At 46.9% G+C, this 144179-nt stretch overlaps 1 protein-coding gene and 1 pseudogene across 3 annotated transcripts; both read left to right on the top strand.

Moving 5' to 3' along the window:
- Window positions 1-63466, top strand: part of LOC138658177 (zinc finger protein 850-like) — a 129688-nt pseudogene extending 66222 nt beyond the window's left edge.
- A 14988-nt stretch (window positions 63467-78454) lies between these two features.
- LOC138657426 (zinc finger protein 502-like) lies at window positions 78455-138155 on the top strand. 3 transcript variants are annotated; one of them, XM_069745209.1, is made up of 10 exons: window positions 78455-79862; window positions 79942-80010; window positions 110406-110447; window positions 112497-112608; window positions 112911-113090; window positions 120988-121111; window positions 128759-128907; window positions 131825-132004; window positions 133418-133541; window positions 136317-138155. In XM_069745209.1, exons 4-10 carry the CDS (start codon window positions 112519-112521, stop codon window positions 137726-137728), a joined length of 2259 nt encoding a protein of 752 aa, XP_069601310.1. In that variant the 5' UTR covers window positions 78455-79862; window positions 79942-80010; window positions 110406-110447; window positions 112497-112518; the 3' UTR covers window positions 137729-138155. The 3 variants fall into 3 exon arrangements, with proteins under 3 accessions (XP_069601310.1, XP_069601309.1, XP_069601311.1); XM_069745208.1 differs by lacking the exon at window positions 110406-110447 and adding an exon at window positions 87055-87207; XM_069745210.1 differs by lacking the exons at window positions 78455-79862; window positions 79942-80010; window positions 110406-110447 and adding an exon at window positions 87805-87961.
- The last annotated feature ends 6024 nt before the right edge of the window (window positions 138156-144179 follow it).

The following is a 144179-nucleotide window of genomic DNA, read 5'->3' as shown; positions in this document are numbered from 1 at the left end:
CATCGGGCGTTCGGCAGAAGCAGAACACAGATTAAAATGCCCAGGGGCCCGATGAACAGAAACAAAGAGGAGGGGGCCCGAGCGGATTGACCTGCCAGCGTGTTCGGGCCCCCCCTTTTGCCTCTGACCACCGGGCCCCATACTGTAGTGATGGCTGTCATGCCCTGATGGCGGCCCTGCCCAGCCACGTAGTATATTGCCCAGCCACGTAGTATATTGCCCAACCACGTAGTATATTGCCCAACCACGTAGTATATTGCCCAGCCACGTAGTATATTGCCCAACCACGTAGTATACTGCCCAGTGACGTAGTATATTGCCCAGTTACGTAGTATATTGCCTTGTGACGTAGTATATTGCGCAGCCACGTAGTATATTGCCCAGTGACGTAGTATATTGCCCAGTGACGTAGTATATTGCGCAGCCACGTAGTATATTGCCCAGTGACGTAGTATATTGCCCAGTGACGTAGTATATTGCGCAGCCACGTAGTATACAGCACAGAGCCACGTAGTATAATGCACAGCGACGTAGTATACAGCACAGAGCCACGTAGTATATTGCCCAGCCACATAGTATATTGCCCAGCTACGTAGTATATTGCCCAGTGACGTAGTATATTGCCCAGTGACGTAGTATATTGCGCAGCCACGTAGTATATTGCCCAGTGACGTAGTATATTGCCCAGTGACGTAGTATATTGCGCAGCCACGTAGTATAGAGCACAGAGCCACGTAGTATAATGCACAGCGACGTAGTATATTGCCCAGCTACGTAGTATATTGCCCAGCCAGGTTTGTCACAGTTTAAAAAATAAACGTATACTCACCTTTCCGAGGGCCCCTTGTAGTCCACGGCAGCTTACGGTCCCAGGGTTGGTATGAGCGCAGGACCTGTGATGACGTCGCGGTCACATGACCATGACATCATGGCAGGTCCTTCTCCCATACCATCTTTGCCACCAGAACCTGCAACGGAAGATCGCGGCCGGCGTGAGCGACTAGGGAGGGTGAGTATAGCAGGTTTTTTTTTTTTTATTGTTTTTAACATTACATTTTTTACTATTGATGCCGCATAGGCAGCGTCAATAGTAAAAAGTTGGGGACACACAGGGTTAATAGCGGCGGTAATGGAGTGCGTTACCCGTGGCATAACGCGGTCTGCTACCGCCGGCATTAACCCTGTGTTAGCGGTGACCGGAGGGGAGTATGCGGGCGCCGGGCCCTGACTGCGGGGAGTAAGGAGCGGCCATTTTCTTCCGGACTGTGCCTGTTGCTGATTGGTCGCGGCAGCCATGACAGGCAGCTGGCGAGACCAATCAGCGAATAAATAACCGTGACAGACGGACAGAAAGACAGACGGAAGTGACCGTTAGACAATTATATAGTAGATAAAAACTGAAATAACCCATGGTCATAAGTCTTCAGACCCTTTGCTCAGTATTGAGCAGAAGCACTTTTTGAGCTAGTACAGACATGAGTCTTCTTGTGAATGATGGAACAAGTTTTTCACCCCTGGATTTGGGGATCCTCGGCCATTCTTCCTTGGAGATCCTCTCCCGTTCCTTCAGGTTGGATGGTGAACGTTGGTGGACGCCATTTTCAGGTCTCTCCAGAGATGCTCCATTGGGTTTAGGTCAGGGCTCTGGCTGGGCCGGTCAAGAATGGTCACAGAGTTGTTCTGCAGCCACTCCTTTGTTATTTTAGCTGTGATCTTAGGGTCATTGTCTTGTTGGAAGGTGAACCTTCGGCCAAGTCTGAGGTCCAGAGAACTCAGGAAGTGGCTTTCATCGAGGACATCTCTGTACTTGGCCGCATTCATATTTCCTTCAATGGCAACCAGTCTCCCTGTCCCTGCAGCTGAAAAACACCCCCATACCATGATGCTGCCATCACGTTTCACTGTTGGGATCGTATTGGGCAGGTGATGAGCAGTGCATGCATACCGCTTAGAATTATCACTAAAAAGGTCTATCTTCATCTCATCAGACAAGAGAATCTGGGAGTCTTTCATATGTTTTTTAGCAAACTCTTTGCGGGCTTTAATATGTCTTGCACTGAGGAGAGGCTTCCATTGGGCCACTCTGCCATAAAGGCCTGACTAGTGGAGGGCTGCAGTGATAGGTGACTTTGTGGAACTTTCTCCCATCTCCCTACTACATCTCTGGAGCTCAGCCACAGTGATCTTGGTGTTCTTATTTACCTCTCTCACCAAGGCTCTTCTCCCACAATTGTACAGTTTGGCTGGATGGCCAGGTCTAGGAAGTCTTCTGGTGGTCCCAAACGTCTTCAATTTAAGGATTATGGAGGCCACTGTACTCTTTGGAACCTTGAGTACTGCAGAAATTGTTTTGGAACCTTGGCTAGATCTGTGCCTTGCCACAATTCTGTCTCTGAGCTCCTTGGCCAGTTCCTTTGACCTCATGATTCTCCTATGGTCTTACATGCACTGTGAGCTGTGAGGTCTTATATAGACAGGTGTGCGCCTTCCCAAATCAAGTCCTATTAGTTTAATTACACACAGCTGGACTCCAATTGAGGAGTAGAACCATCTCAAGGAGGATCACAAGTAAATAGACAGCATGTGTCTTAAATATGAGTGTCTGAGCAAAGGGTCTGAATACTTATGACTGTCATGATCCAGACCGGGTTTTGGGCCTTATCTCTCCTTTCCCGGTCAAGTCAGGGGTTACCTTTCTATACCTTGTTCTGATGTCGGGTCTGCTATTTCTCTGCGCTGCATCCTGCAAGCAGTGCCAGTTAGATTTCCTGCCTACGGCATGTGTAGCTGGCTTTGGTGAGACACTGATTTGTCCTGCTGCGTTTAGCTGTCTTTGCCCGTCTCTGTTCATCCTTCTCTTCCCGCCCCGACTCTGTGTGTCCCTGTGTGTTTGGATGTCCCGGTACTCGACTCTACTGAGCTACGGTCAGGCTCCCAGATACTTTCTCCAGAGAAAAGGAGAGGTTCCGTTCATTCAGGAAAGGTTGTAAGCTACTTTTTTCCCTTAGACCCCGATCCTCAGGTAACATAGTTAGTAAGGCCGAAAAAAAGACATTTGTCCATCCAGTTCAGCCTATATTCCATCATAATAAATACCCAGATCTACGTCCTTCTACAGAACCTAATAATTGTATGATACAATATTGTTCTGCTCCAGGAAGACATCCAGGCCTCTCTTGAACCCCTCGACTGAGTTCGCCATCACCACCTCCTCAGGCAAGCAATTCCAGATTCTCACTGCCCTAACAGTAAAGAATCCTCTTCTATGTTGGTGGAAAAACCTTCTCTCCTCCAGACGCAAAGAATGCCCCCTTGTGCCCGTCACCTTCCTTGGTATAAACAGATCCTCAGCGAGATATTTGTATTGTCCCCTTATATACTTATACATGGTTATTAGATCGCCCCTCAGTCGTCTTTTTTCTAGACTAAATAATCCTAATTTCGCTAATCTATCTGGGTATTGTAGTTCTCCCATCCCCTTTATTAATTTTGTTGCCCTCCTTTGTACTCTCTCTAGTTCCATTATATCCTTCCTGAGCACCGGTGCCCAAAACTGGACACCGTACTCCATGTGCGGTCTAACTAGGGATTTGTACAGAGGCAGTATAATGCTCTCATCATGTGTATCCAGACCTCTTTTAATGCACCCCATGATCCTGTTTGCCTTGGCAGCTGCTGCCTGGCACTGGCTGCTCCAGGTAAGTTTATCATTAACTAGGATCCCCAAGTCCTTCTCCCTGTCAGATTTACCCAGTGGTTTCCCGTTCAGTGTGTAATGGTGATATTGATTCCCTCTTCCCATGTGTATAACCTTACATTTATCATTGTTAAACCTCATCTGCCACCTTTCAGCCCAAGTTTCCAACTTATCCAGATCCATCTGTAGCAGAATACTATCTTCTCTTGTATTAACTGCTTTACATAGTTTTGTATCATCTGCAAATATCGATATTTTACTGTGTAAACCTTCTACCAGATCATTAATGAATATGTTGAAGAGAACAGGTCCCAATACTGACCCCTGCGGTACCCCACTGGTCACAGCGACCCAGTTAGAGACTATACCATTTATAACCACCCTCTGCTTTCTATCACTAAGCCAGTTACTAACCCATTTACACACAATTTCCCCCAGACCAAGCATTCTCATTTTGTGTACCAACCTCTTGTGCGGCACGGTATCAAACGCTTTGGAAAAATCGAGATATACCACGTCCAATGACTCACCGTGGTCCAGTCTATAGCTTACCTCTTCATAAAAACTGATTAGATTGGTTTGACAGGAGCGATTTCTCATAAACCCATGCTGATATGGAGTTAAACAGTTATTCTCATTGAGATAATCCAGAATAACATCCCTCAGAAACCCTTCAAATATTTTACCAACAATAGAGGTTAGACTTACTGGCCTATAATTTCCAGGTTCACTTTTAGAGCCCTTTTTGAATATTGGCACCACATTTGCTATGCGCCAGTCCTGCGGAACAGACCCTGTCGCTATAGAGTCACTAAAAATAAGAAATAATGGTTTATCTATTACATTACTTAGTTCTCTTAGTACTCGTGGGTGTATGCCATCCGGACCCGGAGATTTATCTATTTTAATCTTATTTAGCCGGTTTCGCACCTCTTCTTGGGTTAGATTGGTGACCCTTAATATAGGGTTTTCATTGTTTCTTGGGATTTCACCTAGCATTTCATTTTCCACCGTGAATACCGTGGAGAAGAAGGTGTTTAATATGTTAGCTTTTTCCTCGTCATCTACAACCATTCTTTCCTCACTATTTTTTAAGGGGCCTACATTTTCAGTTTTTATTCTTTTACTATTGATATAGTTGAAGAACAGTTTGGGATTAGTTTTACTCTCCTTAGCAATGTGCTTCTCTGTTTCCTTTTTGGCAGCTTTAATTAGTTTTTTAGATAAAGTATTTTTCTCCCTATAGTTTTTTAGAGCTTCAATGGTGCCATCCTGCTTTAGTAGTGCAAATGCTTTCTTTTTACTGTTAATTGCCTGTCTTACTTCTTTGTTTAGCCACATTGGGTTTTTCCTATTTCTAGTCCTTTTATTCCCACAAGGTATAAACCGCTTACACTGCCTATTTAGGATGTTCTTAAACATTTCCCATTTATTATCTGTATTCTCATTTCTGAGGATATTGTCCCAGTCTACCAGATTAAGGGCATCTCTAAGCTGTTCAAACTTTGCCTTCCTAAAGTTCAATGTTTTTGTGACTCCCTGACAAGTCCCCCTAGTGAAAGACAGGTGAAACTGCACAATATTGTGGTCGCTATTTCCTAAATGCCCAACCACCTGCAGATTTGTTATTCTGTCAGGTCTATTAGATAGTATTAGGTCTAAAAGTGCTGCTCCTCTGGTTGGATTCTGCACCAATTGTGAAAGATAATTTTTCTTGGTTATTAGCAGAAACCTGTTGCCTTTATGGGTTTCACAGGTTTCTGTTTCCCAGTTAATATCCGGGTAGTTAAAGTCCCCCATAACCAGGACCTCATTATGGGTTGCAGCTTCATCTATCTGCTTTAGAAGTAGACTTTCCATGCTTTCTGTTATATTTGGGGGTTTGTAACAGACCCCAATGAGAATTTTGTTACCATTTTTCCCTCCATGAATTTCAACCCATATGGACTCGACATCCTCATTCCCTTCGCTAATATCCTCCCTTAAAGTGGACTTTAGACAAGACTTTACATAGAGACAAACCCCTCCTCCTCTCCGATTTTTACGATCCTTTCTAAACAGACTGTAACCCTGTAAGTTAACTGCCCAGTCATAGCTTTCATCTAACCATGTCTCGGTTATTCCCACTATGTCAAAGTTACCTGTAGATATTTCTGCTTCTAGTTCTTCCATCTTGTTTGTCAGGCTTCTGGCGTTTGCGAGCATGCAGTTTAGAGGATTTTGTTTTGTTCCAATCTCCTCACTGTGGATTGTTTTAGAAATGTTCTTACCTCCCTTCTGAGTATGTTTTCCTGGGTCGTCTTTGTTCGAGTCTAATGTTTTTCTTCCCGTCCCCTCTTCTTCTAGTTTAACGCCCTCCTGATGAGTGTAGCGAGTCTTCTGGCGAATGTGTGTTTCCCAGGTTTGTTGAGGTGTAGTCCGTCTCTGGCGAGGAGTCCATCATACCAGTAATTCACACCGTGGTCCAGGAATCCAAATCCTTGTTGTCTGCACCATCGTCTTAGCCAGTTGTTTGCATCAAGGATCCTGTTCCATCTCCTGGTGCCATGCCCGTCTACTGGAAGGATAGAAGAAAAAACTACCTGTGCATCCAGTTCCTTTACTTTCTTCCCCAACTCTTCAAAGTCCTTGCAGATTGTCGGTAGGTCCTTCCTTGCCGTGTCATTGGTGCCAACATGTATCAGAAGAAATGGGTGGACGTCCTTGGAGCTGAAGAGCTTTGGTATCCTATCGGTCACATCCTTGATCATCGCACCTGGAAGGCAGCATACTTCTCTTGCAGTTATGTCCGGTCTGCAGATGGCTGCTTCGGTGCCTCTCAGTAGTGAGTCTCCCACCACCACCACTCTTCGTTGCTTCTTGGCTGTACTTTTTGCTGTCACTTGTTGCTGTGTGCCCTTTTCTTTTTTGCTTGTTGGTATTGCTTCATTCTTAGGTGTGCCATCTTCATCCTCTACAAAGATTTGATATCGGTTCTTCAGTTGTGTGGTTGGTGATTTCTCCATGGTCTTCTTGCTTCTTTTGGTCACATGCTTCCACTCATCTGCTTTTGGAGGTTCTCTGACACTTTTTGCACCTTCTGTGACCAGTAGAGATGCTTCTGTTCTGTCTAGAAAGTCTTCATTCTCTTTGATGAGTTTCAAAGTTGCTATTCTTTCTTCCAGACCCCGCACCTTTTCTTCTAAAAGGGCCACTAGTCTACACTTCTGACAGGTGAAATTGGATTCTTCTTCTGGTCGATCTGTGAACATGTAGCACATGCTGCAGCTCACCATGTAGGTTGTCACATCTGCCATGTTGCTCCTAGATCCTGCTGACTTGCTGTGTGTTTTCCTTCTTGTGTAATCTACTCAGCCAAGCTCTCTTGCAATAATGTCCTACAGGCAAAAATTCGCGCGCCGTAAGGCGCCCGGTTTGGTGATGCTTTCGAAGCAGCTGGTCCCGGCTGTACCCAACGATCTTCTAGCTTAGGGAGTCTTCGCTTCTCCCAGAAGGCACCTGGAATATGCAAATTAGCCTCCTGAAGCTTGAATCCCTGGTTTGGTGATGCTTTCGAAGCAGCTGGTCCCGGCTGTACCCAACGATCTTCTAGCTTAGGGAGACTTCGCTTCTCCCAGAAGGCACCTGGAATATGCAAATTAGCCTCCTGAAGCTTGAATCCCTGGTTTGGTGATGCTTTCGAAGCAGCTGGTCCCGGCTGTACCCAACGATCTTCTAGCTTAGGGAGACTTCGCTTCTCCCAGAAGGCACCTGGAATATGCAAATTAGCCTCCTGAAGCTTGAATCCCTGGTTTGGTGATGCTTTCGAAGCAGCTGGTCCCGGCTGTACCCAACGATCTTCTAGCTTAGGGAGTCTTCGCTTCTCCCAGAAGGCACCTGGAATATGCAAATTAGCCTCCTGAAGCTTGAATCCCTGGTTTGGTGATGCTTTCGAAGCAGCTGGTCCCGGCTGTACCCAACGATCTTCTAGCTTAGGGAGACTTCGCTTCTCCCAGAAGGCACCTGGAATATGCAAATTAGCCTCCTGAAGCTTGAATCCCTGGTTTGGTGATGCTTTCGAAGCAGCTGGTCCCGGCTGTACCCAACGATCTTCTAGCTTAGGGAGACTTCGCTTCTCCCAGAAGGCACCTGGAATATGCAAATTAGCCTCCTGAAGCTTGAATCCCTGGTTTGGTGATGCTTTCGAAGCAGCTGGTCCCGGCTGTACCCAACGATCTTCTAGCTTAGGGAGTCTTCGCTTCTCCCAGAAGGCACCTGGAATATGCAAATTAGCCTCCTGAAGCTTGAATCCCTGGTTTGGTGATGCTTTCGAAGCAGCTGGTCCCGGCTGTACCCAACGATCTTCTAGCTTAGGGAGACTTCGCTTCTCCCAGAAGGCACCTGGAATATGCAAATTAGCCTCCTGAAGCTTGAATCCCTGGTTTGGTGATGCTTTCGAAGCAGCTGGTCCCGGCTGTACCCAACGATCTTCTAGCTTAGGGAGACTTCGCTTCTCCCACAAGGCACCTGGAATATGCAAATTAGCCTCCTGAAGCTTGAATCCCTGGTTTGGTGATGCTTTCGAAGCAGCTGGTCCCGGCTGTACCCAACGATCTTCTAGCTTAGGGAGTCTTCGCTTCTCCCAGAAGGCACCTGGAATATGCAAATTAGCCTCCTGAAGCTTGAATCCCTGGTTTGGTGATGCTTTCGAAGCAGCTGGTCCCGGCTGTACCCAACGATCTTCTAGCTTAGGGAGACTTCGCTTCTCCCAGAAGGCACCTGGAATATGCAAATTAGCCTCCTGAAGCTTGAATCCCTGGTTTGGTGATGCTTTCGAAGCAGCTGGTCCCGGCTGTACCCAACGATCTTCTAGCTTAGGGAGACTTCGCTTCTCCCAGAAGGCACCTGGAATATGCAAATTAGCCTCCTGAAGCTTGAATCCCTGGTTTGGTGATGCTTTCGAAGCAGCTGGTCCCGGCTGTACCCAACGATCTTCTAGCTTAGGGAGTCTTCGCTTCTCCCAGAAGGCACCTGGAATATGCAAATTAGCCTCCTGAAGCTTGAATCCCTGGTTTGGTGATGCTTTCGAAGCAGCTGGTCCCGGCTGTACCCAACGATCTTCTAGCTTAGGGAGACTTCGCTTCTCCCAGAAGGCACCTGGAATATGCAAATTAGCCTCCTGAAGCTTGAATCCCTGGTTTGGTGATGCTTTCGAAGCAGCTGGTCCCGGCTGTGCCCAACGATCTTCTAGCTTAGGGAGTCTTCGCTTCTCCCAGAAGGCACCTGGAATATGCAAATTAGCCTCCTGAAGCTTGAATCCCTGGTTTGGTGATGCTTTCGAAGCAGCTGGTCCCGGCTGTACCCAACGATCTTCTAGCTTAGGGAGTCTTCGCTTCTCCCAGAAGGCACCTGGAATATGCAAATTAGCCTCCTGAAGCTTGAATCCCTGGTTTGGTGATGCTTTCGAAGCAGCTGGTCCCGGCTGTACCCAACGATCTTCTAGCTTAGGGAGACTTCGCTTCTCCCAGAAGGCACCTGGAATATGCAAATTAGCCTCCTGAAGCTTGAATCCCTGGTTTGGTGATGCTTTCGAAGCAGCTGGTCCCGGCTGTACCCAACGATCTTCTAGCTTAGTGTTATGGCTGGCAATCAGGCAACACAGCGTGCAGTAATCAGCGCACATACAGAGATCTGGCAATAACCCAAAACAATAGGACGAGCTCTGAGACGTGGAATCTCTGTAGACTGCAGTACCTGATCTATCCTCACACAACTGTAAGCAGCAGTGGATTGCGCCTATCAACTACCTATGCAACTCGGCACTGCCTGAGGAGCTGACTAGCCTGAAGATAGAAATACAAGCCTGACTTACCTCAGAGAAATACCCCAAAGGAATAGGCAGCCCCCACATATAATGACTGTTAGCAAGATGAAAAGACAAACGTAGGAATGAAATAGATTCAGCAAAGTGAGGCCCGATATTCTAGACAGAGCGAGGATAGCAAAGAGAACTATGCAGTCTACAAAAAACCCTAAAACGAAAACCACGCAAAGGGGCAAAAAGACCCACCGTGCCGAACTAACAGCACGGCGGTGCACCCCTTTGCTTCTCAGAGCTTCCAGCAAAAGTTAATAGCAAGCTGGACAGAAAAAACAGAAAACAAACTAGAAGCACTTATCTAGCAGAGCAGCAGGCCCAAGGAAAGATGCAGTAGCTCAGATCCAACACTGGAACATAGACAAGGAGCAAGGAAGACAGACTCAGGTGGAGCTAAATAGCAAGGCAGCCAACGAGCTCACCAAAACACCTGAGGGAGGAAGCCCAGAGACTGCAATACCACTTGTGACCACAGAAGTGAACTCAGCCACAGAATTCACAACAGTACCCCCCCCTTGAGGAGGGGTCACCGAACCCTCACCAGAACCCCCAGGCCGACCAGGATGAGCCACATGAAAGGCACGAACAAGATCTGGGGCATGGACATCAGAGGCAAAAACCCAGGAATTATCTTCCTGAGCATAACCCTTCCATTTGACCAGATACTGGAGTTTCCGTCTAGAGACACGAGAATCCAAAATCTTCTCCACAATATACTCCAATTCCCCCTCCACCAAAACAGGGGCAGGAGGCTCCACAGATGGAACCATAGGTGCCACGTATCTCCTCAACAACGACCTATGGAATACATTATGTATGGAAAAGGAGTCTGGGAGGGTCAGACGAAAAGACACCGGATTGAGAATCTCAGAAATCCTATACGGACCAATAAAACGAGGTTTAAATTTAGGAGAGGAAACCTTCATAGGTATATGACGAGAAGATAACCAAACCAGATCCCCAACACGAAGTCGGGGTCCCACACGGCGTCTGCGATTAGCGAAAAGCTGAGCCTTCTCCTGGGACAAGGTCAAATTGTCCACTACCTGAGTCCAGATCTGCTGCAACCTGTCCACCACATAATCCACACCAGGACAGTCCGAAGACTCAACCTGTCCTGAAGAGAAACGAGGATGGAACCCAGAATTGCAGAAAAATGGAGAGACCAAGGTAGCCGAGCTGGCCCGATTATTAAGGGCGAACTCAGCCAACGGCAAAAATGACACCCAATCATCCTGGTCAGCGGAAACAAAACATCTCAGATATGTTTCCAAGGTCTGATTGGTTCGTTCGGTCTGGCCATTAGTCTGAGGATGGAAGGCCGAGGAAAAAGATAGGTCAATGCCCATCCTACCACAAAAGGCTCGCCAGAACCTCGAGACAAACTGGGAACCTCTGTCAGAAACAATATTCTCAGGAATGCCATGTAAACGAACCACATGCTGGAAGAACAAAGGCACCAAATCAGAGGAGGAAGGCAATTTAACCAAGGGCACCAGATGGACCATTTTAGAAAAGCGATCACAGACCACCCAAATGACAGACATTTTTTGAGAAACGGGAAGGTCAGAAATGAAATCCATCGAAATATGTGTCCAAGGCCTCTTCGGGACCGGCAAGGGCAAAAGCAACCCACTGGCACGTGAACAGCAGGGCTTAGCCCTAGCACAAATTCCACAGGACTGCACAAAAGCACGCACATCCCGTGACAGAGATGGCCACCAGAAGGATCTAGCAACCAACTCCCTGGTACCAAAGATTCCTGGATGACCGGCCAGCACCGAACAATGAAGTTCAGAGATAACTTTACTAGTCCACCTATCAGGGACGAACAGTTTCTCGGCCGGACAACGATCAGGTTTATTAGCCTGAAATTTCTGCAACACTCTCCGCAAATCAGGGGAGATGGCAGACACAATGACTCCTTCCTTGAGGATACTCGCCGGCTCAGATAACCCCGGAGAGTCGGGCACAAAACTCCTAGACAGAGCATCCGCCTTCACATTTTTAGAGCCCGGAAGGTATGAAATCACAAAATCAAAACGAGCAAAAAATAACGACCAACGGGCCTGTCTAGGATTCAAGCGCTTGGCAGACTCAAGATAAGTAAGGTTCTTATGATCAGTCAAAACCACCACGCGATGCTTAGCACCCTCAAGCCAATGACGCCACTCCTCGAATGCCCACTTCATGGCCAGCAACTCTCGGTTGCCCACATCATAATTACGCTCAGCAGCAGAAAATTTCCTGGAAAAGAAAGCACATGGTTTGAACACTGAGCAACCAGAACCTCTCTGTGACAAAACCGCCCCTGCACCAATCTCAGAAGCATCAACCTCGACCTGGAACGGAAGAGAAACATCAGGTTGACACAACACAGGGGCACAGCAAAAACGACGCTTCAACTCCCGAAAAGCTTCCACGGCAGCAGAAGACCAATTAACCAAATCAGCACCCTTCTTGGTCAAATCGGTCAATGGTCTGGCAATGCTAGAAAAATTACAGATGAAGCGACGATAAAAATTAGCAAAGCCCAGGAATTTCTGCAAACTTTTTAGAGATGTCGGCTGAGTCCAATCCTGGATGGCCTGAACCTTAACCGGATCCATCTCGATAGTAGAAGGGGAAAAGATGAACCCCAAAAATGAAACTTTCTGCACACCGAAGAGACACTTTGATCCCTTCACGAACAAGAAATTAGCACGCAGTACCTGGAAAACCATTCTGACTTGCTTCACATGAGACTCCCAATCATCTGAGAAGATCAAAATGTCATCCAAGTAAACAATCAAGAATTTATCCAGATACTCACGGAAAATGTCATGCATAAAAGACTGAAAAACAGATGGAGCATTGGCAAGTCCGAACGGCATCACCAGATACTCAAAATGACCCTCGGGCGTATTAAATGCCGTTTTCCATTCATCTCCCTGCCTGATTCTCACCAGATTATACGCACCACGAAGATCAATCTTAGTAAACCAACTAGCCCCCTTAATCCGAGCAAACAAGTCAGAAATCAATGGCAAGGGATACTGAAACTTAACAGTGATCTTATTAAGAAGGCGGTAATCAATACACGGTCTTAGCGAACCATCCTTCTTGGCTACAAAAAAGAACCCTGCTCCCAATGGTGACGACGATGGGCGAATATGTCCCTTCTCCAGGGACTCCTTCACATAACTGCGCATAGCGGTGTGTTCAGGTACGGACAAATTAAATAAACGACCCTTAGGGAATTTACTACCAGGAATCAAATCGATAGCACAATCACAATTCCTATGCGGAGGTAGGGCATCAGACTTGGACTCTTCAAATACATCCTGAAAGTCCGACAAGAACTCTGGGATGTCAGAAGGAATGGATGACGAAATAGACAAAAATGGAACATCACCATGTACTCCCTGACAACCCCAGCTGGTTACCGACATAGAGTTCCAATCCAATACTGGATTATGGGTTTGTAGCCATGGCAACCCCAACACGACCACATCATGCAAATTATGCAGTACCAAAAAGCGAATAACTTCCTGATGTGCAGGAGCAATGCACATGGTCAGCTGGGCCCAGTACTGAGGCTTATTCTTGGCCAAAGGTGTAGCATCAATTCCTCTCAACGGAATAGGACACCGCAAAGGCTCCAAGAAAAATCCACAACGTTTAGCATAATCCAAATCCATCAGATTCAGGGCAGCGCCTGAATCCACAAACGCCATGACAGAATATGATGACAAAGAGCACATTAAGGTAATGGACAAAAGGAATTTGGACTGTACAGTACCAATAACGGCAGAGCTATCGAACCGCCTAGTGCGTTTAGGACAATTAGAAATAGCATGAGTAGAATCACCACAATAGAAACACAGTCTGTTCAGACGTCTGTGTTCGTGCCGTTCTACTTTAGTCATAGTCCTGTCGCACTGCATAGGCTCAGGCTTACTCTCAGACAATACCGCCAGATGGTGCACAGATTTACGCTCGCGCAAGCGACGACCGATCTGAATGGCCAAGGACATAGACTCATTCAAACCAGCAGGCATAGGAAATCCCACCATTACATCCTTAAGAGCTTCAGAGAGACCCTTTCTGAACAAAGCCGCTAGTGCAGATTCATTCCACAGAGTGAGTACTGACCATTTTCTAAATTTCTGACAATATACTTCTACATCATCCTGACCCTGGCATAAAGCCAGCAGATTTTTCTCAGCTTGATCCACTGAATTAGGCTCATCGTAAAGCAATCCCAGCGCCTGGAAAAATGCATCAACATTACTCAATGCAGAATCTCCTGGTGCAAGAGAAAACGCCCAGTCCTGTGGGTCGCCGCGCAAAAAAGAAATAATAATCAAAACCTGTTGAATAGGATTACCAGAAGAATGAGGTTTCAAGGCCAAAAATAGCTTACAATTATTTCTGAAGCTCAGGAACTTAGTTCTGTCACCAAAAAACAAATCAGGAATCGGAATTCTTGGTTCTAGCATCGATTTCTGATCAATAGTATCTTGAATCTTTTGTACATTTACAACGAGATTATCCATTGAGGAGCACAGAGCCTGAATATCCATGTCCACAGCTGTGTCCTGAAGCACTCTAATGTCTAGGGGAAAAAAAAGACTGAAGACAGAGCTAAGAAAAAAAAATGATGTCAGGATTTCTTTTTTCCCTCTATTGGAAATCATTGAAGGGCTCCTTGTACTGTTATGGCTGGCAATCAGGCAACACAGCGTGCAGTAATCAGCGCACATACAGAGATCTGGCAATAACCCAAAACAATAGGACGAGCTCTGAGACGTGGAATCTCTGTAGACTGCAGTACCTGATCTATCCTCACACAACTGTAAGCAGCAGTGGATTGCGCCTATCAACTACCTATGCAACTCGGCACTGCCTGAGGAGCTGACTAGCCTGAAGATAGAAATACAAGCCTGACTTACCTCAGAGAAATACCCCAAAGGAATAGGCAGCCCCCACATATAATGACTGTTAGCAAGATGAAAAGACAAACGTAGGAATGAAATAGATTCAGCAAAGTGAGGCCCGATATTCTAGACAGAGCGAGGATAGCAAAGAGAACTATGCAGTCTACAAAAAACCCTAAAACGAAAACCACGCAAAGGGGCAAAAAGACCCACCGTGCCGAACTAACAGCACGGCGGTGCACCCCTTTGCTTCTCAGAGCTTCCAGCAAAAGTTAATAGCAAGCTGGACAGAAAAAACAGAAAACAAACTAGAAGCACTTATCTAGCAGAGCAGCAGGCCCAAGGAAAGATGCAGTAGCTCAGATCCAACACTGGAACATAGACAAGGAGCAAGGAAGACAGACTCAGGTGGAGCTAAATAGCAAGGCAGCCAACGAGCTCACCAAAACACCTGAGGGAGGAAGCCCAGAGACTGCAATACCACTTGTGACCACAGAAGTGAACTCAGCCACAGAATTCACAACAGCTTAGGGAGTCTTCGCTTCTCCCAGAAGGCACCTGGAATATGCAAATTAGCCTCCTGAAGCTTGAATCCCTGGTTTGGTGATGCTTTCGAAGCAGCTGGTCCCGGCTGTACCCAACGATCTTCTAGCTTAGGGAGACTTCGCTTCTCCCAGAAGGCACCTGGAATATGCAAATTAGCCTCCTGAAGCTTGAATCCCTGGTTTGGTGATGCTTTCGAAGCAGCTGGTCCCGACTGTACCCAACGATCTTCTAGCTTAGGGAGTCTTCGCTTCTCCCAGAAGGCACCTGGAATATGCAAATTAGCCTCCTGAAGCTTGAATCCCTGGTTTGGTGATGCTTTCGAAGCAGCTGGTCCCGGCTGTGCCCAACAATCTTCTAGCTTAGGGAGTCTTCGCTTCTCCCAGAAGGCACCTGGAATATGCAAATTAGCCTCCTGAAGCTTGAATCCCTGGTTTGGTGATGCTTTCGAAGCAGCTGGTCCCGGCTGTACCCAACGATCTTCTAGCTTAGGGAGTCTTCGCTTCTCCCAGAAGGCACCTGGAATATGCAAATTAGCCTCCTGAAGCTTGAATCCCTGGTTTGGTGATGCTTTCGAAGCAGCTGGTCCCGGCTGTACCCAACGATCTTCTAGCTTAGGGAGTCTTCGCTTCTCCCAGAAGGCACCTGGAATATGCAAATTAGCCTCCTGAAGCTTGAATCCCTGGTTTGGTGATGCTTTCGAAGCAGCTGGTCCCGGCTGTACCCAACGATCTTCTAGCTTAGGGAGTCTTCGCTTCTCCCAGAAGGCACCTGGAATATGCAAATTAGCCTCCTGAAGCTTGAATCCCTGGTTTGGTGATGCTTTCGAAGCAGTTGGTCCCGGCTGTACCCAACGATCTTCTAGCTTAGGGAGTCTTCGCTTCTCCCAGAAGGCACCTGGAATATGCAAATTAGCCTCCTGAAGCTTGAATCCCTGGTTTGGTGATGCTTTCGAAGCAGCTGGTCCCGGCTGTACCCAACGATCTTCTAGCTTAGGGAGTCTTCGCTTCTCCCAGAAGGCACCTGGAATATGCAAATTAGCCTCCTGAAGCTTGAATCCCTGGTTTGGTGATGCTTTCGAAGCAGCTGGTCCCGGCTGTACCCAACGATCTTCTAGCTTAGGGAGACTTCGCTTCTCCCAGAAGGCACCTGGAATATGCAAATTAGCCTCCTGAAGCTTGAATCCCTGGTTTGGTGATGCTTTCGAAGCAGCTGGTCCCGGCTGTACCCAACGATCTTCTAGCTTAGGGAGACTTCGCTTCTCCCAGAAGGCACCTGGAATATGCAAATTAGCCTCCTGAAGCTTGAATCCCTGGTTTGGTGATGCTTTCGAAGCAGCTGGTCCCGGCTGTACCCAACGATCTTCTAGCTTAGGGAGTCTTCGCTTCTCCCAGAAGGCACCTGGAATATGCAAATTAGCCTCCTGAAGCTTGAATCCCTGGTTTGGTGATGCTTTCGAAGCAGCTGGTCCCGGCTGTACCCAACGATCTTCTAGCTTAGGGAGTCTTCGCTTCTCCCAGAAGGCACCTGGAATATGCAAATTAGCCTCCTGAAGCTTGAATCCCTGGTTTGGTGATGCTTTCGAAGCAGCTGGTCCCGGCTGTACCCAACGATCTTCTAGCTTAGGGAGACTTCGCTTCTCCCAGAAGGCACCTGGAATATGCAAATTAGCCTCCTGAAGCTTGAATCCCTGGTTTGGTGATGCTTTCGAAGCAGCTGGTCCCGGCTGTACCCAACGATCTTCTAGCTTAGGGAGACTTCGCTTCTCCCAGAAGGCACCTGGAATATGCAAATTAGCCTCCTGAAGCTTGAATCCCTGGTGATGAGACTCAATGGGTTGGGATAATTATTTCTTTACTCCGGGAGGGTCCTCAAACTTGGACTTTTTCTTTACCTGCTACAGCCCCTGAACATGTGTCTATGGATAGGTTATTTGAGGCTTTAGGACTGATTTTTGATTAACTAGACTCGGGTCAGGGTGGCAGAGGACATGATCATGGGTCTCTCCCAAGGTAAATTCACTGCCGAATGGAATTGTTCAGAGTTTAGATGATGGTCCACCGAAGTGTCTTGGAACAACTCTGCGCTAAGATGTCAGTTCAGGAGAGGACTGTCGGATCATCTTAAGGATGCTCTGGCTCTCCATCCACCACCCAGCTCCTTGGAGTAGGCCATGACTCAGGCCATTCATATGGATCGGAGGTTGTAAGTGAGAGGTGTAATTCAGCGAGAGGTTCCTTTACATCCTGCTAATTCTGAAGTGATGCCATATACGGAACCTATGGAGGTTGGGGCCACTAACCTCAAGGAGAAGGAGAGGAAGCGATGACGTGAAGAGAGATTATGTTTTTATTGTGGAAGACTAACAAGTTGCCAGGAAACGCCTAAGTCTGGGTGATTGCTGAGAAGGTCACACAGACTCTCAGGTACCTTTTTCCTCATTTCAAAAGATTTTGTTGGAGGTGGAACTTTGTTGTAGGGATGCTTACACACCCACTTCAGCTTGACTTCATTGGGCACTTTATATTGGTATAGTTAGATGACATTCTTGTAATTTCTTCTGACAAAGAATCTCACATGGGTCATTTACGTGCAGTTCTTCAGAGGTTATGGAAGAACTCTGTTTGCTAAACCTGAGAAGTGTACATTTTGTGTGCAAGAGCTGTCCTTTCTGGGGTTCATCCTTTCTACCAATGGGCTTCATATGGACCCTGGAAAGGTACAGGCCATTGTTGATTGGGTGCAACCCAGAGACCTCAAGGATCTTCAGTATTTTTTGGGTTTTGCTAATTAGTATCGCAAATTTATTAAGGGGTTTTCTCAGGTGGTCAAGCCTCTCACTGATCTCACTCATAAGGAGGCTGATCTTAAAAACTGGTTGTCTCCGGCAGCTGAAGCCTTTTCTACATTGAAAAAATGTTTTATGTATGCTACTGTGTTGGTCCTGTCATGATCCAGACCAGGTTTTGTATTCTTTCTTTCCCGGTCTGGTCATGTCAAGGGTTAACTTTTCTCTGCCTCGTTTTGGCTTCAGGCTGGCTACTTCTCTTCACTGCATCCTGCAGGCGGTGTAATTTATAGTTCTGCCTACAGCGCGAGTAGCTGACTCTGTTACACCCTGACTTGTCCTGCTGTTATTTCTGACTCGACCTGTGTCTGTGTTGTATCCTGAGCCCTGTCCTGTCTCTGTGTGTCCACTTTGTGTCTGGACGTCTTGGTACTTGAACTTGACTTGGACCCTGACCTGCTTTTGTCTCTCGTCTTTGGCATATCCAGTCCTGACTGTTACTGATCCCCTGGCTTGTCTCTGACCCTGAATTTGCTTATTCCTTTAGTACTGTGCTACAGTCTTGAATTTGACCCGGCTTGTTTTGACTTGTGTGCTGCCACCTGGTGGTAACTTTGCTGCTGCGCGGCAGGTCTGCTTCATCTGTGTGCATGAACTCTCTCCACTCTATAGCCACCTAGCGGAGCTAGCTTCTACCTGCATTAAAGCAGAGTGATATTATAACTGACCACTGACAGTTTTTTTCTTCTTTGCTTTGCTCCTTATGGATCTGTTGCACACTCTTGCAGGTCAGATGTCAAATCTGACCCAAATGATGCAGGATTTGTCAGTGGAACATAGGGCTCTTGCTTCTTCTCATAACCAACTGCAGAGGGAGCTTTCTGAGATGGTTAATGTTTTCAGGGTTCAATTTCCCAATCTGTCTGTAGGCACTCTGACACTGTTGATGTTTCGCTGCACTCTCCTGAACCTACGGTCAGGCTCCCAGATACCTTCTCTGGGGAAAATGAGAAGTTCCGTACGTTCAGGGAGAATTGTAAGCTGCTGTTCTCTCTTAGACCTCGATCCTCAGGAGATGAGAGTCAGCGGGTGGGGATAATTATTTCCTTACTTCGGGAGGGACCTCAATCTTGGGCTTTCTCTTTACCTGCTATTGCCCCTGAATGTGTGCCTGTGAATAAGTTCTTTGAGGCCTTAGGACTTATTTTTGATGAACCAGACTGGGTCGGGGTGGCAAAGGACACAATCATGAGTCTCTTTCAGAGTAAACTCACTGCTGACCGGTATTGTTTTGAGTTTAGACAGTGGTCCACTGAGATCTGTTGGGACTCGGCTTTGAGATGTCAGTTCAGGAGAGGACATTCTCAAGAATGCCCTGGCCCTACATTCACCACCCAGTTTCCTGGAGGAGGCCATGACCCAGGCCATTCGTATGGACTGGAGATTACGGGAAAGAGGAGTTATCCAGCGAGAGATTCCTGTATTGCCTGCTAAGTCTGAGGTGATGCCATTTACAGAGACCATGGAGGTTGGTGCCACCAACTTCAAGGAGAAGGAGAGGAAGCGACTACATGATGGGGAATTATGATTTTATTGTGGAGATCAGGGACATTGGAAGAAGGACTGCCCCTCTTGTCCATCGATTAACAAGCTTCCTAGTCTGGGTGAATGTTGAGGAAGTCACCCAGACTCTCAGGTACCATTTTCATCATTTAAAAATTTTTGTTAGGGGTGGAACTGTGTTATGGAGGTGGTTACGTATCCACTTCAGCATCCGTGGACTGTGGATCATCCATGAACTTCATTGATTTTAGTCTGGTGTCCAAATTAAAGTTAGGGACAGTTATGCTGGAGACTCCCATCCATATCATGGCCATTGATAAGACACCGTTGGCTTAAAATGTTGATAAGTTTGTCTCTAAAGGTATCGTCACACTTAGCGACGCTGCAGCGATACCGACAACGATCCGGATCGCTGCAGCGTCGCTGTTTGGTCGCTGGAGAGCTGTCACACAGACCGCTCTCCAGCGACCAACGATGCCGGTAACCAGGGTAAACATCGGGTAACTAAGCGCAGGGCCGCGCTTAGTAACCCGATGTTTACCCTGGTTACCATCCTAAAAGTAAAAAAAAACAAACGCTACATACTTACCTACAGCCGTCTGTCCTCCAGCGCTGTGCTCTGCACTCCTCCTGTACTGTCTGTGTGAGCACAGCGGCCGGAAAGCAGAGCGGTGACGTCACCGCTCTGCTTTCCGGCTGACCGGCGCTCACAGCCAGAGCAGGAGGAGTGCAGAGCACAGCGCTGGAGGACAGACGGCTGTAGGTAAGTATGTAGCGTTTGTTTTTTTTTACTTTTAGGATGGTAACCAGGGTAAACATCGGGTTACTAAGCGCGGCCCTGCGCTTAGTTACCCGATGTTTACCCTGGTTACCAGTGAAGACATCGCTGAATCGGTGTCACACACGCCGATTCAGCGATGTCTACGGGGAGTCCAGCGACCAAATAAAGTTCTGGACTTTCTTCCCCGACCAGCGACAGCACAGCAGGGGCCTGATCGCTGCTGCCTGTCACACTGGACGATATCGCTAGCGAGGACGCTGCAACGTCACGGATCGCTAGCGATATCGTCTAGTGTGACGGTACCTTAAGGATTTCCTCCTAAAGGTGGGTTCGTTGCACCAGGAACAAATTTCATGTTATAATGAAAAAATTGCATGTCACTCCGTTTGAAATTGGTGCTCAGAAAACGGATACCGATTCCCGATAAGTAATTGAAAAAAAAAGATCTGGCACTCTTGTCTATGAAACTTCAATAGTATATTTATTGAGGGTGAAACAATCCAAATGTAACGTTTCGGTCTACCACTCAGACCTTCATCAGACTATAGCAAACAATATGCATACAAAAAAAAATCATTAGACTCATCTTCAATATTCAACCTTATAGTATATAAAGTATAGAACAAATAATATACAGACACGGTATAATGAGTGGCGTAGAATATATCAGAAAAATGGATACACATGATATACTGGAAACAGGGATTTATAGATGCCTCAATCTATTTGAATTCATACAAAACACAATATAGGTGAACATATATTTACATATGTAACAGTATTACAATGAGGGGGGAGGTCATCCTCAAAAGGAGGAGAAATAGAAGGCTTCATACCATGATAATATACACGTTAATGTTCCGCTTGTGAATCAATAGGATAAGGAAGATACAAACAAAACCGTGCTTACCAGATTGTGACCCGTGTGTTGACTCAAGAAAACAGCGCAGATAGTATACGGAGATATCCCCTGGAGAACAAGCGCTACCACGCAGAGAAAAAAGGGGAGATTATATACGTGCGCTGTAAGCTGTAGCTGCAATCAGTGCCCGACCGGAAGCATGCCGTGGTGGAACGCACGCTAACAGGCGCACCGCAAGTGAGTCATTGGATATCGCTGCGAGCGGAAGTGTCAGGTGGAACGCAGCTTTGGACCGCAAACCTGAAGAGTGTCACCAACGGAACTGCAAGCAGGTGAAACGCAGGATGAAGGTGAATATATCAGTGAAGATCTAAAAGTGCCGTGGACCAACAGATTGCATAAGAACTAGCGGAATTGTTGATGCTGGAAGACAAACAAGATGTAATGAGCAAATAATGAAATAAAATGGTAAAATCATGAAATAAAATGGTCATGCTAAACAATTTAAATGAGACATTAATGACAACTCATTAAGTGATATTCTCTATTAAGCCCTTTTGGTTCCATGCTTTGTAGAAAATGGATCCAAAAGGCTTTTCTCATTTTAAGATGTCTAATCTAATCCCCCCCCCCCCTCCCCTCCTTTTGGTATACAGTGCCTTGCGAAAGAATTCAGCCCCCTGGAACTTTTCAACCTTTTCCCACATATCATTCTTCAAACACAAAGATACCAAATGTAAATTTTTGGTGAAGAATCAACAACAAGTGGAACACAATTGTGAAGTTGAACCAAATTTATTGGTTATTTAACATTTTTGTGGAAATTCAAAAACTGAAAAGTGGGGCGTCTACCGGGAAATTTTAGTGCACTTCATGCTTCCCTCTGCTGACAAGCTTTTTGGAGATGGAAATTTAATTCTCCCTTGGCCCCTGTCCACACTGTCAAAATTACCAACACCTGGGGTACAAACAACAGTATCACTGGGCTTTATTGGCAGCAAACTCACCTGACCTCATGGAGAATCTATGGAGTATTGTCAAGAGGAAGATGAGAGACACCAGACGCAACAATGCAGACGAGCTGAAGGCTGCTGTCAAAGCAACCTGGGCTTCCATAGCCCCTCAGCAGTGCCACATGCTGGTCCTCTCCATGCCACGCCGCATTGATGCAGTAATTGATGCATAAGGAGCCCGACCAAGTATTGAGTCCATTTACTGAACATACAGTTAGGTCCATATGTATTTGGACATAGACAACATTTTTCTAATTTTGGTTATAGACATTACCACAACAAATTTTATACAAAACAATTCAGATGCAGTTGAAGTTCAGACTTTCAGCTTTCATTTGAGGGTATCCACATTGAAATTGGATGAAGGGTTTAGGAGTTTCAGCTCCCTAACATGCGCCACCCTGTTTTTAAAGGGTCCAAAAGTAATTGGACAGATTCAATAATTTTAAATAAAATGTTCATTTTTAGTAGTTGGTTGAAAACCCTTTGTTGGTAATGACGGCCTGAAGTCTTGAGCTCATGGACATCACCAGTCTCTGTGTTTCCTCCTTTTTGATGCTCTGCCGGCCTTCACTGCGGTGGTTTTCAGTTGCGGTTTGTTTGGGGCCTTTCTGTCTGAAGTTTAGTCTTTAACAAGTGAAATGCTGCTCAATTGGGTTGAGATCAGGTGACTGATTTGGCCATTCAAGAATATTCCACTTCTTTGCTTTAATAAACTCCTGGGTTGCTTTGTCTTTATGTTTTGGGTCATTGTCCATCTGTAGTATGAAACGACGACCAATCAGTTTTGCTGCATTTGGCTGGATCTGAGCACACAGTATGGCGGCTCTGAAGACCTCAGAATTCATTCTTCTGTCCTGTGTCCCATCATCAATAAACACTAGTGACCCAGCACCACTGGCAGCCATGCATGCCCGCGCCATCACACTGCCTCCGCCGGGTTTATGCATACCCGCGCCATCACACTGCCTCCGCCGGGTTTATGCATGCCCGCGCCATCACACTGCCTCCGCCGTGTTCTACAGATGATGTGGTATGCTTTGGATCATGAGCTGTACCACGCCTTCACCATACTTTTCTCTTTCCATCATTCTGGTGGAGGTTGATCTTGGTTTCATCTGTCCATAGAATGTTCTTCCAGAACTGTGCGGCTTTTTTAGATGTTTTTTAGCCTTTTTCTCCTTGATGCTTATGAGTGGCTGCACCGTGCAGTGAACCCTCTGTAGTTACTTTCATGCAGTCTTCTCTTTATGGTAGATTTGGATATTGATCCGCCGACCTCCTGGAGAGTGTTGGTCACTTGGTCGGCTGTTGTGAAGGGGTTTCTCTTCACCATGGAGATTATTCTGCGATCATCCACCACTGTTGTCTTCCGTGGGTGCCCAGGTCTTTTTGCATTGATGAGTTCACGAGTGCTTTCTTTCTCAGGATGTACCAAACTGTAGATTTTACCACTCCTAATATTGTAGCAATTTCTCGGATGGGTTTTTTCTGTTTTTACAGCTTAAGGATGGCTTGTTTCACCTGCATGGAGAGCTCCTTTACCGCATGTTTACTTCACAGCAAAACCTTCCAAATGCAAACACCACACCTCAAATCACCGCCAGGCCTTTTATCTGCTTAATTGAGAATGACATAACGAGGGGATTGCCCACACCTGTCCATGAAATAGCCTTGGAGTCAATCGTCCAATTATTTTTGGTCCCTTTATAAACAGGGTGGCACATGTTAAGGAGCTGAAACTCCGAAACCCTTCATCCAATTTTAATGTGGATACCCTCAAATGAAAGCTGAAAGTCTGAACTTCTCCTGCATCTGAATTGTTTTGTTTAAAATTCATTCTAGTAATGTCTATAACCAAAATTAGAAAAATGTTGTCTCTGTCCAAATATATATGGACCTAACTGTACATTTCAGTAGGGAACATTTCAGATTTTACAATCATTTTTCAAGCTGTTGTTATAAAGTATTCTAATTTACTGAGATAATGCCTTCTGGGTTTTCATTGGCTGTAAGCCATAATCATCAACATTAACAGAAATAAACATGTGACATAGATCACTGTGTGTAATGACTAGAGAATATATGAGATTCACTTTTTGTACTGGAAGAAATGACAAATTCACTTTGTGACGATATTCTCATTGTGCGAGATGCTCCTGTACATGGAGCCCAAGTTTTCAGGAAAAAATTGCTCTCAACAGCAGCAGTTTGCTTAAAAAAAACAGCAACAATAGGAGCCTTTCTCACCGTCCCCAGGTCCAGTACGGTGCGGTCACTACCGGTATTGCCTACAGTGCTGCAGCCAATCGGTGAGCTCAGCTATGTTGGCGTGAAGTAATCTCTGCAGACTCCGTGCTAGACCCAAGCAGAGTGAAGAAAGAAAAGGTTACACAAAACCCAGCAGCCGGGGGCCTCAAACTGGAAAATGTAGAAATTGTGAAGATGTAAATGAAGGTGTGACCTTAGTGTCACCAGGAACGTGGCTGTGAGAGCCTGATCTGTGTGACTGGCTGCAGCGGTCATCACCTGCTGGAGTGATCGGAGTCCTAGCGCTGTACACACTACACTTAGCTGGGAGTCCCCGTTACATCCCCCTTTATATAAGGCCAGGGCCGCCATCAGGGCATTACTGCCCTGACTGGCGTATGGGGCCTGGTGGGCAGAGGGGGCCCCGCATTGGGCCCCGTCTCATCTGCTCACCGGGTCCCCCCCCTACAGGCGCTGTGGCACGCAGGCTGGCAGCTGACTTGAGCCGCAGCGTGCACTTCCGTCATTGTCAGCCGCCGGCGAGTGCGCGCTTCACCTGCGTGGAGGGAGTGAGCTTCGCCCGCTGCGGGAGCGTGGCCAGGTAAGAACTCGTGGTTTGTTTTTTGTTTTTTTTTTTAGATCGGCAATCCAGGAGGCCCCGGGGCAGAATGCTGGGGCAGAGATGCTGGACATTGGGGGCAGAGATGCTGGACATTGGGGGCAGAGATGCTGGACATTCTGGGGGCAGAGATGCTGGACATTCTGGGGGCAGAGATGCTGGACATTCTGGGGGCAGAGATGCTGGACATTCTGGGGGCAGAGATGCTGGACATTCTGGGGGCAGAGATGCTGGACATTCTGGGGGCAGAGATGCTGGACATTCTGGGGGCAGAGATGCTGGACATTCTGGGGGCAGAGATGCTGGACATTCTGGGGGCAGAGATGCTGGACATTCTGGGGGCAGAGATGCTGGACATTCTGGGGGCAGAGATGCTGGACATTCTGGGGGCAGAGATGCTGGACATTCTGGAGGCAGAGATGCTGGACATTGGGGGCAGAGATGCTGGACATTGGGGGCAGAGATGCTGGACATTGGGGGCAGAGATGCTGGACATTCTGGGGGCAGAGATGCTGGACATTCTGGGGGCAGAGATGCTGGACATTGGGGGCAGAGATGCTGGACATTCTGGGGGCAGAGATGCTGGACATTCTGGGGGCAGAGATGCTGGACATTCTGGGGGCAGAGATGCTGGACATTCTGGGGGCAGAGATGCTGGACATTGGGGGCAGAGATGCTGGACATTCTGGGGGCAGAGATGCTGGACACACTATTCAATCACTTTGTGGTGGTAATATGTAGTCTGGTCCTGGTGTTATATTTGTTCGTTTTATGTGATATTATAGGTCATTTTAACAATTGAAAAATAAATAAAAATATACCTAAATTGTATTGCATATTTTAACAAATACTTAGTAGGTTACAGTACAGTAGGGCCCGGCCAAAAGTGTCTACCGTGTTCTGGTGGCGGCTTAAAAAATCTTTTGGCCAAAACAAAAGCTGCCGGCTATATGTGTGATCTGGTGACGGGAACTGTAAGGCTATGTGCACACGTAGAATAGTCCACTGCGGATTTTTCCGCAGCGGATTTGATAAATCCGCATTGAAAAAACGCTGCGTTTTTTACTGCAGATTTATCGCGTTTTCTATTGCGGATTCTGCTGCGGATTTACACCTGCAGTTTTCTATTGGAGCAGATGTAAAAACGCTGCGGATTCCGCACAAAGAATTGACATGCTGTGGAAAATAAAACGCTGAGTTTCCGCTCGTTTTTTTCCGCAGCATGGGCACATCGTTTTTTTGTTTCCCATAGGTTTACATTGTACTGTAAACTCCTGAGAAACTGCTGCGGATCCGCATCAAAATCCGCAACGTGTGCACGGACCCACAATGTGCGATAGGTGAGAAGTGGAGTTTTTCCAAGAGAGCGCTGGGACAGCGGACAGTTAGAGGGGTGGAGCCTGGGCGGAGTCTCAAGGGGACCCCGAACATTTTGCCAGTATGGGGCCCCGAAATTCCTAGTGGCAGCCCTGTATGAGGCCCTCGCTGAGTTCTGTCAGCCACACAGTGTGCACAGGGGCACAGACAGCAGCATGGCGGCACCGCAGGGGCTGCACAAGGGAGAATGGCTGCTCCGCAGGCACCAAACCCCGGGCGGTCACCACAGACCGCACCGACCCGGACCGCCTGACGTCACACGCCCCACGAAGTGACCGCGGCATTTATAGGGTTAAATCACTTCTGTCCTCTGACCGGACACCGCAGACAGGTGAAGGTCCCTGCCCCTAACCTGCGACATCAGCGGCCACAGACCAACACCCTCAGTGCCCCCTCCGTGCCCCTGTACACACTGTGCGGCTCCTCAGCGGCCTGCACGTCATTACAGAACACATTCTGCTCAAAATCAGCACAGAAAAAGGGCAGAGAATCCGGAGCAGCCTCCTAGTCTGTGTATATATGTATATAATGGCTGATAACAGCGAGAGCTAGAGAGCCAACACTGCACAACCTGCCTCACTATAAGGCAAAGACCTAGTCACATGGCACTGACGTCACAGGTCCTTCCCCACACACTACTGAGCTCCGCCCCTGATCACATGACACTGACGTCACAGGTCCTTCCCCACACACTACTGAGCTCCGCCCCTGATCACATGACACTGACGTCACCACAGGTCCTGCAGATCATCCACCGCAACAGATTCGACCTGAAAGAGCAAAAAATTACTCTCCCAGATATCAACCAATAACCTCAACACTGAGCCCGGCAGAGGCCGAATGTACAGAGAGCGGGAGACTGCACAGTACTGAGCGTGTACCAGCACCGGAGTGACGGCAGCACCGAGGAGAGGAGCGACAGAGACTCCGGTACAGGATCCATCAGTCACTGACGTCTGTAGATGTGATCGGAGCCTTAGTTACAGGATCCATCGGTCGTGGTCGGTGACGTCTTGTAGATGTGATCGGAGCCTTAGTTACAGGATCCATCGGTCGTGGTCGGTGACGTCTTGTAGATGTGATCGGAGCCTTAGTTACAGGATCCATCAGTCACTGACGTCTGTAGATGTGATCGGAGCCTTAGTTACAGGATCCATCGGTCGTGGTCGGTGACGTCTTGTAGATGTGATCGGAGCCTTAGTTACAGGATCTATCGGTCGTGGTCACTGACGTCTGTAGATGTGATCGGAGCCTTAGTTACAGGATCCATCGGTCGTGGTCACTGACGTCTTGTAGATGTGATCGGAGCCTTAGTTACAGGATCTATCGGTCGTGGTCACTGACGTCTGTAGATGTGATCGGAGCCTTAGTTACAGGATCCATCGGTCGTGGTCGGTGACGTCTTGTAGATGTGATCGGAGCCTTAGTTACAGGATCTATCGGTCGTGGTCACTGACGTCTGTAGATGTGATCGGAGCCTTAGTTACAGGATCTATCGGTCGTGGTCACTGACGTCTGTAGATGTGATCGGAGCCTTAGTTACAGGATCCATCGGTCGTGGTCGGTGACGTCTTGTAGATGTGATCGGAGCCTTAGTTACAGGATCTATCGGTCGTGGTCACTGACGTCTGTAGATGTGATCGGAGTCTTAGTTACAGGATCTATCGGTCGTGGTCACTGACGTCTTGTAGATGTGATCGGAGCCTTAGTTACAGGATCTATCGGTCGTGGTCACTGACGTCTGTAGATGTGATCGGAGTCTTAGTTACAGGATCCATCGGTCGTGGTCGGTGACGTCTTGTAGATGTGATCGGAGCCTTAGTTACAGGATCTATCGGTCGTGGTCACTGACGTCTGTAGATGTGATCGGAGCCTTAGTTACAGGATCTATCGGTCGTGGTCACTGACGTCTGTAGATGTGATCGGAGTCTTAGTTACAGGATCTATCGGTCGTGGTCACTGACGTCTTGTAGATGTGATCGGAGCCTTAGTTACAGGATCCATCGGTCGTGGTCACTGACGTCTGTAGATGTGATCGGAGTCTTAGTTACAGGATCTATCGGTCGTGGTCACTGACGTCTTGTAGATGTGATCGGAGCCTTAGTTACAGGATCTATCGGTCGTGGTCACTGACGTCTGTAGATGTGATCGGAGTCTTAGTTACAGGATCCATCGGTCGTGGTCGGTGACGTCTTGTAGATGTGATCGGAGCCTTAGTTACAGGATCTATCGGTCGTGGTCACTGACGTCTGTAGATGTGATCGGAGCCTTAGTTACAGGATCCATCGGTCGTGGTCGGTGACGTCTTGTAGATGTGATCGGAGCCTTAGTTACAGGATCTATCGGTCGTGGTCACTGACGTCTGTAGATGTGATCGGAGCCTTAGTTACAGGATCTATCGGTCGTGGTCACTGACGTCTGTAGATGTGATCGGAGCCTTAGTTACAGGATCCATCGGTCGTGGTCACTGACGTCTGTAGATGTGATCGGAGCCTTAGTTACAGGATCCATCGGTCGTGGTCGGTGACGTCTTGTAGATGTGATCGGAGCCTTAGTTACAGGATCCATCGATCGTGGTCACTGACGTCTGTAGATGTGATCGGAGCCTTAGTTACAGGATCCATCGGTCGTGGTCGGTGACGTCTTGTAGATGTGATCGGAGCCTTAGTTACAGGATCCATCGGTCGTGGTCGGTGACGTCTTGTAGATGTGATCGGAGCCTTAGTTACAGGATCTATCGGTCGTGGTCACTGACGTCTGTAGATGTGATCGGAGCCTTAGTTACAGGATCCATCGGTCGTGGTCACTGACGTCTGTAGATGTGATCGGAGCCTTAGTTACAGGATCCATCGGTCGTGGTCGGTGACGTCTTGTAGATGTGATCGGAGCCTTAGTTACAGGATCTATCGGTCGTGGTCACTGACGTCTGTAGATGTGATCGGAGCCTTAGTTACAGGATCCATCGGTCGTGGTCGGTGACGTCTTGTAGATGTGATCGGAGCCTTAGTTACAGGATCTATCGGTCGTGGTCACTGACGTCTGTAGATGTGATCGGAGCCTTAGTTACAGGATCCATCGGTCGTGGTCGGTGACGTCTTGTAGATGTGATCGGAGCCTTAGTTACAGGATCCATCGGTCGTGGTCGGTGACGTCTTGTAGATGTGATCGGAGCCTTAGTTACAGGATCCATCGGTCGTGGTTGGTGACGTCTTGTAGATGTGATCGGAGCCTTAGTTACAGGATCTATCGGTCGTGGTCACTGACGTCTGTAGATGTGATCGGAGCCTTAGTTACAGGATCCATCGGTCGTGGTCGGTGACGTCTTGTAGATGTGATCGGAGCCTTAGTTACAGGATCCATCGGTCGTGGTCGGTGACGTCTTGTAGATGTGATCGGAGCCTTAGTTACAGGATCCATCGGTCGTGGTTGGTGACGTCTTGTAGATGTGATCGGAGCCTTAGTTACAGGATCCATCGGTCGTGGTTGGTGACGTCTTGTAGATGTGATCGGAGCCTTAGTTACAGGATCCATCGGTCGTGGTCGGTGACGTCTTGTAGATGTGATCGGTCCCTTAGTTACAGGATCCATCGGTCGTGGTCGGTGACGTCTTGTAGATGTGATTGGAGCCTTAGTTACAGGATCCATCGGTCGTGGTTGGTGACGTCTTGTAGATGTGATCGGAGTCTTAGTTACAGGATCCATCGGTCGTGGTCAGTGACGTCTTGTAGATGTGATCGGTGCCTTAGTTACAGGATCCATCGGTCGTGGTCGGTGACGTCTTGTAGATGTGATCGGAGCCTTAGTTACAGGATCCATCGGTCGTGGTCGGTGATTTCTTGTAGATGTGATCGGAGCCTTAGTTACAGGATCCATCGGTCGTGGTTGGTGACGTCTTGTAGATGTGATTGGAGCCTTAGTTACAGGATCCATCGGTCGTGGTCGGTGACGTCTTGTAGATGTGATCGGAGCCTTAGTTACAGGATCCATCGGTCGTGGTCAGTGACGTCTTGTAGATGTGATCGGAGCCTTAGTTACAGGATCTATCGGTCGTGATCGGTGACGTCTTGTAGATGTGATCGGGGCCTTAGTTACAGGATCCATCGGTCGTGGTCGGTGACGTCTTGTAGATGTGATCGGAGCCTTAGTTACAGGATCCATCGGTCGTGGTCGGTGACGTCTTGTAGATGTGATCGGAGCCTTAGTTACAGGATCCATCGGTCGTGGTCGGTGATGTCTTGTAAATATGATTGGAGCCTTAGTTACAGGATCCATCGGTCGTGATCGGTGACGTCTTGTAGATGTGATCGGAGCCTTAGTTACAGGATCTATCGGTCGGTGACGTCTTGTAGATGTGATTGGAGCCTTAGTTACAGGATCCATCGGTTGGTGACGTCTTGTAGATGTGATCGGAGACTTAGTTACAGGATCCATCGGTCGTGGTCGGTGACGTCTTGTAGATGTGATCGGAGCCTTAGTTACAGGATCCATCGGTCGTGGTTGATGACATCTTGTAGATGTGATCGGAGCCTTAGTTACAGGATCCATCGGTTGTGGTCGGTGACGTCTTGTAGATGTGATCGGGGCCTTAGTTACAGGATCCATCGGTCGTGGTCGGTGACGTCTTGTAGATGTGATCATAGTAACATAGTAACATAGTTAGTAAGGCCGAAAAAAGACATTTGTCCATCCAGTTCAGCCTATATTCCATCATAATAATTCCCCAGATCTACGTCCTTCTACAGAACCTAATAATTGTATGATACAATATTGTTCTGCTCCAGGAAGACATCCAGGCCTCTCTTGAACCCCTCGACTGAGTTCGCCATCACCACCTCCTCAGGCAAGCAATTCCAGATTCTCACTGCCCTAACAGTAAAGAATCCTCTTCTATGTTGGTGGAAAAACCTTCTCTCCTCCAGACGCAAAGAATGCCCCCTTGTGCCCGTCACCTTCCTTGGTATAAACAGATCCTCAGCGAGATATTTGTATTGTCCCCTTATATACTTATACATGGTTATTAGATCGCCCCTCAGTCGTCTTTTTTCTAGACTAAATAATCCTAATTTCGCTAATCTATCTGGGTATTGTAGTTCTCCCATCCCCTTTATTAATTTTGTTGCCCTCCTTTGTACTCTCTCTAGTTCCATTATATCCTTCCTGAGCACCGGTGCCCAAAACTGGACACAGTACTCCATGTGCGGTCTAACTAGGGATTTGTACAGAGGCAGTATAATGCTCTCATCATGTGTATCCAGACCTCTTTTAATGCACCCCATGATCCTGTTTGCCTTGGCAGCTGCTGCCTGGCACTGGCTGCTCCAGGTAAGTTTATCATTAACTAGGATCCCCAAGTCCTTCTCCCTGTCAGATTTACCCAGTGGTTTCCCGTTCAGTGTGTAATGGTGACATTGATTCCTTCTTCCCATGTGTATAACCTTACATTTATCATTGTTAAACCTCATCTGCCACCTTTCAGCCCAAGTTTCCAAGTTATCCAGATCCATCTGTAGCAGAATACTATCTTCTCTTGTATTAACTGCTTTACATAGTTTTGTATCATCTGCAAATATCGATATTTTACTGTGTAAACCTTCTACCAGATCATTAATGAATATGTTGAAGAGAACAGGTCCCAATACTGACCCCTGCGGTACCCCACTGGTCACAGCGACCCAGTTAGAGACTATACCATTTATAACCACCCTCTGCTTTCTATCACTAAGCCAGTTACTAACCCATTTACACACATTTTCCCACAGACCAAGCATTTTCATTTTGTGTACCAACCTCTTGTGCGGCACGGTATCAAACGCTTTGGAAAAATCGAGATATACCACGTCCAATGACTCACCGTGGTCCAGCCTATAGCTTACCTCTTCATAAAAACTGATTAGATTGGTTTGACAGGAGCGATTTCTCATGAACCCATGCTGATATGGAGTTAAGATCGGAGCCTTAGTTACAGGATCCATCGGTCGTGGTCGGTGACGTCTTGTAGATGTGATCGGAGCCTTAGTTACAGGATCCATCGGTCGTGGTCGGTGACGTCTTGTACATGTGATCGGAGCCTTAGTTACAGGATCCATCGGTCGTGGTCACTGACGTCTTGTAGATGTGATCGGAGCCTTAGTTACAGGATCCATCGGTCGTGGTTGATGACATCTTGTAGATGTGATCGGAGCCTTAGTTACAGGATCCATCTGTCGTGGTCACTGACGTCTTGTAGATATGATCGGAGCCTTAGTTACAGGATCCATCTGTCATGGTCGGTGACGTCTTGTAGATGTGATCGGAGCCTTAGTTACAGGATCCATCGGTCGTGGTCAGTGACGTCTTGTAGATATGATCGGAGCCTTAGTTACAGGATTCATCGGTCGTGGTCGGTGACATCTTGTAGATGTGATCGGAGCCTTAGTTACAGGATCCATCGGTCGTGGTCGGTGACGTCTTGTAGATGTGATCGGAGCCTTAGTTACAGGATCCATCGGTCGTGGTCGGTGACGTCTTGTAGATGTGATCGGAGCCTTAGTTACAGGATCCATTGGTCGTTGTCGTCTTGTAGATATGATCGGAGCCTTAGTTACAGGATCCATCGGTCGTGGTTGATGACATCTTGTAGATGTGATCGGAGCCTTAGTTACAGGATCCATCTGTCGTGGTCACTGACGTCTTGTAGATATGATCGGAGCCTTAGTTACAGGATCCATCTGTCGTGGTCGGTGACGTCTTGTAGATGTGATCGGAGCCTTAGTTACAGGATCCATCGGTCGTGGTCAGTGACGTCTTGTAGATATGATCGGAGCCTTAGTTACAGGATTCATCGGTCGTGGTTGATGACATCTTGTAGATGTGATCGGAGCCTTAGTTACAGGATCCATCGGTCGTGGTCGGTGACGTCTTGTAGATGTGATCGGAGCCTTAGTTTCAGGATCCATCGGTCGTGGTCGGTGACGTCTTGTAGATGTGATCGGAGCCTTAGTTACAGGATCCATCGGTCGTGGTCGGTGACGTCTTGTAGATGTGATCGGAGCCTTAGTTACAGGATCCATCGGTCGTGATCGGTGACGTCTTGTAGATGTGATCGGAGCCTTAGTTACAGGATCCATCGGTCGTGGTCAGTGACGTCTTGTAGATATGATCGGAGCCTTAGTTACAGGATTCATCGGTCGTGGTTGATGACATCTTGTAGATGTGATCGGAGCCTTAGTTACAGGATCCATCGGTCGTGGTCGGTGACGTCTTGTAGATGTGATCGGAGCCTTAGTTACAGGATCCATCGGTCGTGGTCGGTGACGTCTTGTAGATGTGATCGGAGCCTTAGTTACAGGATCCATTGGTCGTTGTCGTCTTGTAGATATGATCGGAGCCTTAGTTACAGGATCCATCGGTCGTGGTTGATGACATCTTGTAGATGTGATCGGAGCCTTAGTTACAGGATCCATCTGTCGTGGTCACTGACGTCTTGTAGATATGATCGGAGCCTTAGTTACAGGATCCATCTGTCGTGGTCGGTGACGTCTTGTAGATGTGATCGGAGCCTTAGTTACAGGATCCATCGGTCGTGGTCGGTGACGTCTTGTAGATGTGATCGGAGCCTTAGTTACAGGATCCATCGGTCGTGATCGGTGACGTCTTGTAGATGTGATCGGAGCCTTAGTTACAGGATCCATCGGTCGTGGTCAGTGACGTCTTGTAGATATGATCGGAGCCTTAGTTACAGGATTCATCGGTCGTGGTTGATGACATCTTGTAGATGTGATCGGAGCCTTAGTTACAGGATCCATCGGTCGTGGTCGGTGACGTCTTGTAGATGTGATCGGAGCCTTAGTTACAGGATCCATTGGTCGTTGTCGTCTTGTAGATATGATCGGAGCCTTAGTTACAGGATTCATCGGTCGTGGTCGGTGACGTCTTGTAGATATGATCGAAGCCTTAGTTACAGGATCCATCGGTCGTGGTTGGTGACGTCTTGTAGATGTGATCGGAGCCTTAGTTACAGGATCCATCGGTCGTGGTCGTTGTTGTCTTGTAGATGTGATCGGAGCCTTAGTTACAGGATCCATCGGTTGGTGACGTCTTGTAGATATGATCGGAGCCTTAGTTACAGGATTCATCGGTCGTGGTCGGTGACGTCTTGTAGATATGATCGGAGCCTTAGTTACAGGATTCATCGGTCGTGGTTGGTGACGTCTTGTAGATGTGATCGGAGCCTTAGTTACAGGATTCATCGGTCGTGGTCGGTGACGTCTTGTAGATATGATCGGAGCCTTAGTTACAGGATCCATCGGTCGTGGTTGGTGACGTCTTGTAGATGTGATCGGAGCCTAAGTTACAGGATTCATCGGTCGTGGTTGGTGACGTCTTGTAGATGTGATCGGAGCCTTAGTTACAGGATCCATCGGTCGTGGTTGGTGACGTCTTGTAGATGTGATCGGAGCCTAAGTTACAGGATTCATCGGTCGTGGTCGGTGACGTCTGTAGATATGATCGGAGCCTTAGTTACAGGATCCATCGGTCGTGGTTGGTGACGTCTTGTAGATGTGATCGGAGCCTAAGTTACAGGATTCATCGGTCGTGGTTGGTGACGTCTTGTAGATGTGATCGGAGCCTTAGTTACAGGATCCATCGGTCACTGACGTCTTGTAGATGTGATCGGAGCCTTAGTTACAGGATCCATCGGTCGTGGTCGTTGTCGTCTTGTAGATGTGATCGGAGCCTTAGTTACAGGATCCATCGGTCGGTGACGTCTTGTAGATGTGATCGAAGCCTTAGTTACAGGATCCATCGGTCGTGGTCGGTGACGTCTTGTAGATGTGATCGGAGCCTTAGTTACAGGATCCATCGGTCACTGACGTCTTGTAGATGTGATCGGAGCCTTAGTTACAGGATTCATCGGTCGTGGTCACTGACGTCTTGTAGATGTGATCGGAGCCTTAGTTACAGGATCCATCGGTCGTGGTAGGTGACGTCTTGTAGATGTGATCGGAGCCTTAGTTACAGGATTCATCGGTCGTGGTTGGTGACGTCTTGTAGATGTGATCAGAGCCTTAGTTACAGGATTCATCTGTTGTGGTCGGTGACGTCTTTTAGATGTGATCGGAGCCTCAGTTACAGGATCCATCGGACGTGGTCGGTGACGTCTTGTAGATATGATCGGAGCCTTAGTTACAGGATTCATCGGTCGTGGTCGGTGACGTCTTGTAGATGTGATCGGAGCCTTAGTTACAGGATCCATCGGTCGTGGTTGGTGACGTCTTGTAGATGTGATCGGAGCCTTAGTTACAGGATCCATCGGTCGTGGTCGGTGACGTCTTGTAGATGTGAACGGAGCCTTAGTTACAGGATCCATCGGTCACTGACGTCTTGTAGATGTGATCGGAGCCTTAGTTACAGGATCCATCGGTCGTGGTCGTTGTCGTCTTGTAGATGTGATCGGAGCCTTAGTTACAGGGTCCATCAGTCGTGGTCGGTGATGTCCTGTAGATGTGATCGGAGCCTTAGTTACAGGATCCATCGGTCGTGGTCGGTGACGTCTTGTAGATGTGATCGGAGCCTTAGTTACAGGATCCATCGGTCGTGATCGGTGACGTCTTGTAGATGTGATCGGAGCCTTAGTTACAGGATCCATCGGTCGTGGTCAGTGACGTCTTGTAGATATGATCGGAGCCTTAGTTACAGGATTCATCGGTCGTGGTTGATGACATCTTGTAGATGTGATCGGAGCCTTAGTTACAGGATCCATCGGTCGTGGTCGGTGACGTCTTGTAGATGTGATCGGAGCCTTAGTTACAGGATCCATTGGTCGTTGTCGTCTTGTAGATATGATCGGAGCCTTAGTTACAGGATTCATCGGTCGTGGTCGGTGACGTCTTGTAGATATGATCGAAGCCTTAGTTACAGGATCCATCGGTCGTGGTTGGTGACGTCTTGTAGATGTGATCGGAGCCTTAGTTACAGGATCCATCGGTAGTGGTCGGTGACGTCTTGTAGATGTGATCGGAGCCTTAGTTACAGGATCCATTGGTCGTTGTCGTCTTGTAGATATGATCGGAGCCTTAGTTACAGGATTCATCGGTCGTGGTCGGTGACGTCTTGTAGATATGATCGAAGCCTTAGTTACAGGATCCATCGGTCGTGGTTGGTGACGTCTTGTAGATGTGGTCGGAGCCTTAGTTACAGGATCCATCGGTCGTGGTCGGTGACGTCTTGTAGATGTGAACGGAGCCTTAGTTACAGGATCCATCGGTCGTGGTCGTTGTCGTCTTGTAGATGTGATCGGAGCCTTAGTTACAGGATCCATCGGTCGGTGACGTCTTGTAGATGTGATCGGAGCCTTAGTTACAGGATTCATCGGTCGTGGTCGGTGACGTCTTGTAGATGTGATCGGAGCCTTAGTTACAGGATCCATCGGTTGTGGTCGGTGACGTCTTGTAGATGTGATCGGAGCCTTAGTTACAGGATCCATCGGTCGTGGTCGGTGACGTCTTGTAGATGTGATCGGAGCCTTAGTTACAGGATTCATCGGTCGTGGTTGGTGACGTCTTGTAGATGTGATCGGAGCCTTAGTTACAGGATCCATCGGTCGTGGTTGGTGACGTCTTGTAGATGTGATCGGAGCCTTAGTTACAGGATCCATCGGTCGTGGTCGGTGACGTCTTGTAGATATGATCGGAGCCTTAGTTACAGGATTCATCGGTCGTGGTCTGTGACGTCTTGTAGATGTGATCGGAGCCTTAGTCACAGGATTCATCGGTCGTGGTTGGTGACGTCTTGTAGATGTGATCGGAGCCTTAGTTACAGGATCCATCGGTCGTGGTCGGTGACGTCTTGTAGATGTGAACGGAGCCTTAGTTACAGGATCCATTGGTCACTGACGTCTTGTAGATGTGATCGGAGCCTTAGTTACAGGATCCATCGGTCGTGGTCGTTGTCGTCTTGTAGATGTGATCGGAGCCTTAGTTACAGGATCCATCGGTCGGTGACGTCTTGTAGATGTGATCGGAGCCTTAGTTACAGGATTCATCGGTCGTGGTCGGTGACGTCTTGTAGATGTGATCGGAGCCTTAGTTACAGGATCCATCGGTTGTGGTCGGTGACGTCTTGTAGATGTGATCGGAGCCTTAGTTACAGGATCCATCGGTCGTGGTCGGTGACGTCTTGTAGATGTGATCGGAGCCTTAGTTACAGGATCCATCGGTCGTGGTCGGTGACGTCTTGTAGATGTGATCGGAGCCTTAGTTACAGGATCAATCGGTCGTGGTCGGTGACGTGTTGTAGATGTGTTCGGAGCCTTAGTTACAGGATCCATCGGTCGTGGTCGGTGACGTGTTGTAGATGTGATCGGAGTCTTAGTTACATGATCCATTGGTCGTGGTCGGTGACGTCTTGTAGATGTGATCGGAGCCTTAGTTACAGGATCCATCGATTGTGGTCGGTGACGTTTTGTAGATGTGATCGGAGCCTTAGTTACTGGATCCATCGGTCGTGGTCGGTGACATCTTGTAGATGTGATTGGAGCCTTAGTTACTGGATCCATCGGTCGTGGTCGGTGACATCTTGTAGATGTGATCGGAGCCTTAGTTACTGGATCCATCGGTCGTGGTCGGTGACGTCTTGTAGATATGATCGGAGCCTTAGTTACAGGATCCATCGGTCGTGATCGGTGACGTCTTGTAGATGTGATCGGAGCCTTAGTTACAGGATCCATCGGTCGTGGTCGGTGACGTCTTGTAGATGTGATCGGAGCCTTAGTTACAGGATCCATCTGTCGTGGTCGGTGACGTTTTGTATATGTGATCGGAGCCTTAGTTACAGGATCCATCGTTCGTGGACGGTGACGTCATGTAGATGTGATAGGAGCCTTAGTTACAGGATCCATCGGTCGTGGTCGGTGACGTTTTGTATATGTGATCAGAGCCTTAGTTACAGGATCCATCGTTCGTGGACGGTGACGTCATGTAGATGTGATCGGAGCCTTAGTTACAGAATCCATCGGTCGTGATCGGTGACGTCATGTAGATTAGATCGGAGCCTTAGTTACAGGATCCATCGGTCGTGGACGGTGACGTCTTGTAGATGTGATCGGAGCCTTAGTTACAGGATCCATCGGTCACTGACGTCATGTAGATTAGATCGGAGCCTTAGTTACAGGATCCATCGGTCGTGGTCGGTGACGTCTTGTGGATGTGATCGGAGCCTTAGTTACAGAATCCATCGGTCGTGGTCGGTGACGTCTTGTAGATGTGATCGGAGCCTTAGATACAGGATCCATCGGTCGTGGTCGGTGACGTCTTGTAGATGTGATCCGAGCCTTAGTTACAGAATCCATCGGTCGTGGTCAGTGACTTCTTGTAGATGTGATTGGAGCCTTACTTACAGGATCCATCGGTCGGTGACGCTTTGTAGATGTGATCGGAGCCTTAGTTACAGGATCCATCGGTCGTGGTCGGTGACGTCTTGTAGATGTGATTGGAGCCTTAGTTACAGGATCCATCGGTCGGTGACGCTTTGTAGATGTGATCGGAGCCTTAGTTACAGGATCCATCTGTCGTGGTCGGTGACGTATTGTAGATGTGATCGGAGCCTTAGTTACAGGATCCATTGGTCGTGGTCGGTGACGTCTTGTAGATGTGATCGGTGCCTTAGTTACAGAATCCATCGGTCGTGGTCGGTGACGTCTTGTAGATGTGATCGGAGCCTTAGTTACAGGATCCATCGGTCGTGGTCACTGACGTCTTGTAGATGTGATTGGAGCCTTAGTTACAGGATCCATTGGTCGGTGACGCTTTGTAGATGTGATTGGAGCCTTAGTTACAGGATCCATCGGTCGTGGTCGGTGATGTCTTGTAGATGTGATCGGAGCCTTAGTTACAGGATCCATCGGTCGTGATCGGTGACGTCTTGTAGATGTGATCGGAGCCTTAGTTACAGGATCCATCGGTCGTGGTCGGTGACGTCTTGTAGATGTGATCGGAGCCTTAGTTACAGGATTCATCGGTCGTGGTTGGTGACGTCTTGTAGATGTGATCGGAGCCTTAGTTACAGGATTCATCTGTTGTGGTCGGTGACGTCTTTTAGATGTGATCGGAGCCTCAGTTACAGGATCCATCGGACGTGGTCGGTGACGTCTTGTAGATATGATCGGAGCCTTAGTTACAGGATTCATCGGTCGTGGTTGGTGACGTCTTGTAGATGTGATCGGAGCCTTAGTTACAGGATCCATCGGTCGTGGTCGGTGACGTCTTGTAGTTGTGATCAGAGTCTTAGTTACAGGATCCATCTGTCGTGGTCGGTGACGTCTTGTAGATGTGATCGGAGCCTTAGTTACAGGATCCATTGGTCGTTGTCATCTTGTAGATATGATCGGAGCCTTAGTTACAGGATTCATCGCTCGTGGTCGGTGACGTCTTGTAGATATGATCGGAGCCTTAGTTACAGGATTTATCGGGCGTAGTTGGTGACGTCTTGTAGATGTGATCGGAGCCTTAGTTACAGGATCCATCGGTCGTGGTCGTTGTCGTCTTGTAGATGTGATCGGAGCCTTAGTTACAGGATCCATCGGTCGGTGACGTCTTGTAGATATGATCGGAGCCTTAGTTACAGGATTCATCGGTCGTGGTCGTTGTCGTCTTGTAGATGTGATCGGAGCCTTAGTTACAGGATCCATCGGTCGTGGTCGGTGACGTCTTGTAGATGTGATCGGAGCCTTAGTTACAGGATCCATTGGTCGTTGTCGTCTTGTAGATATGATCGGAGCCTTAGTTACAGGATTCATCGGTCGTGGTCGGTGACGTCTTGTAGATATGATCGGAGCCTTAGTTACCAGATTCATCGGTCGTGGTCGGTGACGTCTTGTAGATATGATCGGAGCCTTAGTTACAGGATTCATCGGTCGTGGTTGGTGACGTCTTGTAGATGTGATCGGAGCCTTAGTTACCAGATTCATCGGTCGTGGTCGGTGACGTCTTGTAGATATGATCGGAGCCTTAGTTACAGGATTCATCGGTCGTGGTTGGTGACGTCTTGTAGATGTGATCGGAGCCTTAGTTACAGGATTCATCGGTCGTGGTTGGTGACGTCTTGTAGATGTGATCGGAGCCTTAGTTACAGGATCCATCGGTCGTGGTTGGTGACGTCTTGTAGATGTGATCGGAGCCTTAGTTACAGGATCCATCGGTCGTGGTCGGTGAAGTCTTGTAGATATGATCGGAGCCTTAGTTACAGGATTCATCGGTCGTGGTCGGTGACGTCTTGTAGATGTGATCGGAGCCTTAGTTACAGGATTCATCGGTCGTGGTTGGTGACGTCTTGTAGATGTGATCGGAGCCTTAGTTACAGGATCCATCGGTCACTGACGTCTTGTAGATGTGATCGGAGCCTTAGTTACAGGATCCATCGGTCGGTGACATCTTGTAGATGTGATCGGAGCCTTAGTTACAGGATCCATCGGTCGGTGACATCTTGTAGATGTGATCGGAGCCTTAGTTACAGGATCCATCGGTCGTGGTCGGTGACGTCTTGTAGATGTGATCGGAGCCTTAGTTACAGGATCCATTGGTCATGGTCGGTGACGTCTTGTAGATGTGATCGGAGTCTTAGTTACAGGATCCATCGGTCGGTGACGTCTTGTAGATGTGATCGGAGCCTTAGTTACAGGATCCATCGGTCGTGGTTGGTGACGTCTTGTAGATGTGATCGGAGCCTTAGTTACAGGATCCATCGGTCGTTGTCGGTGACGTCTTGTAGATGTGATCGGAGCCTTAGTTACAGGATCCATCGGTCGTGGTCGGTGACGTCTTGTAGATGTGATCGGGGCCTTAGTTACAGGATCCATCGGTCGTGGTCAGTGACGTCTTGTAGATGTGGTCGGAGCCTTAGTTACAGGATCCATCGGTCGTGGTCGGTGACGTCTTGTAGATGTGATCGGAGCCTTAGTTACAGAATCCATCGGTCGTGGACGGTGACGTCTTGTAGATGTGATCGGAGCCTTAGTTACTGGATCCATCGGTCATGGTCGGTGACATCTTGTAGATGTGATCGGAGCCTTAGTTACAGGATCCATCGGTCGTGGTCGGTGACGTCTTGTAGATGTGATCGGAGCCTTAGTTACAGGATCCATCGGTCGTGGTCGGTGACGTCTTGTAGATGTGATCGGGGCCTTAGTTACAGGATCCATCGGTCGTGGTCACTGCCTTTTTGTTGATGTGATCGGAGCCTTAGTTACAGGATCCATCGGTCGTGGTCGGTGACGTCTTGTAGATGTGATCGGAGCCTTAGTTACAGAATCCATCGGTCGTGGACGGTGACGTCTTGTAGATGTGATCGGAGCCTTAGTTACTGGATCCATCGGTCATGGTCGGTGACATCTTGTAGATGTGATCGGAGCCTTAGTTACTGGATGCATCGGTCGTGGTCGGTGACGTCTTGTAGATGTGATCGGAGCCTTAGTTACAGGATCCATCGGTCGTGGTTGGTGATGTCTTGTAGATGTGATCGGAGCCTTAGTTACAGGATCCATCGGTCGTGGTCGGTGACGTCTTGTAGATGTGATCGGAGCCTTAGTTACTGGATCCATCGATCGTGGTCGGTGACGTGTTGTAGATGTGATCGGAGCCTTAGTTACAGGATCCATCGGTCGTGGTCGGTGACGTGTTGTAGATGTGATCGGAGCCTTAGTTACAGGATCCATCGGTCGTGGTCGGTGACGTGTTGTAGATGTGATCGGAGTCTTAGTTACATGATCCATTGGTCGTGGTCGGTGACGTCTTGTAGATGTGATCGGAGCCTTAGTTACAGGATCCATCGATTGTGGTCGGTGACGTTTTGTAGATGTGATCGGAGCCTTAGTTACTGGATCCATCGGTCGTGGTCGGTGACATCTTGTAGATGTGATTGGAGCCTTAGTTACTGGATCCATCGGTCGTGGTCGGTGACATCTTGTAGATGTGATCGGAGCCTTAGTTACTGGATCCATCGGTCGTGGTCGGTGACGTCTTGTAGATGTGATCGGAGCCTTAGTTACAGGATCCATCGGTCGTGATCGGTGACGTCTTGTAGATGTGATCAGAGCCTTAGTTACAGGATCCATCGGTCGTGGTCGGTGACGTCTTGTAGATGTGATCGGAGCCTTAGTTACAGGATCCATCGGTCGTGGTCGGTGACGTTTTGTATATGTGATCGGAGCCTTAGTTACAGGATCCATCGTTCGTGGACGGTGACGTCATGTAGATGTGATAGGAGCCTTAGTTACAGGATCCATCGGTCGTGGTCGGTGACGTTTTGTATATGTGATCAGAGCCTTAAGGCCCCGTCACACATAGCGAGATCGCTAGCGAGATCGCTGCTGAGTCACAAGTTTTGTGACGCAACAGCGATCTCAGTAGCGATCTCGCTATGTGTGACACGTACCAGCGATCAGGCCCCTGCTGTGAGATCGCTGGTCGTGTCGGAATGGCCTGGGCCATTTTTTGATCGTTGAGGTCCCGCTGACATCGCTGAATCGGCGTGTGTGACGCCGATTCAGCGATGTCTTCGCTGGTAACCAGGGTAAACATCGGGTAACTAAGCGCAGGGCCGCGCTTAGTAACCCGATGTTTACCCTGGTTACCATCATTAAAGTAAAAAAAACAAACGCTACATACTTACCTACCGCTGTCTGTCCCCGGCGCTCTGCTTCTCTGGTCTGGCTGTGAGCGCCGGTCAGCCGGAAAGCAGAGCGGTGACGTCACCGCTCTGCTTTCCGGCCGCTGTGCTCACAGCCAGACCAGAGAAGCTGAGCGCCGAGGACAGACAGCGGTAGGTAAGTATGTAGCGTTTGTTTTTTTTACTTTAATGATGGTAACCAGGGTAAACATCGGGTTACTAAGCGCGGCCCTGCGCTTAGTTACCCGATGTTTACCCTGGTTACCGGGGACCTCGGGATCGTTGGTCGCTGGAGAGCTGTCTGTGTGACAGCTCTCCAGCGACCAAACAGCGACGCTGCAGCGATCCGGATCGTTGTCGGTATCGCTGCAGCGTCGCTATGTGTGACGGGGCCTTTAGTTACAGGATCCATCGTTCGTGGACGGTGACGTCATGTAGATGTGATCGGAGCCTTAGTTACAGAATCCATCGGTCGTGATCGGTGACGTCATGTAGATTAGATCGGAGCCTTAGTTACAGGATCCATCGGTCGTGGACGGTGACGTCTTGTAGATGTGATCGGAGCCTTAGTTACAGGATCCATCGGTCACTGACGTCATGTAGATTAGATTGGAGCCTTAGTTACAGGATCCATCGGTCGTGGTCGGTGACGTCTTGTGGATGTGATCGGAGCCTTAGTTACAGAATCCATCGGTCGTGGTCGGTGACGTCTTGTAGATGTGATCGGAGCCTTAGTTACAGGATCCATCGGTCGTGGTCGGTGACGTCTTGTAGATGTGATCCGAGCCTTAGTTACAGAATCCATCGGTCGTGGTCAGTGACGTCTTGTAGATGTGATTGGAGCCTTAGTTACAGGATCCATCGGTCGGTGACGCTTTGTAGATGTGATCGGAGCCTTAGTTACTGGATCCATCGGTCGTGGTCGGTGACGTCTTGTAGATGTGATCGGAACCTTAGTTACAGGATCCATCGATTGTGGTCGGTGACGTTTTGTAGATGTGATCGGAGCCTTAGTTACTGGATCCATCGGTCGTGGTCGGTGACATCTTGTAGATGTGATCGGAGCCTTAGTTACTGGATCCATCGGTCGTGGTCGGTGACATCTTGTAGATGTGATCGGAGCCTTAGTTACTGGATCCATCGGTCGTGGTCGGTGACGTCTTGTAGATGTGATCGGAGCCTTAGTTACAGGATCCATCGGTCGTGATCGGTGACGTCTTGTAGATGTGATCAGAGCCTTAGTTACTGGATCCATCGGTCGTGGTCGGTGACGTCTTGTAAATGTGATCGGAGCCTTAGTTACAGGATCCATCGGTCGTGATCGGTGACGTCTTGTAGATGTGATCAGAGCCTTAGTTACAGGATCCATCGGTCGTGGTCGGTGACGTCTTGTAGATGTGATCGGAGCCTTAGTTACAGGATCCATCGGTCGTGGTCGGTGACGTTTTGTATATGTGATCGGAGCCTTAGTTACAGGATCCATCGTTAGTGGACGGTGACGTCATGTAGATGTGATAGGAGCCTTAGTTACAGGATCCATCGTTCGTGGACGGTGACGTCATGTAGATGTGATCGGAGCCTTAGTTACAGGATCCATCGGTCACTGACGTCATGTAGATGTGATCGGAGCCTTAGTTACAGGATCCATCGGTCGCGGTCGGTGACGTGTTGTAGATGTGATCGGAGTCTTAGTTACATGATCCATTGGTCGTGGTCGGTGACGTCTTGTAGATGTGATCGGAACCTTAGTTACAAGATCCATCGATTGTGGTCGGTGACGTTTTGTAGATGTGATCGGAGCCTTAGTTACTGGATCCATCGGTCGTGGTCGGTGACATCTTGTAGATGTGATTGGAGCCTTAGTTACTGGATCCATCGGTTGTGGTCGGTGACATCTTGTAGATGTGATCGGAGCCTTAGTTACTGGATCCATCGGTCGTGGTCGGTGACGTCTTGTAGATGTGATCGGAGCCTTAGTTACAGGATCCATCGGTCGTGATCGGTGACGTCATGTAGATGTGATCAGAGCCTTAGTTACTGGATCCATCGGTCGTGGTCGGTGACGTCTTGTAGATGTGATCGGAGCCTTAGTTACAGGATCCATCGGTCGTGATCGGTGACGTCTTGTAGATGTGATCAGAGCCTTAGTTACAGGATCCATCGGTCGTGGTCGGTGACGTCTTGTAGATGTGATCGGAGCCTTAGTTACAGGATCCATCGGTCGTGGTCGGTGACGTTTTGTATATGTGATCGGAGCCTTAGTTACAGGATCCATCGTTCGTGGACGGTGACGTCATGTAGATGTGATAGGAGCCTTAGTTACAGGATCCATCGGTCGTGGTCGGTGACGTTTTGTATATGTGATCAGAGCCTTAGTTACAGGATCCATCGTTCGTGGACGGTGACGTCATGTAGATGTGATCGGAGCCTTAGTTACAGGATCCATCGGTCACTGACGTCATGTAGATTAGATCGGAGCCTTAGTTACAGGATCCATCGGTCGTGGTCGGTGACGTCTTGTGGATGTGATCGGAGCCTTAGTTACAGAATCCATCGGTCGTGGTCGGTGACGTCTTGTAGATGTGATCGGAGCCTTAGTTACAGGATCCATCGGTCGTGGTCGGTGACGTCTTGTAGATGTGATCCGAGCCTTAGTTACAGAATCCATCGGTCGTGGTCAGTGACGTCTTGTAGATGTGATTGGAGCCTTAGTTACAGGATCCATCGGTCGGTGACTCTTTGTAGATGTGATCGGAGCCTTAGTTACAGGATCCATCGGTCGTGGTCGGTGACGTATTGTAGATGTGATCGGAGCCTTCGTTACAGGATCCATCGGTCGTGGTCGGTGACGTTTTGTATATGTGATCGGAGCCTTAGTTACAGGATCCATCGTTCGTGGACGGTGACGTCATGTAGATGTGATAGGAGCCTTAGTTACAGGATCCATCGGTCGTGGTCGGTGACGTTTTGTATATGTGATCAGAGCCTTAGTTACAGGATCCATCGTTCGTGGACGGTGACGTCATGTAGATGTGATCGGAGCCTTAGTTACAGGATCCATCGGTCACTGACGTCATGTAGATTAGATCGGAGCCTTAGTTACAGGATCCATCGGTCGTGGTCGGTGACGTCTTGTGGATGTGATCGGAGCCTTAGTTACAGAATCCATCGGTCGTGGTCGGTGACGTCTTGTAGATGTGATCGGAGCCTTAGTTACAGGATCCATCGGTCGTGGTCGGTGACGTCTTGTAGATGTGATCCGAGCCTTAGTTACAGAATCCATCGGTCGTGGTCGGTGACGTCTTGTAGATGTGATCGGAGCCTTAGTTACTGGATCCATCGGTCGTGGTCGGTGACGTCTTGTAGATGTGATCGGAGCCTTAGTTACAGGATCCATCGGTCGTGGTCGGTGACGTGTTGTAGATGTGATTGGAGCCTTAGTTACAGGATCTATCGGTCGTGGTCGGTGACGTGTTGTAGATGTGATCGGAGCCTTAGTTACAGGATCCATCGGTCGTGGTCGGTGACGTCTTGTAGATGTGATCGGAGCCTTAGTTACAGGATCCATCGATTGTGGTCGGTGACGTTTTGTAGATGTGATCGGAGCCTTAGTTACTGGATCCATCGGTCGTGGTCGGTGACATCTTGTAGATGTGATTGAAGCCTTAGTTACTGGATCCATCGGTCGTGGTCGGTGACATCTTGTAGATGTGATCGGAGCCTTAGTTACTGGATCCATCGGTCGTGGTCGGTGACGTCTTGTAGATGTGATCGGAGCCTTAGTTACAGGATCCATCGGTCGTGGTCGGTGACGTGTTGTAGATGTGATTGGAGCCTTAGTTACAGGATCTATCGGTCGTGGTCGGTGACGTGTTGTAGATGTGATCGGAGCCTTAGTTACAGGATCCATCGGTCGTGGTCGGTGACGTCTTGTAGATGTGATCGGAGCCTTAGTTACAGGATCCATCGATTGTGGTCGGTGACGTTTTGTAGATGTGATCGGAGCCTTAGTTACTGGATCCATCGGTCGTGGTCGGTGACATCTTGTAGATGTGATTGAAGCCTTAGTTACTGGATCCATCGGTCGTGGTCGGTGACATCTTGTAGATGTGATCGGAGCCTTAGTTACTGGATCCATCGGTCGTGGTCGGTGACGTCTTGTAGATGTGATCGGAGCCTTAGTTACAGGATCCATCGGTCGTGATCGGTGACGTCTTGTAGATGTGATCGGAGCCTTAGTTACAGGATCCATCGGTCGTGGTCGGTGACGTCTTGTAGATGTGATCGGAGCCTTAGTTACAGGATCCATCGGTCGTGGTCAGTGACGTCTTGTAGATGTGATCAGAGCCTTAGTTACAGGATCCATCGGTCTTGGTCGGTGACGTCTTGTAGATGTGATCGGAGCCTTAGTTACAGGATCCATCGTTCGTGGACGGTGACGTCATGTAGATGTGATCGGAGCCTTAGTTACAGAATCCATCGGTCGTGATCGGTGACGTCATGTAGATTAGATCGGAGCCTTAGTTACAGGATCCATCGGTCGTGGACGGTGACGTCTTGTAGATGTGATCGGAGCGTTAGTTACAGGATCCATCGGTCACTGACGTCATGTAGATGTGATCGGAGCCTTAGTTACAGGATCCATCGGTCGTGGTCGGTGACGTCTTGTAGATGTGAGCGGAGCCTTTTTTACGTTTTCATATTCACTTCCGAAGTGACAGAAATCCCAAACATGAGAAATCCATGAACCAAGTCATGAAATGTTCTCCTTTTGGTGACTTTATTAGTATATGAAAATCACAAAAGTTTTGACCTCGCAGGGCTTTCTCAAGCCATAGAAAAAGAGAGATTTGCATTCTGGATCTCACGTTATATTGTTTTTAAATTTTCCATCTTCTCCTTCATCATGAAGACGCCGGCAGGACGAGATCCCTCCAGCTGATCCAGTGCTCATCCCTCCTCCTCCTGAATGACCCCGAGGATGGACGAGGACAGGGATGAGACCACCAGAAGATTATTCCACTTCGCCCTGGAGATCATCTCCCTGCTGAGCGGAGAGGTAACTCCTCTACATTTCTATCAGCTTTATTGTGTTCTGTGACAAGTCCGACATCCGGAATAGAGAGAAGGATTCTTTACTGTAAGAGCAGTGATTGTGTGGAGCTCTCTGCCAGGAGGAGTTGTCATGGGGATTCCCTATAAGAGCTGTAGAGGGGCCGGGATGTCTGTCCGGAGGGGAATAATATTCCGGGTTATGGCCCCAGATTACTGGAGACGGTTATTGATCCCGGGATTTCTACTGATTGTCAGATCTGGAGTCGGGAAGGAATCTTCTCCCTAAGTGTCTCTCTCCATACACAGGATTACACAATAGTGAGGAAGACACCGGGGGACGGTGTGACTCCCATCATCCATCTCCAGGAGTCAGGAGGGCGGAGCCCGGGCCCCATCACAGAGCCTCCCCCGCACTCCATGCTACATGAGAGGAACAAGAAGATCCTGGAGCTCAGCAACAAGATGATTGAGCTGCTGAGCGGAGAGGTGACTGCTGGGACATTATACAGGACTGGAGGATTCTGGGTGATGAGCGGAGAGGTGCCTGCTGGGAGATTATACAGGACTGGAGGATTCTGGGTGATGAGCGGAGAGGTGACTGCTGGGACATTATACAGCACTGGAGGATTCTGGGTGATGAGCGGAGAGGTGACTGCTGGGAGATTATACAGGACTGGAGGATTCTGGGTGATGAGCGGAGAGGTGACTGCTGGGAAATTATACAGGACTGGAGGATTCTGGGTGATGAGCGGAGAGGTGACTGCTGGGACATTATACAGCACTGGAGGATTCTGGGTGATGAGCGGAGAGGTGACTGCTGGGACATTATACAGCACTGGAGGATTCTGGGTGATGAGCGGAGAGGTGACTGCTGGGACATTATACAGCACTGGAGGATTCTGGGTGATGAGCGGAGAGGTAACTGCTGGGAGATTATACAGGACAGTACTGGAGGATTCTGGGTGATGAGCGGAGAGGTGACTGCTGGGAGATTATACAGCACTGGAGGATTCTGGGTGATGAGCGGAGAGGTGACTGCTGGGACATTATACAGCACTGGAGGATTCTGGGTGATGAGCAGAGGTGACTGCTGGGACATTATACAGCACTGGAGGATTCTGGGTGATGAGCGGAGAGGTGACTGCTGGGACATTATACAGCACTGGAGGATTCTGGGTGATGAGCGGAGAGGTGACTGCTGGGACATTATACAGCACTGGAGGATTCTGGGTGATGAGCGGAGAGGTGACTGCTGGGACATTATACAGGACTGGAGGATTCTGGGTGATGAGCGGAGAGGTGACTGCTGGGACATTATACGGGACTGGAGGATTCTGGGTGATGAGCGGAGAGGTGACTGCTGGGACATTATACAGCACTGGAGGATTCTGGGTGATGAGCGGAGAGGTGACTGCTGGGACATTATACAGGACTGGAGGATTCTGGGTGATGAGCGGAGAGGTGACTGCTGGGACATTATACAGGACTGCACCTGGGGATTCTGGGTGATGAGCGGAGAGGTGACTGCTGGGACATTATACAGGACTGGAGGATTCTGGGTGATGAGCGGAGAGGTGACTGCTGGGACATTATACAGCACTGGAGGATTCTGGGTGATGAGCGGAGAGGTGACTGCTGGGACATTATACAGGACTGCACCTGGGGATTCTGGGTGATGAGCGGAGAGGTGACTGCTGGGACATTATACAGCACTGGAGGATTCTGGGTGGTGAGCGGAGAGGTGACTGCTGGGAGATTATACAGCACTGGAGGATTCTGGGTGATGAGCGGAGAGGTGACTGCTGGGACATTATACAGTACTGGAGGATTCTGGGTGATGAGCGGAGAGGTGACTGCTGGGACATTATACAGGACTGGAGGATTCTGGGTGATGAGCGGAGAGGTGACTGCTGGGACATTATACAGCACTGGAGGATTCTGGGTGATGACGGTGTGGCTGTTGTCAGGTTCCTATAAGGTGTCAGGACGTCGCTGTCTATCTCTCCATGGAGGAGTGGGAGTATCTAGAAGGACACCAGGATCGGTACCAGGATGTGATGATGGAGGAGCTCCGGCCTCTTACACCACGAGGTGAGTATAAATTATTTTATGTACAGATCTGTGGAAATGTTTTAATCAGATGTGGAAAAAAGCTGCAGAGTAAGAAGCTTTAAAAAATGAAGGGTTAATATTTAATTTTAATATTTAACAAAATGTAAAGTGAATGAACCAAAGAGAAATGTAGCCGCCATCAGTATGTGGTAAGTGCCATCAGTATGTGGTGAGCGCCGGGCGCCTTTATCAGGTCTCCTACGTCTCGTGCAGGCAGTTTGTTGGGTTATAGTCAGGTCTGTGTCCATTTCTGACAAACCGGTGATAATGATGAAGGTTTTATTTGAGGGTTTAAACCCCGTAATTAACAGACACAGCTATTTGGAGGCTTAAAAGTGGGCGATGAACATCTAACCTGCTCCTCCGGTGAGGTTGGAGAACCGTTTCATGTCACAGGTCATAACTAGACTTTTATGAATTTGTTCGGGTCTCTCCTTATTCGGCAATCTATAGCGCTTACTGAATAAGCTGCTGAGAAGACCCGGATACCTGGATCGCTCCGACTGATGAGCAGTCCGGCGCCGCAGCGCCATGTGTCACGGCTGTGTCATGGAGACCTTGCCGTTGGGCTGATCAGCCAGCGCCCTCCATGCACTCGGGTTCCCGCTGTAGCCTTTTCGGTAAGCGCTATAGCTTGCGAAATAAGCAGGGTCCCAAACAAATTCGCTCATCTCTAGTTGTAACCAAATGACAGACTGAGCGCAGCAACAAGACCCCACGTAGTTTCACTGCATCAGAGAGGTCTGTTGTCAGGCAAAGATTTCACAGCATACTGGGGTTTCATGATGTGATGTTCTAGATCTTTTGAAGAAGCACCAAGAAATGGGCAAAGACCATAGATGCAGTAGTCGGCAACGTAGTGCAGCAGATTTAAGACCTCATAATTCCCTTCTAATATGAAAGACGTCCAGCTGTGCCATCAGCTCGGAATTGGCAGCAATCGGCGAGAACCAGCTACCAGGGCTGTGGAGTTGGTCTCTGTCACTAACTTGGTATTAACTTGCTGCTCTCTGGCGCCCCCTTACCCTGCTGACCAATAAGGGTATTGACAGAGGATAAGAAAATGAGCGCTGCTGCTCTAATTTATGTTGAATATTGCGGCACATGATGTGACGGAATGTATACACTACCTGTCACGCCGTTAACGGTGATAAAGGGGGAGGACGGCGTACTGGGACCCGCACCTGTCCCTGCCACTGATGGGGCCCTGACTTTCCCTTATCTCAGGGGTACCTATGATGGTTAGGAGACCTGAGCTGCCAGCGTATCCCTGTCTCCTGTGCAGGCCCTATCAGTGGCCCCCTCTCCCCCCAGGGAGGTGGACTGCACCAGTGTATAAACACAACAATAAACAGGGTATACAGACAAGGTAACTAAAAGTCTCAAACTCACCAAATGCTCACACAACCACAGAGGTTACACATAGAAGGGAAGAGAAAGAGAAAACTAAGAAGGAAAACAGGTTTAACATGCAACCAAAACAGCAGACACCAATCTCTGTAATAAACCTCCAAGCTCCAATTACTATGCTCCTTCAACCTCCAAGCCAGGCAGCAGAACTGATCACTGGCACTAGCTGTAGTCAATGCTGGGTCTATATAGAGGAGGAGATTACAAAAATCCACTTCAGCTGACAGACCCAGCTCACAGCAACTCAGCAACAAGGTTAACTCCTGCACTGCTGGCACAAAGCAGCCAGGTCAGAATACAGGAGAAGAGCTTCTGTTCACTGTGTGTGAACGAGGCCCAGAGCGCTGCGGTTCTCTGGAACCTCTGTGTCGCGGTAGCCCCGTGACACTACCGTTCCAAAGTTTAGGGTCACTTAGAAATGTCCTTATTTTTGAAAGAAAGGCAGTTTTTTTTTTCCAATGAAGCTAACATTAAATGGTTCAGAAATACACGCTATACATTGCTAATGTGGTAAATGACTATTCTAGCTGCAAACATCTGGTTTGTAATGTAATATCTTCATAGGTGTACAGAGGCCCATTTCCAACAACCATCACTCCAGTGTTCTTATTGTACTTTGTGTTTGCTAAATGTGTAAGAAGGCTAATGGATGGTTAGAATACCCTTGTGCAAGTATGTTAGCACAGCTGAAAACAGTTTGGCTGATTAGAGAGCCTATAAACCTGACCTTCCTTTGATCTAGTTGAGAATGTGGAGCATTACATTTGTTGGTTCCTTTAAACTCTCAAAATGGTCAGAAAAAAAGAACTTTCATGTGAAACTCGACAGTCTATTCTTGCGCTTAGAAATGAAGGCTATTCCATGAGAGAAATTTCCAAGAAACTGAAGATTTCCTACAATGGTGTGTACTACTCCCTTCAGTGGAGAGCACAAACAGGCTCTAACCAGAGTAGAAAGAGAAGTGGGAGGCCGCGCTGCACAACTGAGCAACAAGACAAGTACATTAAAGTCTGTAGTGAGAAATGGACGCCTCACAGGTCCTCAACTGCCAGCTTCATTAAATAGTACACGCAAAACGCCAGTGTCAAAGTCTACAGTGAAGAGGCGACTCCGAGATGCTGGGCTTCAGGGCAGAGTGGCAAAGAAAAAGCCATATCTGAGTCTGGCTAATAAAAGGAAAAGATTAATATGGGCAAAAGAGCACAGACATTGGGCAGAGGAAGATTGGAAAAAAGTGTTATGGACAGACGAATCCAAGTATGAGGTGTTTGGATCACACAGAAGAACATTTGTGAGACGCAGAACAACTGAAGAGATGCTGGAAGAGTGCCTCATGCCATCTGTCAAGCATGGTGGAGGTAATGTGATGGTCTGGGGTTGCTTTGGTGCTGGTAAAGTGGGAGATTTGTACAAGGTAAAATGGATTTTGAATAAGGAAGGCTATCACTCCATTTTACAATGCCCACTCCATTTTACAACGCCATACCATACCCTGTGCACAGCGCTTGATAGGAGCCAATTTCATCCTACAACAGGACAATGACCCAAAGCACACCTCCTAATGAGGCAAGAATTATTTAGGGAAGAGGCAGCAGCTGGTATTCTATCTGTAATGGAGCGGCCAGCACAGTCACCAGGCCTCAGCCCCATTGAGCTGTTGTGGGAGCAACTTGACCGTATGGTGCAGAAAGTGCCAATCAGCCAAACCAACTTATGGGAGGGGCTTCTGGAAGCATGGGGGGAAATGTCTCCAGATAACCTCAGCAAATTAACTGCTTGAATGCCAAAGGTCTGAAATGCTGGAATTGCTGCAAAGAAGCATTCTGTGACGAAAGCAAAGTCTGAAGGAGAAAATTATTATTTCAAATAAAAATCTTTTTTCGAACCTTGTGAATGTCTGGACTAGATTTTCAATATATTTGGCAACTCATTGGATTAATAAAAGTATGAGTTTTCATGGAAAACACAAAATTGTCTTGGTGACCCTAAACTTTTGAACGGTAGTGTATATACCACCAGTTCCTGATAGGAACATATACTGCATGTACGTTGATCCAGTCATCATCAAGTCCCCAACACCACATAAATACGACAACTATGCTGCCTCCACCGACCTCTTATAGGTGGATCTGACATCCGTTTGGTAGCGTGAATTTGTGCGGAGTACGTGGCTCATGGAACAAGAAGAACGAAGCCAGCAAATTTATAATTTTACTCAGGAAGAATTGTCAGGGTTTCCAAAAATGTAAACGATATAAAAAAAAAAAAGGAGACAAAATACAAATATCGATAAAGTTATGACATAAAATAGGATAAAAATACGAAACTTACTAAATCTCAGTCACAGGTACTGTTTAACGTGTCGATAAAGGGGAGGAGAGGTCCCAAAGAAATGATCCAGTACCACAGCATGGTGTTCAGCTGTCTCTCCCGGCTCTGAATGCATGCCAAAGATGGACGTTCCTGTTTTATGCTTCTGCCATAAAACTAAGAACTCTCACTTTGCTGACCTCACATATGGGCTGTTTTCAGAGAGATATAGATATCTTTGAAAGTTATCGATAACTCCTTTTCTTCCTATCTTTGGCCTGGAAGTTCTTAGGCAAAAGATATTGGCATTATTTTATCCCTTGCGATTTTACCATTTTTTAGAGTCCACACACGGTATGTGATTTGCTGGTGGGGAGAAATTCATTTCCCAGGTTCCTGATAGCCCTAAATGTCGCAAAATGCTGCCATGCATAACCCCAAGTGCCCAGATCCTGGAAATCTATAGTATATACTCGAGTATAAGCCGAGAATTTAAGCCCATTTATTTAGACTGAAATTGCCCCTCTCGGCTTATACTCGAGTCATACCCAGAGGTCGGCAGGGGAGGGGGAGCGGCAGCTGTCTAATAATACTCACCTGCTCCTGGCGCGGTGTCCCTGGTTCCCCGGCGCCGGCAGCTTCTTCCTGTAGTGAGCGGTCACATGGTACCGCTCATTACAGCAATGAATATGGACCCTACTCCACTCCCATAGGGGTGGAGCTGCATATTCATTACTGTAATGAGCGGTACCATGTGACCGCTCACTACAGGAGGAAGCTGCCGGCGCCGGGGAACAGACGTGAAGGGACAGCGCCAGGAGCAGATGAGTATAACGGGGGGCAGTGCGCGATATTCACCTGCTCCCCTTTCCACCGTCGGCACCGCTGCGTCTTCCCTGTCCTCTGCACTGACGCTCAGGTCTGAGGGCGCGGTGACGCGATTAGTGCGCGCCGTCCTCTGCCTGAACAGTCAGTGCGGAGGATGGGGAAGACACAGCAGCGGTCGGCGCAGGAACGGGGAGCAGGTGAATATAGCAAGTGCCGGGGGCCTGATAGGTGAGTATGTAACTTTTAATTTTTTGAATCGCAGCAACAGCATATGGGGCAAATGTCTGTATGGGGCATCTTATGTGGCCATGTGCGGCATTATATGGGGGCAAATATCTGTATGGAGCATCTTATGTGGCCATGTGCAGCATTATATGGGCAATTATCTGTATGGGGCATCTTATGGGGCCATGTGCAGCATTATATGGGGCAAATATCTGCATGGAGCATCCTATGGGGCCATGTGCAGCATTATATGGGCAATTATATGTATGGGGCATCTTATGTGGCCATGTGCAGCATTATATGGGGGCAAATATCTGTATGGGGCATCTTATGGGGCCATGTGCAGCATTATATGGGGGCAAATATCTGTATGGGGCATCTTATGTGGCCATGTGCGGCATTATATGGGGGCAAATATCTGTATGGAGCATCTTATGGGGCCATGTGCAGCATTATATGGGCAATTATATGTATGGGGCATCTTATGGGGCCATGTGCAGCATTATATGGGGCAAATATCTGCATGGAGCATCCTATGGGGCCATGTGCAGCATTATATGGGCAATTATATGTATGGGGCATCTTATGTGGCCATGTGCAGCACTATATGTGGCAAATATCTGTATGGAGCATCTTATGGGGCCATGTGCTGCATTATATGGGGGCAAATATCTGTATGGGGCCATATGCAGCATTATATGGGGAACATATCTGTATGGAGAATCTTATGGAGCTATAATCAGCATTTGTGCAGCATTATACGGGGCAAATGTGTCTATGGAGCATCTTATGGGGCCATTATTAACCTTTATGCAGGATTATATGGGGCATATTTTAATATGGAGCATCTTGTGGGGCCCATCATGAAATGTATGAAGCATCATACGGGGCTCCTGATTCAATATGGATATTCAAAAACACTTAACCTACTGATGTCTCAATTAATTTTACATTTATTGGTATCTATTTTTATTTTTAACATTTACCGATAGCTACTGCATTTCCCACCTTAGGCTTATACTCGAGTCAATAAGTTTTCCCAGTTTTTTGTGGCAAAATTAGGGGGATCGGCTTATACTCGGGTATATACGGCACTTTTCATGTTTCTGGGATTAATGTGTATTATTGAATTTGACTTTGAGTGTTTTGCTTAGAAGACAGAGGTTTTTTTTGGAGGGAAAAACACATTCAGCTCTGCTAGTCCTGGCAGGCAATAAAACTCTGCATTCCAAGCTGACCATTTGCTTGAGCGGTGTGGAAATTCACAGAGAGAGAGGGGCTGTATGTAGCATTTGGTCCTCCAGAAACCAATGGTGGGAGTAGTAGGCCAGCTCTAGATGCGTCCCCAAAACAATGGAAAATCATATTTTCCTGACAGTGTCCATTTTGATGGAGTTGGAGTCGGTATAGAATGGAGCGACTCTGACTCCTAAAATATATAACATATTGGGCTCAGTAGTTCAGTGCAGGATGTGCTGTAATTATTTCCATAAAAATTTAGGAAAATTCTGAAATGTTGTGTTTCTGATCTAAGGATCTCAGCTTTTAGTTGAGATGAATCTGTGATGCTCAAAAGTGACCGGGGCTGTGGAGTCGGAGTCATGGAGTCGTAAGTCAGAGAAATTGAGAAGTCTGTGTCGATGGTTTGGCTTACCGACTCCACAGCCCTGCCAGCTACACCTGTCTACTGTTCAGAGAAGTATGAGCAGAAATGGCGTTCAGTGAAGTATTGCTGCTAAAAAAAACATACATTTTACATGGAAACAAGACCAAGCGGCTAAACTATGCCCCAAAACATAGGAACCCCTCTCAGGTGATCTAAGAAATTCCTGTTCTGTCTCTTTCCTTGCTTCTCCTGAGCTTATCGAAAGCCGATTACTGGTGAAAATAATCCTAGATATTTCCTTTTTTTATTCCCTTTTGCTATTACTGCACCTTAGAAGGGAGAAATTATCTTCCCACAGAAAAGTCTACATTTATAGATCCCCAAGTTTACTTTCCCCAACACTTCAGTGGATCGGAAACTTGGAGTAGCTATTTTCCATACTAAAGCTTCTGACTGATGAGGGTCTTCACTTCGGGTTCCCTTCTTGACATTCGAGAATTCCAAGTAAGCTGGGGCATCATCATGGCAGGGCAGCACCTTCTTTTCTTTTTAGTTGACAGTGCTCTTAAGACTTCCACTGTGCTTTTGGATATTTATCCAGAACTGTATCCGATGCTTAACGATGACTTCCTGCCAATTTTGTTGATCTTCTTAGTCATTGGCCATTACAGTGCTGCAGCCAACACAAGTGCAGAGCACCCCGTCATAGAAACATAGCGTTAATGGTGTTGAGAGACGTGTCTCATAGATGGACAGATACACGGCAGGTCATGTATTCAGTCTGTGTGTCTCCACAGATGGATCCAGGAGGAGAAATCCACCAGAGAGATGTCCCCGTCCTCTGGATCCCCAGGACTGTCCGGAGGAGAATCACAACATCCCGGAGGATCATCAGGTAGATGACACTGAAGCCCCCACAACATCTGACCATGAAGTGATGGGACCTGAGCTCATCTTACTTATTTTCTTTTTAGGCTGAAGATCTGATTGATATTAAGGTTGAGGTTGTCGATGAAGCAGAAGAAAAGATGGATGTATGGGCCAATCAGCAGGGTGAGGAGGGGAGACTGTCATGTCTGTTTTGTGGTCACCTACTACTTCTCCCATCATCTCATTGTCATAGAAAACATTAAAAATCTCTGAAGTCCCCCATAGCACTTCTCACTCCATTTTTTCCTTCTCCTATTTGTAGTAGGGGAATAGGAGCAAGCAACTCCTAGACTTAGACAATAGACTAATACAAGTAGGAAATTAAATAGAGTCTCTTGTAGGACAAAGACCATGAAGATGCATATTGTGCACAAAGAGCTATACAATAGACAGGTAATTGAGGCAGGAGAAGTCTTTTTCAGAGAGTTGGATAGCAAAAAGGTACCTGTATTTACACATGAATGGCAAAGTGGAGGAAACCTATTGTCCACAGGAAATACGTTGTCTGCTCAAGGGAAATATTTTACATGTACACTAGACACCTTTGTCCCCCCAGAGAAGTCTTGCACATGTGACAGAGAGTATGTCTCTGAAAGAAAATGTAGAATATGGGAATTTGTATAAATTCAATATAAGGCTACGTTCACATTTGCGTTGTGCGGGGCTGCGTCGGCGACGCAACGCACAACGCAAACAAGAACGCATGCAAAACGCATAGTTTTGCGACGCATGCGTCCTTTTTTTTGCCGGATTTTGGACGCAAAAAAAATGCATCTTGCTGCGTCCTCTGCGCCCTAACGCTTGCTGCAAAAAAGACACATGCATCGCAAAACGCATGCAAACGCATGTCCATGCGCCCCCATGTTAAGTATAGGGGCGCATGGCGCATGCGTCGCCGCGGCTGTGCCCGACGCAGCCCGGCAGAACGCAAATGTGAACGTAGCCTTAATGAGACATACATTTTTGACACCGGGACTAACCAGGGAAAAAGATACATATTTTCTCTTAACTATGATGATGCGAACAGGGTGTGGCCTTCTCCGTTGATCTTCAGCCTATTGTGTAATTGTCTGGACAATGTGGGCACCAGAGAGCTGTTCGCTCCAAAGATCACAGCGAGTGGTACTCAAAGCCTTCCCGGGCTGTGATGTTGTGACTTTGTATGATTTAAATTCTTGACACTCATCATCACATGACACAATCCATTCCATCACTGTGTGTTTCCTACAGATGGATCCAGGAGGAGAAATCTACCAGAGAGATGTTCCAATCCTTCGATTCCCCAGGACTGTCCGGAGGAGAATCATAATGTCCCGGAGGATCATCAGGTAGGTGGAGCTGAGCCCTGTATCAGGTCTCTATGAGTTGTGGAGGACATTTCTAGTCCAACGCTCATAGGTTTTGGTGGTTTCTTATTTTTTTTCCACTTGTCTCTTATACTGAATGTTATATCTGATATATCAGGCAGAAGATCTGATTATTATTAAAGTAGAAGATGAGACAGAAGAAGCGATGACGAGGGAGGATCAGCCATGTGTTAGTGACGGGAAGGAGGAGATTCTGGGAGATGTTTCCACAGGTATGTAATATTGAATGTGCAAAGTCAGTTTAGGCGTTTCACCTTAAACCTACAAAAAAGTGAATTGGATAAAAAAAAATCCTTGAAAGGCAATTCCTCTGGTCTCAGAGAATTAATGATTAAAAGAATTGTAACCATGTGAGATCTCCACAAAATGTCAGCGATCTCTGCAAAATCAGCATCAGTGAGACTCTGGCTCATTGCTATCAGTCAGTTCTCATAAAAAATTCTGGACCATCATTTAGGAATCCTTGCAAATAACATTGTCCGTTTTTGGTGACGTCACACAAGCATAGGGCGGCAGATTTTTTTCAAACGAGTGTCCGGCCGGAACGCTGCCTGCACTGTTTGTGGAGGGTTCAGCACGTACTCAAGATATCGGATATAACGTATCCCGAAATTTCCCGGTAACAAAACATAATTCGGCATAGATCAGACATTTGGAACTACATACGCATAGAAGCATCGGTAGGCTTCCAGTAATTACAAGTTGTTTTTAGCGCACATTAAAAAATTACCTTGCTTGCTTCCGCCGAATAGTAATGTTCTGAATATCTACTTTGGCTTGAAAAGAAAACTTATACAATCCATGTTAAATCTTAACAGGAAAGCGCATCAGGAATTCTGTGGGAAACTTCATGGCCTTGTTCAATTATGATGACGATGACGACCTAAAGCAGCACTCTTCAGATGAAAACTTCATTACCATTAATGTAAATTCAGGACTACACAGTATAGATCTAACACATGTTCATTCTAACCATGAAGATCCTACCACAAGCACAGGTCAGAAAAGGTTTCAGTGTAATCATTGTGGAAAACACTTCACAAAAAACTCAAGTCTTTATGCACACAGAAGAATTCACACTGGGGAGAAGCCATACTCTTGTTCAGTATGTGCTAAAAGCTTTACAGATAAATCAAGTCTTGTTATACATGAAAGATTTCACACAGGAGAGAAGCCATTTTCATGCTTGCTATGTGAGAAGTCTTTTACAGATAAGTCAAGTCTTGTTAGGCATGAAAGGATTCACACAGGGGAGAAGCCGTATTTATGTTCACTATGTGGGAAATGCTTTACAGGTAAATCCGATCTAGTTAAACATCAGAAAATTCATACAGAAGACAAACCATATTCATGTTCAGAATGTGGAAAGTGTTTTAAAGGTAAATCAGATGTTGCTAAACATCAGAAAATTCACACAGGAGAGAGGCCGTTTTCATGTTCAGAGTGTGGGAAACGTTTTACACATCCATCAGATCTTGCAAAACATCAGAAAATTCATACAGGTGAGAAACCGCATTCATGTGCAGAATGTGGGAAATCTTTCATTACGAAGGCCAGTCTTAGGCATCATCATCGAAGTCACACAGGAGAGAAGCCATTTTCATGTTCATTGTGTGGAAAACGCTTTTTAAAGAAATCAAACCTTCTTACACATCAGAGAATTCACACAGGAGAGAAGCCGTATTCATGTTCAGAATGTGGGAAATGTTTTGCCCAAAAATCAAGTCTAGTTAAACATCAGAGAATTCACACAGGTGAGAAGCCATATCCGTGCTCCGAATGTGGGAAACATTTTGCTCAAAAATCGAGTCTTTACAAACATCAGAGAAGTCATACAGGAGAGATGCCAATTTGATGTTCAATATGTATAGCAAATACCTCCAGTCAGATAAGAATACCCCTTTTAATAGCAGAATTATCTTTTTAAAGCATTATTTTATCTAGATGCAATATAATCCAATAAGATTTTATTTTTGTTTTACTTTTGTTCTTTTTTTTTTAAATTACTTGTGATCATCTGTAAAGTTATGTGTAAAACCCCTGTGATATGGATTTTCTTGATATGTGGAGATATCAGTTTTTATCTTTAGTCAAACATTATTAAAATCTAAAAATAATGAAATAAGATATGCAAATTGCCTCTTCAGAGAAAAAGAGGACTTGAACTCTATAGCGCCACTTGTTGGAAGTAGTGATTCTACAAGTCACAATCGACCCTTTAACGAGTCTTGTAGTATGACTTGGGATAAAAGCTAAATCAGTATCTCAATTCACTGACAGTGTTTCGGGCTGTTGGCCCTCGTTAGTGCGAAGCATGAGAACTGATTTGGCTAGGTGAGAGGCTCTGGACTGAGGTCTAAGGGGTAAAGTTTCTCCTTGTGGAGAGTGACATACTGGCTCTGGCTTGTTAAGGTAAGGAGGCTTATTCACCGTGCAATGCTCCTCTGGGAAATTTAAGATGCAAATTGCCTCTACAGAGAAAAAAGGAGGACTTGAACTCTATAGTGCTACCTGGATCCTACAAGTCACAGTCAACATTTAAATAAGATTATGAAACTGAATAAATTCACTTAGAAATCAACGTTGCAGTAATGTATTAAAAGAAAAATCACAAACTTTCTTATATAAAAAAAAGAAATGCCATAACTAGATTTGGTACCACTTTAAAAACCTAAACATTAAGTGTCCCACATTGGATGTGGAGGAATAGATCAATGTTATGGTAATTTCACACAGTGCCGATTTGTAGCTGGAATTTCACAAACTGAAAAGTGTCCCATACATCTGAATGGAGTTGTGTCTGCTGTATGCACACGGATCCTGCTGTGTGTTCGGTCTTTGGGACTTTTCTATTAAAATATAAAATAAATTGAGGGCGTGTCTAGCAGCCGGAGAAGGACGCATGGTGGAGAGCTCCTCCAGCAAAAAGGAGATAAAAGGTCTTCCCCTAGACCTTAATCAATCACAGACCACCAGAAATTTCCTAGCAACGAGCCTGGATTAAGGGAGACCCTCAGCTTGTGCCCCGGAGACGTCACACCGGATCCGCAGGCTCAGAGAGGCCCTGCAGCACAGCGCATCGAGCGCAGGCCGGCACAGAGAAGACTCCTCAGGCTCAGCAAACGGCACAGGGAGGCCCGGCGGGCGGCGTGTGGCAAGGTGAGCGGCGGCAGCAAGAAGTTTGCGGACCCCCGCCGAGCTAAGGGGGTAGTGAAGGGGAGACCCTCCCGCCCTTGTATTCCCCGCGGCACTCACAGAGAGAGCACTGCGGGCGTGCTTACCCGGAGCCCCTGCAGGCAGGCGGCGCGTGGTGAGGAGAGCGGCGGCAGCAAAAAGTCTGCGGACCCCCGCTGAGCTACGGGGGTGGTGAGGGAGAGGCGGTCACATCCTTTGATCCCCCGAAGCACCAACAGAGAGATCGCCGCGAGTGCGTTCAGCTGGAATTCCTGGAGACCCTGAAGAGTGTGCTCTGCCAGAGAGGAAGGCAAGTAAGGTGGGACGGATACTAGTGGGATAGGAGAACCCCCGGGACACCCGCCATTGTGCCGTCAGTGCCGACTGTTTTCCCGCCACTGGGAGGGTGGACGCCATCTTGGGGACGGAGCACCTCATAGAGAAGCACCATATCAGGGTGGGCGCACCCAAGATACTCGGCACTGCTGCATCTTACCCTGCATACCATCCTTGCTGTAGAAGCGGAGCAGACACCCTACCATAGCCCCTTACCGGGTGTCATTGTGCCTTATCTACATTACATCAGAAAACAGAACCTCAGCACTCTAACAAGCTTACAATTTACAAACTCAGACCTCTGGTGACACCTAGTGCTGGAATTGTGTATAACATCTAGAGGTCCCTTTTTCCTGGATCAGGACATTGTATATGCCCCACTAACTTAAAGATTATAATTAAATGCACCTCGGAGGGGGCTTGCTAATGGGGGGCTCTGCCTGATGTGGTGATCGCTGCACCCCCATGTTCCCCTGAACTCTACCACGGGCAATTAATAGCAGCAGACATATATGGGTAAAACTAAGAAGACTTCTGGGCAACCCATAAGCTTACACAAGGAGCCTCCTATAGAGGACATGGATCGATTCTTAAACTAGCCACTTCAAACAAGGAACACCAGATCAGCAATGTCGCAAACCCCGCATAAAAATAGTTCCTCTTCAAAAGAGCCACAGACCTCACATATCTCCCCTAAAAAATAACAGACAACAGTGGCGGAGATGGAGACATGCCGGAGGACATGAATATAGCTGAACTGAGTAAATACATTAAAGCTCTTCCAACCAAAACGGACCTGGAAAGTTTTGCGTGCAGGCTTGAGAACTCGTACAAAAAGGAGATACATAATTTGCAGACAGAATTTACATCGCGTATAGAGGATGTGGAAAAGACTCAGGAGAATATCTCACAGGAACTTCAGGCACACAGAGAAATCTTAATGGACCACACCATGAAACTGGAGGAAATGTCATCTGGCCTTGAGGATCTGGAAAATCGCAATAGGCGTAACAATATCCGTATACGTGGCCTACCAGAATCTGTCAGTCCTCGGGACCTAGACCGTACAGTTCAGAGAATATTTCTGGACATCCTCGGCGACCACGAGGACAACACCATCGAGTTCGACAGGATTCATAGATCCCTTGGTCCTAAACCCACGTCTGAGTCGCGCCCAAGAGACGTCATCTGCAGGGTGCATTATTTCAGAGTTAAGGAGGCCATCATGATGGCCTCTAGGAAAAAGGGATCCCTCCAGTTTGAAGGCCAACCAATTCTACTCCTATCAGACCTATCCAGGCGCACCCTATTTCTGCGCAAAGCTCTGAAGCCCTTGCTGGAGGTTCTCAATGAAAGAGATATCCCCTACAGGTGGGGGTTCCCATTCCAACTAACAGCATTCAAAGGTGGCAAAAGCGCATATTTCCGCCGGATTGGGGATCTGGCTAACTTCCTAGGCACGTTTGAACTTCCACTAATAGATCTTCCAGATTGGCCTCTGGCTCCGACACTTCCAGATGCTCCTCCAAGGTGGCTCAAGGTCCCCCGTTCCAAGAATCGTCATACCACCGAAGGCTCCTCAGATCCTCCATGAAGTTTTTCTCTCTTCTCTTGTTTCATTTTCTTCTAAGTTTCAATTAGTTTTTATTCATTGCTGCAATATACTCAGATACTCTGCTGCAGTTGAGTGGTCTCATGAACACTTATTGTTAAACGGCTGAGTCTCCTGGTGGGGCGGTCTGTCTTACCATGGGCTCGCCATGGAGGTTTGATTCTATTCTCTGGGCACCTGGGCGCGTGGTGTCCTGCCTGTCATCGGTGAATTTGTCCTTGTTCCCTCTCCCCTAAATTCCCACCCTTTCCCTCCCTCCTTTTTTTTTTTTTTTCTCTGATGACATGCGGGACATCTCGCTGGTGCAAGGACTATTAATATGTTTAACCAGACGTTACATGTTTGCAAGTTCTCGTTTATGGGACCTACCAAGTTCGGGGGGGCTGGGGGGGTCAGTGTTTCCCTTGGCTTCCCTTATCCACCCAAGGTGCACGGGTGAAGGGAGGAGACTTCTCCTTCTCCATTCTTTTGCCCTAACTACACAGATGTATAGTCTGACCTGGTGCGTCAATCCCACTCCTTCAGCGTTAAGGGGCTAAATATACCGGAAAAAAGACGACGGGTCCTATTTGATAGTCACAAACAGGGGGTATCTGTGTTACTGCTCCAAGAGACACATTTCAAAACTGGTGTGGTACCACACTGTATCACGAAAAATTATCCTAAATGGTATCACTGCCCAAATCCATTTTCAAAGTCAAAAGGTGTCTCAATAGCCTTCCACAAATCCTTTGTGCCTGAGATCTTAAGGTACTGTCACACTAGACGATATCGCTAGCGATCCGTGACGTTGCAGCGTCCTCGCTAGCGATATCGTCCAGTGTGACAGGCAGCAGCGATCAGGCCCCTGCTGGGAGATCGCTGGTCGGGGAAGAAAGTCCAGAACTTTATTTCGTCGCTGGACTCCCCGCAGACATCGCTGAATCGGCGTGTGTGACACCGATTCAGCGATGTCTTCACTGGTAACCAGGGTAAACATCGGGTAACTAAGCGCAGGGCCGCGCTTAGTAACCCGATGTTTACCCTGGTTACCATCCTAAAAGTAAAAAAACAAACACTACATACTTACCTACAGCCGTCTGTCCTCCAGCGCTGTGCTCTGCACTCCTCCTGTACTGGCTGTGAGCGTCGGTCAGCCGGAAAGCAGAGCGGTGACGTCACCGCTCTGCTTTCTGGCTGCCCGGCGCTCACAGCCAGACCAGAGAAGCAGAGCGCCGAGGACAGACAGCGGAAGGTAAGTATGTAGCGTTTGTTTTTTTACTTTTTAGGATGGTAACCAGGGTAAACATCGGGTTACTAAGCGCGGCCCTGCGCTTAGTTACCCGATGTTTACCCTGGTTACCGGGGACCTCGGGATCGTTGGTCGCTGGAGAGCTGTCTGTGTGACAGCTCTCCAGCGACCAAACAGCGACGCTGCAGCGATCCGGATCGTTGTCGGTATCGCTGCAGCGTCGCTATGTGTGACGGTACCTTTAGACTCACAAATTGACAAAAACGGCAGATATATCTTCCTACTCATCACATGGGCAGCACATAAACTTGTAATTGCTAACGTATATTTTCCAAACCAAGGGCAACAGAAGTTTGGAGCCGATTGCAAAAGACGTCTCGAGGAGTTTGCTGGTTCCTCTCCTGTGATACTTGGGGGCGACTTCAATATCCCTATGAACCCTGCGGTGGATGTCTCTTCGGGTAAGTCTTCATATCCTGCATCTTCTATTAAAAAAATAAGATCCCAGCTGCGCAGCCTGAGACTGGTAGATGTTTGGAGGGTTCTTAACCCAACAACTAAGGACTATAGCTTCTTCTCAAAAATACATAACACTTATAGTAGAATAGACTATTTCTTCGTTTCTCATAAGTTGCTTGACATGCAGGTAAAGGCGGACGTGGGGTCGATACTGTGGTCAGATCATGCTCCTATTTACTTAACAATCTCGCTTCATTCTGCCTCAAGACCAGGTTTCTCCTGGCGTCTGAATGAAAACCTGTTACAGGATCCCATATGTAAATCCAAGATTGATCAAACAATCACAGATTTCTTGTCTGACCACGAGGAAGACACCACGTCCCCCACTGTAAAATGGGAGGCTTTGAAAAGTGTAATAAGAGGCGTCCTCATTTCTCATGGCGCTAGGCTAAAAAAAGAAAGAGCGGCGGAAATACTTAGCTTAACAGAACAAATCCACCAATTAGAAAACAAACATAAACGAGACCTTGAAGCCAGCACATTTGCTCGGCTCTCCTCGGCCAGACAAAAACTGCTATCTATAATAGACCAAAAATCCAAATGCCTCAGAGAAAGACTCAAGAGCCGCTTCTACCAGCTCGGCAATTAAAGTGGTAGACTCTTGGCCAGAGCCCTTAACCAACGCAACCCCAATACTTACATCCCTTTTATTAAAAACAAAGAGGGGAAGAAAGTTTTTAATACCAGAGATATTCTTTCCAACTTCAGCAAATACTACAAATCTCTATATAACATAGCGGGTCACTATAAAGAGGCCCCACTACATTCTCTCCGTAACAAAATCAAATCATATTTACAGGAACATAAACTACCCACTCTGCCTGAAGATGATCTACTTGATCTTGAAAAGGAATTCTCAGTGGAGGAGGTTTCTGAAACCATCAGCGCCCTGAAACAGGGCAAGAGCCCGGGCCCTGATGGGTTCTCGGCAGGCTTCTACAAGTCGTTCAACTCACTGCTTAGTCCAATACTTCTGAAGGCCTGTAATTTTGTCTCCCTTGGGGGCTCTTTCCCTACACAGGCACTCATTGCTCACATAACAATTCTCCCTAAGCCGGGCAAGGATCCTTCTACGTGCGATAATTACCGCCCGATCTCTTTAATAAACCTAGATATTAAAATATATGCAAAAATGTTAGCCAATAGATTATGCCCCCTTTTACCAAAACTAATAAACCAGGACCAGGTAGGCTTCGTTCCAGGGCGAGAGGCGAGGGACAACACAATCCGAATCATTTCTCTAATTGACAGAGCGGGCAGAGAGGGGGACCCCCTGTGTATCATGTCAATTGATGCTGAAAAGGCCTTTGACCGGGTCCATTGGGAATTTATTTCTCAGACCCTAGAGGAAATTGGCCTAAAAGAAAACATGCTGCGTAGGATCTCCGCCCTGTATTCTTCTCCTAGTGCTCAGGTCAAGGTAAACGGCACACTATCGGATATGTTCCCGATCAGAAATGGAACAAGGCAGGGGTGCCCTCTCTCTCCCCTCCTATATATCCTAACAATGGAGCATTTAGCTGTGGCCTTGAGAAACAACCCATCAATCACTGGTATAAAACTTCGTTCTGAAGAACATAAGCTAGCACTTTTTGCAGATGACATCCTGTTATATATTACGGCCCCCTCTACGAGTCTACCAAACATCATTTCAGAGCTACATAAATTCGGTTACCTTAGCAACTTCAAAATAAATTCCCATAAATCCGAAATCCTAAACATTTCACTCCAACTCCCTTTAGTAGATCAACTTAGGAAGACCTTCCCATTTAAATGGTGCTTTGATTCCCTTACTTATTTAGGTATTAAAATTACAAGCAAAACATCTAAACTGTATGAAACCAACCTTGCGCCAACCCTACAGAAAACAAACTCAGACTTGGAGAAATGGCACAGGCTCCAATTGTCCTGGCTGGGTAAGATCAATGCAGTTAAGATGGACCTCCTGCCTCGCCTCTTATATTTTTTTCAAACAATCCCCCTATATCTACCGGCTTCTTTCTTTTCCCGCCTCAAACAAATGATTACTCGTTTTATTTGGTCTCATAATCGGGCACGTATTTCATATACAACATTAAGTAGATCTAAACTGACGGGTGGATTGGGTCTCCCGGATCTCGCGATTTATAGTTATGCATCAATGGGAACTTGTATCCTAGACCTTTATCACAGTAAAAACAACAAAAAATGGGTAAACCTGGAAAACGATCTTAACGGATGCGACCCTCAAGTTGTTCTTTGGACAGGAGGCAGGGGGCTAGGACCAGGCACCTACATACCCTTCCTCACACGAAACATATTGCTTCTTATTAAAAACCGAAACAAAGATCTTCAGATTACAACTCTCCCGGGCCCCTTAATCCCAATTTATGACAACTCTGCTTTTCCAGCAGGGCTGAATAGAGAGACATTTCTAAATAAGAGAAAAGATTCCAAACCCATCATCCATGATTACTTAAAAGAAACTGGGATGAAGTCCCTTCGGGAATTATTCCCAGAGGAGGAATCATACTCTATTGATTGGTTCTTCTATGAACAACTAAAAAGTTATATCCACTCAATCTCTAAACAAACCAATATCAGCAGGCCGCTAACTCCCTTTGAGATGCTTTGTATATCAGCAAATCCCCCAGATCATACTGTCTCGCTGCTATATAAAATCTTCCAAGAGGGGAGGGCTCCACTGCAGGGTTGGCCATTGTTTTTCTCGAAATGGGAGGGCGAACTGGGAAGGCCCTTGTCATCTGAAGACGGGAAAAATTCTTCTCTTCTCGTCTAGATCGTCATTATGCGCGGTATCACAGGAGAGGAGCTATAAGATTCTAGCAAGATGGTACAGATGCCCCTCCATGGTGCACGCGGTGTTCCCCACGACTCCTGACACCTGCTGGAGATGTCTAAAGGAGATAGGCTCTTACATGCATAACTGGTGGGACTGCCCCCCCATAAAGGATTTGTGGTTGGCAGTCTTTGAACTTCATAATAAGCTGTCTATCATACAGATCCAACCTTCACCAAGTATAGCATTGTTGTCTCTGTGCGACTTGTCAATATCCAGGTTCAAGAGGGGTATCCTCAGACACTTTCTTACCGCAGTCAGAAATCTAATCCCTCGGTTTTGGAAACAAGAAAAATTTCCTTCTCGTACAGAATTTGTGGCAGAACTTAATAACATCTATAGAATGGAGCAGCTGATAAACCAGTCACCAGGTAACGCAGAAAAAACCTACAACGTATGGGCACCCTGGATCGCTTTTAGGGAAACTCCTGAACTAGACCTCTGGGTTTCCAGAACCCGACACATTGTTTAGCCTATTTTCGTGTACTTCGGGGCCGTTTCTTGACGTGCGTTCTGTCCGCTGGGGTACGGAGGCAGCCACACTCCTTCCCTGAATTTCCCACACCCTTTTCCATCTCTCTCTTCTTCTTCCTGCCCTCCTTTCTTTCCCTTTTCTGACTTTCTATGTTTGTCTTCCCCATATCCAGTTTGATTATATATATAGTATTTTAAATGAATACAAAAGAACCTATCAATGGTTACCAACTATCCCGGCTGTTTTCTATTGTTATTATCTCATAATCTCGGGACAGCCAATAGCATTATTAACTAGACAGTTAAATTATAAGACTTAAATGATGTAACAATGCTCCTCTTGTTCGACTTGTAATTACTGCCTACCATTGCACAGATTTACCAGTTTGTACTGTTTACCTTCATTCATTATTGCTGTAACCAATAAAATGATTTATACAAAAAAAATAAAATAAAAAAAATATAAAAAAAAAATATATATCTATAAAATAAATTAACCCAATCGGTAAATGCCATAACAAGAACAAAAATTGTGATTTTTTTTTCAGAATTCCGTTTTTTTTCTATAAATAAAAAGCGGAAAATAACTTTGCAGGAAGCACTGGGATTGGACTGCAGAGGATGAGGCTAAAGTTATCCTCTCTGGTGAACCCCCATCAGACTGTTTGGGACATCTGGACGAATGATTGTCTTGAGAAGAGAAGGTGATGCTGCCATTAGTTCTGTATCTGCCAACAGTAGTCTCTCAAGACCACTAATGTGTGGGGGCTTCTCATCCATGGAAGTGCATCAATCACAATGCGTGGAGGCTTCTCACCCATGGAGAGAGTCACTCACAATGTGTGGGGGTTTCTCATCCATGGAGGGGGCTCAGTCACAATGTGTGGTTGTTTCTCATCAATTGAAAGGGTCACTCACATTTGGAGTCTTCTCATCTGGCGAGTGGGTTCTTTGAGGATCTAAAGTTTCCCAAAGGGTATCCCAATTTCAGCCAACAGTTGAGCGCACTTCCAGGTTTTCTGCTGTATCTGTTCCCAAACTAATTATTCTTGTGTGTAACAGTAGGGGTGGGGGGGGGGGTATCCAGCATTGGCACGTTCGGTCCTTAAGGGTTCTTTCTGCGGAGGTGTTTCTGGAGCATTTGAAGGGTGTCACCTGAGACTAGATTGTCCCCTGGCTCATTCTCTGTCCCCTTCGAGAGCAGCATCTACAACCTTGGTGGTCCCAAAGGTACAGTGATCCAGCCCTCCTCATCTCCAAGGGCTACTCTTTGGGTGGTACTAGATGGTACTTCCGGAGAGTTTGTTTTGGTAAACTACACCACTTCAGAAGAATAGGGCCAGAGTATATTCCGGTTATATTCCTAGGCAGTGTTCCTTCGACTCCCTCAGGCTGGACCTCATAGACTGGATTATCCGGGTAAATATTCCTCACAACTTGGTAAGGCACTGCTTCCCAGCGGTGATCCAGCTCATTCTTGGGCTGTTTGGCTGTTATTAACACATGGTCTCCTAGCTGTTCACTTGGCGTTGGAGGTCTGCCCGAATGTTCCATCTCAAAACTTTTGCTCAACCAAACTCCTCACCGCATGGAGTTGGTGTCAGTGTTCTCTGTCCCAGATACTCGGACTGCTCCCCTGGCATGGATCTTCCAGATTGAGCTCCCACTCTATAAGCCCCCATCCACGCCGCCCGAACAAGTAGCATATATGGCGTGTAGCCGGTAGTTGCATTGACTCTATGACCAACTCATCTTCCAGGGTTCTTAATATTTGCAACAAGGTCTGATAGAAGCATTCGCAGGCCCCATTCCCCTGCGGGTGATATGGTGTGGTTTGAGACTTACCAGCTCCATAGAGATGGTGTAGCTGCTCCATTACTCTTTCTTGGAATCAGTCCCCTTGGTCTGAATAGACCCTTTTCAGGTACAATACAAGCAAACGAAGTCCCAGCAGATTGCCCTGGACGCCACTTCTGCTGTTTGGTGCCAAGTTGGGGTCACCATCGTGAATTTAGGAAGTGATCAGTCATCACCAAGCAATGTTCATATCCATTGTGAGATGTTCCAGTCATCAGGTAGTTGAACATCAACACCTGCAAGGGTGCAGAGGTTCGGATGGCCACTATAAGAACTCTCTGTTCTTTTTCAGCTCGTACTTGCGACATATTTGGCAGGCCTCTTCGACCACCTGTTGCAGTTGAGGTCAATACACCAGCTGCTGCAACCATCAAAAGGTCTTCTCAGTACCAAAGTGGGCACCTCTCTTAGGGTTCTTTTGCTAACTTCACCACCAACCTCTCTGGAGCCACCACTTGCAAGGTAAGGTCAAATTTTTGAGGGAGCTGGATCCTTCAACACAATAATCCATCTCTCATGAAGACTCTTTCTCACTGGCCTAAAGTCTGCAGAGTGCTTGGCTTGTAGAGTGGTCCTCACCTCCTGGTTGAGTCTCTATCCTAGGGCGATCCATTTTTTCAGCTCTGCTCATTCAGGGTCAGACTGTTGCAGAAGTATTCTATCGTCTTTTAGACGGCCCAGGACTAAGTGGATTTGGACTTTTCCCCAGATTTTTAGGCAGTGGTTTCAGGGCAGTGTGCAAAGCAGTAATCAAAGCAAAAGGTGGTTACTTTGAAGAACCTAGAATATAAGACATAATTTCAGTTGTTTCACACTTTTTTGTTAAGTATATAATTCCACATGTGTTAATTCATAGTTTTGATGCCTTCGGTGTGAATGTACAATTTTCATAGTCATGAAAATACAGAAAAATCTTTAAATGAGAAGGTGTGTCCAAACTTTTGGTCTGTACTGTACCAACAGGAGCCTATATGGACTAGGGATGGTGCTGGCCCAAATGCAGGAAAGGAGAGAAAAGGTGAAGCTGAAAAGGACCTGGATAAGTATAGTTCACTCTGGCTGGAGTTATTGGTCCTGGTGTGGACTATGACCAAAACATTTGCAGAATACTTGTCAGGGTTGGAGATACAAGTGTGAATAGATAAATCCCTGGCTCACCTGGAGAATGCAAAACTATGCGCCCTGGAGGAAAGATGGATTGCGAGAAAGTTTAAGTATAAGTATATGATTTGCTTCAGTCCAAAACCCAGAACACGCATGCAAACGCTCTGTCCCTTCTTTGTTAAGTATATAATTCCACATGTGTTAATTCATAGTTTTGATGCCTTCAGTGTGAATGTACAATTTTCATAGTCATGAAAATATAGAAAAATCTTTAAATGGGAAGGTGTGTCCAAACTTTTGGTCTGTACTGTATATAGCACAAACAGCTGGGAGAAATCAGTGTAGGCTAAAATGGGAATATCAGTCAAAGCCATCTTCAGTGTCTGAAAGCCCTCCTCTTCCGTAGGACCCCACTGGATTGGCTGTCATTTAGGTCCCCCTGTGGCTCTGCTTAGCAACTCGTTGAGTGGTGCCACGATTTTAGCAAAGTGTTTGATAAATCTGTGGTAGCATCCAGCCACCCAGGAACTCTCTTAGTTCTCTCACTTTGGTAGGAGTGGGCCATTTTAGCACTCCAACCACCTTCTCTGTGGTGTGTTAGACTCTGGTGCTGGAAACATTGTGTCCCAGATATTCAATCTCCCTTTCAGACAGTTGCCAATTTTCTGGTTCAACTTTCAGTCCGTGCCTGCAAAGACATTCCAACACCTGTTCTAACCTGGTGAGATTGCCTTCCAACATGGGCGAGTAGATGATGATGTCAACAAGATATATCGGGGTTGCTTCAAAGTATCTTTCCATCGGGCACTGGAATGTCCCCTGTGCATTTGTCAGCCTGAAAGGCATCCGGTTAAATTCTAACAGGCACATATAGAGGACAAATGCAGTCACCGGAACCTGCCTGTAGCCGCTGACTAGATTGACAGAGGAGAAGCTGACAGGGATTCCTTGATTCTGGGTAATGGGTAGGAGTCCCACACCGTGCAAGCATTCAGCCACCGGTAGTCTACACAGAACCTCAAAGTACCATCTGTCTTCCGATCTAACACAATGGGTGCCGCCCAGGGGCTATGAGTTTTGCGAATCACTCTATTACATAGCATGTGCGACAGCGGCTCTTTCACTTGTTGGCGCATCTGAGGTTGGATTTTACAATACCGCTCTCGAATGGGGAAGTCTCGTGCTTTATGGCCTATGTGAATTCAAAGTAATAATAATAATCTTTTTATTTTTATATAGCACTAACATATTTCGCAGCGCTTTACAGATTGAACACATTATCATCACTGTCCCCGATGGGGCTCACAATCTAAATTCCCTATCAATATGACTTTGGAATGTGGGAGGAAACCGGAGTGCTTGGAGGAAACCCACGCAAACACGGAGAGAACATACAAACTCTTTGCAGATGTTGTCCTTGGTGGGATTTGAACCCAGGAATCTTGGTGTTGTGCAAACACTCATCAGTATTGCTGCAACATCTGCTCAACCTGCCCTACTTGTTTTGGGGAGAATTTTGTGAGGTTGGCCTCCATTTGTTCTAAGAGGTGGCAGCCAGCTTGTGGCTCACCTATATCTTTTTGACCATCGAGTGACACTGAAAAGGTCCTCCACAGGCATTAATTCTTTAGCGTCGGCCCTGAGGAGATTTTCTGACATCACATAAACTTGTGCCACTTCTTGCTGGGGCAGGCTTTCTCTGCTCAAATTTATGCAACACATGCATACGTGTCCCTGCCGAAAAGTGGTTAAGGAGCGAGCAAGCAATAGTTTGGAGATCACTTCATCCACCTCTATAGGTTCGATTTAGACATCCACTCCTTATGACACATGGGCCAGTACGGGCATGGTGAGTACAGTTTGCCCCACAAGTAGAATCACCATAGTACTTTGCCAGGGCACTTGGAGGCAGCGGGTAACTTCTGAATTTGACTGATGCGTACAAGCTGCCTGGAACACTTTATTGTTGCTTTGAGCATGAGTGGCATGGGTCTAACTGTTTCTGTATGGGCCATCAGCCTGGAACTGCCCTACTTCCTTCAACACTTTGAACCCCAGAGTCACGTGTCACAATCGTGTTTTTGGAACCACTGTACCAGGGGCCTCGGAGAGCCTGGAGCAGCGTGACTAAGCAGTCACCTGACTATTCACTAGAGCCTCTGATGGTGAGGTTAGACTTGGCTCCCGATGAATGCCAGGTGCCACTCCAGGACAGACCAACAGTCGCGCAGCAGCTGGACCCGAAGGACAGACTGGATGGAGCAGCAGGCAAAGCTTGCATCAGAGTGTGCTGACTAAGTTTGTATCAGATTGTATCAGATTACAAGCAGGATTTGCTTCAGAGTGCAGCAGGCAGGATTTGCTTCAGAGTGCAGCAGGCGGGATTTGCTTCAGAGTGAAGCAAGCAGGATTTATACTTGGAGTACAACAGGCAGGATTTGCATTGGTATGCGACCTTACACAGCATAGATTGAAACAGGAAGATTTCTCAGGCACCTCCCCAGTGGGGAGGAAGCAATATATACATAGTGTTTCATAGCCATTGGCTGGGGAGAAAATAGCAAGTGGATGAGCAGGCTCTTCAAGAGGGTGGGAGCGCATGCACTCGAGACCTAAGGACATGGCTAGAGGACCGGCTGGAAGCATGCAGAGCATGGGAAGGAAAGAACCGTCTGCAGCATGGGTGAGTGAAGAGACACGCTGCCGACCCTGCCTGTCAGAGCAGGGATTCGGCGTGGCGCTAACATCACAATGGGTCCCCCTTTTCCAGAGCCCTTTATCAACACGGTCCTTTTTTTGACCCAACACTTTTCTGCATGCCAGTACAGACATCCACATTACCCCTGCCGCTGCAATGGGCAACTAGTTTGCAACCATTAGTTGAATAGTTGGCTCTTTCTTGGAGCGGACGACTTCAGGAAAGTGAATCTGAAAGTACTTTTCAGGCATAGTGGTCACCTGGGACCCTGTGTCCATCAAGCAGCAAATACATTGTCCATCAAACTTAGCCCAGGTAATGGGCATCTCAGTAACAATATCTTTGGAGTCTTCATCTGTTCTTTCTGGGGTTCAGAACTGGGGTGTATTCTTTGACCATGGGGCATGTTAGTTTAATAAACACCTTCTTCATTCCCAGTTTGGACAGTCCTGCAATATGTGTCCCCTTCCACCACAGGTCCAGCATTCTGCACTGTGTTCTACTGATAGGTGGCAGGATATGTGTGAAGTGGCTTTCCCGCTCTGACCTTTCTTCATATCGTTCCATGGTGACAGGTGCAGCAACATTAGCAGGGATCCCCTTGATAGTACGCAACTTGCCTCTGATATGTTGTATTTCTTGATGTAGCTCCCAGGCCAAGTCAGGCTTTTCATTTGTTGGTCCAGGGTTGACCACTTTAAGGCTTCGTACTGCATCTGTCAAGACAGGGGCTTATTTTTATAGGACTCGGGTCTCGAAACTCATATTGGGGTTCAGGCAGAGCCGCTCCTTTAAGGCCTGGCTTAGGCAGGGCCCCCTTAGTCCAGCCACCAATTGATCCCGCAGTACTTGATCTAGTAGCCCCAGCACTCTGTACCCATCTTGGACCTTCATAGTGATATGGGTTGTCACTTCTTGCAGCACGTTTACGTACTGGGATGCAGTCTTGCCTTCCCCTTGGACTCGCCGGAGCAAAATTCAATGGAGGTGGCCTAAGTCCATGATGTCACTGTGCATGTCCTCCAAAATTTTAAACACTTTGTCCACAGTGTCACGGTCTCTCAGGTGGCAGTATGTGACTGTCTGCCAGGCCTCTCCGTTGACAGTTAACAGGGCTAACTCTGCCTGTGTGGTGGGGGTCAGGAGGTACGTGCACAGCATGCTTCTCAGTCTGTTAACCCAATTCCTCAGTGATAAATTACTTCCCGTGAACTTCGGAAGGTTGCTGAGTATAGACCCCCGGGGTATATTACCCCTGGTGGGGTTGGTCACTGACCGATTTGCCATCTCTGCAGACTACATCAAATGTAAAGCAGGTGCTGGATGCAATGCACAGATGGACACGAGGAGGAAACAGTCAATTAACTATATATTTACTGGAGGGGGGAAATTACAGTAACTTGGAAACAGTTATACAGTATGAAACTGAATATTCACAAGTAAATTGTACAATTTGGAGCATATAATGAATGAATCTTAGAGTTCAATTTAAATAGCAGAGAACTCGCTTAGGGATTACACTTGCGTTCATCGGTCAGGGCTGGTACACCCGTTATTGTGGGAGTTATTATGTTGGCTCCTCCTGAATCAATGGCTCTAGTGGGGGTCACCGGGTCTTACTGCTAAGCCGCAGGTCCTCCTGACAAAGTCTACCAAAGCACATTGAGCCTCATTCACTCCAACTGACCCCGCTCTCTCTACTGTCTTAACACAGGCTGACTCCTGCACTGTACATCTGTGCTGGAAGCAATGGCCTTGCTCACTCGTGCTCCTTCTGCCACCATCGATGCTTGACCAATGGCGGCGGATGTCTCCTGAATCTGGAGAGAAGGGGTCTGGGGCAGAAGTGTGGAGGATAAGGGGCAGGAGTGTGGAGAATAAGGGGCAGGAGTGTGGAGAATAAGGGGCAGCGCTGGGAGGAACTTCATGATTTTGTAAATACAATGTAACAACATGTGGAATGTTTATAATTGTCGTCAGTCACCATAGAAACAGCGACTAAAGGGCGAAAACACTGAAGAGGCAAAATGGGAAAACCAAAACTTGGTCTCCGGCTCTTGCCTGGTGTCATGCGGACTCTGGATCTTGACCGGTGCAAGTCTGGGATCTGGGCCTTGAATTGGCGCAATCTGGGCTTTCGGCCTTAACTGACATAGTTGGGGCTCTGGATCTGGCTTAATGCCGTCTAGTTCCTGTCTGCAAGTGGCCAGCAGTGAGCCCTCTCCAGATCTCGTCCCATTTAGAACCTGCGGTCAATACTCAAAATGCAACAAAACCCAGAAATTGTGATAACTCTGAGCTCTGATGAGACAAGAACAGGAGGCCATCAGTCAGGATCTGATCCCCCGGCAGCTGGATATCAGCTTCTGGAAGGGCAGAAGTGTGGAGAATAAGGGACAGGAGTGTGGAGGATAAGGGGCAGGAGTGTGGAGGATAAGAGGCCAGGAGTGTGGAGGATAGGGGGCCAGGAGTGTGGAGAATAAGGGGCAGAAGTTTGGAGGATAAGGAGCAGGAGTGTGGACGATAAGGGGCAGAAGTCAGGAGGATAAGGGGCAGGAGTCTGGAGAACAAGGGGCAAAAGTGAGGAGGATAAGGGGCAGAAGTCTGGAGGATAAGAGGCAGACGTCTGTGTGATAAGGGGCAGGAGTGTGGGGAATAAGGGGCGGGAGTGTGGGGAATAAGGGGCGGGAGTGTGGGGAATAAGGGGCGGGAGTGTGGGGAATAAGGGGCGGGAGTGTGGAGAATATAGGGCGGGAGTGTGGAGAATAAGAGGCGGGAGTGTGGAGAATAATGGGAGTGTGGAGGATAAGGGGCAGAAGTGTCTAGAATAAAGGGCAGCAGTGTGGAGGATAAGGGGCAGAAGTGAGGAGGATAAGGGGCATGAGTGTGGAGAATAATGGGCAGGAGTGTGGAGAATAAAGGGCAGGAGAGTGGAGGATAAGGGGCAGGAGTGTGGAGGATAAGGGGCAGGAGTGTGGAGGATACGGGGCATGAGTGTCGAGAATAAAGGGCAGGAGTGTGGAGGATAAGGGCCAGAAGTGTCGAGAATAAAGGGTAGAAGTGTGGAGGATATGGGGTAGAAGTGTGGAGGATAAGGGGCAGGCGTGTGGAGAATAAGGGCCGGGAGTGTGGATAATGAGGGGCCGGGAGTGTGGAGGATGAGGGGCAGGAGTGTGGAGAATAAGGGGCCGGGAGTGTGGAGGATGAGGGGCAGGAGTGTGGAGAATAAGGGGACGGAAGTGCGGAGGGTGAGGGGCGGAGTGTGGAGGATGAGGGGCAGGAGTGTGGAGAATAAGGGGATGGGAGTGTGGAGGGTGAGGGGCGGAGGATGAGGGGCAGGAGTGTGGAGAATGAGGGGCCGGGAGTGTGGAGAATAAGGGGCCGGGAGTGTGGAGGGTGAGGGTCGGAGTGTGGAGAATGAGGGGCCGGGAGTGTGGAGAGTGAGGGGCCGGGAGTGTGGAGGATGAGGGGCGGGAGTGTGGAGGGTGAGGGTCAGAGTGTGGAGAATGAGGGGCCGGGAGTGTGGAGAATGAGGGGCAGGAGTGTAGAGAATGAGGGGCCGGGAGTGTGGAGGGTGAGGGGCGGGAGTGTGGAGGATGAGGGGCAGGAGTGTGGAAAATAAGGGGATGGGAGTGTGGAGGGTAAGGGGCGGGAGTGTGGAGGGTGAGGGGTGGAGTGTGGAGGATGAGGGGCAGGAGTGTAGAGAATGAGGGGTCGGGAGTGTGGAGGGTGAGGGGCGGGAGTGTGGAGAATGAGGGGCTGGGAGTGTGGAGGGTGAGTGGTGGAGTGTGGAGAATGAGGGTCCAGGAGTGTGGAGGATGAGGGGCAGGAGGGTGAGGGGCGGAGTGTGGAGAATGAGGGTCCGGGAAAGTGGAGAATAAGGGGCCGGGAGTGTGGAGGATGAGGGGCAGCGCTGGGAGGAACTTCATGGATTTGTAAATACAATGTAACAACAGGTGGAATGTTTATAATTGTCAGTCACCATAGAAACAGTGACTAAAGGGTGAAAACACTGAAAAGGAAAAATGGAAAACCAAAACTTGTGTCAGGCCCAGAACTATTGACCACAACCATAGATATATACAGAGCTGTGAATAATGGCTGATAACAGAGAATAAGAAACCTGCACACACAACTAGGAGGGATGATCTGATCACATGACAGTGACATCACCACAGATCATTTGTACTAAATGTACAACTGGGGGTCTGTATGTGGGGGAGACAGGGCAAAAGCTTAGAACAAGAATGAATTTTCACCGCCACACAATAAGAGAAAAAAGAATGGATCTACCTGTGGCAATACATTTCTGTCTCCCGGATCATAACATTATGGACATGAAATTACTTGTATTAAAAGGTAACTTCAAATCTAAGAGAGACAGAAGAGTCCGGGAATATAAACTGATGACGACCTTTGACAGTCTTAATGCAGGAATGAATATGTCGCACGGATTTATGTCTTTTTACATCAACTAAGGAATTTGCCCTTCAGACTATGAGGGGTCATCACAACAGAGACCCTAATCAGAGGACAATAAAGCAATCCTTATCTAAGAACTGGTCCAATATTTATGGACATAACTGTTTATCACTTATGGTAATTCTGCCTCATGTCACCTGTCTTAGGCCGGTTTCACATTTGCGGTTGTGTCCGCAGCGTTTCTTCTGCAAATATCCACATGCGTTGTGTATTCCTATACTTAACATTAGGGACGCATGCGTCTGCGATCGGTTGCGTTTGGCCGCGTTTGACGATGTATGCGTCGTTTCGTCGTCTGCAGTTTGGCGCGGTAAACGCTACATGTAGTAATTTTAGAGGTGTCAATTTGCGACCTAGAAACGTATGCGGTCGATTGCGCAAGGAATGCGCCAAAAAAATGCATTGCTGTCTATGTGAACGCATGCGTTCACAAGCACATGCGTTTGCTTGCGTTCGTGAATGCATGCATTGCCCAAGAGAAAAACATGTCTAGACACTGGTAAGCCACCCCCCACATACAAGGTGATAAAGGGAGGGAGTGGACAGTTGCAGGTCACTACGCAGCAGACAGAGAAGCTTTCCAGACGCAGCAGACCAGACACAGGAAGGAATCTACACTCAGAACAATGTGAGTATATCCTAGCCAATGCCTTTATTTTCTATTTTCTGTCTCTACAGGTCCGGATTTCTGACATTTCTTTCTTTCTGCATGCATCAGAATGTCTTCTTCTGATGAGGAGCAACGGGGTCACGCGGCCTTCTGAAGTCGAACATGTCAGTGAAGTGAGTACTCACCTCCTCAGATTGGTAAGTATTCACTGTCACATCTACACATATGACAATTTTTTTTTTCATTTTTTAGAGCACTTCTACTGCGGCAGAGGCTGGGCAGGAGCAATGGACTCACATTCAGATGGCAAGGCAGCAGCGTGTAAGTATACCTGGCTGACTGTTTACTGTATCCTCACTTTAGTATTCTTGAATCTTCCTTTCTTTACATTCCTATTTCTTTACATTTTTCTTCTGGATTCCTTTTGTATCTTGACTTTCCTTACTCATGCCATTTCTCAGCCTTTGTTTTCTTTCTTTTCCTTATGTTAATGTATCCATCATTAATGTCTGTATTGAAGACCTCATAGAAAATGACCTCATCTCCCTGGTCCAGGAGCGAGTCCTGTTGTGGGACACCCGGGTCCCAGAGGGAACGCAGCTAGGGCGTATAATAGAATAGGCCGTGTCTATATCCTCTGGATTAGAAATGGAAATAGCTGTGGAGGATATCCACTTAATAAAACGTAACTTTTAATATATATATAAAAATAAAAAAACTCGGATCCTAACAAACACATATATAGACATTAAACAATGTGCTCAAGTGAATCAGTGCTCAAGATGAAAAATTGGAGCGGTCTTACCAATTAGACGGACAATGGAGTACTCCCTCACGCTTCTGTAAGGGGAGTGGTATCAAGAATAAGCCTTAGCCTTAGACTGGAGGGTAGGAGAAAGATGTATCACTGCTATCTTCCCTGTAAACCCCCCTAAGAGCTCCTGCCCTGACAAGGACAGGCCCCAAGTAAGTCCTGCTATGGACACCCACCAACCAAAAAAAGCAGAATAAATGCAATGTCTCTATTTCTCCCAACGCGTTTCAACTCCAATGAGGGAGAATCATCAGGGGAGTTAAATTCAATGTGAGGCAATAACCAGTGGGTCTGTTCAAATAGTCCAAGAAAAAAATTCAGTCACATGGAATCCATATAGGTCCATATAAAGTCCGTGTCCTTAAAGGATCCGCAGTGGCAAGGAATCCCAATACACAGTCCCCAGGTATCGACTGTGTCCGCAACTTGGAGTAAGTCCCTTCACACTGGCCAAAATGCTCCCCCTATATAGCCCCTAAATACCAGACAGCTGTATACAATTGTACCTTAATTAGAAGATCGGCGTTATACACCCGGTTCTGTCATCGCATGGTGGAGTAGCTCCGGCCGCCGTAGCGCTTATCACCGGAAGTGCCAGCGCTATTATGAGGACGTCATATCCGTCCACCATATTGGTGGAGCGCAGCGCTCCCATCAGCCGGTTCTCTCCTCGCATGGTGGAACAGTTTCAGCCGCTGTAGCGCCTGTAACCGGAAGTGTCGGCGCCATTTTGAGAGCATCATATCCGGTCACCATGTTAATGGAGCCCGGCATTCCCAGAAGCGGAGGCTGGGTGGAATAATTACGACAACATCGGCCTTATTTCAAAAGCGTCGTCTCTACCCACCATGCAGATGGCGTCCAGCGCTCCCATATGTTAGTAGCGGCAACGCCATATTAGAGGCGTCCTTTACGCTCACCAAAGTGTTGGAGCCTAGCACTCCCATCCGCTGGAGGTCATCAGCGTGTATATGATAAAGATTGATATTATCAACATCATAAATATCGGGTAAAGATGTACCTAAATACCCCTACATGTACTCAATCCACATATACCCGTGGAGAATGTAAATATACATCATCTTTTATATACCTATTGGTCATGAACCTTTGATACAACGATCCGTCTGCTGGTAGTTAGGGGGGAGGGGGCAGCCATACAGAGAAGGGTATGAGATAGGAAGCTGTTGTGAGTTCTGTTTTTGGGCTCCCTCTGGTGGTTACTGATGGTACTGGGTGACTTGTCTTTCCTGGGTCTCTGGGTTCCACCTGTTCCATCAGGATATGGGAGTTTCCTATTTAACCTGGCTTTGCTGGCATTTCCTCGCCGGTTATCAATGTATCCAGTGTGTCTTGTTACCTCTGCTCCCTGCTCCTAGAACCTTCTGGTCAAGCTAAGTTTGGATTTTCCTGTTTTGGTGTTTTGCTTTATTTGGTTTTTAGTCCAGCCTGCAGATATGTGATTATTTGCTGATGGTTGCTCTAGTGGGCTGAAATTGCTCCTCATGTACCATGAGTTGGCACATGAGTTCAAGTAATTTCAGGATGGTTTTTTGAAGGGTTTTTCGCTGACCGCGCAGTTCACTTTTGTATCCTCTGCTATCTAGCTTTAGCGGGCCTCATTTTGCTGAAACTGTTTTCATACTGCGTATGTGCTTTCCTCTCATTTCACCGTCATTATATGTGGGGGGCTGCTATTTCTGTGGGGAATTTCTCTGGAGGCAAGAGAGGTCTGTGTTTCTTCTAATAGGGGAAGTTAGATCTTCGGCTGGAGCGAGACGTCTAGGATCATCGTAGGCACGTTCCCCGGCTACTTTTATTTGTGTGTTAGGTTCAGGGTCGCGGTCAGCTCAGGTTCCATCGCCCTAGAGCTTGTTTGTATCTGTGCTTGTCCTTAAGTGATCCCCTGCCATTGGGATCATGACAGGAAGCACCCCAAGTAGGATAAAAGTTAGGTCCTAGAAGTGAAACCCCTCAAAGGCTTGATTGGAAAGAAAATCCCCAATAGGACCCCAATCTCTATAGCCACAAGGTTTCTAATAGGGAGGGACATTAGTCCCATACCTATATAATAAATTTCAAATATGACATATTTGTTTTCTTTGGCTGTTCCCTACAAGCAACAGGCCCAAAACAGCGCATGTAGTACATAAATGTCAAAGGTGATCAATCAGATATATGAGACCAAGACGTGGTGTAGGTAACATATATTCAAGGCCCATATCTACGAAGTAAGGAGTGACATAAATTAAACCAGCTGAACAGAGAAGAACCAGGGGTGAGGAGGAAGAAAAAAAGGAGGAAAAGGAACTATCTTGAGAAGAAAGTAGCGTATGGGGAAGTAATATTACAGGAAACATCCAAAGTTTATCTGATCGTTCAAACCTCTAGGGTAACAAGTATCCAAGGTAAATATCCAGTTTTCCTCTCTCTGGAGCAACAATCTGTCAAGATCCCCGCCTCTCACCGGCATGTCAATCCTGTCGATACCCATAAATCGTATGGCTCTGACATCTCCCCCATGCATACTGTTGACATGCTTTGCAACCGGGGTGTCTCTATGGTTTCGAATGTCACCTAAATGTTCCCCCACCCTCCTCCTGAATTCTCTTATTGTTTTCCCAACGTAGGTAATGCCACACTGACATAGAGCCCTGTATATGACTCCTGTACTCCTACAATTGACAAATTGCTTAAGTTTGAAAGTCTCCTGTGTATTCTCATTAAAAAACTCTTTACCCGTGCATATTGAGTCGCACGCTATACACCCTCTACATCTAAAGCATCCCGCTGGTCTCTGTGGGAGCCAAGTTGTTTTCCTGGGTGCACTAAAGTGACTATGTACCAGTCTGTCACCTAGTGTCTTTGCTCTACGGTATGTAATTATTGGTTCATTCCCCAGGGTGTCCCTCAAGTCCTCATCCATCTTGAGGATGTCCCAATGTCTTCTTACGATATTTTTGACTGACGACGCTCCATTATCATATGTGCAAATAATTCTCGTCACTTTTGTTGGTTCAATCTCCTCCCTTCGGGGTGTTAAGAGGCTCTCCCTATCTTGCTTATTAGCATGTTGAAATGCTTCCCGTAGGATCCGATCTGGGTACCCTCTGGTCCGAAATCTCTGTCTTAAATCATCGGCCATGATTTTAAAATCTCTCTTACTAGAACAATTACGTCGTAGTCGCAAATATTGGCCTTTTGGAATGCCTTTCTTTAGGGAGTATGGGTGGTTACTGTCCCATCTTAGTAACGAATTAGTTGCAGTGGGTTTCCTGTATATCGTGCTCTCTAGCCGGTCTCCTCCCTGTGATTTAGATATCAATACATCCAAGAAAGGTATCTGGTAATCCTGTATGTCAAAGGTAAATCTGAGACCCACATCATTATGATTAAGCAGCCCAATGAATTGACTGAACTCATCTCTAGTTCCCCTCCAGATAACAAAAATATCATCAATGTACCTGACCCATAAATCAATATGGGCCAGGTACTTGGTATGCAACTCTGAGAAGGCAATGCAATCCTCCCACCAGCCCAGGAACAAGTTTGCGTAGGTGGGCGCACAGGGATTCCCCATAGCGGTGCCCCTGAGCTGGTGGAAGGTCCTGCCATCAAAAGTAAAATAATTATTAGTGAGTACATATTCAAGGAGGGTTAGGATGAGCTTGTTGTGTGCATCAAACTGACAAGCCCTAGTTTTAAGAAAATGGTATACCCCCCAATCCCTTGTTCATGTGGGATTGAGGAGTACAGGGCCTCCACATCAATGCTGGCAAGCAAAGTATCTGGTTCAAGGGAAATGCCCTCCAGTTTACGGAGCAGATCCATCGTGTCCCTGATATAAGATGGGAGTGATACCACAAATGATCTGAGTACATCATCCAAATAGATGCCAATATTTTGTCCAATACTCCCTATACCGGACATGATGGATCTGCCCTTCAGGGGATCAATCCCCTTATGGACCTTTGGTAGGACATAAAAAGTGGCCATTACCGGATGACGAGGTAGAAGAAAGGATAATTCATCTTCACTAATCAGCATATCATCCTTTGCCTTTTTAAGAATAATCCCAAGGGTCCTGACACAATCACTAGTAGGGTTTGCAGTCACCCGTGTATATGTGGTACGATCATTTAGGAGGGACAGGCACAGATTCCTATATTTGTCCACATCCATCACGACCACATTTCCGCCCTTGTCGGAGGGCTTTAGAACAAGAGATGTATCCATTTCCAGATTACGCAGTGCTGCAATCTGTTCCCTAGTTAGATTATGTCTGGTTTGGTTCATCGCCTGTTTTTTGATATCAGTGATGCTTAGATTAAGAAAAACATCTATCGCGGATAAATCACCTCCTATTGGTGCCATTATTTTACTTGGATTTTTCAATCGAGTAAATGGACTCTGCCCATTGCTATTATCAGCTACGGTGTCTAGATCTGCCAGCAGGCGGACATCAGATAGCAAATCTTGTGGGATATTAAGGTCACCACACATTTTTTTTATCTTTTAGTTTAAAGAATTTGTGCCATCTTAGTTTTCGGACAAAAAGGTTGAGATCCTTAACCATATCAAAGATCTTAAAATCCGTACTTGGGACGAATGAGAGTCCTTTGGACAGTACTGCCATCTCTGCTGCAGTTAACTGTCTACTGGATAAATTTAGAACACAACATTGTCCTGCCATGACACACGCCCAATATCCGAATCAAAAAAGGCAGCAATTTGGTCCCGCATGTGACCAACTTCAGCTGCTGACCGCAGCGGGTGATGCTGGTAATCGGGCAGTGGGTGTGCAACTGGTTCATCCAGTTCAATGTTGGGTCACTCCTTAGCCATTATGTAATTGTGGAGAACCACACAGGTTTTGATCACCTCATCGACTGTCTCCATTTTTAGATTAATGGCTGATGCAAGAATGCGCCATTTTGAGACTAGAATCCCAAAGGTACACTCTACTGTTCTTCGGGCCCTGGTCAGTCTGTAGTTAAAAATCCTTTTAGTGTGGTTCAAGTCCCGACTGGAATATGGCTTCAGTAGGTTTTCACACATCTGAAAGGCCTCATCACCAACCATAACAAATGGCATCGGTGGACCTTGAGTGTTGGGGAGAGGTTGTGGCTGTGGAAAATTAAAATGTTTGCCATACACACGGCGGCCCATATCAGAATTCTTAAAAGTCTGGGAATCGTTGCCACGGCCAAAAGCTCCAATGTCCACGGCGATGAAGCGACATTCCGCATCGGCTATTGCCATGAGCACAACAGAAAAATATTTTTTGTAATTGAAGTACTCCGATCCTGTGCTAGCTAGTTTGATAATGCGATGTGCTTTCCATCCACCGCTCCCAAACAGTTGGGGAAATCACACACACTCCAGAATTTTTCCTCAATTCCAAGCCACATGTCCGCGGTGGGTACGGGTATAAACTTATCCCGGAGTACATTCCACAAAGCCCGACAGGTGTCCGCAACTATTCCGGACAGGGTGGATATTCCAAGCCGGTATTGGAAGTGGAGGGATAATAAACTCTCTCCGGTTGCCAGAAATCTGGAAGAAAATTAAAAAAAAAAAATTACAATCAATTCTATTTATGGTGTTGTTATGCTAAAGACATAAAGGAAAATACACAAAAAATACATGTCAGAACAGCCAAAATTTGGACTGTCATTGGTTTAGATTTGTAACGTACCTTAATGTAACCAGCAGACGTTCCTCTGGTGGAATCGCTGGCTGTCCTTTCGCCGTATGGCTCCTTGGACATGAGAAAGCAAATCCCGGAACGAGTCCTGCGACATCCTTGTATATTCCGGGAATTTCTCCGAGTTGGCATTAAGCTCACCATACAGTGTGTGATAGGCTCCACGTCTCTCACGTAATTCAATAATGGTGTGTCTCCAAAAACACCTACGCCGTCTCCTCCGTCTTTCTTGATTTCTGTCTTGCTCCCAAGCAAAAGCACAGGCAAGAAACAGCTTGATGCTTAAATCCAGGTTGAAATAAAAGCTCTCCATGCGAAGATCCATCATGACACAGGATACAGGAGCAAAATATGAAGATTTCAGCTGTTCAGGGGTCTATATATAGAGATCCCATAATACACGCCCTCTGTAGTCACATTGGCGGTGTCTGGTTATCTAGATTTTTCTCCTGTAAAATGTGTCACCATGCGTACAAAAAACACAAACGCAGGAAAAAACGCATTGAGAAGCATGCAAATGCGGCGTTTTTTTAACCGCATGCATTCCCGCATGCGTCTAAAAAGGGCCGCGTTTGTACGTGTTTCTATGCGGTTTTTCCTGTACTTGCGGATGCGGATTAAACGTTGCGGATTCTAACGCAAATGTGAAACTAGCCTTATCCATGTTTTTTTTTTTTTTCTGTGCTATGTTGTGTATAAATATGTGATTCTCCAGAATTTCTTTTAGTCTTTGCCTGATGAAGAGACGTATGTAGTCTCGAAAGCTGCAATTTGTTCCCATCTTTTCAGTTCGCCATTAAAAGGTATCAACCACTGAGGACTCTCAATTCTAAATATTTCACAGATCCTTCACGACTTCTGTCCTGAGCCCCGCCCCCTGATCACATGACGGTGACGTCACCACAGGTCCTTCAGCTCTCAGTGCAGCAGCTCTGTCCTGGTTGTGTGCAGCTCGTGTTCTCTGGTGTCAGCCAGCAGCAGATTTCCCGCCATTCTGGTGAGATTACAGGAGGGTTTGGTGGAGTTTTGGTTCTTTTCCGTTATGCAGCATCGTCAGTTCATCAGTCTCCTCTTTAACCCCTTCCAACCGGGCGATTTTCTGTTATATTTTCCTGTTACCTCCTGTTCCTCCCTGACTTTGTTATTTCCGTCCTCTGTACCTCACGCAGTTTTCTGCTGGTTGAGTCGTAGTTTTCAGTAACACCATTAATTGTATTATATTATTATTTATATAGCATCATTGATTCCATTGTCTGTACATGAGAAGGGGTTACATACAAAAACACAAATAGAAACTACAGTGAAGAAACTAATAGTGACAGGTACAGAGGGGAGAGGACCTGGCCTCACATTCTACAGGACAATGAGGAAGGAGACAGTAGCTGCTTTCAGCAACTCCGCTGTTGGGGAGGAGACGGCTCTGGTGTTGGGGAGGAGACAGCTCCAGTGTTGGGGAGGAGACAGCTCTGGTGTTGGGGAGGAGACAGCTCTGGTGTTGAGGAGGAGACGGCTCTGGTGTTGGGGAGGAGACGGCTCTGGTGTTGGGGAGGAGACAGCTCCAGTGTTGGGGAGGAGACAGCTCTGGTGTTGAGGAGGAGACGGCTCCGGTGTTGGGGAGGAGACAGCTCCAGTGTTGGGGAGGCGACAGCTCTGGTGTTGAGGAGAAGATGGCTCCGGTGTTGGGGAGCAGATGGCTCTGGTGTTGGGGAGGAGACAGCCCCGGTGTTGGGGAGGGGACAGCTCCAGTGCAGGTGAGGCGATTGCTCCGGTGTTGGTGAGGCTCCAGTGCAGGTGAGGCGATTGCTCCGGTGTTGGTGAGGCGATTGCTCCGGTGTTGGTGAGGCTCCAGTGCAGGTGAGGCGATTCCTCCGGTGTTGGTGAGGCGATTGCTCCGGTGTTGGTGAGGTGATGGCTCCGGTGTTGGGGAGTCGACAGCTCCGGTGTTGGTGAGGCGACTGCTCCGCTGCTGGTGAGGTGACGGCTCCGCTGCTGGTGAGGCAGCAGACTTCAGGTACAGGGGAAAGCGTGATGTGGTTTACTGTGATACATTGGTGAGATGAAGGAAAGATAAGTTCAGTTTTGTCTACTTTTGAGCTTTAGGAAGTGAAAGGAGAAGCAGGAGAATACGGCTGATAGACACTCTGGGATTCTGGACAGCAGAGAGATGACATTTCGCCAGAGACATAGATTTGAGTGTCATCAGTGTGTTTAGTGGTACTTGATGCCATGGGGCTTTGAGTTGCCCCAGGCCAAGGGTACAGATGGAGGAGATAAGAGGTCCCAAGACAGTGTTAAGGACTGACATGAATGGGAGTAGTTATATTGTAACCACTAGAGGCGGCACAAGCAGGTAGCGTCATCAGGATATAGCCAGAGGTCGGTACACAGAGTAGTATTAGGATCTTGAGGATAAGCAAGAATCGTAGTCAGGATATAGCCAGAGGTCAGTTCAAGGAGCAGTAGTAGGTTATTGAGGATAAGCAGCAGGTGGGAAGAAGCTAGACTAAAGTCTTGGAGCTCAATAATCTTGCAATGAAGGAAGTGCAGTGCCAGGTTTAAGTAGGTTGCTCAATGAGGAGATCACAAGGGTGAGCCAATCAGGAACTTGGCTTGGAGACATCAGTAAAAACACAGGTGCTAGTATTTGCTTTAGCAAGGAACTGTCCAGTGCACTGAATAGCTCAGAGGGGAGAGCTGCCGCCTTGTGCACAAGATCTGCTGGGTTTGAATCCTGGCAGTACTCCCCTCCTTCCAGGATGGCCTCTGGACATCTCAGGTGCTGGCTTCTCTGGATATCTCTGGTGAAAGACTCTTGTAAGCCTGGATGCATGGACGTTTGCCCTCCGGCTCCCATGAGTTATCTTCTGATCCATAATCCCTCCATTGCACCAAATATTGTAGTCTTCCTCTAAATATTCTACAGTCCAGAATTCAATCCACGATGTACTCTTCTTCTCCATGGACGTTTTCTGGTGGAGGAGGTGGCTGAGTCCTTCCTGGAAACGGGTTCTCACTGAATTGTTTGAGCAAGGATACGTGGAACATAGGGTGAATTTTCAGGCTATTAGAAAGTTTTAAACGGAAAGCAACTGGGTTAATTTGTGCAGAAGTTTGATAAGGCCCTGTGAGTTTTTGACCCAATTTAGAAGACGGTACGTTAGTTTTCAGATTTTTTTGTAGAAAGCCAAACCTTGTCACCGACCTGAAGGGTAGGAAGCGATTTGTGGTGTTTATCCGCTGTTTCTTTGTAATATTCTTGGGTCTTTTGTAACATCTCAATTAGTTCTTCCTGAGCTTTCTGTAACTTTGTAAGCCCATCAGTAAGAACAGGAACGGAAGTATTCAATGGAAGATTAGGAATAAATACCGGATACAAGCCATAGTTAGCAAAAAATGGGCTTTGGGATGTACTGGATGGGGCATGTATATGGATACACCTAAATAAAATGGGAATGGTTGGTGATATCAACTTCCTGTATGTGGCACATTAGTATATGGGAGGGGGAAAGCTTTTCAAGATGGGTGGTGACCATGGCGGCCATTTTGAAAGTGGCCATTTTGGATCCAACTTTATTTTTTCCAATGGGAAGAGGATCATGTGACACATCAAACGTATTGAGAATTTCACAAGAAAAACAATGGTGTGCTTGGTTTTAACATAGCTTTATTCTTTCATGAGTTGTTTAAAAGTTTCTCTTTGTTTACAGCCATTGACATGTCGCAGAGGTTAACACGTGAGGAGCGGATAGAAATTGTGTTGATGTATGGAGAGCGCAGTACCGGGGTCATTGCAGCAGATTTCAATGCAAGACACCCTACGCAAGAAAACTGTCACCATTCCCATATTTAGGTGTATCCATATTAATAGCTCACCCAAAAAAGTTTACCTCATCACTGAACATAATGTTCTGTGGACACCGAGGATCCTGCTCCATTTTTTGTTTTACCCATTCTGCAAATTCAGCACGCCAATCTGGCATCAGTCGAATATCTCTTCGGAGGATATTAGCTACTCACAAATGGCACCTTACAAAATCCAGCTGCTGCATCATCTCAACGAGGATGACCCAGATCAGCGTGCTAAATTTGCAGAATTGGGCAATGAAGGAATCTCACAATGAATAATCTCGCAATGAAGGAAGTGTAGTGCCAGGTTAAAGTATGGTTCTCAATCAGGATATCACAGGGTGAACCAATCAGGGTGGAGACCATCAAGAAGAACACAGGTACTAGTATCTGATTTCACAAGGAACTGATCCTTGAGGAACTTCGACAGAGACAGGATGGGATGAAGAGGTAGTGTGGGAGGGGGAGACGCTAAATGTGCAGTTAGAGAGGTATGAGGAGATCCAGTAGAGGGCGAGGTCTATTGTACCAAGGGAAGAAAGGATCAGTAGTAGGAGGGAGTGGTCGACTGTGTCGCAGGCAGAGGACAGATCTGTAAGTAATTGATCATTTTGATAAGGGCAGTTTCAGTGGAATGGTGGTGGTGGTGGAGGAAGCCGGATTGAAGGTTGTCAAACAGTAGGTTATATGAGAGGTTGGAGGAAACTATGGTGTGGACATGCTTTTCGAGGAGTTTGGAGGTGAATGGTAGCAGTGATAGAGGTCGGGTCAAGAGATGGCTTATTCAGAATAGGTATAATTGTGGTTTGTTTGAAAGCTGAAGGGAAGGTACCTGCAGTTAGTGATAAGTTGAAGACATGGGTTAGGGCTGGAATAAGTGTGGTGGAAGATAGGTCTAAGGTATGTCCATCTATTTGGGTGGCCTTAGAGGACCACTCAGAGAGACCAAAGGATGAGGCAAGTGACAGGACTTTAGAGGCTGCTGACTGGCTGATGTCAGTGAGGATGTTGAAGTCTCCCATGGCCGGACTGTCAGCAGAGGGAAATTGTAGAAGCCAGGTGGAGAAGTGGTCAATAAAGGTAATGGCCTGTCCTGGAGGTCGGTCTATAACAGCCACTTGGAGGTTGGAGGGAGAATGGATACAGATAGAATGCACTTCAAGAATTGGGAGGCTAGGGAGAAGACCCACTCTTCCACCATGTCTGTTGCTAGGGCAAGGAGTGTGGGTAAAGTGAAGGCCACCATAACAGAGCATCAGGAAAGGCCGTGTGCCAGCCATGTTTTGGTGAGGCCGAGGAAGGATAGGTTGCGAGAGGTAAAGAGGTCATGAATGACATGGAGCTTATTGCAGATGTAATGTTAGCTCAAAAGCTCTCCAGAGAGAGGCGGTGGATTGTGGGACAGGGGAAAGGGTTTTATATATGAGGGGTTGGTGAGCAGTGATAGGAGGGAGAAATAATGAGGGTTATTAGCTGCTTGGTTCCATGATTAGGAGATATGTTACCAGCTGTGAGGAGAAACAAAGAGAGAGCAAGCAAATAGAATGAGAGAAGGTGGCTTGTTTTGTGATTCTGTAGGAGATATGTGAGATTGAGGAGCAAGTCAGCAGATGAAGTCAGTGCGGAAGGTAAGACGGAGGGCTAGATAAATATTGGTTTGGAGAGTGAGGGGGTTTGAGGATAGCAAAGAAGTATAAAGGTACCTTCACACTCAGCGACGCTGCAGCGATACCGACAACGATGTCGATCGCTGCAGCGTCGCTGTTTGGTCGCTGGAGAGCTGTCACACAGACAGCTCTCCAGCGACCAACGATGCCGGTAACCAGGGTAAATATCGGGTTACTAAGCGCAGGGCCGCGCTTAGTAACCCGATGTTTACCCTGGTTACCATCGTAAAAGTAAAAAAAACAAACACTACATACTTACCTTCCGCTGTCTGTCCCCGGCACTCTGCTTTCCTGCACTGACTGTGAGCACAGCGGCCAGAAAGCAGAGCGGTGACGTCACCGCTCTGCTTTCCGGCTGGCCGGCGCTCACAACCAGTACAGAGAAGCACAGCGCCGGGGACAGACAGCGGAAGGTAAGTATGTAGTGTTTGTTTTTTTTACTTTTACGATGGTAACCAGGGTAGACATCGGGTTACTAAGCGCGGCACTGCGCTTAGTAACCCGATGTTTACCCTGGTTACCAGTGAAGACATCGCTGAATCGGCGTCACGCCGATTCAGCGATGTCTGCAGGGAGTCCAGCGACGAAATAAAGTTCTGGACTTTCTGCAGCGACCAGCGACATCACAGCAGGATCCTGATCGCTGCTGCGTGTCAAACTGAACGATATCGCTAGCGAGGACGCTGCAATGTCACGGATCGCTAGCGATATCGTTCAGTGTGACGGTACCTTAAGGATTAGCGGCGATATAACTGTTAAGGCATAAATAAGCATGGTGGAAGTGTTAGTGGGAAAACTGAAGTGGTGGAGACAGTCAGCAAACAGTTGTGGTTCTTACCTTCTGGTCATTTCTGGTATATTTCTGATGTGCACTTAAAAAGCTGTGCTTTAAGATGCTGCACAAAGAGACCTTACCATGTCCTGAAAACAAGAATACATTTCCAAAAATCGGTGGGAGATTGTGCAGAAACCCTACAATCCTGCTGTTGTGTTTTTTGGTTTATGTTTTTACAGAGTTCATTGTAAGATCTGCCTGGTGATACGATTTTCCACATCAGTTATGACAACATCAAACATTCTTTTTTACTGAATTTACTGATAAGATTAATTCGTTTTAGACTTTGATAGATCAGACTTGTACATACACAGCAATATCACATACATTTTCATTTTTCTATTTATTGAGGGAGATTAGAATTTTTAGTTTTTTGGTTTTTTTAAAAACTTTTTTTACTTTATTTGCTAGTTCCCATAGGAAACTTGAACCTGTGATTATTCCATCCATTGTACTATATACTCTATATATACTGCAATACCAGAAGCTTCGCATTTACAGCCAAGTATGTTTTGCTTTCGAACAAGGCCGCTGGTCCAGTTCTTCCCATCTTCCATAGTTAAACACTGGGGAGTTGCAATCATGTTTCTTAGATTCATCTTGGACTCCGTCTTGTAGATGTGATCGGAGCCTTAGTTACAGGATCCATCGGTCGTGGTCGGTGACATCTTGTAGATGTGATCAGAGCCTTAGTTACAGGATCCATCTGTCGTGGTCGGTGACGTCTTGTAGATGTGATCGGAGCCTTAGTTACAGGATCTATCGGTCGGTGACGTCTTGTAGATGTGATCAGAGCCTTAGTTACAGGATCCATTGGTCGTGGTCGGTGATGTCTTGTAGATGTGATTGGAGCCTTAGTTACAGGATCCATCGGTCGTGGTCGGTGACGTCTTGTAGATATGATCGGAGCCTTAGTTACAGGATCCATCGGTCGTGGTCGGTGACGTCTTGTAGATGTGATTGGAGCCTTAGTTACAGGATCTATCGGTCGGTGACGTCTTGTAGATGTGATCGGAGCCTTAGTTACAGGATCCATCGGTCGTGGTCGGTGACGTCTTGTAGATGTGATTGGAGCCTTAGTTACAGGATCCATCGGTCGTGGTCGGTGACGTCTTGTAGATGTGATCGGAGCCTTAGTTACAGGATCCATCGGTCGTGGTCGGTGACGTCTTGTAGATGTGATCGAAGCCTTAGTTACAGGATCCATCGGTCGTGGTCGGTGACGTCTTGTAGATGTGATCAGAGCCTTAGTTACAGGATCCATCGGTCGTGATCGGTGACGTCGTGTAGATGTGATCGGAGCCTTAGTTACAGGATCCATCGGTCGTTGTCGGTGACATCTTGTAAATGTGATCGGAGCCTTAGTTACAGGATCCATCGGTCGGGGTCGGTGACGTCTTGTAGATGTGATCGGAGCCTTAGTTACAGGATCCATCGGTCGTGGTCGGTGACATCTTGTAGATGTGATCGGAGCCTTAGTTACAGGATCCATCGGTCGTGGTCGGTAACGTCTTGTAGATGTGATCGGAGCCTTAGTTACAGGATCCATCGGTCGTGGTCGGTGACGTCTTGTGGATGTGATCGGAGCCTTAGTTACAGGATCCATCGGTCGTGGTCGGTGACGTCTTGTGGATGTGATCGGAGCCTTAGTTACAGAATCCATCTGTCGTGGTCGGTGACGTCTTGTAGATGTGATCGGAGCCTTAGTTACAGGATCTATCGGTCGGTGACGTCTTGTAGATGTGATCAGAGCCTTAGTTACAGGATCCATTGGTCGTGGTCGGTGATGTCTTGTAGATGTGATTGGAGCCTTAGTTACAGGATCCATCGGTCGTGGTCGGTGACGTCTTGTAGATGTGATCGGAGCCTTAGTTACAGGATCCATCGGTCGTGGTCGGTGACGTCTTGTAGATGTGATTGGAGCGTTAGTTACAGGATCTATCGGTCGGTGACGTCTTGTAGATGTGATCGGAGCCTTAGTTACAGGATCCATCGGTCGTGGTCGGTGACGTCTTGTAGATGTGATCGAAGCCTTAGTTACAGGATCCATCGGTCGTGGTCGGTGACGTCTTGTAGATGTGATCGAAGCCTTAGTTACAGGATCCATCGGTCGTGGTCGGTGACGTCTTGTAGATGTGATCAGAGCCTTAGTTACAGGATCCATCGGTCGTGATCGGTGACGTCGTGTAGATGTGATCGGAGCCTTAGTTACAGGATCCATCGGTCGTTGTCGGTGACATCTTGTAAATGTGATCGGAGCCTTAGTTACAGGATCCATCGGTCGGGGTCGGTAACGTCTTGTAGATGTGATCGGAGCCTTAGTTACAGGATCCATCGGTCGTGGTCGGTGACGTCTTGTAGATGTGATCGGAGCCTTAGTTACAGGATCCATCGGTCGTGGTCGGTGACGTCTTGTAGATGTGATCGGAGCCTTAGTTACAGGATCCATAGGTCGTGGTCGGTGACGTCTTGTAGATGTGATAGAAGCCTTAGTTACAGGATCCATCAGTCGTGATTAGCTTTTTTTTTTAAAACATGTGATTAGAGCCTTAGTTCTTCGGTCTTGGTTGGGGTCATCTTGTAGATGTGATCGGAGCCTTAGTTACAGGATCCATCGATTGGTGGTTGGTGATGTCTTGTAGATGTGATCGGACAATAGTAGCAATTGGATACGATAAAACTTGACTTTTATTCACTAATATTAAAAAGTACTAAATAAATGCGACATATATACCAAAACAAAAAAAAATATGTACACGGAGGAAAGGGACCAAGGTGAGGAAGTGCCCTATACCCTAACACAGAAGGGAAGACAAACATAAACACAAATATAAAATGACAGTACTGTTTTTAAGTTGGACTGGTAATGTACCAGCAACCAATGGTAGTGCAGCAAAACTACACTATTGAAATGCAATAGGGGAGCACTATACCTCCTAATCCCTATGGAGAGAATGCATATATTAAATCAAAAGAATAATGCATCATAAGACTATCTACCATAAGGGATAACAAGATGTGGACTGATATCTACTAATTCCTCTATGCAGGCTAATGTCAAGACATGCATATATCAAAACCACTCGGAGGATACCTGGAGGGAATCAAGTTACAGCCCGCAGTGTTATATCAGGAGACTTATTTATAAAAAATGTGAGGACAGCATAAATCACTGATGCGGGTCCATAGCTTGTAATGTCACACCTGGGGACTGAACCGCTATATTGTGCTTGTGTGCGTCCCAATTATAAACCATACCACACAGTACTGTCAATTAGTAGCAGCATAGCAAAGGGGCTTCAAAGCCAACATTATGACAAATGCACAGTAGTCCGAATTCTTGTAAACATGGAACCATCCTGCCCCCTATAATATTGGTGGGCGTTCCCTTACAGTAGAACTACAGATGCTAAAAATAGCTTAAATGTGTGTACATCATTAACATTGGTCCAAACCAGCAACCAATGTGTGCACTGAATATTCCCAAATGATGGGTAGATCTCACCAAAGATATTGGAGAAGTTCCTGACTGTCTGGAGTTCTCCCGTAATGGTGAAGCAAAACTGGAAGCCCCGGCTATGGACAGCGTCTCCCGACGCGTTTCTTCCTTACGGAGTCATCAGGGGAGTTAAAAGACCTGTACTTGCCGCTATCGTCGGTCTCCCCCCTTCTGTGCCGCTTTATACCTTCAGATTTCTGGCGTGTCTAAGAGGCTCCGCCCCCGGCGTGTGACGCGTGCCTGGTTCAAAGGAGCACTTCCGGTATGCTCGGAACATTTATCTACATAGAAGAACGCAAGCATCCCAGGGAGGTGGAACGCAAGCGCTCCCCTCCATCAGGTACTGGCGCTTATGAGGGTCATTCTATTAACCCTTTCCATACCGAAAAGACTAGGAATGCATAGTGCGCTACTGAACGCATCAGAGCGCACTGCAAACCAATAGAAAGACACATGCAAAGACCAAGAAGTCTGAATGTGAATAACAGACATTTATGCATGGGCCCAACACTCAAATAAAAAACGAATATAATTCATGTTCGCTTCGTCCTTTATCACCTATGGCATGATACAGGTTTAACTCAACCATCCATATAGTAGACACAAAAAAATGTTCTCATTGGCGTGAGTGCGCTGTTACAATTATACACGAGACAATATATATATATATATATATATATATATATATATATATATATATATATATCCCAGGCACTAATTAGTATGGCCCCTTTTACATATAAATACATCCTCTTTTTAAAATTCTGAGCCACCACTCCATTTGTCTCGTGTATAATTGTAACAGCGCACTCACGCCAATGAGAACATTTTTTTGTGTCTACTATATGGATGGTTGAGTTAAACCTGTATCATGCCATAGGTGATAGATAAAGGACGAAGCGAACATGAATTATATTCGTTTTTTATTTGAGTGTTGGGCCCATGCATAAATGTCTGTTATTCACATTCAGACGACTTGGTCTTTGCATGTGTCTTTCTATTGGTTTGCAGTGCGCTCTGATGCGTTCAGTAGCGCACTATGCATTCCTAGTCTTTTCGGTATGGAAAGGGTTAATAGAATGACCCTCATAAGCGCCAGTACCTGATGGAGGGGAGCGCTTGCGTTCCACCTCCCTGGGATGCTTGCGTTCTTCTATGTAGATAAATGTTCCGAGCATACCGGAAGTGCTCCTTTGAACCAGGCACGCGTCACACGCCGGGGGCGGAGCCTCTTAGACGCGCCAGAAATCTGAAGGTATAAAGCGGCAAAGAAGGGGGGAGACCGACGATAGCGGCAAGTACAGGTCTTTTAACTCCCCTGATGACTCCGTAAGGAAGAAACGCGTCGGGAGACGCTGTCCATAGCCGGGGCTTCCAGTTTTGCTTCACCATTACGGGAGAACTCCAGACAGTCAGGAACTTCTCCAATATCTTTGGTGAGATCTACCCATCATTTGGGAATATTCAGTGCACACATTGGTTGCTGGTTTGGACCAATGTTAATGATGTACACACATTTAAGCTATTTTTAGCATCTGTAGTTCTACTGTAAGGGAACGCCCACCAATATTATAGGGGGCAGGATGGTTCCATGTTTACAAGAATTCGGACTACTGTGCATTTGTCATAATGTTGGCTTTGAAGCCCCTTTGCTATGCTGCTACTAATTGACAGTACTGTGTGGTATGGTTTATAATTGGGACGCACACAAGCACAATATAGCGGTTCAGTCCCCAGGTGTGACATTACAAGCTATGGACCCGCATCAGTGATTTATGCTGTCCTCACATTTTTTATAAATAAGTCTCCTGATATAACACTGCGGGCTGTAACTTGATTCCCTCCAGGTATCCTCCGAGTGGTTTTGATATATGCATGTCTTGACATTAGCCTGCATAGAGGAATTAGTAGATATCAGTCCACATCTTGTTATCCCTTATGGTAGATAGTCTTATGATGCATTATTCTTTTGATTTAATATATGCATTCTCTCCATAGGGATTAGGAGGTATAGTGCTCCCCTATTGCATTTCAATAGTGTAGTTTTGCTGCACTACCATTGGTTGCTGGTACATTACCAGTCCAACTTAAAAACAGTACTGTCATTTTATATTTGTGTTTATGTTTGTCTTCCCTTCTGTGTTAGGCCGGCTTCACACTTGCGAGTTTTACGGACGTAAGAGCGCAGAAACTACGTCCGTAAAACTCGCAAAAAATACGGCACAATTATTCTCTATGCCCCTGCTCCTATCTGCCGTATTTTACTGATCAGTATTATACGGCTTTCTACGGCCGTACAAAATCGCAGCATGCTGCGTTTGTCACCGTACTGCGCAAGAAATACGCCAATGAAAGTCTATGGAAGCGTGAAAAATACGGATCACACACGGACCAGCAGTGTGACTTGCGAGAAATACGCAGCGCTGTTAGAGAGAAAAGCCGGTAATTCAGTGCGGTGTACAGTAAAATCACACTGACAGCTTACAGTAGAATAGGTAGAATAAATGTGTACACATAGAATAGGTATATATATATATATGTCAGTGAGACACATATATGTATATATATTACTATTTATTCCAGCGCTATACAGCTTGAAAGCCGGTAATTCAATTACCGGCTTTTTCCTTCTCCTTCCTAAAACCCGACATGATTTGAGACATGTTTTACATACAGTAAACCATGTCTTCTCTCCATTTTTTTTGCAGATTCCACACTACTAATGTCAGTAGTGTGTATCTGCAAAATTTGGCCGTTCTAGCTCTTAAAATAAAGGGTTAAATGGCGGAAAAAATTGGCGTGGGCTCCCGCGCAATTTTCTCCGCCAGAGTAGTAAAGCCAGTGACTGAGGGCAGATATTAATAGCCTGGAGAGGGTCCATGGTTATTGGCCCCCCCCCGGCTAAAAATATCTGCCCCCAGCCACCCCAGAAAAGGCACATCTGGAAGATGCGCCTATTCTGGCACTTGGCCACTCTCTTCCCATTCCCGTGTAGCGGTGGGATATGGGGTAATGAAGGGTTAAAGCTCCCAGGCTTTCTAGGCAAGTTCCCACGATCTATAAACAGCCAGCAGAGGGCGCCTCACCGCAAATGAAGCTAAATATAGCTCATTGATCTACATTTAGACTCATTCCCCGGGGTTTTGCAGCGAGGAGCAGCCTGCATTAGCAAAGCTCCTTGCTGCAAAATGTTTTAACCCCTTCAGAAGGATTTACATCGTTGGACGTTACAGATCTGCGGAGGGTAAGTATATTGTTGGTTTATTATGTTTTTTTACTTACAGAACGAGGGTCTTCAGTGATTGGATTGGGCGTAGAATAAAATACTCCAACAACCATTGTTTTTATTTCATTAAAATAATTTTAAATAATGTGTTTGTGTTTTATTTAACCCTTTCATTCAATTGGATTAATAATGGATAGGTGTCATAATTGACGCCTCTCCATTATTAATTTGGCTTAATGTCACCTTACAATAGCAAGGTGGCATTAACCCTTCATTACCCCATATCCCACCGCTACACGGGAATGGGAAGAGAGTGGCCAAGTGCCAGAATAGGCGCATCTTCCAGATGTGCCTTTTCTGGGGTGGCTGGGGGCAGATGTTTTTAGCCAGGGGGGGGCCAATAACCATGGACCCTCTCCAGGCTATTAATATCTGCCCTCAGTCACTGGCTTTACTACTCTGGCGGAGAAAATTGCGCGGGAGCCGACGCCAATTTTTTCCGCCATTTAACCCTTTATTTTAAGAGCTAGAACGGCCAAATTTTGCAGATACAGACTACTGACATTAGTAGTGTGGAATCTGCAAAAAAAATGGAGAGAAGACATGGTTTACTGTATGTAAACCATGTCTCAAATCATGTCGGGTTTTAGGAAGGAGAAAGAAAAAGCCGGTAATTGAATTACCGGCTTAGCGGTATGTTGGTTTTGCAAGCCTGCGAGAAAACCACGCAGTACGGATGCCATACGGATTACATACGGAGGATGCCATGCGCAAAAAACGCTGACACACCCTGCCTACGGAGGAGCTACGGACCACTATTTTCGGGACATTTCAGCGTATTACGGCCGTAATATACGGACCGTATTTTCATACGCTGAGTGTGAAGCCGGCCTTAGGGTATAGGGCACTTCCTCACCTTGGTCCCTTTCCTCCGTGTACATATTTTTTTTTGTTTTGGTATATATGTCGCATTTATTTAGTACTTTTTAATATTAGTGAATAAAAGTCAAGTTTTATCGTATCCAATTGCTACTATTGTTCAAGTGTTACTTTTTGGATTATTCACCCTGCTGATACATAGATGTGATCGGAGCCTTAGGCTAGGTTCCCATTGCGTTAATGGGACTGCGCTAACGGACAGCGTTGCACGGCGAAATTAACACCGTGCAACGCGTCCGTTAGCGTGCCCATTAACAGCAATGGGGATGCGCATCACTAGCGCGTGCCATTTTCGGCACGCGCTAGCGATGTGCCGGTGTTTTGTGGCGCGCCGCGGACGCTGCTTGCAGCGTCCGAGGCGTGCCCTCGGTCCGTTCCCCGCTCTCGCAGATCGGAGGTCTGCGAGAGCGGGGACGTTTAACGTGACCCCTTTACAACACATTGCGTTAGGGCAATCCGCTAGCGCTAGGCGCTAAACGGATTGCACTAACGCAATCTGAACCTAGCCTTAGTTACAGGATCCAACGGTCGTGGTCAGTGACTTCTTGTAGATGTGATTGGAGCCTTAGTTACAGGATCCATCGGTCGTGGTCGGTGACGTATTGTAGATGTGATCGGAGCCTTAGTTACAGGATCCATCGGTCGTGGTCGGTGACGTCTTGTAGATGTGATCGGAGCCTTAGTTCCAGGATCCATCGTTCGTGGTCGGTGACGTCTTGTAGATGTGATCGGAGCCTTAGTTACAAGATCCATCGGTCGTGGTCGGTGACATCTTGTAGATGTGATCGGAGCCTTAGTTACAGGATCCATCGGTCGTGGTCGGTGACGTCTTGTAGATGTGATCGGAGCCTTAGTTACAGGATCCAACGGTCGTGGTCAGTGGCTTCTTGTAGATGTGATCGAAGCCTTAGTTACAGGATCCATCGGTCGTGGTCGGTGACGTCTTGTAGATGTGATCGGAGCCTTAGTTACAGGATCCATCGGTCGTGGTCGGTGACGTCTTGTAGATGTGATTGGAGCCTTAGTTACAGGATCCATCGGTCGTGGTCGGTGACGTCTTGTAGATGAGATCGGAGCCTTAGTTACAGGATCCTACGGTCGTGGTCAGTGACGTCTTGTAGATGTAATCGGAGCCTTAGTTACAGGATCCATCGGTCGTGGTCGGTGACGTCTTGTAGATGAGATCGGAGCCTTAGTTACAGGATCCATCGGTCGTGGTCGGTGACGTCTTGTAGATGTGATCGGAGTCTTAGTTACAGGATCCATCGGTCGTGGTCTGTGACGTCTTGTAGATGTGATCAGAGCCTTAGTTACAGGATCCATCGGTTGTGGTTGGTGATGTCTTGTAGATGTGACCGGATCCTTAGTTACAGGATCCAACGGTCGTGGTTGGTGACGTCTTGTAGATGAGATCGGTGCCTTAGTTACAGGATCCATCAGTCGTGGTTGGTGACGTCTTGTAGATGTGACCGGATCCTTAGTTACAGGATCCATCGGTCGTGGTTGGTGATGTCTTGTAGATGGTATCAAAGTCTTAGTTACAGGATCCATCGGTTGTGGTTGGTGACGTCTTGTAGATGTGATCGGAGCCTTAGTTACAGGATCCATCGGTCGTGGTTGGTGATGTCTTGTAGATGTGATCGAAGTCTTAGTTACAGGATCCATCGGTCGTGGTTGGTGATGTCTTGTAGATGTGATCGGAGCCTTAGTTACAGGATCCATCGGTCGTGGTCTGTGACGTCTTGTAGATGTGATCGGAGCCTTAGTTGCAGGATCCATCGGTTGTGGTTGGTGATGTCTTGTAGATGTGACCGGATCCTTAGTTACAGCATCCAACGGTCGTGGTTGGTGACGTCTTGTAGATGTGACCGAATCCTTAGTTACACGATCCAACGGTCGTGGTTGGTGGCGTCTTGTAGATGTGATGTTACAGGGTCCACTGGCTGGAGATGGTGTCCAGCAGAACATTAGTTCAAGATCTGTCTACTGACATAATTTGAAGTCTGGTAGATGTCTTTATGTTTACAGATAATTTAATTGTTTATAAATTAACCCCTTAGTGACCAAGCCAAATTTTTGAAATCTGACCAGTGTCACTTTTTGTAGTACTAACTCTGCAACGCTTCAACAAATCCTAGTGATTTTGAGATTTTTTTTCGTGACACATTATACTTTATGATAATGGTAAATTTTGTTCAACATTTATTGTGTTTATTTATAAAAAATATCAAAAATTTTAGAAAAATGTTAAAAAATTAGCAATTTTCTAAATTTGAATGATTATCCCTTTAATCCAGATAGTCATACAACAGCAAACCATTAATAAATAACATTTCCCACATGTCTGCTTTACATCAGCACCATTTGTAAAATGTTATTTTATTTTGTTAGCATTTTAGGAGGTTTAAAAATGTAGCAACAATTTTTCATTTTTTCAAAGAAATTTACAAAATTTATTTTTTTAGGGACTTATCCATGTTTGAAGTGACTTTAGGGGTCTCATATATTGGGAAACCCCCAAACGTGATACCATTTTAAAAACAGCACCCCTAAACATATTGAAAACTGCTGTCAGGTAGTTTATTAACCCATCAGGTGCTTTACAGGAATTAATGCAAAGTGGCATGACAGAAATGAAAATGTGTATTTTTACCACCTAAATGTTGCTAACTTCTAAACAGATTACTACAGCCGTCAGACTCTAAGGCCACTATTTGGTCATGAATTGCCATGGCAAACATCAGTACAACAAAATCATGATCTGAGGGCACCAATTGTGACAAAGAAGAAGCCCCCACACACTGTTAACCATTTATAATGATGTACTCACTATTGACAGCAGCATCTAAGGGGTTAAACAGATTTAGATGGTGCAAATACTGATCGTGGCTGGTACAGCAAGTTGTCAGCTATAGTGTACAACCGACAGATGCTGGATTGTCATCTGTATGGGGAGGCTATTCTCTTATATCTCAGGTCAGTTAAAAGACGTATTGGCGGTCATTAAGGGGTTAAGGTGGCTGCTGAACACATAGTGGATGGGAGATATGTATCACAGATTATATGTATAAAATGAGATTGTCAGTTGACCTCCTCCCCTGGATAATGTGTCCTCCAGGCTGCACGGATCCACTGGGTGAAAGTTGATATGCATCAAATAGTTACCATCCAGCGCTTCTTTGGACAAATGATCCCAGGAAATCCAGGGTTTCTTAAAGGGACCCTGCTTTTTCAATATGAGATAAAAATATGGTTTAATAGGGCCTGAGCTCAGCTTTACATCAGTACCTTTTATATCCCCCGATTCCCCGCCTTTGCTGCGAAAATACCTTAGTAATCTCTCCATTTTCGTATGTCAATCACCCCAGTCCGATGGGCGGGGCCTAATCGCTGTCTCTCCCCCCGCTCTTTGGTGTGTCAGACGTAACTAGATCTGTGAATAGCACAGATCGCGGTCAGTTTCTGCGGTTGCGCATTGAATTGGCGTCTCGCTCGTGCGCAGTATGCTTTGACCAACTGTGGGCAAAGCATGCAATCAGTATTGCGCATACGCCGGCATTTTCCTTGATGTTCTGTGCCCTGGAAGTCTTTCTATGCTTCCGGGGCACATAGCATAGGGTCAAAAGCTGGCGCATGCACAATAATGATTTCATGCTTTGCCCACAGTTGGTCAAAGCATGCTGTGCACGCGCGAGACGCTAATTCAATGCGCAGGCGCAGAAAACCATGCCAAAGAAAGGAAAGAAGATTCGTAGAGCAAAGCTGGAGGTGGGGAGAATCGGCGATTAGGCTTACCCATCGGACCAGACCAAAGTGATTGACATACGAAAACGGAGAGATTACTAAGGTATTTTCTCAGCAAAGGTGGGGAATCGGGGATATGAAAGGTACCGATGTAAAGCAGAGCTCAGGCCCTATTAAACCATATTTTTATCTCATATCGAAAAAACGGGGTGACGGGTTCCAAACTGCCTGACCTTTTTGTTACCTGTTTTTAATTTGAAGAAATAAATAGATGTTTTAAGAAACCCTGAATTTCCTGGGATCATTCGTCCAAAGAGGCGCTGGATGTTAACTATTTGATATGTATGACAGAGGTGCATGTCCTCTGTGATATAAACCTTGAGTAATGCTCTAGTATGTATAATACGCATAGCACTATGAGGGCTTAATCGAGCATATTAGGGCCAGGTCTTATTGTGAGCAGCTGAAGAGTTAGGGCAGTACGGCTGCTCACCATATCTCCACCCCAGGGTGTGGTTCTCATTGTAAAATAGGACCTGTTATCTCACACAGGGTTCTGTGTATGGAGGTTTGGAAACCTCCTGGATTGTGTGCCTGTGCTAAAGGACTAAAAAGCTGGACACTAACCCAAGCAGGCAAACCAACACTATTGTATTGACTTTTTGCTTTTTGTTTCACTTTGTCCCAGACAAAGGATGTATTTAATTGTTCTTGTGATGTAATTTATGGGGGTTGAAATAAGCCAGCCGGACTTTTAAATAGAAATGTTATATGCTCGAGTATAAGCCGAGTTTTTCAGCACATTTTTTTTTGTGCTGAATATGCCCCCCGCGGCTTATACTCAAGTCATTGTCAAAGAAAGAATACAAGGATAGGAATGAGGAACCATTCATATTAGGATAGGGATAAGATGGCCATACATACAAGGATGGGGGTGAGGGGACAATGCATACCAGGATAGGGATGAGATGGTCATGCTTACAAGGATATGGATGAGGGGACAATGCATACAAGTATAGGGATGAGGAACCATGCATACAATGATAGGATGAGATGGCCATGCATACAAGTATAGGGATGAGGGGGCCATGCATACCAGGATAGGGATGAGGGGGCCATGCATACCAGGATAGGGATGAGGGGACCATGCATACCAGGATAGGGATGAGGGGCCATGCATACCAGGATAGGGATGAGGGGGCCATGCATACCAGGATAGGGATGAGGGGCCATGCACACCAGGATAGGGATGAGGGAGCCATGTATACCAGGATAGGGATGAGGGGGCCATGCATACCAGGATAGGGATGAGGGAGGCCATGCATACCAGGATAGGGATGAGGAGCCATGCATACCAGGATAGGAATGAGGGGGCCATGCATACCAAGATAGGGATGAGGGGGCCATGCATACCAGGATAGGGATGAGGGGCCCATGCATACCAGGATAGGAATGAGGGGGCCATGCATACCAGGATAGGGATGAGGGGCCATGCATACCAGGATAGGGATGAGGAGCCATGCATACAAGTATAGGGATGAGGAACATGCATACAAGGAAAGGGATGAGGAACCATACATATAATGATAGGATAAGATGGCCATGCATGCAAGGATAGGGATGAGGGGACAATGCATACCCAGCTTATATTCGAGTCAATAAGTTTTCCAACTTTTTTTGTGTCAAAATTAGGTGGGTCAGCTTATACACGAGTATATACAGTAAATTGTTGTATTTTCTACTTTCCTATTTTAAGCCCACACAATTGCAGGTTTAGTACACTGTTGGTCACACAAGAAATTTTCTACCATAGCTGACTCAGTTGCTTATAACTTCGTCAACCGAGAACGGAACCAAACGGCTGATACCTGCTGCCTGCCATGACTTTAGCCATGTACAGTAAGGAAAATAAGTATGTGATAGACTTTTGCAAGTTTTCCCGCCTGCAAAGAATGGAGAGGTCTGAAATTTTATCATAGGTACTCTTCACCTGTGAGAGACAGAATCTAAAAATAAAAACCAGAAAATCACATTGTATGAGTTTTACATAATGTACAGTAAGTTATTTTTAATGGTTTCAGCACTCCAATTTATTAATACTATTTATTGATATGGTTTCAGTTATATACACTGCTCAAAAAATAAAGGGAACAGTTAAACAGAATAAAACTCCAAGTAAATCAAACTTCTGTGAAATCAAACTGTCCACTTAGGAAGCAACACTGATTGACAATCAATTTCACATGCTGTTGTGCAAATGGAATAGACAAAAGATGGAAATTATTGGCAATTATCAAGACACCCTCAACAAAGGAGTGGTTATGCAGGTGGGGACCACAGACCAGATCTCAGTACCAATTCTTTCTGGCTGATGTTTTGATCACTTTTGAATGTTGGTTGTGCTTTCACACTCGTAGTAGCATGAGATGGACTATACAACCCACAAAAGTGGCTCAGGTAGTGCAGCTCATCCAGGATGGCACATCAGTGCGAGCTGTGGCAAGGTTTGCTGTCTCTGTCAGCGTAGACAGGCCAGTACACCAGGAGACGTAACAACTCAGCAGCAGGACCGGTACTTCCGCCTTTGTGCAAGGAGGAACAGGAGGAGCACTGCCAGAGCCCTGCAAAATGACCTCCAGCAGGCCACAAATGTGTATGTGTCAAACCGACCCCATAAGGATGGTTAAGAGTGCCCGACGTTCACAGATGGGGGTTGTGCTCACGGCCCAACACCGTGCAGGACTCTTGGCATTTGCCACAGAACACCAGAATTGGCAAATTCGCCACTGGCACCCTGTGCTCTTCACAGATGAAAGCAGGTTCACACTGAGCACATGTGACAGACGTGACAGAGTCTGGAGATGCCACGGGAGCGATCTGCCTGCAACATCCTTCAGCATGACTCGTTTGGCAGTGGGTCAGTAATGGTGTGGGGTGGCATTTCTTTGGAGGGCTGCACAGCCCTCCATGTGCTCGCCAGAGGTCGCCTGACTGCCATTAGTTACCGAGATGAGACCCTCAGACCCCTTGTGAGACCATATGCTGGTGTGGTTGGCCCTGGGTTCCTCCTAATGCTGGACAATGCCAGACCTCATGTGGCTGGAGTGTGTCAGCAGTTCCTGCAAGATGAAGGCATTGAAACTATGGACTGGCCCGCCCGTTCCCCAGACCTGAATCCGATTGAGCACATCTGGAACATCATGTCTCGCTTATTGATGAGCGAGTATACTCGTTGGTTGGGTTTTCCTGAGCACGCTCGGATGATCTCCGTGTATTTGTTAGTGCTCGGAGATTTCGTTTTCGGCGCCTCAGCTGCATGATTTAAGGCTGCTGGACAACCTGAATACTTGTGCGGATTCCCTAACAAACATGCATTCCTCACATGTATTCAGCCTGTCTAGCAGCCGTAAATCATGCAGCTGCGGCGATGAAAACTAAATCTCCCAGCACATACTCGGAGACCACCTGAGCGTGCTGGGGAAAACCTGAACAACGAGTATACTCGCTGATCACTAATCAAAGCCTTTAGATTAGTTTCAGTAGACAGTTTTAACATATAAGAGAGGACTGAAGACTTTGGGAGGACACAGACAGACAGCAGAGATTGGAGATGTGACATACAGAGACAGCCTGATGGACTTCTACCATAATAATGTAATGTATGAATAATGCTTGTTTTGATGCACATGTATTTATTTTACTTTATTGTTTAATCTTATCATTTATTAAGTAAATTCAATTTAGTCTACTCAATTCTTGTGTGAACATTTCTTATTCATCACAATCCTTTGAATCCGTTACAAAACACAATTGATTTGCATTTTATTGCATGAAATAAGTATTTGAAACAATAGAAAAACAGAACTTAATATTTGGTACAGAAACCTGTACTACATTTCCTGTAGTTCTTGACCAAGTTTGCACGCACTGCAGTAGGGATTTTGGCCCTCTCCTCCTTACAAATCTTCTCCAGATCTTTCAAGTTTCTGGGCTGTCGCTGGGCAACATTGAATTTCAGCTCCCTCCAAAGATTTTCTGTTGGGTTCAGATCTGGAGACTGGCTAGGCCGCTCCAGGAACTTGTAATGCTTCTTATGGAACCACTCCTTAGTTGCCCTGGCTGTGTGTTTCAGGTCATTGTCACGCTGGAAATGCAAGTAAAGAAGCTGCGGAGACACCATCACGTGTTTCTCGACGCAAGGAGTGAATAGCCAGGCCTTTCCCCTGGAAGGAACAACCACGGGAAGGGCAGCATCCTATGAAGGAAAGCCACCTATGCCAAGCATGGTATCCATCCACAGACAGCTGTTTCGGGGTTTTTGCCCCTCATCAATGTGGAGTAGGAATCTGGCTATTAGGAGCAGTGCCTAGTAAAAAGGCTGCATATTTCCCATAAGGGATGGGGGCAGTGTTCTGGAATCACTGCGTTGAGAAACACGTGATGGTGTCTCCGCGGTGTTGGATGTTTTGGTCTCCTTGAGGCCAATCATCTGTGCCTTTATTGTCACGCTGGAAGACCCGGCCACAGCCTATCTTCAGTGCTCTTACTGAGGGAAGGAGGTTGTTGGTCAATAGCGTGGGATACATGACCCCATCCATTGTCCGTTCAATATGGTGCAGTCGTCCTTTCCCTTTTACAGAAAAGATCCCCAAAGTATGATGTTTCCCCACCATGTTTAATGGCTGGGAAGGTGTTCTTGGGGTTGTACGTATCCTTCTTCTTCCTCCAAACACGGCGAGTGGAGTTGATGCCAAAATGTTCTACTTTGGTATCATCTGACCACCTGATCTTCTCCCATGCCTCCTCTGGATCATCCAGATGGTCATTGATGAACTTCAAACAGGCCTGGACATGTGCTGGCATGAGCAAGGGGACCTTCCGTGCCCTGCAGGATTTTAATCCATAACGGCGTAGTGTGTTACTAACGGTAATGTTTGAGACTGTTGTCTCAGCTCTCTTCAGGTCATTGACCAGGTTCTCCTGTGTAGTTCTGAGCTGATTCCTGACCTTTCGCAGAATCATCCCTACCCCATGAGGTGAGATCTTGTATGGAGCCCCAGGCTGAGGAATATTGACAGTCATCTTGTCTTTCTTCCATTTCCTAATAATTGTGCCAATAGACTTCCCACCAAGCTGCTTGCCTATTGTCCTGTAGCCCATCCCAGCCTTGTGCAGGCCCACAATTTTGTACCTGGTATCTGTTAAAAATAGTTATTTTCCGTATTTATCTATTCAGGACTCTTTACCAGATGTGCTACTCTAAAGAGTATCTATTTCTCATAAAAAATATAGTGGTTTATTGGTTTGTCCACAAAAAAGCATCATTGCAGTAAAACATAAAAAAGGGGAAATAGTTACAAAGAGATTGTCCATTTGTCCATATCAAAGTTTGTTCCCCATCTTTCCTGAGATTCTGAATGGCATCTGTCTCTGTCATGAAGTATGGTAGAAGTCATCAAGAAGCACATGGCTAACTCACATACCAGAAATAACCATGAGAAATCGGAGTTAATGTCCATAAATATTCATCAATTTTTATTAGTTACCAACAATTACAACCACAATATACTGATATTGACACATCATATTTGACTATACATATAAAACATAAGACAAAAATAAAAATAAGAGGGATGATGGTAGCAAAAAGATGGAAAAACACTGCGTGGATATACCTAATGCCAAAAATACTTTCCTAAAGTGCAACTAGTAACTGGGCTTAGGATCGAAGCACTATAATGCTTCCATAATGAGTCATAACAAGTACTATTTCAAGTACGCTGAGCCATGCGCAAAGGCTCAGAGAACCTCTAGTCAAAGTATGTTCGTACATAGAAGTGCGCCCAAAAACCTTACCCAGATGATGGCAGTTAGGATGCTCCACGTAAGGGTAAGGTTTTTGGGCGCACTTCTATGTACGAACATACTTTGACTAGAGGTTCTCTGAGCCTTTGCGCATGGCTCAGCGTACTTGAAATAGTACTTGTTATGACTCATTATGGAAGCATTATAGTGCTTCGATCCTAAGCCCAGTTACTAGTTGCACTATGCACTTTAGGAAAGTATTTTTGGCATTAGGTATATCCACGCAGTGTTTTTCCATCTTTTTGCTACCATCATCCCTCTTATTTTTATTTTTGTCTTATGTTTTATATGTATAGTCAAATATGATGTCAATATCAGTATATTGTGGTTGTAATTGTTGGTAACTAATAAAAATTGATGAATATTTATGGACATTAACTCCGATTTCTCATGGTTATTTCTGTTCTGTGGAGTGTCCGATCTATAATTGTGCTTCTCCCTGGGAGGCTCCCCCACTAGGGCTGTGAGCATGGTAGAGAAATTTGTTAAATATTTCAATTTGGTCTTTTTCTGTTAACTCACATACCAGCTGTCCATCTTGTCTGAAGTCTGTGTCTATCTTGTGTGTCAGCAGAGAGTGAAGAAGAAGCCCCCAAGTGACAGCCCCTCCCCTCCTGTGAGTCGTGATTATATATATCCCATAGAGCACGTGTTCTCTCTATATGGTGTTAACTTTTACTCTGCGCTAAATCTGCAGGAATAGCACATGTAACGTCAGCCAAACCTTCCACGAGGCTCAGTACAGAGTTGAGTGTAATAATAAGTCAATAATTAATATTTAACAGTGTCCATAGACAGCTCTTTGGTCTTGGCCATGGTGGAGAGGATGGAGTATGATGAAGTGTGTGGACAGGTGTCTTTTATACAGGTAACAGAGTTTCAACAGGTGCAATTAATCCAGGTAATGAGTGCAGAGTAGGAGGCTTCTTACAGAAAAACTAACAGATCATCTTATGTCCTACGAATATTTTGAGGACACTTCATCAAAATGTAAAAACCAAATCCCACATTGTCAAATGTTAGGGACAAAGAAGAGATCCCACATACTATATTAAAAGAACAATATTTGTATTAAAGCCACAAATGACAACAGACAATAAAAAACAATATTAAAAAAGCAAAATGCTGTCTAGGGGACGCCGGATTCATTAGTATAGGAAAATTCCCCACATATAATTACTGATCACATAAACTATTTTATTATAATATACTAGATGGCAGCCCGATTCTAAAGAATCGGGAGTCTAGAATCCATATATACTTTATTTATTCAAATGTAAGAATAATACAATTAATAAATAATAGTAAGAAAGAACAAAAAATGGCTGCACTTACCAGCTCTTGACAATTCTTGTTATTTAAGAAATTGCTGGGCAATAATGGACAATGTCCTTATGTGGCAAATAATAGAGCAATATACCCAATGTGGCAAAGAAGAGGTTAATAAACGGCAGTCTCTCAGTATAACAGTCAGTGAATAATAGGCAGTATATGGAGAAAACACCAAACAAAAGTTCAAAATTGGTGTGAAAATGTCACTGAACCACTTCACAACTAATATATATAGTTTTGGTAAATGGTATTATCATTTTTTTGACGAAATTCGGCAGGAGCTTGAAGAGCAACGTCACTGGGCCGCCTCCACGCAGTAGAAACTTGCTGTGAGGTAAAAATTCAAAAATCACACCAAAATGGCGGGCGGAGTGTGTCACAGTACGGCACGTTTCTGATTGGTCGCTCGCAGCAGGCGGCAACCAATCAGACACTGGACACTGTTGACGTCACTTATCTCCGGACATTAGCTCCGGACATTAGCTCCGGACAGGAAGTTGGCACAAATTGCAGGAAGTAGTATTCTAGGCAATTATATATTAGATTACCAACCAAATCATATCACAAAGAAATCATAAATAGGCAAATCTAGTCCATCAGATATCCAATCGATAATCTATACAATGATGTAACTGTGCCCAATATCTCAAAACAGTCTATATCTACAGATAAACCTTGTGTTAAAATTAACATACAGAAGTATGGATAATTTCATACCTGTGACCGCTGTATAATGGCCCTAGAAAGTATACCAAAGATTTTCCCAATCTATAGTGCTATTCACAGTAATGTTGCGTTACCAATGTAATGAAACCAGTTGATAATTACCTACAGCGTGGATATTCCTGGCATCCCCTCACCCCGACGCGCGTTTCACCGCCAGCTTCTTCCCGGGGCATCTTAGAAAAACTAACAGGTCTATGAGAGCCAGAATTCATGCTGGTTGGTCGGTGATCAAATCTTTATTTCATGCAATAAAATGCAAATAGATTATGTAAAAATGAAACAATGAGATTTTCTGGATGTTATGGTTAGATTCTGTCGCTCACAGGTGAAGTGTATCTGCGATATAAATTACAGCCCTCTCCATTCTTTTTAGGTGGGAAAACTTGCAAAATTGGCAGAGAATCAAATACTTATTTTCCCCACTGTATATGTGACTTTAAAATGCTGCAGTGTTACAGAGATAAACCTGCTTTAAATGCCGCCCACTGTGAGTGACAGGTCTTTCTCTGTGGGCTTGTATGATGAGAGACCAGTCAGTCATTGTCAGCAGGAGGGGAGATGCCGCCGGGGACCCATATTTTATTATTATTTATTATTATTTATCCAGTGTTCATCCCTCCTCCTCCTGAATGACCCCGAGGATGGACGAGGACAGGGATGAGACCACCAGAAGATTATTCCACTTCGCCCTGGAGATCATCTCCCTGCTGAGCGGAGAGGTAACTCCTCTACATTTCTATCAGCTTTATTGTGTTCTGTGACATGTCCGACATCCAGAATAGAGAGAAGGATTCTTTACTGTAAGAGCAGTGATTGTGTGGAGCTCTCTGCCCGGAGGAGTTGTCATGGGGATTCCCTATAAGAGCTGTAGAGGGGCCGGGGTGTCTGTCCGGAGGGGAATAATATTCCCGGTTATGGCCCCAGATTACTGGAGACGGTTATTGATCCCGGGATTTCTACTGATTGTCAGATCTGGAGTCGGGAAGGAATCTTCTCCCTAAGTGTCTCTCTCCATACACAGGATTACACAATAGTGAGGAAGACACCGGGGGACGGTGTGACTCCCATCATCCATCTCCAGGAGTCAGGAGGGCGGAGCCCGGGCCCCATCACAGAGCCTCCCCCGCACTCCCTGCTACATGAGAGGAACAAGAAGGTCCTGGAGCTCAGCAACAAGATGATTGAGCTGCTGAGCGGAGAGGTGACTGCTGGGAGATTATACAGGAATGGAGGATTCTGGGTGATGAGCGGAGAGGTGACTGCTGGGAAATTATACAGGACTGGAGGATTCTGGGTGATGAGCGGAGAGGTGACTGCTGGGACATTATACAGGACTGGAGGATTCTGGGTGATGAGCGGAGAGGTGACTGCTGGGACATTATACAGGACTGGAGGATTCTGGGTGATGAGCGGAGAGGTGACTGCTGGGACATTATACAGCACTGGAGGATTCTGGGTGATGGGCGGAGAGGTGAATGCTGGGACATTATACAGCACTGGAGGATTCTGGGTGATGAGCGGAGAGGTGACTGCTGGGACATTATACAGGACTGGAGGATTCTGGGTGATGAGCAGAGAGGTGACTGCTGGGACATTATACAGGACTGGAGGATTCTGGGTGATGAGCGGAGAGGTGACTGCTGAGAGATTATACAGGACTGGAGGATTCTGGGTGATGAGCGGAGAGGTGACTGCTGGGACATTATACAGGACTGGAGGATTCTGGGTGATGAGCGGAGAGGTGACTGCTGGGACATTATACAGGACTGGAGGATTCTGGGTGATGAGCGGAGAGGTGACTGCTGGGACATTATACAGGACTGGAGGATTCTGGGTGATGAGCGGAGAGGTGACTGCTGGGACATTATACAGGACTGGAGGATTCTGGGTGATGAGCGGAGAGATGACTGCTGGGAGATTATACAGGACTGGAGGATTCTGGGTGATGAGCGGAGAGGTGACTGCTGGGACATTATACAGGACTGGAGGATTCTGGGTGATGAGCGGAGAGGTGACTGCTGGGACATTATACAGCACTGGAGGATTCTGGGTGATGAGCGGAGAGGTGACTGCTGGGACATTATACAGCACTGGAGGATTCTGGGTGATGAGCGGAGAGGTGACTGCTGGGACATTATACAGCACTGGAGGATTCTGGGTGATGAGCGGAGAGGTGACTGCTGGGACATTATACAGCACTGGAGGATTCTGGGTGATGAGAGGAGAGGTGACTGCTGGGACATTATACAGCACTGGAGGATTCTGGGTGATGAGCGGAGAGGTGACTGCTGAGAGATTATACAGGACTGGAGGATTCTGGGTGATGAGCGGAGAGGTGACTGCTGGGAAATTATACAGGACTGGAGGATTCTGGGTGATGAGCGGAGAGGTGACTGCTGGGACATTATACAGGACTGGAGGATTCTGGGTGATGAGCGGAGAGGTGACTGCTGGGACATTATACAGGACTGGAGGATTCTGGGTGATGAGCGGAGAGGTGACTGCTGGGACATTATACAGGACTGGAGGATTCTGGGTGATGAGCGGAGAGGTGACTGCTGGGACATTATACAGCACTGGAGGATTCTGGGTGATGAGCGGAGAGGTGACTGCTGGGACATTATACAGGACTGGAGGATTCTGGGTGATGAGCGGAGAGGTGACTGCTGGGAGATTATACAGCACTGGAGGATTCTGGGTGATGAGCGGAGAGGTGACTGCTGGGACATTATGCAGGACTGGAGGATTCTGGGTGATGAGTGGAGAGGTAACTGCTGGGACATTATACAGGACTGGAAGATTCTGGGTGATGAGCGGAGAGGTGAGTGCTGGGACATTATACAGCACTGGAGGATTCTGGGTGATGAGCGGAGAGGTAACTGCTGGGACATTATACAGGACTGGAGGATTCTGGGGGATGAGCGGAGAGGTGACTGCTGGGACATTATACAGGACTGGAGGATTCTGGGTGATGAGCGGAGAGGTTACTGCTGGGACATTATACAGCACTGGAGGATTCTGGGTGATGAGCGGAGAGGTAACTGCTGGGACATTATACAGGACTGGAGGATTCTGGGTGATGAGCGGAGAGGTGACTGCTGGGACATTATACAGGACTGGAGGATTCTGGGTGATGAGCGGAGAGGTTACTGCTGGGACATTATACAGCACTGGAGGATTCTGGGTGATGAGCGGAGAGGTGACTGCTGGGACATTATACAGCACTGGAGGATTCTGGGTGATGAGCGGAGAGGTGACTGCTGGGACATTACACAGGACTGGAGGATTCTGGGTGATGAGCGGAGAGGTGACTGCTGGGACATTATACAGCACTGGAGGATTCTGGGTGATGAGCGGAGAGGTGACTGCTGGGACATTATACAGCACTGGAGGATTCTGGGTGATGAGCGGAGAGGTAACTGCTGGGACATTATACAGGACTGGAGGATTCTGGGTGATGAGCGGAGAGGTGACTGCTGGGACATTATACAGGACTGGAGGATTCTGGGTGATGAGCGGAGAGGTGACTGCTGGGACATTATACAGCACTGGAGGATTCTGGGTGATGAGCGGAGAGGTAACTGCTGGGACATTATACAGGACTGGAGGATTCTGGGTGATGAGCGGAGAGGTGAGTGCTGGGACATTATACAGCACTGGAGGATTCTGGGTGATGAGCGGAGAGGTAACTGCTGGGACATTATACAGGACTGGAGGATTCTGGGTGATGAGCGGAGAGGTAACTGCTGGGACATTATACAGCACTGGAGGATTCTGGGTGATGAGCGGAGAGGTGACTGCTGGGACATTATACAGCACTGGAGGATTCTGGGTGATGAGCGGAGAGGTGACTGCTGGGACATTATACAGCACTGGAGGATTCTGGGTGATGAGCGGAGAGGTGACTGCTGGGACATTATACAGGACTGGAGGATTCTGGGTGATGAGCGGAGAGGTGACTGCTGGGACATTATACAGCACTGGAGGATTCTGGGTGATGAGCGGAGAGGTGACTGCTGGGACATTATACAGGATTGGAGGATTCTGGGTGATGAGCGGAGAGGTGACTGCTGGGACATTATACAGGACTGGAAGATTCTGGGTGATGAGCGGAGAGGTGAGTGCTGGGACATTATACAGCACTGGAGGATTCTGGGTGATGAGCGGAGAGGTGACTGCTGGCACATTATACAGGACTGGAGGATTCTGGGTGATGAGCGGAGAGGTGACTGCTGGGACATTATACAGGACGGCACTGGAGGATTCTGGGTGATGAGCGGAGAGGTGACTGCTGGGACATTATACAGCACTGGAGGATTCTGGGTGATGACTGGAGAGGTGACTGCTGGGACATTATACAGCACTGGAGGATTCTGGGTGATGAGCGGAGAGGTGACTGCTGGGATATTATACAGCACTGGAGGATTCTGGGTGATGAGCGGAGAAGTCACTGCTGGGAGATTATACAGCACTGGAGGATTCTGGGTGATGAGCGGAGAGGTGACTGCTGGGACATTATACAGGACTGGAGGATTCTGGGTGATGAGAGGAGAGGTGACTGCTGGGACATTATACAGGACTGGAGGATTCTGGGTGATGAGCGGAGAGGTGACTGCTGGGACATTATACAGGACTGGAGGATTCTGGGTGATGAGAGGAGAGGTGACTGCTGGGACATACAGGACTGGAGGATTCTGGGTGATGAGAGGAGAGGTGACTGCTGGGACATTATATAGGACTGGAGGATTCTGGGTGATGAGCGGAGAGGTGACTGCTGGGACATTATACAGCACTGGAGGATTCTGGGTGATGAGCGGAGAGGTGACTGCTGGGATATTATACAGCACTGGAGGATTCTGGGTGATGAGCGGAGAGGTGACTGCTGGGACATTATACAGGACTGGAGGATTCTGGGTGATGAGAGGAGAGGTGACTGCTGGGACATTATACAGGACTGGAGGATTCTGGGTGATGAGCGGAGAGGTGACTGCTGGGACATTATACAGGACTGGAGGATTCTGGGTGATGAGAGGAGAGGTGACTGCTGGGACATACAGGACTGGAGGATTCTGGGTGATGAGAGGAGAGGTGACTGCTGGGACATTATATAGGACTGGAGGATTCTGGGTGATGAGCGGAGAGGTGACTGCTGGGACATTATACAGGACTGGAGGATTCTGGGTGATGAGCAGAGAGGTGACTGCTGGGACATTATACAGCACTGGAGGATTCTGGGTGATGAGCGGAGAGGTGACTGCTGGGACATTATACAGGACTGGAGGATTCTGGGTGATGAGAGGAGAGGTGACTGCTGGGACATTATACAGGACTGGAGGATTCTGGGTGATGAGCGGAGAGGTGACTGCTGGGACATTATACAGGACTGGAGGATTCTGGGTGATGAGAGGAGAGGTGACTGCTGGGACATACAGGACTGGAGGATTCTGGGTGATGAGAGGAGAGGTGACTGCTGGGACATTATACAGGACTGGAGGATTCTGGGTGATGAGCGGAGAGGTGACTGCTGGGACATTATACAGGACTGGAGGATTCTGGGTGATGAGAGGAGAGGTGACTGCTGGGACATACAGGACTGGAGGATTCTAGGTGATGAGCGGAGAGGTGACTGCTGGGACATTATATAGGACTGGAGGATTCTGGGTGATGAGCGGAGAGGTGACTGCTGGGACATTATACAGGACTGGAGGATTCTGGGTGATGAGCAGAGAGGTGACTGCTGGGACATTATACAGCACTGGAGGATTCTGGGTGATGAGCGGAGAGGTGACTGCTGGGACATTATACAGGACTGGAGGATTCTGGGTGATGAGCGGAGAGGTGACTGCTGGGACATTATACAGGACTGGAGGATTCTGGGTGATGAGCGGAGAGGTGACTGCTGGGACATTATACAGCACTGGAGGATTCTGGGTGATGAGCGGAGAGGTGACTGCTGGGACATTATACAGGACTGGAGGATTCTGGGTGATGAGCGGAGAGGTGACTGCTGGGACATTATACAGGACTGGAGGATTCTGGGTGATGAGCGGAGAGGTGACTGCTGGGACATTATACAGGACGGCACTGGAGGATTCTGGGTGATGAGCGGAGAGGTGACTGCTGGGACATTATACAGCACTGGAGGATTCTGGGTGATGAGCAGAGAGGTGACTGCTGGGACATTATACAGGACGGCACTGGAGGATTCTGGGTGATGAGCGGAGAGGTGACTGCTGGGAGATTATACAGCACTGGAGGATTCTGGGTGATGAGCGGAGAGGTGACTGCTGGGAGATTATACAGGACTGGAGGATTCTGGGTGATGAGCGGAGAGGTGACTGCTGGGACATTATACAGCACTGGAGGATTCTAGGTGATGAGCGGAGAGGTGACTGCTGGGACATTATACAGCACTGGAGGATTCTGGGTGATGAGCGGAGAGGTGACTGCTGGGACATTATACAGCACTGGAGGATTCTGGGTGATGAGCGGAGAGGTGACTGCTGGGACATTATACAGGACTGGGGGATTCTGGGTGATGAGCGGAGAGGTGACTGCTGGGACATTATACAGGACTGGAGGATTCTGGGTGATGAGCGGAGACGTGACTGCTGGGACATTATACAGCACAGGAGGATTCTGGGTGATGAGCGGAGAGGTGACTGCTGGGAGATTATACAGGACTGGAGGATTCTGGGTGATGAGCGGAGAGGTGACTGCTGGGACATTATACAGCACTGGAGGATTCTGGGTGATGAGCGGAGAGGTGACTGCTGGGACATTATACAGGACTGGAGGATTCTGGGTGATGAGCGGAGACGTGACTGCTGGGACATTATACAGCACAGGAGGATTCTGGGTGATGAGCGGAGAGGTGACTGCTGGGAGATTATACAGGACTGGAGGATTCTGGGTGATGAGCGGAGAGGTGACTGCTGGGACATTATACAGCACTGGAGGATTCTGGGTGATGAGCGGAGAGGTGACTGCTGGGACATTATACAGCACTGGAGGATTCTGGGTGATGAGCGGAGAGGTGACTGCTGGGACATTATACAGGACTGGAGGATTCTGGGTGATGAGCGGAGAGGTGACTGCTGGGACATTATACAGGACTGGAGGATTCTGGGGGATGAGCGGAGAGGTGACTGCTGGGATATTATACAGGACTGGAGGATTCTGGGTGATGAGCGGAGAGGTGACTGCTGGGACATTATACAGCACTGGAGGATTCTGGGTGATGAGCGGAGAGGTGACTGCTGGGACATTATACAGGACTGGAGGATTCTGGGTGATGAGCGGAGCGGTGACTGCTGGGACATTATACAGCACTGGAGGATTCTGGGTGATGAGCGGAGAGGTGACTGCTGGGACATTATACAGGACTGGAGGATTCTGGGTGATGAGCGGAGAGGAGAGTGCTGGGACATTATACAGGACTGGAGGATTCTGGGTGATGAGCGGAGAGGTGACTGCTGGGACATTATACAGGACTGGAGGATTCTGGGTGATGAGCGGAGAGGTGACTGCTGGGACATTATACAGGACTGGAGGATTCTGGGTGATGAGCGGAGAGGTGACTGCTGGGACATTATACAGGACTGGAGGATTCTGGGGGATGAGCGGAGAGGTGACTGCTGGGACATTATACAGCACTGGAGGATTCTGGGTGATGAGCGGAGAGGTGACTGCTGGGACATTATACAGGACTGGAGGATTCTGGGTGATGAGCGGAGAGGTGACTGCTGGGACATTATACAGCACTGGAGGATTCTGGGTGATGAGCGGAGAGGTGACTGCTGGGACATTATACAGCACTGGAGGATTCTGGGTGATGAGAGGAGAGGTGACTGCTGGGACATTATACAGGACTGGAGGATTCTGGGTGATGAGCGGAGAGGTGACTGCTGGGACATTATACAGGACTGGAGGATTCTGTGGGATGAGCGGAGAGGTGACTGCTGGGATATTATACAGGACTGGAGGATTCTGGGTGATGAGCGGAGAGGTGACTGCTGGGACATTATACAGCACTGGAGGATTCTGGGTGATGAGCGGAGAGGTGACTGCTGGGACATTATACAGCACTGGAGGATTCTGGGTGATGAGCGGAGAGGTGACTGCTGGGACATTATACAGGACTGGAGGATTCTGGGTGATGAGCGGAGAGGAGAGTGCTGGGACATTATACAGGACTGGAGGATTCTGGGTGATGAGCGGAGAGGTGACTGCTGGGACATTATACAGGACTGGAGGATTCTGGGTGATGAGCGGAGAGGTGACTGCTGGGAGATTATACAGCACTGGAGGATTCTGGGTGATGAGCGGAGAGGTGACTGCTGGGACATTATACAGCACTGGAGGATTCTGGGTGATGAGCGGAGAGGTGACTGCTGGGAGATTATACAGGACTGGAGGATTCTGGGTGATGAGCGGAGAGGTGACTGCTGGGACATTATACAGCACTGGAGGATTCTGGGTGATGAGCGGAGAGGTGACTGCTGGGACATTATACAGCACTGGAGGATTCTGGGTGATGAGCGGAGAGGTGACTGCTGGGACATTATACAGGACTGGAGGATTCTGGGTGATGAGCGGAGAGGTGACTGCTGGGACATTATACAGGACTGGAGGATTCTGGGTGATGAGCGGAGAGGTGACTGCTGGGACATTATACAGGACTGGAGGATTCTGGGTGATGAGCGGAGAGGTGACTGCTGGGACATTATACAGGACTGGAGGATTCTGGGGGATGAGCGGAGAGGTGACTGCTGGGACATTATACAGGACTGGAGGATTCTGGGTGATGAGCGGAGAGGTGACTGCTGGGACATTATACAGGACTGGAGGATTCTGGGGGATGAGCGGAGAGGTGACTGCTGGGACATTATACAGCACTGGAGGATTCTGGGTGATGAGCGGAGAGGTGACTGCTGGGACATTATACAGCACTGGAGGATTCTGGGTGATGAGCGGAGAGGTGACTGCTGGGACATTATACAGCACTGGAGGATTCTGGGTGATGAGCGGAGAGGTGACTGCTGGGACATTATACAGCACTGGAGGATTCTGGGTGATGACGGTGTGGCTGTTGTCAGGTTCCTATAAGGTGTCAGGACGTCGCTGTCTATCTCTCTATGGAGGAGTGGGAGTATCTAGAAGGACACCAGGATCGGTACCAGGATGTGATGATGGAGGAGCTCCGGCCCCTGATACCACGAGGTACGCTGGGATCAAGGCAATGCAAATATATCAACTAGAAGGTTTATAGGGATATAACAATAATAAATGATATGTATGTTGTGGTAGTTCACTCAGGTGGCGGCACACAGGGGTAGGAAAAATGGTAGCACTGTCTCTTTAAGGCCCATGTTGGTTTATTGTAAGGCAGCATAAACCAACTAGTGGGGAAAGAAAACTCAGCCTTTCCGGCTAAAACAGGAATAAAACAACAAAAGAAAAACAAAATGCTGTAACACCGTCCATATGTTGTAGATGGCTCCCCGCTCTGGAGCAGCACAGGTCCAGTCTGTGCCCGACGAGCCACAAAGCCTCTGGAGACTCCTATCTCCAGGCTAGCCGAACACAGACTGCCCGTAGAGCTCTGTTACTTCAACCTAAGCCTGTAACTTCCCCATCATGTGATTTATCACATGATCATGACTTCACTGCAGGTCCTGCAGGGAAAGGGGTATGGTGAGCACCCTCCCACCCGCACTGCAGGTGCTCACATAAAACCGGCCCATTGAACTGTGTACATGGCCTCTCACACCTAGTGTGCTGGAAACCCAAAAACATTCCGGTTTCACATCACTGACCGCTGCATGCGCAGTGACATGTACCTCCCTTCCTCCACAAAGCCAGTGACTGTCACAATGTGCATGGAGGAGAATGGCTTACCGTTCGATTCAATGCAGTATCCGAATGAGAGGTAAGAAAGTGATAACAATAAGGCATAGATGGAAAAGTAAATAAAACACCTTTATTGCAACAATTGGTGGCACTAGCAATAGGAAAGTGCGCCTGCACATACAAATCCGATAAAAATGCCTTAAGATCAGAAAATTGTACACCACTCAAGACACTGTACCAGACTAAATGCTAAACAAGTAGTGGTTAGGTGGATGTGGGACTATCCATGAAAGTCATGGCACCTGCAAAGCTTGTGAGTTTTGTCCAATACTGATCAATTCACTGTGATGTGCGCAGTGTATGGAAGCAAGCCTCAAAGGGTGAAGTGAGCAGCTGCAAATAGGTAAGGATATGCTGTGTAGAATGCTAGCAGGTGTGTAGGATGCAGTGACACACAGGAGGCAGAACAAGGGTTAACAGGTTCTTTATGTATAAGAACAGTAATGGTACAAGCAGGGGGGTAAGGAATGTGATTGGAGGATAGGGGGAAAGTCATGCAATAACATGTAACAGGTTATCAGTCTCTGTGCGCTGGAGGAAGGCGGCTGGAAGATCCCACGGCGGCGCCTCAGGCGGCGCAAGATGTCTCCTGTCCCGCAGATGAGCGATGCACTATCTCCTTGCGACGACGAATCCTTCGGGTTCTTCGGCACACGATCTCCTGATCAGTGCACATGATGAGGCAGAGGTGATGGTCGGCGGCACAGAAGAGGAAGCAGAGAGTTCAGTGAGCAAGGTCGCAGTAGGAGCACACAGTCCAGCGGACACAGGCACGGACCGGTTCTCAGCAGGCACTGCCTCCTCGGTAGTGAGTGGAGCGAAGGTCTGTACTTTATCCTGGTCACTACTCGGTGAAGAAGTCTCTCTGGGCTGAGGGTAGTAAGCATCGGCAGTGAGGCTAGCTGGAGATATAGGAACAGCTAGCGGGCCTGGGTCCGTGAAGAGGCAGTTAATCGTCTTACTACTCACAAGCTCGGTCCCCACCATGTGTTCTGTCTTCCAGCGCAAACTGCTATTTAAGTCCGACCCGCCCCCATCAGTCAGGTGCCCTGTACTGCTCCGGTCAGTAATCTTTTCCCCCTGCAACACTGGTGGCAGCCACGACGGTTCCGGCCAGATACGCAGGAGAGACCATCAAGTTGGTTCTCCTCCCTAGACTCCCCCGCTCTTTTTTTTCTCACCAATCCATGGGCAAGACTCTTCGAGAAGTGTATGGCAGTCTTCTCTTCCTCTGTGCGAATTGTTGCCAGACATTGTTCTCTTGGTCATAGTGTTCGGGGGGGCTAGCCAGCTGTTGTTCACTTAGAGCCTCTCAGTTCAGAAGAAGTAGTGGATCCCTCTTGTGGGGCCGAATGCTGCTGTGGGGGATGTGTTGTGAATTCTGTGGCAGAGCTCCCTCCTGTGGTCACAAGTGGTACTTCGGCTGATTCTGTCTGTGAGCTTCCGTTGGTGAAGGAAAGTGGTACTGCGGCTTCTGAGTTTCCTTCCTCAGGTGATGTGGTGAAGTCGTTAGGTGCTGCTCTATTTAACTCCACCTAGTGCTTTTATCCTGGCCTCCAGTCAATGTTCTAGTATTGGACCTGTTTCCTCCTGGATCGTTCCTGTGGCCTGCTGCTCTGCATAGCTAAGTTCTGCTTTGCTATTTTGTTTGCTGTTTTTTTCTGTCCAGCTTGTCTATTTGTTTTTTCCTGCTGGCTGGAAGCTCTGGGACGCAGAGGGTGTACCTCCGTGCCGTTAGTTCGGTACGGAGGGTCTTTTTGCCCCCTTTGCGTGGTTTTTGTAGGGTTTTGTGTTGACCGCAAAGTTACCTTTCCTATCCTCGCTCTGTTCAGAAAGTCGGGCCTCACTTTGCTAAATCTATTTCATCTCTACGTTTGTCTTTTCATCTTAACTCAGTCATTATATGTGGGGGCTGCCTTTTCCTTTGGGGTATTTCTCTGAGGCAAGGTAGGCTTATTTTCTATCTTCAGGCTAGCTAGTTTCTCAGGCTGTGCCGAGTTGCATAGGGAGCGTTAGGCGCAATCCACGGCTGCCTCTAGTGTGGTTGGAGAGGATTAGGGATTGCGGTCAGCAGAGTTCCCACGTCTCAGAGCTCGTTCTATGTTTTTGGGTTATTGTCAGGTCACTGTATGTGCTCTGACCTCTATGTCCATTGTGGTACTGAATTACCTTATCATAACAGGGATGAGCCATGGGGGAGCTTGCATCCTCTGGCTCTAACCTGTGGAGCTTAATCCTTCACCGCCTTCTTCATCCTCTGCTTCTACCGGCATATGGACCATTTCAGGAGCCTCGGGCTCTTCTACTCGAACAGGGTTCTTAGACAAGCAGGGTTTGGAGCATGTTCCGATGAAGAATTCGAGTGGGGGCATATTCTCTTCCCTCAGGTTGAACTTCGTAAATAGGTCCCTCTGGACTAACTCTTCTCTTCACCCGATACGGGTCTTTCTCCCAACGACTTTCCAGCTTGTCTCAAGAGCGCTTCTCCCGTACTAAGACACGGTCTCCAACTCGAAACTCTGTGGCTCCAGACGAGGTCCTCTCTGCATGTTCTAGTTACTGTAACCTGGTCAGGACCAACTGGTGTAAAGTCTGCAGGATGTATCGATGTTCTCGAACCTAGGAGGACACCCCCGTTCATAGGTAGTCCTCTTCTGGGTCCAACGCCAACTCTGTGATTCCTTTTCCGTCTCAGCCGAATATCCCGTGGTTCTGTGTATTCAATTATTGTATACCCACACCAGTTCCGAGACATATTCTGGCCACCGAGCCTTCCGATCTTTCACTAGACTCCTTAACATCTGAATCAGTGTATAGTTGAATCGTTCCCATGCACCATTACCTTGAGGGTGGTACGATGTGGTGCAGGATTTGTCAATCCGGTACAGATGGTGCAATTCATCCATTTCTTTTCCCAAGAAATAAGCTCCCTGATCGGAGTGAATTCTCTTCGGACACCCATAGGGTTGAATGAAGATCTTACATATTGCATAGGCAGTGGACTCTGCAGTCTGATCCCGTGTCAGAGTCACCATGGCAAACTTTTTAAAATGATCCACCATTACCAGGTAATATTCGTAGCCCTGTTGGGCCAGGCCGATGGTCAGATAGTCTATTGTCAGGAGTTCCAGAGGAGTGGAGGTTATAATGGACTGAACGGGAGCCTTCTGTTCTGGCGGCTTAGCCAGCTCACATGTTTGGCACTTTCTACAGGCCTCGTCCACTTTTCCTTTAACTGAGGATGGAAGATGACTCGTTGTTGCCATTGGAAGGTCTTCTCTGGACTGAAGTGGGCTCCTTGCTCATGTTCAGCTACAGCAATTTAAGATAGTGACGATGTTGGAACGAGGACTTGCCAGGTCACATTCGGCTCGGTCTGCAGTTGCGCTTTTTAATATAGTAAGCCATTCTTCATTCGTAGTTGTTCCCACTGTCGTAGGATGCGCAACACCTTCGGGGACAAGGTCCCTCTTTTTCCGATGAGCTCGGTAGTCTCTGAGAAGCCACACATCGTCTTAGTAAAGCCAGTTCGTCATCATCCTGTTGGAGCTGAACCCACTCATCTTGAGTTTGTCCCAGTATGTCATCTTGGGCTGGTGTATGTGTCTGTCCCTGCATTGCCACCACCGTCCTGGTGGACCTCCAAAATCTAGGGACCTTTTCATCCTCTAGCTTTTCATATCTGTCCCGCTCGGGTCTGGTACTCTTCCTCCGGGACAGGGCATCGGCGTGGGTATTTTCTGCCCCCCTCCTGTAGGCGATTTTGTAACAGAATTTCGCCATCCTGGCTACCCAGTGCTGTTCCAAGGCCCCCAGTCTCGCATTCTCCAGGTGCTCAAGCGGGTTGTTATAGGTCCGCACCAGCACTTCAGAGCCAGACAGATATTCTGCGAATCTCTCCTTCATAGCCCACACCAACGCTAACAGCTCCAACTTGAAAGAACTGTAATTGTCTGGATTGCATTCGGAATCATGAAGGGACCGAATGGCGTAAGTGATCACCCTCTCTCTTCTGCCCTGCATCTGCAACAACACAGCCCCAAGTCCCAGCAGACTCCCATCAGTGTGGAGATGGAACGGTTGAGAGAAATCCACGTAGGCAAAGATGGGAGATTCAGTGAGTGCCCTATTGAGATCTTGAAAAGCTTCTTCTTGAGGCTCCTGCCAACAAATTTTCCAGTTCTTGTCACCGGTGGTACCTTTTTCAACAGTTCCTGTAAGGGCTTTGCCCATCAAGCGAAATTCTTCACAAACCGCCTGTAATAACCAGTGAGTCCCAGGAACACCTGCACATCTTTCACGGTCTCTGGAGTGGACCAGTCTTGGATCACAGCGACCTTCTCTCTGGAGGGTTCCACCTCTTCGGCAGAAATGACATGACCCAGGTACAAATGACAATTCTGGAGCTTCACCTTTAGTCCATGCTTCTGAAAGTGGGCCAACACTTGTTCCTGGCGTTGTAGATGTTCCTCAAATGAAGCTGCGAAGACTATTATGTTGTCCAGATAGATGAGTGTCGACTCAAAGTTAAATTCCCCTAGGCACCTCTCCATGAGATGTTGGAAAGTGAATTTGTATAGACCCATGGGAAGAATGAAGGCAGTCCTTGCTCGATCTTAATGGGTGATGAGACGTCACTCTTCCGCGGCGGGTGCACTCCCGTGCAATGTGTCCGACTCTCCGCAGTTGTAACACGTGAAAAGCCTTGGCCGGCGAAGTATTCTGGAGTCATGGCCGGGCTCTGGGCTCACCCTGCCCTCTGAAGGGTTACAGATAGCCTCCATTTTTCTCTTCATGTCAGCCAGTTCTACTTTCACACTCAGAAGTTCTCTTCTCAGTTCTTCTACCCACTGAGGTTCAGCAATAGCATTTACAGACACCCCCACGCTCTGGACCTTCCCCAACGGGACTGTCACCACCTCCTCTTTTTCACGCATGTGTTCCTCACTCTACTTCAGGGAAAATCATTTGAGGGTTTACCCGTACATGTTCTCGCAGGGCTTGTTTTGTCAGCACGTCTCTCAAGGCTGTCACTATCTCGTAGCTTTATGTCTGTGGGTCCCATTCCCCTGCCGCCTTTCCTAATAATTATATCAAATGTCCATAAATAGTGTAAAGCACACCTCCAATAATTCATGTCAAAACCAACTTCCCATAACAAAATACAACAGGAATAACGAGGTTAAGGCTGAAAGTATAAAATAAATAGATGTTTATTCATAACAATTAAAATATGAACAGCAGAAAAAATCCTTCATTAAAAACACGCTGGGAACAGCACACAAATAGGCCACTAAAGTCCAGTCCAGTATATTTATATGAAGCAATACAGCATAACAGTCTCAGGAGAGCGACAAAAACAAAGGTGCTAGTGCCTGCCAGTACAAAAACTATTGCTTGCACACTGAGAATACAAAGGGAAGGAAAAAACTTGGAATAAAGAATATCTCTAAGTGAGGGAAATGCAAAAGAAGTATTGCTATAAATATCCTCACAGAGATTCCAAGATCTCCGTATGCTCAGAGTGTCAGCAAAATATATAACAAATTAATTTATATGCAGGACTCAGCATGGTAAAAAGGACTAGTAAAGATTCACAGAAGTGCAAATAGTATGTTACCATAAGGTGAAAACTAGCCTGCCAAACTAACCTTCCTGCCGCATAAATACCTAGACCATACCCGCTCAAAGTACCAGTAATCAAAGAAACTTACATGGACAAGTGGTCCTAATAAGGTGCTTTCCACAGCGACCCCGACAGCGCCGTTTCGCCTGACTGGCTTCCTCAACAAGGGGTCGTAAGTCTTACTTGTCCATGTAAGTTTCTTTGATTACTAGTACTTTGAGCGGGTATGGTCTAGGTATTTATGCGGCAGGAAGGTTAGTTTGGCAGGCTAGTTTGCACGTCCTGTGGTATAGGTAGAGGGGTCCTGTTTAGGGTGAGCCGCAGCATATAAAGAAGTCCTTATAATGGGTCCAGTGAAGTCCAATCCAGGACAACACAGCTGGGCGCGGGATGCACTGCTGACCCCCGGACACAGGACAGGGCAGGACAGCTCGACATGCTGCGGCCCACCCTAAGCAGGATCCCTCTATTTATGCCACAGGAGCATTCAGCGGTCGTGGGTCCGTGAAGAGGGAGTTAATCATCTTACTTCTCCCAAGCTCGGTCCCCACCAACTGTCCAGTCTTCCCGCTCAGACTGCCCTGTACTGCTCCGGTCAGTAATCTCTTTCCCCTGCAACACTGGTGACAGCCCCGATGGTTCCGGCCTAGATATGCAGGAGAGACCATCAATTTGGTTCTCCTCCCTACAGCTCAAACACAACAATAACTGTGCATGCGATACAGTGGGGTGTCATAAAAGCCAACCAAGGAATAAAGTAGAGTATACTGGAAGGGCTATAAATCCATATAGGATAACTCAGGTTCTAAAAATGCAAACATGATGGAAATATGAGTAATAAACAGTGCTCTTGTAAAAAAGGAAAGCTGATGTTACCTGATTGGTAGAAGGATATGTGCGCTCATGTTTTCTCATCACTAATGCTCACAATTGTGAGTTGAAGCCATTGGTCAGCTGATTGTGGGATCCCTTCACTTAGATTCCTCAGGTGCTTTTCACTTCAGGAATAAAGATTAAATGGCCAGAGTTGTAGTTATTTCTAATCTCAGCTGTTGCATAGGGAAAATGAACCAATGCAGAGGAGGCTGCCAGGGTCACGGTGGTCTTTATTGACTTCTATAGGAGATAAACATTCCAGCACTCAGAGAATCGGCATGTGTCCATTATTCATTATCCTGTGACTATGAAATAAATGTCCGTGTTGTGAATCCCCCTATAATCCATGTGCTGACGGCTCGGAGGACCTGCTCCTCTCACTGCTCAGTGACTGCGGTTCTGTATCTCACGTTATATCGTCTCCTGTGATTTCCATCTTCTCCTTTTTCATGAAGACGCCGGCAGGACGAGATCCCTCCAGCTGATCCAGTGTTCATCCCTCCTTCTCCTGAATAACCCCCCGAGGATGGACAAGGACAGGAATGAGACCACCAGAAGATTATTCCACTTCGCCCTGGAGATCATCTCCCTGCTGAGTGGAGAGGTAACTCCTCTACATCTCTATCTGCTTTATTGTGTTCTGTGACAAGTCCAACATTGGGAGGAGTGTCACGATATTGTATGAAATGTAATATGATTTTGTAGCTTTGCCTGTCCAACCCATGCTGTGGGCTAAAAAAAACCCTTCTCTGTGTGTTTATGTTTGCGGAGATGTGTATGTGTAGATCCCAAACCCCTCATGCCCCTCCCAGAAGAATTTTTACGACCGCTATAGCTGCAGTGGACAGTTGTACCAGCTGAAACTGGTCTGATCTCTATTTTAAAACATGAGGCTCTTTGTCCTAATCTTGTAAGATTCTGGGCCACCGATTTGGGCTAGAAAAATAATAAGTACATATTGCTAATCTCCATCGGCAAATCCATCAGCCATTGTAAGCCCGAGCCTCTAATTCCACCAGGTAAAAAAATATGGATTTATCTGGAACTGTATGTCCCAAATAGCCCAAATTTCAATTCATTAGAAAGCCAATTTTAAAATAAGCTGAATGAGGGGTGTGCTGGGATTCTGGCATGTTCTGGAGCGGAGATACGAGCATTATAAAACTTTGTGTTCAATTTGGTATGTTTGAGGAGATGGGAGGGACCGAGAAAACCAACCCCTTTAGTGATGTCACGAGGCTGGGGTTTAAAAGTCTCTACCCTTAACCCAGCCCTTAGTCTGAGTCTTACCAGAGGAGCCTTCACTGCCAGTCCTGATGCATTGGGACATTTGGGAGCTCCGTCCACTAGCCTGGTTCTGCCTGCCATGATCTGAACACATGTAAGTATTGATTTCTTATTTAATCCCTATTATTTTTATAATTACCTTTGTACATATTTTCAATTGTCTCATATTGTAACATCTTTGTATGCCTTTTTATAAACGCTGCCATCTTTCGGAGTAAAATATATAAATTACTAGTTTTCGTTCTTCCTGCTCTAAAACGTACCAAACGTTTCCAAAGCGTTTGATACCGTGCCGCACAAGAGGTTGGTACACAAAATGAGAATGCTTGGTCTGGGGGAAATTGTGTGTAAATGGGTTAGTAACTGGCTTAGTGATAGAAAGCAGAGGGTGGTTATAAATGGTATAGTCTCTAACTGGGTCGCTGTGACCAGTGGGGTACCGCAGGGGTCAGTATTGGGACCTGTTCTCTTCAACATATTCATTAATGATCTGGTAGAAGGTTTACACAGTAAAATATCGATATTTGCAGATGATACAAAACTATGTAAAGCAGTTAATACAAGAGAAGATAGTATTCTGCTACAGATGGATCTGGATAAGTTGGAAACTTGGGCTGAAAGGTGGCAGATGAGGTTTAACAATGATAAATGTAAGGTTATACACATGGGAAGAAGGAATCAATATCACCATTACACACTGAATGGGAAACCACTGGGTAAATCTGACAGGGAGAAGGACTTGGGGATCCTAGTTAATGATAAACTTACCTGGAGCAGCCAGTGCCAGGCAGCAGCTGCCAAGGCAAACAGGATCATGGGGTGCATTAAAAGAGGTCTGGATACACATGATGAGAGCATTATACTGCCTCTGTACAAATCCCTAGTTAGACCGCACATGGAGTACTGTGTCCAGTTTTGGTCACCGGTGCTCAGGAAGGATATAATGGAACTAGAGAGAGTACAAAGGAGGGCAACAAAATTAATAAAGGGGATGGGAGAACTACAATACCCAGATAGATTAGCGAAATTAGGATTATTTAGTCTAGAAAAAAGACGACTGAGGGGCGATCTAATAACCATGTATAAGTATATAAGGGGACAATACAAATATCTCGCTGAGGATCTGTTTATACCAAGGAAGGTGACGGGCACAAGGGGGCATTCTTTGCGTCTGGAGGAGAGAAGGTTTTTCCACCAACATAGAAGAGGATTCTTTACTGTTAGGGCAGTGAGAATCTGGAATTGCTTGCCTGAGGAGGTGGTGATGGCGAACTCAGTCGAGGGGTTCAAGAGAGGCCTGGATGTCTTCCTGGAGCAGAACAATATTGTATCATACAATTATTAGGTTCTGTAGAAGGACGTAGATCTGGGGATTTATTATGATGGAATATAGGCTGAACTGGATGGACAAATGTCTTTTTTCGGCCTTACTAACTATGTTACTATGTTACCCTAAGTCTTGTGAAGGGAATTACGCTACTGTTTTGGGTTAGCTTCGGAGCTATTTAAACGAAGCTGGTGGCAGCATACCGTGTTTTGGGTATTTGAGAGTCGTTGTAGCGACGGCGGCGTTGATAATTATTGTTCCTGCCTGAGTGGGAGTAGTTATATCGCCTCGCTGCAGCGTACCCAATAGCATAGCAGGCAGCCTTTCTGGCGTCTAATTACCCTAGGTGCAGTACCTAATCTGACCTGAGGGTGAGGGGGGCGCCAGAGAGCTGCAAGTTCAAGCAGAACTGTACAGCGGGATATACATAAATCCCTGCAGTTCATGGTATATTGAAGAGCAGTGGGATAATTAAAATAAGCCCCTGCTGTAAACAGAGAGGTCAATAGCCTTGTGTGTGTTTTTCCATCACATTGTAGCAGTGGAGGGATAACAAAGATAAGCCCCCCTGCACATGTGATAGCCGTCTGTTGGCCTAAAGTCACCCCGATTCGTGACGTAGGGGTGACGGTCACGGTGTGAATCGTGACGAGGAAATCCAGAATAGAAGAGAAGGATTCTTTACTGTAAGAGCAGTGATTGTGTGGAGCTCTCTGCCCGGAGGAGTTGTCATGGGGATTCCCTATAAGAGCTGTAGAGGGCCGGGATGTCTGTCCGGAGGGGAATAATATTCCCGGTTATGGCCCCAGATTACTGGAGACGGTTATTGATCCCGGGATTTCTACTGATTGTCAGTTCTGAAGTCGGGAAGGAATTCTTCTCCCTAAGTGTCTCTCTCCATACACAGGATTACACAATAGTGAGGAAGACACCGGGGGACGGTGTGACTCCCATCATCCATCTCCAGGAGTCAGGAGGGCGGAGCCCGGGCCCCATCACAGAGCCTCCCCCGCACTCCCTGCTACATGAGAGGAACAAGAAGATCCTGGAGCTCAGCAACAAGATGATTGAGCTGCTGAGCGGAGAGGTGACTGCTGGGAGATTATACAGGACTGGAAGATTCTGGGTGATGAGCGGAGAGGTGACTGCTGGGACATTATACAGCACTGGAGGATTCTGGGTGATGACCGGAGAGGTGACTGCTCGGACATTATACAGGACTGGAGGATTCTGGGTGATGAGGGGAGAGGTGACTGCTGGGAGATTATACAGCACTGGAGGATTCTGGGTGATGACTGGAGAGGTGACTGCTGGGACATTATACAGGACGGCACTGGAGGATTCTGGGTGATGAGCAGAGAGGTGACTGCTGGGACATTATACAGCACTGGAGGATTCTGGGTGATGAGCGGAGAGGTGACTGCTGGGACATTATACAGGACTGGAGGATTCTGGGTGATGAGCGGAGAGGTGACTGCTGGGAGATTATACAGGGCTGGAGGATTCTGGGTGATGAGCGGAGAGGTGACTGCTGGGACATTATACAGCACTGGAGGATTCTGGGTGATGAGCGGAGAGGTGACTGCTGGGACATTATATAGGATGGCACTGGAGGATTCTGGGTGATGAGCGGAGAGGTGACTGCTGGGACATTATACAGGACAGCACTGGAGGATTCTGGGTGATGTGCGGAGAGGTGACTGCTGGGACATTATGCAGGACAGCACTGGAGGATTCTGGGTGATGAGGAGAGGTGACTGCTGGGACATTATGCAGGACAGCACTGGAGGATTCTGGGTGATGAGCGGAGAGGTGACTGCTGGGACATTATACAGAATGGCACTGAAGGATTCTGGGTGATGACCGGAGAGGTGACTGCTGGGACATTATACAGGACAGCACTGGAGGATTCTGAATGATGAGCGGAGAGATGACTGCTGGGACATTATACAGCACTGGAGGATTCTGGGTGATGAGCGGAGAGGTGACTGCTGGGACATTATACAGGATGCCACTGGGGAATTCTGGGTGGTGATCGGAGAGGTGACTGCTGGGACATTATACAGGACGGCACTGGAGGATTCTGGGTGATGAGCAGAGAGGTGACTGCTGGGACATTATACAGGATGGCACTGGAGGATTCTGGGTGATGAGCGGAGAGGTGACTGCTGGGACATTATACAGGACAGCACTGGAGGATTCTGGGTGATGTGCGGAGAGGTGACTGCTGGGACATTATACAGCACTGGGGGATTCTGGGTGATGAGCGGAGAGGTGACTGCTGGGACATTATACAGCACTGGAGGATTCTGGGTGATGAGTGGAGAGGTGACTGCTGGGACATTATGCTGCACTGGAGGATTCTGGGTGATGAGCGGAGAGGTGACTGCTGGGACATTATACAGCACTGGAGGATTCTGGGTGATGAGCAGAGAGGTGACTGCTGGGAGATTATACAGCACTGGAGGATTCTGGGTGATGACGGTGTGGCTGTTGTCAGGTTCCTATAAGGTGTCAGGACGTCACTGTCTATCTCTCCATGGAGGAGTGGGAGTATCTAGAAGGACACCAGGATCGGTACCAGGACGTGATGATGGAGGAGCTCCGGCCTCTTACACCACGAGGTGAGAGGGAATTGTCTGCCCATTACTGCGAACACTGGTGGATAAATGCCAAAGTTTACCTAATAAGGTAAGAAGTGACGCAAGAAATGGTAAAATATAACAATATTTTATTAACACAAATGTTTAAAACAACTAATTAAGTATAAAAAGACAGGGAGATGACAAAGAAATTGTAGGACCTCCAAAGAACTAATCAGGATGTGACACAAGAAGATGGTAATTTTTCGATAATATGTCTGCTCCCGGAAAGTATTCTCCGAAGGAGGTTGAAAAGGTATATCTCAGAAAGGCGATGGACGCCAAGACGTCTCAGAAGTTTCACCTTATAGCCCTCTATCCCACGGAGAACAAGAAGCAGGAAAAGCCGAACACCACAGGTATGCAATAAAAATTGTTGAAAAACAGCTACAAAAAACTGACGCGGATCACAATCTATATTAGAGCATAGAAATATCCCATGGATATTCTTCTTCAAAGAAGCAGTAAACTCGAAACGGCGCTCGTCGGGCACAGGACACTGACACAATTACATCATTACATCTTTATGCTGCATTCCTTTCTAGCCTCTCAACTCGGGTAACCTTTGATCATACACAAAAAAATACCGCGCTATAACCGCCCCTCTAAGGAGGCTACTAGTGCATGAATACCCTATTGGTATATATAAGACCAACTGGCTGCGGGCCCAAAGTGAAAGTGAAAGTACAAATAAAGTGCAAGCTTATATTATGCCCCTAATTGGCACCTGGTTCCACAGCACAATCTAGCTCCAACAGTATTAATATTTACTCACATCTACCTGCTTAAGGGTAGAGAATTACCTACTTCAACCGCCGGGTTGATGAGGCTGGCGTGCAGGGGTCCCGTGGCGTTCCTATACAGCGGGTGGGGCGGAAGAGATGCTTTGGCCGCAGGGTGGATGTGACCGGCGTGCAGGGTTGCTGCGCCGCTCCGGATCAGCGGGTAGGACGGAGGAGGTGTGGGCGGTGCAGAGCCAGCGGCGCCCCGGCCGGTAGCGATACTGGATGCACGCAAGAAACAGGACGGTGGCCGATACCAGTCGGCCACTCGACCTGGCAGTGACGTCACTGTTTTATCAGCTCCATTATATCATGCTTATCTCCGAATCCTATATTTCTTACCAGGCTTTTCCTGGTTCTTGTTCTCCGTGGGATAGAGGACTATCCATGGGATATTTCTATGCTCTAATATAGATTGTGATCCGCGTCAGTTTTTTGTAGCTGTTTTTCAACAATTTTTATTGCATACCTGTGGTGTTCGGCTTTTCCTGCTTCTTGTTCTCCGTGGGATAGAGGGCTATAAGGTGAAACTTCTGAGACGTCTTGGCGTCCATCGCCTTTCTGAGATATACCTTTTCAACCTCCTTCGGAGAATACTTTCCGGGAGCAGACATATTATCGAAAAATTACCATCTTCTTGTGTCACATCCTGATTAGTTCTTTGGAGGTCCTACAATTTCTTTGTCATCTCCCTGTCTTTTTATACTTAATTAGTTGTTTTAAACATTTTTGTTAATAAAATATTTGTTATATTTTACCATTTCTTGCGTCACTTCTTACCTTATTAGGTAAACTTTGGTATTTATGTATATTTGAAGTGCTACTGCCATTTATATGTCGGATTATGGGATGAACACTGGTGGATGTTTTGGAGACCTGTTATCTCGTGCAGTGCGTACAATGTAGGAGAACCCTAATTTTGTCTTTTTATTTGCACCCTTTTTTGTTAGATATGTCAGATGTTTTTCTTGTAGACCTTTGAGTCTTTCTACTGAGGAGAATGGGGGTATCTTAATTGATGTACATATTAAACAGCTGGGATAGACCCCTGTCTCCCCAGACTGCTCCATAGACATAAATTCCTGACTCGGCCCACCTCTGTTGTCTACGAGAGACACTCTCAGAATGAGCTACCTATTTTACCTCTGTGGTCAAAATGTCATAAACCCTCATCTCTCCTTCGTGTGTGGTGGTTTCAAATGATCGGGGCAGTGAAAGATTCATTTCTAGTTTTCTCTGATTAAAAAATTCCTGGGCTGCATTGGAGTTTAAAAAGGTGCATGGACTTGGAAGTGGGCACAAAATCAAATGCACAATGTGGGACATATAGAAGTTGGTCAGTATAAACTCCAGTTAGTACAAGAATACACAACCGTTATGCAGCTGCACGCTGGGATTATTGATCCCCGCTGTAACCACAGAGTTCAGTGTTCGGCTTGTTCCATAGACAATAATGCGAGAGCTTGTTTTTAACCTGCGAGACTCGGCCGTATCTCGTTGTAGTGTGACTCCGGCCTAAAGGTTTATGTAACTAAAGTGGAGCGGGGCACGGATCAGAATCACAGATTTTGTAATTGATACAATTTAAACTGTCAATACTTTATAAGGCTTGCTCAGTCGAGCGCTCCTGTGCTCTTTATTATGCAGCTGCCAACTGACAAGTTGGCCGGTGTCTTATCTTTGGGACAACAATGCAATCTGCAATTTGAAATTGGACGTGCTCGATTGTCAGCGGTCGACTGGTGCCCCGATAGACATTAGACCATCTAATGCGTATGGGGGTTTAGTTGGGATTGGATTAGAAAGGAGTAGTGTATACCTCTTTCTTCTGAATTGTTAATTTCTGTCTTAGTCTGAAAAAACTGCACCTCCAAAATTTTGTAAAAACTGCCTGTGTTTTTCTCAATCTTTGAAGAATGTTATACGTACTTTTCTTTATAAAGAAACTTACAAAATCCTTTTCTAATCAAAACAGAAAATCACAATAAGAATTTGGAAGGAAACTTCATTTTCTTGCTAAATTATAAAAAAGAAGATGAAGATATCAAGCAGCATTCTTCAGAAGAAAATCTTGTCACCCCTGATGTAAATTATAAACTTCACAGTTCAGATCGAACATATAATCTCCCTAATCATGAGGATCTTTCTAATGACCAATCTGAGAGTGAGGATGCTTTAAAAACAGGTCATAAAGGAGGGAAAAGATTTCAATGTGGTCAATGTGGAAAGCATTTTACAACAAGTTCAAGTCTACATGCACACAGAAGAATTCACACAGGGGAGAAGCCGTACTCCTGTTCTGAATGTTGGAAGTGTTTTACAGATAAATCAAGTCTTGTTGTTCATGAGAGATTTCACAAAGGAGAGAAGCCATTTTCATGTTCTTTTTGTGAGAAGTCTTTTATAGATAAATCAACACTTGTTAGACATCGGAGAATTCACACAGGGGAGAAACCATATTCCTGTTCTGAATGTGGGAAATGTTTTAGAGATAAATCAAGTCTTGTTGTTCATGAAAGATTTCATAAGGGCGAGAAGCCATATTCATGTTCATTATGTGGGAAGTCATTTATAGATAAATCAGGTCTTGTCAGACATCAGAAAATTCACACAGGGGAGAAGCCATATTCATGTTCAGAATGTGGGCAATGTTTTAGGCAGCAATCACATTTTGTTAAACATCAAAGAACTCACATGAAAAAGAGGCCATTTTCAAGTTCACTATTTGGTAAATGCTTTACAGATACATTAAGTCTTGATGGTCATGAAAAAAGTCACAGGGGAGAGAAAGCATTTTCACCTTTACTACATGAGAATTGCTCTAAACATGAATCAAATCATCTCAGACATTTGCAAAGTCACACAGGAGATAAAAAGTATCCATGCTCAGAATGTGGGAAATGTTTTACACATGAATCAGGTCAGGCTAAACATCAGAAAAATCACACAAGAAAGAAGCCATATTCATGTTCAGAATGTGGGAAGAGCTTTACAGGAAAATCGCATCTTATAACACATGTAAGAATTCACACAGGAGAGAAGCCATTTTTATGTTCAGAATGTGGAAAATGTTTTTCATATCAATCCGTTTATGTTCAACATCAGAAAATTCATACAGGCGAGAAGCCATACTCCTGTTCAGAATGTGGAAAATGCTTTGCACATAAATCAGGTCTTGTTAAACATCAGAGAAGTCACACAGGGGAGAAGCCATACTCATGTTTAGAATGTGGAAAATATTTTTCAGAGCAATCCAATCTTACTAGACATCAGAGAATTCACACAGGAGAGAAGCCATATTCATGTTCAGAATGCGGGAAATGTTTTACATATAAATCAGATAGTGTTAAACATGAGAAAATTCACACAGGCAAAAAGAAGTCATAATGTACAGAATATGAGAAGTTTTACAGATAAATATTATCTTATTAAACATTAATTGTTTCATACAAGAGAGAATATGTTTTCATGATCAGAATGTGGGAAATGTTTACCATGGCAGACAGATTTAGGAAAACATCAGAAAATTGACATAAGCTGTATTTATATTCAGAATTTGGGAATTGTTTTTGAAATAACTTACATCTTGCTCAGTGGTGGTCGGGCTTAGCCTCCCCACTTTGGTCATGTTACTCAGCACAGGTGGTTGGGCTTAGCCTACTCACCTCGGCCGTGCCTCTGAGCGCTGAACACCTTGTATTTGAATGTCTTGCTCAATGGTGGTTAGGCTCAGCCTCCTTACCTCGGCTGTGTGTCTGAGCACTGAACACCTTATACCTCTGTGTCTTGCTCAGTGATGGTTGGGCTTAACCTCCTCACCTCGGCCCTGTCTCTGAGCACTGAAAACCTTGTACTTCTGTGTCTTGCTCAGTGGTGGTCGGGCTCGACCTCCTTACGCTGGTTTCAGACTTGCGTACGGGAGGGCTGCAGATCGCAGCGTACTTCCTCCCTGAAACTCCACCTACGCTCCGCCCACTTGTAATATGTTGCATTTTGTTGCGTTCAGCGCAGCATCCAAACGGCGCATGTCATTAAAGATAGGTACGCAGGACACCGCAGGATGCAATGAGAAGTAGGAGGAGCATAGGCAGGGTTTCAGGGAGGAAGTACGCTGCCATCTGCAGCCCTCCCTTACGCAAGTCTGAAACCAGCCTTACCTCGGCTTGTACTTCTGTGTCTTGCTCAGTGATTGGCAGGCTTGGCCTCCTTACCTCAGCCGAGTGTCTGAGCACCTTGTACTTCTGTGTCTTGCTCAGTGGTTGTCGGGCTCAGCCTCCTCACCTCGGTCGTGTCTCTGAGCACTGAACACCTTGTACCTCTGTGTTTTGCTCAGTGGTGGTCGGGCTCAGCTTCCTCACCTCAGCCGTGTCTCTGTCATGATTCCAATGGCAGGGAATCACAAAAGGACAAGCACCAACGAGCTCTAGGGTGATGGAACCTGAGCTGACCGCGACCCTAAACCTGAACACACAAATAACAATAGCCGGGGAACGTGCCTACGTTGATCCTAGACATCTCGCACCAGCCGAAGGTCTAACTTCCCCTATTAGAAGAAACACAGACCTCTCTTGCCTCCAGAGAAATACCCCACAGAAACAGCAGCCCCCCACATATAATGACGGTGAAATGAGAGGAAGGCACATACACAGTATGAAAACAGATTCAGCAAAATGAGGCCCGCTAAAACTAGATAGCAGAGGATACAAAAGTAAACTGCGCGGTCAGCAAAAAACCCTTCAAAAAACCATCCTGTAATTACTTGAACTCATGTTCCAACTCATGGAACATGAGGAGCAATTACAGCCCACTAAAGCAACCAGCAGCAAAGAGACAATTATATGCAAGCTGGACAAGACAAAAATAAAGCAAAACGTGGAACAAGAAAATCAAAACTTAGCTTGTCCTGAAGATTACTGAAGCCAGAAGCTGAGGTAACAAAACACTCTGATAACCTTGATAGCCGGCGGGGAAATGACAAGAAAGCCCGGTTAAATAGGAAACTCCCAAATCCTAATAGAACAGGTGGACACCAGAGACAGCAGAACACAAATCACCCAGTACCATCAGTAACCACCAGAGGGAGCCCAAAAACAGAACTCACAACAGTACCCCCCCCTTGAGGAGGGGTCACCGAACCCTCACGAGAACCACCAGGGCGACCAGGATGAGCCCTATGAAAAGCGCGGACCAAATCATCAGCATGAACATCAGAGGCAACCACCCAAGAATTATCCTCCTGACCATAACCCTTCCACTTGACCAAATATTGGAGTTTCCGTCTGGAAACACGAGAATCCAAGATCTTCTCCACAACATACTCCAATTCTCCCTCCACCAGCACCGGAGCAGGAGGCTCAAGCGAAGGAACAACAGGTACCTCATACCTCCGCAACAATGACCGATGGAACACATTATGAATAGCAAACGATGCCGGGAGATCCAAACGAAACGACACAGGGTTAAGAATTTCCAAGATCCTATAAGGACCGATGAACCGAGGCTTGAACTTAGGAGAAGAGACCTTCATAGGAACAAAACGAGAAGACAACCACACCAAGTCCCCAACACGAAGTCGAGGACCCACGCGGCGACGGCGATTAGCAAACTGCTGAGCCCTCTCCTGGGACAACTTCAAATTGTCCACCACATGACTCCAAATCTGATGCAACCTATCCACCACCATGTCCACTCCAGGACAATCAGAAGGCTCCACCTGACCAGAGGAAAAACGAGGATGAAACCCCGAATTACAAAAGAAAGGAGAAACCAAGGTAGCAGAACTAGCCCGATTATTAAGGGCAAACTCGGCCAGCGGCAAAAAGGTAACCCAGTCATCCTGATCAGCAGAAACAAAACACCTCAAATAAGTTTCCAAGGTCTGATTAGTTCGCTCCGTCTGGCCATTCGTCTGAGGATGGAATGCAGACGAAAAGGACAAATCAATGCCCATCTTAGCACAGAACGTCCGCCAAAATCTAGACACAAACTGGGATCCCCTGTCAGAAACGATGTTCTCCGGAATCCCATGCAAACGAACCACGTTCTGGAAAAACAGAGGGACCAACTCAGAGGAGGAAGGCAACTTAGGCAAGGGTACAAGATGAACCATTTTAGAAAAGCGGTCACACACAACCCAGATGACAGACATTTTTTGAGAGACAGGGAGATCCGAAATAAAGTCCATGGAAATGTGCATCCAAGGCCTCTTCAGGATAGGCAAAGGTGACAACAATCCACTGGCTCGAGAACAGCAAGGCTTAGCCCGAGCACAAACCTCACAAGACTGCACAAAAGAACGCACATCCCTCGACAAGGAAGGCCACCAAAAAGACCTGGCCACCAGGTCTCTAGTACCAAATATTCCAGGATGACCTGCCAACGCAGAAGAATGGACCTCGGAGATGACTCTACTGGTCCAACTATCCGGAACAAACAGTCTCTCAGGAGGACAACGATCAGGTTTACCCGCCTGAAACTCCTGCAAAGCACGTCGCAAGTCTGGGAAGACGGCCGACAAAATCACCCCATCCCTAAGGATACCAGTGGGCTCAGAATTTCCAGGGGAGTCAGGCACAAAACTCCTAGAAAGAGCATCCGCCTTCACATTCTTTGAACCTGGCAGGTATGAAACCACAAAATTGAAACGAGAGAAAAACAGTGACCAACGAGCCTGTCCAGGATTCAGACGCCTGGCAGACTCAAGGTAAATCAGATTTTTGTGATCAGTCAAGACCACCACACGATGTCTAGCACCCTCCAGCCAATGACGCCACTCCTCAAATGCCCACTTCATGGCCAAAAGTTCCCGATTACCCACATCATAATTCCGCTCAGCGGGCGAAAATTTTCTAGAAAAGAACGCACATGGCTTCATCACCGAGCAATCGGAGCTTCTCTGTGACAAAACCGCCCCCGCTCCAATCTCGGAAGCATCAACCTCAACTTGGAAAGGAAGCGAAACATCAGGCTGACGCAACACAGGAGCAGAAGAAAACCGGCGTTTAAGTTCCCGAAAGGCCTCCACAGCCGCAGGCGACCAATCAGCAACATCAGCACCCTTCTTAGTCAAATCCGTCAAAGGCTTAACAACACTAGAAAAATTAGTTATAAAACGACGATAGAAATTAGCAAAGCCTAAGAACTTCTGCAGACTCTTAAGAGATGCAGGCTGCGTCCAGTCACAAATAGCCCGAACCTTGACGGGATCCATCTCAATAGTAGAAGGGGAAAAAATATACCCCAAGAAATAAATCTTCTGGACTCCAAAGAGACACTTTGAGCCCTTTACAAACAAGTAATTAGCCCGCAGGACCTGAAACACCTTTCTGACCTGCTGAACATGAGACTCCCAGTCATCAGAAAAAACCAAAATATCATCCAAATACACAATCATAAATTTATCCAGATATTCACGGAAAATATCGTGCATAAAGGACTGGAAGACTGAAGGAGCATTAGAAAGTCCGAAAGGCATTACCAAATACTCAAAATGGCCCTCAGGCGTATTAAATGCGGTTTTCCACTCATCACCTTGCTTTATTCGTATAAGATTATACGCACCCCGAAGATCAATCTTAGTGAACCATTTCGCCCCCTTAATGCGAGCAAACAAATCAGTCAACAAAGGCAAAGGATACTGATATTTTACGGTAATCTTATTCAAAAGACGATAATCTATACAAGGCCTCAAGGACCCATCTTTTTTGGCCACGAAAAAAAAAACCTGCTCCCAAAGGGGACGAAGATGGACGGATATGTCCCTTTTCCAAGGACTCCTTAACATAATCCCGCATAGCAGTATGCTCTTGCACTGACAGATTGAACAAACGACCTTTAGGAAATTTACTACCAGGAATTAAATCTATAGCACAATCGCAATCCCTGTGAGGAGGAAGCGAACTGAGCTTAGGCTCCTCAAAAACATCCCGATAATCAGACAAAAATACAGGAACCTCAGAAGGAGTAGATGAAGCGATAGAAATCGGAGGTGCATCATCATGAACCCCCTGACATCCCCAGCTTAACACAGACATTGTTTTCCAGTCAAGGACTGGATTATGAGTTTGTAACCATGGCAGACCAAGTACTAGAACATCATGTAAATTATACAACACCAGGAAGCGAATCACCTCCTGATGAACGGGAGTCATACGCATGGTCACTTGTGTCCAGTACTGAGGTTTATTCATAGCTAAAGGTGTAGAGTCAATTCCCTTCAAAGGAATAGGGACTTCCAGAGGCTCAAGACTAAACCCACATCGCTTGGCAAATGACCAATCCATAAGACTCAGGGCAGCGCCTGAATCTACATAGGCATCGACGGAAATGGATGATAATGAGCAAATCAGAGTCACAGACAGAATTAACTTAGACTGTAACGTACTAATGGCAACAGACTTATCAACCTTTTTTGTGCGTTTAGAGCATGCTGATATAACATGAGCTGAATCACCACAATAAAAGCACAACCCATTTTTCCGCCTATAGTTTTGCCGTTCACTTCTAGACTGAACTCTATCACATTGCATTGTCTCAAGTGCCTGTTCAGAAGACACCGCCAAATGGTGCACAGGTTTGCGCTCCCGTAAACGCCGATCAATCTGAATAGCCATAGTCATAGACTCATTCAGACCCGTAGGCGCAGGGAACCCCACCATAACATCTTTAATGGCCTCAGAAAGGCCATCTCTGAACTTTGCAGCCAGGGCGCACTCATTCCACTGAGTAAGCACTGACCATTTCCGAAATTTTTGACAATATATTTCTGCTTCATCTTGCCCCTGAGAGAGAGCTAATAAAGCTTTTTCAGCCTGAATCTCCTGGTTAGGTTCCTCATAGAGCAAACCCAATGCCAGAAAAAACGCATCCACATTAAGCAACGCAGGATCCCCTGGTGCCAATGCAAATGCCCAATTTTGAGGGTCACCCCGCAGGAAAGATATAATAATCTTAACCTGCTGAGCAGGGTCTCCAGAAGAGCGAGATTTCAAAGAAAGGAACAGCTTGCAATTGTTCCTAAAATTCAGAAAACTAGATCTATCTCCAGCAAAGAACTCTGGAATAGGAATTCTAGGTTCAGACATAGGAGCATGTACAACAAAATCTTGTATATTTTGAACCTTAGCAGCAAGATTATTCAAGCTGGAAGCTAAACTCTGGACGTCCATGATAAACAGCTAAGGTCAGAGCCATTCAAGGATTAAGAGGAGGAAAAAAAAAAAAAAAATCAGCCTGGCTGCAATTAAGGCTAGGCAGCAACCTCAGAGGAGAGAAAAAAAAAAAAAAACTTCCTCAGACTACTTTTCCTCCTACTTCAGCCCAAACATTTTGGGCCAGCTATACTGTCATGATTCCAATGGCAGGGAATCACAAAAGGACAAGCACCAACGAGCTCTAGGGTGATGGAACCTGAGCTGACCGCGACCCTAAACCTGAACACACAAATAACAATAGCCGGGGAACGTGCCTACGTTGATCCTAGACGTCTCGCACCAGCCGAAGATCTAACTTCCCCTATTAGAAGAAACACAGACCTCTCTTGCCTCCAGAGAAATACCCCACAGAAACAGCAGCCCCCCACATATAATGACGGTGAAATGAGAGGAAGGCACATACACAGTATGAAAACAGATTCAGCAAAATGAGGCCCGCTAAAACTAGATAGCAGAGGATACAAAAGTAAACTGCGCGGTCAGCAAAAAACCCTTAAAAAAACCATCCTGTAATTACTTGAACTCATGTTCCAACTCATGGAACATGAGGAGCAATTTCAGCCCACTAAAGCAACCAGCAGCAAAGAGACAATTATATGCAAGCTGGACAAGACAAAAATAAAGCA

This window comes from Ranitomeya imitator, chromosome 1 (genome assembly GCF_032444005.1).
Source record: "Ranitomeya imitator isolate aRanImi1 chromosome 1, aRanImi1.pri, whole genome shotgun sequence".
NCBI lineage: Eukaryota > Metazoa > Chordata > Amphibia > Anura > Dendrobatidae > Ranitomeya > Ranitomeya imitator.
This window is presented reverse-complemented; position numbering and strand designations above follow the sequence as displayed.

Bases quoted from the DNA above. Each gene is read 5' to 3' on its own strand.
- LOC138657426 (XM_069745209.1), top strand. From the start codon at position 112,519: ATGACCCCGAGGATGGACGAGGACAGGGATGAGACCACCAGAAGATTA. The intron at 113,091-120,987 runs GTGACTGCTGGG...GGCTGTTGTCAG, and splicing joins TTGAGCTGCTGAGCGGAGAG to GTTCCTATAAGGTGTCAGGA. The intron at 128,908-131,824 runs GTAACTCCTCTA...CTCCATACACAG, and splicing joins TCTCCCTGCTGAGTGGAGAG to GATTACACAATAGTGAGGAA.